Below are 144,179 nucleotides of genomic sequence, written 5' to 3'. Positions count from 1 at the left end.
ATAATCAACTGCAAACAGATTTAAACCATCAAGGAACAAAAACAGCAAAGGAGAAACACTGCCCCAAATGATAAAACAACACTTCAAACTGTACTGTTGTATTTGTGTCTCAATAACTTTTGCAACCCACTTTGATTTGGGGGCATCATACACATAGGAACAGAGTTGAACGAATAATAACATTTAGAGGACACAAAACCAAAGAAAGACCAAGTCAAATCAATTCAAGATTCAGGTCACCAGCACAAAGTGGAAGCAGAAGCAAATATCATCAATAATCACAAAATTGTCAGGCAAACAATGAAACAGAAAAAGGACAACCTTAAACAAACTGTCAAAGATATTTCATATTCCCAAATTGTAAAGATGAAAGGGTTTTTTCCTCCAGTTAACTTGAATTGAGATAGATGAAGGAGAATGACTAGAACTAAAGAAAAAAAAAAAAAAAAAAAGACACAGAGCACCAAGACAAAGTTATTCAAGTTGTCGCAGAGTCAGCTGGATACCAATATTGCTGGAACAAGAAACAGGCACTCCAAATGATAGGAAAATTAGATTTAGAAACAAGAGCACTGAAAGAAGCAGGATAACAAAGCAGCATAAGGAAGACAGACATTTTCATGATGTTTTCTCCAAGACAAGGTTCTTTTATTGTTTTGAGAAACAAAAACTTCAACAAAACATCAATTAGATCCTTCTAGCAAAGCTGTCCAGAAATAATCCATGTTTCTCAGTGACCAACTAGAAATATCTAAAAGGGCCCTGATATTCATAAAGTCTTCAGTATCCTAAGTAAACACCTCATTTTTTTATTTTGTTGATATTCGGGCACTCTATAGTCTCCACAAGTGATGTGTTTTCCAGACCAAAAATCCAGCTGTGAAATAATTCTACATCTATTGAGAAGAGACAACTTAGAGAGTGGGGAAGAAAGAAACCTAAAAGGAATCTCACATTGTGGTTTCACATTGCAGGGCATGGGACGTGAATTCCTTTCATTTTTGAACATCCACAGAAAAAGAACTCTTGAGACCAAGTGTCAGAAGATTAAAAAGTCATCCTGAAAGAAGACTTCAGCGCTGATCTCAAAATAAAAAATGCAGTTTCTTAACATGCTCTCTGGTTTAATATTTCACTTCTGCAATGTTCTGCTTCACTGCTACTGAACGATGGAAATGTAATAAGACAAAAAAGACTCTTTGGCATCCAAGTCCTGGCTTTTTTTATGTGTTGTAAGAAGAAATGACAGAGCTGATCATTGAAAATGTTATAATTAAGTCCTGCAGTCACCAGATGTGCAGCTGAAAAGAGAAGTGGGATCAATTCTGAAAATTACATCATCAGTAAAGAGAAAGAAAAAACTGGTGAATAAGCAGAGGAAACCATTAGAAACCATCAGTGTAGCCTCTTCTGCTAGTCTTGGAGGGTGAGGGAAGAGAGAAAAAGAGGCAGTATCATGTTGTTTGAATAATCTGATTTCCTGTTATGCCCTTTTCTGTGAACAGGTAATTGCAGGTTTAATGCAGTTTGTGATTTAACTCATTGCAAAGAAGCAATTTGCTATTTCCACCCCTCCTGATTAAAAACCATAATAGTTGGAATTTTGTAGAATCAAAATAATTGATCCTGGCTAGTGACACTCGTAAGTTTGACAACAACCACCTCATGCAAGCAACCATGAGATATGCTTGCTGTTCAGTGATACATAAAATCTCCCAAAAAAACGAGATGAGCAGAAACATCAAGTATATAACGGTTTACATTTTTGTTGGTTTTGTTACTGAGCAATAAATGATCTCCAGTACCCTCCATTAGGTGGTTACCGCGCAGTTATTCAAGTGGCTGCAAATGCACGTACAAGTAGAGAACATCAGATTCTCCTTTCTCATGTGTAAAAGTGAACGAGACCTTCCCCAGCCTGCCACCCCTCTCCTCTTGTTTATTTTATCTCTTCGTATATGTTGAATTTGGGATTATTGTTTTGGGGTCACTGTTTTGAATTCTGGACCCTTAAAAAAACCCTCAGCAAAAAAGCCCAGATTAATTTTTTTTTTTTTTTTGGCTTTCAGCCTTGAAGCAGCTTATATCAATTTTCTATACCATCCTTTGGGCTGTTCTGCTGTATTTTTAACTTATAAATTATGAACAATTCCTCTGCAATAAGAAGGACCTTTCCTACAATGTGTATTCAGCTGTACCAAATTGCCATTTACCTTTGTTATGAGCCTGTCCTCAAAGCGTCAGGACCACGGGAATTCCTCTGTTTTCTTACTGTGGTTGGCAACTTTGTTGTTTTCCGTATGTCAAAAATCCACTTTTTTTATTGTCAGTACGCTTCTCTTTTACTGACAGTCCCATTATGAGACTACAAGCAAGAGCTGCTGTGCTCTACCAATGTATTGTTGACTGGCTGAAGGTATGCTTTTTTTGCCAGCTGGAAAATCCCTCCCAGTCACCACAGGGAACAAATACCTTAAATTAGCCTCCTGTCAGGACTGCAAGACCTACTCCTCACGAGCTGTGCCAGAATTCAAGGATGAGAATTTGAAGCCTACCAAAAACATTACTGAGGAAAGAGATAGAAATAGACAGCTTCCACCAACTGAAAGGACTGAAGGATTTTAGAATAAGAGCAGCTTCAGCATAGGGTATAAAGAAAAAGAAGCTGAGTAACTTACAATGTGTATTCTTCAGTCAATGTGTATTCTTTCCTGTGGAAGGGAATCCACATGAAAGACATCTGGAAAGATTTTCTTTTTTTTTTTTTTTTCCTCCTGACAGCATCATTTCAAATGCATATGGAGACATTAATAATTTAAAGGAGAAGTTGTTTGAATATGACTAGAAAAAAGGACTTCAACATGAGGCCAACACATATAAAAGTGCAATTCAAATTTGGTCATGAAAATCCCTCAGACTCAAGGAAATGAGAGGAGAAGCATTACTCTGGAACAAGCACTTGAAATTCTACCGTAGCTGCTCAGCTCTGGCCTGCATGCCCACTCACGACACTTCACTAGCAGTTGTAAAGCACTACTGTGTCTAGCCTCTCTCCAATTATGCTCCCATCTAGCTCTCATTATAGCTCTCTACCTCTTCTCCCTTACCCTTAATAGCACAGACTATTGTAACCAGACCATTCTACCTGCTATTCTCACAGTTGTTCGCCAGCTTAAATAGATTCTCTGCATACTCCAAGAGATAACAAGCTACATAAATTAAGACAAATAAGTTCTCCTCTGCTACCACATGGTAATTATACACATTTTATAATGGCAAACCTTTAACAGTCACAGGTTTGAGAGAGGGTTTTTTTGTGGGAAAACAATGGCTTTTACCATCACAACCTAGAAACAAAAACTGTGGTGAGAATACAAACTACAATCCAAATCCTCAGTGATTCATTTCTGTAAATGTTTGGAATTTTGAATCAAAAAAAAAGACATCAAAATTAAATAAAAACATTTAAATGTTTGAAACATTAAAAAAAATTTACATGGTCTAATCATCACTATTTACTACACTATCCTCTCACATTATGCACATCCTTACTAATTCCCTTGGCACTATATATTTGGGGGCGCAATATAAGACTGATTCATCAAAAGGCACATCACGGATCAGAAGCAGGGTTACCTGTATTAAGACACTGTGAATTGCCTACGGCAGAAGAGGAGCGTGTTCATCCAGGCAGAGAGCTCCAAAGCATTCTCCATGTGACACCGCTGCCTCCTGCAAGTCTTCTGGTTAGCCATGCTTCCTGCTGAAAACCAGGGAGGAGCTCCAGAGGGTAGGAACACTCCACGCAGATCTGAAAAGCCATGAAAGCATTCCACTTTGATTACAGTGGGACAAAGGACCAGGTCAGAGCAGGCCTAATTGACACACACTATATTTTGGAACCTTTCTTTAAATAACTGCTAAATTGTAGAGAAGAGGGAAATACAACACAGAACCATTCAAGGATGGGGAACTAAACAGCACCCATTTTTCCAGTAATAAAGTGTATTCAGGAAGGTGTCATTCTGACTAAATGTCGATCTTTCAAAGCTGTATGAGAAATGATAAGTTTGTTTGTTTTAAAGGAAGGTAAAGAAAAGGCTCCAATCCAGGAATCACATTTTCTTTAGCAAAGACTTCATTTGTTGTTTATCTTATTCTGAACTCAGTGAAGTGTAAAGGCTGCTGTGAACTACAGCCAACCAGATCAGAGTCAGAAAACAGCAAAGGAAAAGCCACTAGCTGTCTAACAGATGGAGCGATTAACTACACTAGGGGAATCCAGTAAAAGTAAGTGAGAATAACTAGCAAGGAGCATGGCTTTTAACAGGAAAAAACAGGAAATCTGGCTTTTTTTTTTTGCCTTTTCTGTATTTCTAAATTGGTATTTTATTGTAGTTCCTTTCACTTGCCTGTTACCTCTGCTGTTATTTCAAATCCTTGCCTTATTGTTGCAAACCTGGAAAAAAATGCTTGTTTCTGAGTTACAAGAAAATGGCAAATCCCCTAGGTTTCTGGGCAAAGGTTCAAAATTATATTAAATATTTTAATAATAAGCCCTAAAAATTGAACTGGGTCCCATATTGCTGTCAGTCAAGACCTTGATTTGTCTGACCATCTGCTTATTTTTCTGGTCTTACTGTCATACAACTATCAGACAAAAAATATGATCTTTTTTTCACTGTCGATCTGCAGCTCCTGCTAATTTCAGCCTAGATTTATGAAGGTTAAATGTTTTGCACATCAGATAAAAATGTGTCCTAAAATCAATAACTGAGCAAACACAAAGATTTACAGGTACAGTATTTCATACACATATTCTGGCAATGGAGGGCCATGGGTTTAGGATTATTAAAATTATAAAATTTTATTTATTATTTATAAAATAATTATAAAATTAGTATGTGAACAATTGCCTAGAATACAACTCATGATGTACCTCAACATTTCCCAGCCAAGCAGAAAAATATTCAAAGATGTAAAAATTTCCCAAATACAAGCAGTGAAGTTCTTGAATGTTAATCCGCAATTCAAAAAATTCCAGTTTTCTGTAGGATAGTCTCCTTTTGATTAGTCAGTTTTACTGTGTGAAAATATGGAAATTATAGTCTGATACAGAAAAGATACCTACTGCAGAGATAAAATATGCTTTATTAAAAAAAAAAAATCAGACTTATATGAGTTTTACATATTATCTTCTAATTAGCTGTCAAAGCAACAACAAAAAGAAACATCAGAAGACAGAACTGAGACCATGAAGTTGAAATGGGGAGAAAAGACAATGGTTCACTAGGTACAAGGACAGGTTTTGTCAGCATCTGGTTCTCCTCTTATCAGATGTTGAAACAAAGTAGTCCAGAGATCTATCACGAATGGAGTGCTACAAATATCATCCAAATATATAAAGGAAACTTCAGTGTTAGCAGATTATCATATATCTAAAAAATTGCCTCAGATGCAAAATCATCACGTAAAAGGAATAGTAATGTTTGTATTAAAAAAAAAAAAAAAAAACCACAACGTTTTTTAATTTGAGAAACAACCCTCCAAACAATGGCATATGTGGTAGTATGTAATATGTTGGCAGACGTTATAAGGTTCTTTTTCTACTCCATGCAAGATTTGCCATCCTCCCGCCTGGGAAGAATCAATCAGAACAACTCACCGAGCCTTTCATAAATTTTGGTGCTTGCCATCAACTTTTCTAAGGTTCCTCAGCCTCAAGTACTTGTTTTCCAGATAGCAGATGCTTACATGGGCCCATTGTGACACATTGTGAAGTGTATTTATGAGTGACTATAGGGTTACATAACAAATATGCACATATTTTGCATCACATGTGGGTAAATAAACACATTGGTTCTGTGAGATAGGCGTATCAGCTTGCATGGTAAGGGGGAACAGACTTTAGTTGGCCATAACTGTCCAGGGCAAGAGCTGGCTACCACTGGTGTATCCCCAGTACAGCAGTAGAAAGGTAAAAATACCTGCAATCCTAGATCACACCAAATGATAGAATTTTCTGTGAAATTATATTCATGAAAGGGTACTACAATAAAAGGCAAAGTTAAAGAAAGTTGTAAAAAGCAGGAGCTAGCTACAGCCTGCCTTTTTGAATAGGCATCCCTCCTACTGCAAGCTGGCAAGTGAACTTTTCTGCCAGTATGGTGTACCACGTGCATGTTTTTCACTGCTGTAGTTTCCTGGAATAGCTCTGTATACAGTAGGATATGGGGCACTGGCAAAGGAAGAGAGGAAATCCTGAGGTCACATTCACAGGAATTCCAAAGTATCTTAAGTTCTGTTTAAAATGCTATCAATCTATATTCCTGGAACCATAGAGAAGAAAAATGTAGCATACAAGCCACTCCTGTTTTCTAAATAACCCTTCTTTACCATGGCATAAAGTATACCCCTTTATCACAGCAGACATTACAAGGATTTTGTCCTTTCAAATAGCAGGGAAACATAAATCTAAGGAGCTGATCTAGCCTCCTGATGTAAGGTCTCCCCATTGCTTAACCAGTTTACTACTGAAGCCTAATTTCCTCATATATGCTGTTAAGATATTGTGCAACATTTAATCACGCGTGACATTGGTAATACATATTTGCAGTTTCCTACCTATTTCCTTTCTTCTTTATGAAAATGTGTTTATTTTCTAAACATGTTTTTAAAGCAGCTTCTACACTACAATGTTTCATACAAAAAGGTATTCTAATGCAGAAGTGTTGCAAATCCTGTTTATTAGTTTACCTGTTCCATCAGCTTCTGTTCTGATAATCTGCAGATACCCAAGTGAAAAGTTCTAAATCATAGTAAGGAATGGGTAAGTTCAGAAATGACCAATTATGCACTCCTCTAAAGAAAGGAACTTAAAACCAGTCAAAGTATTTAGTAGATGGACTTGCAAAACCAAGGGGTACCTGGATATGGAAGTAGATAGCTTAACATTCACTCAGCTGAAACATAACAGACTAAAACAAAACTAATTCTGAACATTTGAAGACAAAGAACACTGAAGCAAATTTAGGAAACCTAGTGTCATGATAACAGGAATTGACTATAGAACCTATGTTTGAATGAGCTCAACAGCATCATCAGTTGCTGTTTAAAGTGTTTTCCACATTATTCTTTGATGACTGAACAATCAATAATTAAAACACACAAATAACAAAAAAAAAAATCTGATTGTTGTTCTTTCCTGTTATCTACATATTAAGAATCTATCGCTATTCACCAAGCACATGTACCATTGCCACTGCAGAAGCCAGTTTTACAGAACTCCAGTCAGACTGTGTTAACTTGCAGCAGTACTCCAGCACTGTAAGAGAAAGGTAGATGCAGAAATTAGAACATATCACAAGAGAGATTTAGCTTTAGCATTCTGATTTTCTCCTTCCCCACCCCCTAATTTCTTACCATATAAACACATTAATAGTGACCATCATTGCAGTTTCTCTGTACATATAGCACAAATATATAATGTATTTTTATCCTATAAAACCTTACAACTCGAGGATCTCCTTTATGAAGTTTAATCATATTTAAAGAACCAATGATAAAGTCACAGAAAAATGTGTGTGATGGAATCAGAAAAAAAAAACCAGGATATTATTTGTGATATGATGTAATAAGGCACATTGCCCATGCTTAAGTGTAGCTGCAAACATCTTTAGTAATAGTATTTATAAAGTAGAAAAAAAACAGAACTTCTAGAGCCATCATTAAAAAAAAAAAAGCTTCCCAACTTCAGAAAGGAAGAAGCAATTAACTATTCCATTTTCTGAAATACTGAAAATATCAAACCAGTCTAGTAGCTGGTGATTTTAATTCTTCATGTCAGAATTTAGAACCACATAAAAAAAATTTAGTGTTTGTTGACTTTGAATAATTGAGATTTCTTTCTTCTGGAACCTGGGAAACAGATTCTATTCATGTGCTTTGTTCCTGATCCCCATTTTTGGCTGGCACAATTTAAATAGCACATTTCTCACTGACAAGCTCCTTCATGCTGACAAGGAAGAAAGTTGCAATTTTCCTTTTTATTTTTCAGGTCTCCTTATGCTTATTTAATGAAGCATAAATATGGATGGCACCTTCCTCCTTATATCGGTTGAAAACATACAAAAATACATTCAGCTCCAAAAGTACCTCTTCTTTAACCAGTCTTTAAACAGCACCTTTGGTTTTCGTTATTATTATAGAGACTTATGCTTCCTTCACACATGTGAGCCAATCTCCAAAACAATCTGTCCACATAAACACACCACACTGATTTTAGAAAAAGTATAGGAAAAAAACACTCAGAACAAGAAAATCCTTTCATGTAGTAAAGACATAGAGATTCATATTATTACTTCATTTCCACTTCTTATTAGACAAGTGGTCAATGCCAATTTGTATATGTTGTTCTTTCCTCTTTAACTATAACTAACTCTACAAGGAGTCTGTCACCTAGTCATGCATCAGATCAGCCATACATACCTGACAGATAACTCTACCTAAACCCTTCCTGACAGTTTTCCAGTCCTATTGCCAGAGGACATGGCAAGAGTTCATTGTCTTCACAGAAATATTATGCACAGTGTTTTACCAAAAGATATTCCTGTTTATCCATTTAAGTATTACTGGATGCTGCAAACTGGCTTGTAACATTCCCCTGCTCCTATTCCATCTCCTGCTTGGTATGTCATCCTCCTCCTTTCAGTTCACTCTTGCCTTTTGCCTTTTCTATTGCTTTCTTAGCATTGGGGGGTTTTGTCCTTTTTTAGGCTCATTTACCCAAGTGTTCTGGAGGTGGACAGAAAGCGGTATACAGCTGGAGTAACCGAGAAAAGATGTCTGCCAGCAACAGGCAAACGCTGGCAGGCGGGTCCACACACAATACTTGACTATAGAAGTTATTCAGGTCAGTTTGGATAACATGAAACATTTCATTAATATTGACCAGGCAAACATATTCCTATACTGATATCCAGAACAACTTTTTTTTCTATTTTGTACAGCCTTAGTTGTTTGTAATCTCTAAAAGCATTATTCATCAGCTACTTACTATCTGCTTTTCTTGCAGTTTGCATCATAAAACTATTCAATACTCTTAAATCTCTGTATACATTTAGATCCAGAAAAAAACTTCCACATTAATGGCATGCTTACATACCTACAGACACAGAGTGTCAGGCACCAGCTCTGCCTGTGCTCCAGATCACTCAGTCCAAGTCCACTTCAAACCAGAAACCATATCACAACCTTAAGACAATACTGAGCCTGCACTAATACACTGTCATGAAGCAGCAAGAGCAGACCTGTTCCACCAGGAGATAAGTCAGAAGGTAAAGGTGACCACAGCACACACCAGCAGCAGCCTCACCAACAAAGGCACAGTCCCCCAGCATCCAAACAGAGTAGGGCTGGCCAGAGCTTAAATAGAGCTCCCAGGTGAGGAAGCATATGGGGTGGGTGGAGGTCCCAGGTGAGGAAGCACAGGGGGTGGGTGGAGGTCCCATGTGAGGCTGATCAGGGCAATCAAGGGCTACTATCATCGGCAGGCTCCTTACCAATACCTGCTTTTTTGGCTACAGTAGACTTGTGTCTGGCCAACTCAGAGTGTAGGTGCATAACTCTACACCAGTTTGTGGCAAGTATCCATTTTATTAAACAAAGGAGGTATGCATCATATTCTCTGAACATGTTTTGCATTTGGACTTATGAAACAGATTAATTTTAAAAATATTTCTTTGTAGCACACCGTGATCTCTCTCTACTCTTTAAAAGGATCATAAATATAGTTATTAAAAGTGACTGAACTGTAGACATTACAGGTTTTTAAGGAAAAATATGATGGAATTTCAACTTAAATTTACTCATTGCAGGACCTCCTTTTACAACAGAGACTATGCTTTATCACTTACCATTACGGGCTCTGAAGAGTTTGGTATCTAAGCTTGTAAAACTGACATAACGATTCCTAAACAGGAAAAAAGGAGATTCCACAAGCTAGAATCTAATCATCTTAGAATGATTCACCCTTAGCAGAAAACTACTGCTTTCACAGAAGTGAGGAAGCAATCTTACGAAACATACGTGCATAGTTTTATTTGGGCATATCTGCAAGCATTACTATGTATATATGTGCATATATAACATTTTGACTTGTCTACATGTGCAGATATACTGACAAAGACCTGTATTTGGTAGAAAGCTAGGTGGTGGCAAATGTGGAAATCAGTATGCACATTTTATTTCACGTGTTCTTGGAATGCATCTTTTACAAGTTTATATACCAAGACCACAGCAAACTTCAGCATTAAGGCAGGCAAGGAGCACTACACTATATTCATGCAATATGGAACTAGTTCCTTAGTATAAGCTATTTTTCAGTTCACACATTGATCCAACATCGGGCTCCTATAAAAACTGTGTTATCATATCCAGTTAAAGAAGTCACCAACTTCAATCATGTTTGTTAGATTACAGCTGAAATACAACACCGAATATTGCATCTGAGAAAAACATCAGGAAGAACACAAGCATGTCACCACCATGTAAAGGAGAAGGAGAAAATTAATTAAGTGCATACTTACTGTTTCTATGTGGGAGGACAGGAACATAGAGAAATTTAAAATATTCATATGTATCGTATACACAAGCATACAAATAGGAATTTTAGATTCATGCCTTTCAGATTCATATTTTTGTTTTTTTCAACTTTTTTTCCTTTGAAAGGATTAAAAAAGGGAAACAAGGCAAACTACAAAACTTTAAACTCATTTTTATCTGCTCAATTTATACCAGAATAAAGGAACACACTACTAAAGCTTCTTTTTCATTCTTAACACAGACTCTCTTAGTTCTTAAAACTGGGTTAATTTTAGCACTACGTGCTTTTTTCTAGAGTTCATCAGAGACCAAACTTTTAGGTATGGCAGCATAAGAAACTGCTGCTATAATTATACATTCTCATATCACCAACAGTTTAAATGAACATTTGTTCTACCATTTTCAGTCCTACCATTTTCAGAAATATAGGCTGTACCACTGCTCACACAAATAGAAAAGAAGTGTTTAACTGGAAAAGCAAGTTCTGTACTTAAAAAAAAAACCACCACCAAAAAACACCATCAACAAAAAAAAAAAAACCAAACTACCACACATCTAGAGTGAAGTGAATTTCATAAAAAATACAAAACTACACTCATCTTGTGTGACTCTTAAGCCATAACCCAGGTCTGAAGGCATATCCATATTTCAGCAAGCTTATGCTGTACTAAATAGAAAAATGAAGCTTCCAGTTTCAGGTAATACTACTATTACTTGATTGTTAGAACTGTTAAGCATCTTTTAGCTCTCAAATGACATTAGTAAGAGCAGCTGGTCACTCAGCACTTTTGGAAAGCAGACCACCTACCAATTATCTTAAATACAAGTTATTTTAAAGTATTTGTTATTTAAAATATCGATCTCCATGTAAGTTTTTATCAAAATATACCTAAAAGTACCAGGATTTTGTGCATGTGCTGTTTTTTAATTCTGGACTGAAATTATGTTTCTTATCAGAAATATCTTGTCAGGTGTTTCCTGTGTCATTGCCATAGTTAAAAAAAATGAGGGCACACCTAAAATGTCAGAAGAGAGTTTATCAAAATATATAGCTGAATTGTCTACAGGAGGCAGGCTGTACATGTTTGGTTTCCCCCCCCACCCCCTTTACTTTTCTAGACCTGTATCTCTTGTTTGGTAAAAATGTATCTGAGTAAAGTGCTTCTTATCTTCCATTTCCCTTGTATTCTCCATCCTGTTCTGTACCACATGGTTATCTTTTTTTCTATATGCAGGGAGATTTTTCATCTGGATCTCTGAGGCTGAGCTTTTGCCTTTCTACAAAGAGGAAGATAAAATACAGAAAGAAAGGAAAGAAGATAAAGATCCAATTAATTCATGTTGAGTGAACAGGCAAACAGGTACTGCTGAGCAGGAATCACCCCTCAAAAATGTCATATATTCTTTTGATGACAATTAATTATACTTTTCAAAATATCTAAGTTCTAGCACTCTAAACAACAGGCATTTCATTTCAAAGAAAGGAAAACAGCAACATTCACTATATAAGAGAATAACATAGATGAGAAAGCACATCTATGAATCATAGTAGAAAGTTAACTAACCCTGCAGCAGATTTTTCCAGCCAACCAGATATATAAAGGACAGAGTTGGAAGGATTTTTACATTTACTCAAGCTAAAACACTCAGGAGCCTGCAATATTAACACAACACCACACTAATTACGAGAGACAGAGCCCTGGTACTCAGCTGGGACATTCCATTCCAAGCTGATGCATTTCATTACGGCTTCATTGTATTTACAGATCATTTTGAGGCACATCAAGGGCTCAACTACAAAGCTGAGCAAGTATCTGCTGTATGGTAATATATATTTTACATCTGTGCTTTGTGAAAGAAGATGGATTTCATACACTACATGTCTTCTAAATAAAGCCATGTAGTGTATGAAATATTCTTCTAAATACTCAGTTCCTATAAAGTGTGAAAGAAGAGTAAATTCTAGAAAACAGAGGAACATGTTGTGGGACAGAGCTATCTTCTAAGGTTCAGCCAGCAGAAAAGGAACTCTGAGTTCACACTGGTAAACATACAAGAAAAAACAGAAAGGGGAGATCTTAAGAAGCCTTTTCATCCAGTAGCCTGCAAATTTCACCATTCCTGTGGGGTCAACACACATGAAAAATTAGTTCTGAGACAAAATTCCTCTCGCTGAAGGACAACAGAAAAATTAGGGCCTCTAGAATACACGTAACAATTAAAATTGTGCCATTTTATTCTTTCTCTATTCTTCCTTCTCCCTCCAGTATTTAACCCAATCCAGAAATTCTCATTACAACTAGTGTTAAGAATAGTTATCCAACCTCAATGTCCACTGGGTAGGATGTTGTAAATCAAGTATATTGCTTGTCCAAATAAAAAAATACATTAAATAAAATAACCAGATGCATACCTCAGGCAACAGCTCCCTAAAAGTTCTGGAAGAAGTGACTTACAAAATCACTGACTCTCTTTGTGTCACAGCCTTTACCCTGAAGTAATGCTACTTTTGGAGTAAAAGAGTTGGAGACATCTTTGTCTTCACAGAAATAGCATGTTACACGATGACAACAGCCATCCCTGGGGAGCCTACAAAGAGCACCGTAGGCATTACTCAATTATATTTCTATTCCAGGTAGAGCCCGGCTGCACAAAAAAGTTGCTCCACAAGATATCAGGCTTGTCTTAAATTGATTAGGAGTACATTTCATCTTGGCTTGGATATGGAGTTATTACAGATTATCTACATTCAGAATAAGAGTTCTTCTCTGTTTATTTCTATAGTATAGAAATAGGCCAGAAGACTGAAATATAACCCCACAAAAGCACATACAGTCAGACCCCAAAAGTACAGGAATTCTACATCTGAGTCCCAAAATGAAATGAACTTCCGATTTCACTTCCACTGAATAAGCAAGCTACTTCATTCCAGTTAAAAAACCTGTTACATTCCAATACACCATCTTCAAGCACTTTGTCTTCTTGTAATTATACAGCTTGATAACTGCCAAGACACCTGCAAAGCACCTACATGTATATTTTTCTTAGCCAGATTATCATATTTGACATTTCCTCCTGATGAACTTTGAGTTCACCATATCAAAAATGCAAATTCAACTTCAGCTGAACCCGTGGATACTAATATGTTTGGGTGCCATAGTGCAAGGCAACATAGCGCGTCTATTTTGGTGTCTGTTTACTGGATACATAATTACAAGCAATAAGTACATGCATCTTTCCATCCTTCTCAGAAAACCACCTTTCACACTTTATTATCACTTACTAAAGCCTACTGTTGGCTTGATTGAAGTGTGTAGGTTGCACTATACTTACCTGCAAATAAAGCACCTTCATTTGATTCTTAAATCACTTCAGAAGCTCTCCCTGCTATTACATACCTCCTTTTCATATTATGAATTTCACACACTTTACTGCTTTTGTGTTTCACTTAAAACCTTGTTTATTGGTGGCACAAAAGTAAGCTTGACTAGTAATGCCTGCCTTTTTCTTTTCATGCTTTCTCTCATGGGATGCAATTCAACTCACATTATTGATGTGAATTATTCATTTCTGAAAATCTTTCAAGGACGTCTGAACCAAGCAGGTTCCTACTTTTTCTATCCTTGGAAGGAGGGGAAGAATCATATTACAGAGTTTCCATCCTTTGATATATATGATTTAATGACAGAACATACATAATCATATCTTTCTCAACAGATACTGTTGAAGTTAAAATCTGTATCTAGATGGACTACTGTGACTAGCCAAAATCTGTTTTCTACCACAGGATCGCAGGATCATTTCTTATGACTTCTTCAAATGTAAGGTTGTTTTTACAAACTAGAGACTGTTACACCTCAAAAGTCGCAAGACAAACATGTAAAAAAGTAAAGGTATATGGTTAATTTTATTTAATATAAATTTTAAATGCATGGATTTGGGACATGTTTTATTATTACTTACATTGTACCTACAATATTTTAATTTCTTGGAAAACAAGTGTCCTGGTTTCGCTGGGATAAAATCGTAGAATCAATTTTCTGTTCAGGAAAGGTGCGTTTTTTGAGAAGACTGCAGCACCCGGTTTGTTGTGACCGTTGCACTTTCACTGGAGCTGTGGTGCTCGCAGTGTTTGACATCTGGCATTCACTGCTGGGAGCGGGCAGCTCGCGACCATATATGGGCTGAGTATAACTGTGTATTTTATATTAGCATTAGTATTGATATTGGTTTTCTTATTTTATTAAATCTGTTTCAATTTCAACCCACAAGTCTCCTTTCCTTTTCCCAATTCCCTTTCTTGGCTGGGGAGGGGTCACTGGGTGATAGAACAGCTGGTTATTGTGTAGCCTCAGAGGCGGGCTAAATGGGGAAAAGTTGTTATTCACTTTATCTGCTTTCAGAAATGTATAATTAAAGAAGAGATAACTCTAATAAGTTGTCTAATATCTAACTCTGTAAGATTTTTTATCCACAGGCTGCAAACTCAGTAACTGTATGATCTCCCTTGTCCATGTAATGTTCTTAAAAGCAATATTTTTCTTCAGTCCTATTTTTAAAATGAGACAGTTCACTATAACAAAAAGCATATTAGAGCTTAAGATTACGTGAAAACATCGTTGTCATCTGCTATCAGCTATTTCCTCCAGCTTTCCTCGTTTGGTAAAATGTTTGCCACAGGAAAAAAAAGTAGGTGGACAATCAACACTGCTGGAATTAGGGATTTTTTTTTTTTCAAAATTGGCTTGTCTTAGGTAAACAAACTGAAAGACTGCTAGATTATATAATTTTTATCCTCAGGTTCTCCAGTAGTGAAAGTGGTTTATATATCAGCTTATATATATCCACACACACACACAAACCCAAAATGATGAGGATTCTCAACATTGCGACTTACAGCACTGTAAGTTGTGCACATCAACATAGTCATGTGAATTTCTGTAAGTTTCAGCTAAACACAGTTCACTGAATTCTAATTGCCAATTTTGAAAATTAGAAAACTTTGCTTTCCGTGCTAGTTTTGCAAGGAAATAAATTACACAGATGAACTGCCAGCCTGTCAGTTCTTATCCCCTCGCTCATAACTTTTGAATGAATTGGCTAATTTTGATCAAATTTCACAAAAGAACCTGGTCTCAAAGATATGAAGTTCCAACAAGTTTCTGTGAGAACTGACAGTTGAGTAGGAGATAAAGACTGACATGAGTCTTCTCAGTAAGGAAAATATTGCTGTGTAAGCTCGGCAATTATCTATTATGCTTGACATACCCACAAGTTGATCATTGTATATATCAGCAACATAATCCACTTGCCTGTAATTCGGAAGCAATCACAGGTCTTCTGTTTCTCACCCAGCCGCAGTGGCTGGCGGTGCATTTTGGAATCAGTGGAGAAGCTACATTTTAGCAATTAAAAATGAATGAAGAAGGGAGCTGCAATGTGATTGGACATAATCTCATTTGTAACCAAGCTTCAGCTTATACACTGTAATCAGATGAATCTGTTAAAGTTTTCAAAGTGTGTAATCATTAACCCACTGTAATCCCAAAACAATAAAAAACAGGAAAAGATCAGAAAATGTCAGGCTTACTGTGATTTAACAATGTTGCAAACAAGTTGCTATTTATATTCTCCAGTGTTAAATCGAGGAGGCCAGTATCCCAGAGTGCTCTTGAATTGTTTCCTACAATCACCACTTGATCTAGGAGGCCACATGTAATCATACCCTTTGTAGCTGGGTCGAACTAGCTCTATCAGTAATTACAGAGTTGGCACTTGGATTGTTAGGGACATATCCCAGATTATTAACACTTCAATAACCTGAATCTTTTAAGATTCTCGGTATGTTGTGGAAGAACTCTTTTACCTTTCCAGGCCTTTGTCTGGAAGATCCTCGGCCCACATTTAACCAAGAGAATCCCAATGTTGCCTGCTCTTTGCTTCTCTTCAGTTCTGCTGATGCCAGCCCCTGGCTCTGAAAATTTTGAAAGTGCTGTGTTTCCTTCCAGTCTCCTCAGCCAGTCTCACCAATGCCACATGAGGAGGAAAAATAAGTTCCCTCACCCCTTACTCCTGTTTACTGTCCCTGCCCCTTACTCCTGTTTACTGTCCCTGCTTATTCAGGAAAAGGATTACATTACCTTTTTATTCAAAGGCACCACACCAGGACCTCATGTTCTGTTATCTTTCTACTACGACTCCTTAATCTTTTCCAGTCATTGCTTTTAAAGACAGTATTCCATTCTGTTGATGAAGTACTTTACTTACATCTGCTCAGACCTAATAAACACTCCAGAACTGGGGGTCCATCAATGTTACTGAAAATACTTGTTTGAATTATCATTTAAGCAATCACATCCCTCCCTTGTCCAGATGCTACAGAGCATAAATGACAAGAAATCTTTCCAAAGAAATCTGCAATGCAGTCATCATCAAAGAGAGTAAATGAAGAAAAGCTGATAGGACACCACACACTAAGCAAATCATTGTGCTCTTCATAGAGAAAGGTAATGGATTTTTTTTTCTTCTTTTTTTAAATATAGCTTTTCTCCTAGATTCAGAGGCTTTCATGTTAAATGCAATATTTTTAGCACCCACACAACCATCTAGAACTAAACTGCAGCAGTTCCTTAGCATCTGAATAAGAAAGCAATGATAGATCACTGAGATTCTCCTGTCGTTGTACGGTAATCAAAGAATCATTTACTAATAGACTGAATTGCTTCCAAAAGCAGAAATCACACAGCTCCATCTTGTGGAAGATACGATTCCTTGTGTAATGTCACCACTCAGTTCAAGTCCTACAGTTGACTTCTGCCTTTGTTAATGATTTAGCTTCAGATGTTTTTACCTACGAGGTTTTACCTACTACAGATATTTTCTTTAATGTGTAATTTACACAACTTCATCAAGAGCAGGAACAATCTGCCTAGTATTTTTATTTGTATTCTTCTGTTTCATTTCATTTTTCCACAACATTCTCCCAAACAGGTCCATACTTCAGTTCATGTTTGTACTAAGTGGTGCAGAATCCGCTACGTAATTTTCTTTCTGTCCTCTTTCTTTGTCCCATAAAAGGTTGAACACCTTACAAATATGTCCTCAGTGCACATGCCATAGATTAGTAGTAAAAATATTTGATTTTCAGCCTAGTGGTACTTCTTAGCAGGGAGCATTTGCAATCCAGTTTAGGCGGAACAAAAGCACAGGGCAGCAGAGTTTGTCTCATTCATGTAAATCAACACTCCAATCTGTAACGTTTCCATAATCTAATGCCATTAAAGTAAACCAAGTCATAACAGCTTTTGCCTCAGATGAATCAGGTAACCTTCCACAATGTTATGAAAAATGACTTCTGGATTCTGGAGACAACTATGGGATTGATCCTTATTCCTTTGTTGCAGTCTCATTGTTGCACTGAGAGCTTCAGAAGGGACTGTACGTCAGAAATAAACATGTCACCATATGCACTGCACAGACGCTGATTCTATTACTGTTGTTTTGCGAAGTGTAGTCTGTATCTTCCTACTTCCTCCACTCTTCTGTGGTAAGATTAGTGTTGCAGTGAGAGAGCGCTTTGAAGTCCTCAGCAAACACAAGTTTATCTTCTTTGTGCTTCTCTCCAGCAATTTCTTAGATAATTATGGCACCATTTACCATTAAAGGTAAATTCCAAATTTAAGATGATGTCAGAAATGCATCTAAGACTTTTAGAGTGACAAAAAACACTAAGATTTTGAAAATTTCTGAACAATAAGGGCCTCTTTATACAATGGCAATTATTCACCCTCTTCTATTATAATATTTATCTATTAACTCTTTGGTCATTAAGCCAGATTTTTATGGGAACTAAGAGAAAAGAAACCTTAAAAAAAATACATGCTATGCTCAAACAAATATTTGGTCCGTCACCACGTACTCATTATTTCCTCCATTGACCACATTAGTGGCAATTATTCACCAGGTTTTGCACTTTCTTTTCACTCACCATTCAGTACATACAGTGACCAGGTCACCACCATTGTGTTCTCAATGAACAAAAAAGGAGTTTTAACAAAAGATTCAAATGTTATGGAACTCTGTATTTGATATGAACAAGTCTCAAAGATAAGACCCAAAGATTAACTACAAATTTAATACTAATAAAAATTACTAAATAGGGATTAATCAAATTGGAAATGAAAAATCATAAATCATTCAACTATACAGTATTTATACATAAACTTCTATGCCATGCTATCAAGAAAACTTTAATTTTTATATTTTTTGGCTATACATTTTACTCAGGGAAAGTGTATTAAAACATGTCTATCAACAGAAGTCTACAAACTGAAATCCATCAAGAAAATGGTTCCTTGGTCTTTAGTATGTAACTCACTGTAAAGACTTTCCAATATGTTTTGATGTTTGGAACAATACTTTGTGTTTGGAGAAAAAGATATTTTTCATAAGGTGCAGTCTAATGTAATACTTTTCTATCAGATTATCCCAGCCCACATTCACTGAAGTTTTCTGAAAAAGCAGCGAGTAACATGACTCATGAGACTACTCACGGGTGACTCTGGAAACATATTTCCCATTAATTTACGACTGAAATGCATGAGTGGTTGCGAATGACCACAAACATTCCCTCAAGTCTTCTAATTTAATTAAAAGGATAAATGATCCTAAGTATTTTCATCTTTTTTAATTAGTTTTAAATTAATTTTCAGTGTAAGAGCCAGAAGTCCTAAGAGAAAAAGTAAGGAACTGTGCACAGGAGCTTCTGCTGATCTTCAGATATACCAAATCTGTGTGATGAACGTCAACATGATAACCAAAACCAGCTGCTTATTAAAATACTGGTTTGGACTGCAACAGTCAGAGGCTGCCTGAATTAACACATACAGGCAAAAAAAAAATGCAGCAGAGAAAAATCTCCTAAAAATAATCCAAAAATCTGTATTTTTAGCTAACATGCCAAGACTTAAGGGGGAAAAAAACAGAATGGCATCTTGATTATTTCCCTACAAAGCATATTCCATGCCCCTGTTGAGACGATTCATCACCACTTCACGTCCCTGAATTCACCTTCCATACTAAGAAACATCACGGCATTCCTCTCTTCTGGTAGAAGTCAAAAAAGTAACTCTCTAGATATGACTGACAAGAAAAATACCTCGTCTCTTCTGCTAACAGTTTTTTATTGTATGAAATTTCAGGAACAGTATCAACTTGATTTCTTCTTAAGTCTTGAAGTGATTTTTGTTTCTCTGAGAAGTATTAGTATTACTCTGAAACACTGAAAACCAAAATCTACAGAAAGGATGAAGAAAAAGAACCAAAGGAAAAGACTTTCCAAAGTTCATACTCCATCCCACCAACAGCTGTCAATCCTGACAAGAATCAGCTACCTCTGAACGTAGGTGGATGCAACAGTCCATCCTCTTTATCCAGTCCGTCTTTGGACCACGTTCCCGAATCTGCCAACAAGGCTGCCAATTAGTGCCAATCGTGGCAGGTTTTTCTGTGATACGGACACCTATTCAAGAGAAGTTAGGCTGATACTATGAATCTAGTTTGCATCTGTATCTAAAGAGCCTTTGTATGACTTTGTAACCTTCAGTTACTACCAAGATTAGCCAGGTTGAAACATTAATCTATAGACAGGAAGAACATATTCTTCCATCATAAAACAAACTACATTGTGCAGTTTATAGCTGGAAGTACTCTTAGGTTTTTCAAGAAAGTGCCAAGAGACTACTGCTAGGAAGATAAAGTAATTTGTTCAATAGGGCTACAATTATTTCATTCCCCAAAAGTAGGGGATTAAAAATCATGGTAATTAGGATAAATATTAAGAAAGTATTAAAGCATTATTACAAGACAAACAAAACAACAAAAGAGTTGCTGAATATTACAACTGCTACAAATAATACTTTACAGTGATACTCTGTGTTGCGTATGGCGCTTAGAAGATACATAATTACGCACTGGCTGCCAGCAGTAGTCTGGCGTATTTAATCATCCTTAACCCTATGTATTTTCATTACTTCAGTGCATACCATTAAAACTCAAATGTTGTCAAAACATCGCATTAGAAACAATTTAGTATTTCTTATTTTAGACTGAAAAATATATGACTAGATTTTAACTATGAGGCAGGTCATTCTAGTTTGAAAAAGGACAAAGAAGTACAGAACAAACATACCTGAATCTGCTGTGTTTCCCAGTCATCCATTTATCTATTCCTTTTCCAATACATGTGTGTTTTGAATAAGGCATTGAAAGTGTAATCCTGAATTCCCTGGTAATCTAAATGGGAGATCTGGCTGCAGGAGGGATCAAACATCAGACTCCAGGGAGAGAGAACTGAAAAGCAAAATGCCTAGAAGACTTTGCAGGTAACCAGTTTTAATACAAAGGTTCTTGTTTTATTATGCATGAATATGAGTATGATTCTTTGGATTCTAAAGTATTTTAATCAATGTTCAAGGGCTTTTAAGAACCTCGTTATGTATCTCTTTTACAGGATTACGAACATATGCAAATGGGGTCATGTAGTAATGCTTCAAAGGCTAAAAAGTTAGTTCAAGACATATTTTCCAAAACTCTTTAAAATATTTCCAAATCAGAAGCCCTGCCCGATATACATTGCCACATTCAAAGTGTTAGCATTCTGTGTGAATTTAGGAACATCTTTTTTTCATATATATATATTACTGTTTTCCCTCCCCCACTGTTTTCCTACAATGATGACTACATTTGCGCAATTTTATCCAAAAGTAGTAAGAGTTTCATATAAATAAAATTAAAATAAAGCTACAAAGATTAAAGCTACATATACGAAAGGCTGAATTGATTAGTTTAACTTAATTTACTGAGCAACCGTGTGCAAGGATTAAAAAAAACCCTGAGACTATGGTTGAACAGCTCTATGGCAGTTTTGTAACTACCACTTCTGAGGGGCTTTCTTTTCATTAGAGAAACAAAAGAGACAAAGCTGAATCAACAGGGATTTTACAGCTTTGTAAAAGTCTCTTACAGTTCCAACTTCAGTTTTCTAAATTTGTGTATAGTGAGTCACTCAATATTTTGCACAGGTAAGTTTATTTAGTGTTCAGGCGCATATACTTGGAGCTTAAACGATAATCTGAGCTCTCAAATGAAAAAGTTGATACTGTGTGTACTGAAGACAATGCTAGTGATACTGAGTTTTATATAAGATAAATAAATTCAGAAACTCAGAATACATGAATGCTACTGCCAAATCCAGAAATAATATGTCCACTTGGTTTAAACTGAAAGCTTGACATTGAGCTAAGAATATTTATGCAGCCTATTAAATACTGAAAAAAAGGCAAAAAGTTTTTTAAAAAAATAGAATTATAAAGACTGGACTGTCACTTCTATGTTCTAGAACTCATTATCTGTGTGAGAGACTGAAAGAAGTTGGGTACTCTTAACATTATTCCAGATAATCTTCAAAATAATCTATATTTCAGACTGCTTTTGATTGTTCAGGAATATCATAAATGATTAAAAATTAAAGTTGTAAAAGGTTAATGAATTGCAATAATTTTGAAGATACAGTTTTCAGTATCCTCTAACAGAAAGGCTAGGAGTAGTTGGCAATACAAAATTGCAGGAATGATGTAGACCTGGTTCTCTAAATATCGATATGAGCATTCTATTAAGAGCCCCACAAAAAGACAATAGTTTCCAATTTGATTTTTTCAGTCCCTTAACTGCACACATTCCAATAGGAAAACTCCCTCTCAATAATATTCAGCACTTCACAATAAGAAAACACACAGAGATTCGGATACAACTGAGGAGTTCCATCTGCTTCCTTTAAGCTCTGTGGCTGCAATGCTATAAAAGAAAAACTGCTTATTGCTGATGAGAAAAAACAGTGGTCCAGAATTTCTTAATGGATCATAACCCCAGAAAATAAAGATTATTTTGTCAGTATCCATTAAAAGGCAAGGGAAAATAACTGAATGAAGGAAGTCTCATTTCCTTTTCAATTCCATGACAACTAAAGACAAATTGATAGAACACAGTTACGTCTAGAATTTGGGAGGCTAATGAAGTATTCCCATCAGAGTCAAATAACACATGAAAAAAGAATTGCCTCAGATGTATGTGGACTGATGGGGTGCAGTAATCAGAAGTGATTCGATATGGCAGCACAACTGAGTTTTGGACAAGCCAAAGGCAAAACCAGGAATGTTTTAAATTGTCTCTCTTAAGGGAAACAGTCCTTTATCTTATGTGTCAGCCTGTAGGCTGACAGAGCAGAGAATCTTCTTTAAGGTGATAGGTGAAGCTTAGGCACAAATATAACTTTTTTTTTTGATGTTTCATACTGACAGAGGAAGAATCGTCAGGTTTATACACAAACATGGTAGGCAAAAAGCTTTCCAGTCAATGTACACGTGTTCACGGAGGTGTGTAAACACTGGCAGTCAGGAACATAAGAGCAGCCAACCCAGATCAGAGCAAAGGTCTGTATCTGACAACAACCTTGTGTGGATGCCTAGGGAAGAGCACAGGTAGCATATAGTGAGACTTCCTGAATAGCAGCTCCTCCTTCCAGAGCTTAGGTCCTGGTATATCATAGCTTTGGGTGTTTTATAACACCATTACTTTTTTAAAACCCATGTAAACTTCTTACATCCACTGCCTTCAAGATGAAAAGGAGACTAGGGCATTGAAGGAAGCAAGGCAAGATGTTTGGAGCAGCAAAAAAGGAGATTGCAAAAGGAGAGAATAAATGGGATAGGATTGCAAAGAAGAATGAGATTTGAGCAGCAACATTGCTTGAAGAAAAGGATGTAAAGGGACTCGAGGCAGAGATTTTTTCCATTTGCAGCTCTCCATTCATAAGTGACAGTACTGGGGGCTCTCTAGGAAGGTAAGAACCAGCATTAAGGGCACATACTGACAGCACAGAAGGGGCACATTGTCACCTACTGCAGCCTAAAAAAGTGTTAAGAAAGGGGTACAGTAATCCAGAAAGAAAATTAATTCAAACTTCACTGGAGATATTTTTGAATCGTATGCATCTGTATGAGATGTCAGACAATCCACCAATGAATGTATCGCTTCTTACCATTCTCAGCCATGCAACCCTAGATATGTATTGTCCTTTGTCTCTCACCCCATACGTATCATATTCTGAGAGGAGCCCCTTCCCGTAGCTGTTTTCAGAAGAAAAATTATTTTTTTTTTTACAGGGTGGAGGGGATTGAGAAGTTCTGTGAAAAAACTCCAGAGGGGAGACAGTGGTTGATAACAGCACAAAGAAAGATGGGAGGGCACATTTGGTACATTAAGAGTGTGTCAAAGAAGGCATAGCAGAAGAAATAATACTTACCCATAATGAGCTATTAATGGTACCATTCATTTGTTAAAATGAATATGCTTGACTGTAGATTTTCTTGTCAGTCTATATATTTTGATTTTATGCACCACACAGCTCAGTAGTAAATTACTGCAATTAACTTTGATTCTTTAGGATCCACAGGAGTAGCAGAAGCACATCTCATGGCAGAATCTAGAATTCAACTCTGAATACTTGTCTAAAATGTTTGTGCAAAGCGAGTGTTTGCATTCAAAAGTGCTGATAAACTTCAGCAGGAATTCTACAGAGATCTAAGGCAATACTGGTTTCTCAAATTTCCCATAAGAATAAAAATTTTTAAAAATCCAAAGAAAAATTAATTCACAGTAAAGTCACAGTAAAGTTTGAAAAAGTACAGCTTGAGTTTATTTCTTAACAAACACCTTAAGCATTCAGTCACCATTTTTGTATACCAAATACAGACATTTCAATGAGAATCTTAGCTTACAGCTAACATGTTTTTCATGCTGTTCCTTTTTAATTTTAGTAGCAGATCCACTGTGAAACTAGCACCATTCCATCTGTGAAACTATATAGAGTCAGACATTTTACCTCATAACAAATCTGCATAGCTTGCTATTTTTTGGCTGTATGAGTACAAAAGAACTTGACACAAAACAAACTGCAAACAATCAGATGTAAGACATAACTCTCTAGAAGAAAGTTATACCCCTACTTTTGTTAGGAGAAACCACAAATCAAGTGTCAATAGAAGCTTGGTGAGGGAAGAGAGAACAAAATATAGGAAGTAGGGGAACTAAGAGACATTCCACAGTAGAAGATCTCCCAGGAAATAGCAAGTAATACAACAACTAATCCACTGAATTAAATTTAACAAAGTGTGAGAAGAGTCAAGACAGACATTTATTTCTGATAAAGACCTCTGATAGTTTCCATGTATGATACATGCTCTTCTGTTCTTGTTTTCATAACTTCCCAGTGAACTACCGGCCACTTCCCAGTGCTGAATTAATTTAACTTACAAATTATGCATGCTTTTCTTCTTTGTAAAAGTTACTGTGCAGAAAAATTAATTGCTGCTATATCACTACGCTATAATTTAGAACACGATACATATATAGTAGACATAATGGAGAACTTTGTCATAACTCGGAAATCCTGTCAATAGATCATTCAAGGGCAAAACACAGCACAGAACTGGACCAAATCTACTTATCAATACTCACTTTTTATATCACAGTAGAGTTTGAAGATCCCAAATAGCACTTGATCCTCTTTTGTTAGTCAGTGCACAAACACAAAATAAAGGCTTTTACAGATGTCACCTGACAAGCTATGACACTACTCACTCCATTTGACTTTACTCTGAAGAATAGTCAGCAAAATTAAGCATGTCCACACATCTCAACCACTCACAGCTTTAACTATTATCTATCTGCATGAAGACAATGCCCTGTGAACTGAAATGGCTGTGGCATACATACATGTTCCATTAAGCTACAAATGTGGGGAGGTAATAATGGTATTTTTTAAATTTGCCAGATTATCCACTATGGTTTTGGGAAACACAGTAAAGCTATGATTAAGATAGCTGCACCCGTCCCCAAAAAACTCAACAAATCCCCTTTGCAGCTCCTTAATAAAGTTACAACTTGCACCATTCATCTGGTAAATAAAAATACTTGGAAAACAATGAGAAAGCAGTTTCATGCATATTCAGATAGTTGTAATTTCTATGGAAACCATCTCTAGTAATTCGGTCTTTGTCTCAAAGCATCAGAGCCAAATCATGATATAATGACAGCAAATGAAGTGTAATACTGCCTAAGACTTCAAAGTTTAAAATTCAAGAGAAAATTAAACCACCATGTAGGAAAAGCCTTCACATTCTCCCATCTTCCAGGTTCTTTTTGGAGCATATTTATGTGGATGAGCTTGTCGGTATTGTTTTCTGCCTGGGCTTCCCATATAGCTGCTTAAGTAGCACTGAGGGCTGGCAGAATCCCTACAGTTATTACAAAAAAAGGATACTGTTTCTTTCAAAAATTCTTCAAGTAATCATAATTTCTTCACTATTAGAAATCTGGGGAAACCTGAAAATGTGTAACTCTATTCAAGCAATGCCATTCATCTTCAAGCTCTAAGACGACTGATAATAGGGTCAAAGAGGGTAACAGGGTCAAGGATTCAGAGATCATCAACGACAGCAATTAACTTTAACGTAAATAAAGGTGGGTAAAATAAGAAGCTATTATTTTTAGAGTAAAAAAACAATTATTTTAGAATATTACATGCCTTGCTTTTGTTTCATTTATATGAAATAGTCTCAATTTACTTTATTGTATTTGTACCACATGAATGTGTTAATGGGTAGTTCAGAACATTTTCAAAATTTCATCTCGTTTCCTCGCAGTAGTCTGCCTGCTGATAAACCAGAGGTGATCTCACAATTGTCCCTAATCAACCTCAACACCTATTTCTGAGTTGCATTGTACCACTTTTCAAATTCATTTGCTGAATAAAATTAGCAAATGTAATATGCATACATCTACTACTCCAAATTATGTTGAAAAATCATTACTTCTGATGGGCTAGACTTTGCTCTTTCTAGGTACATAACTTACAGAAAGAATACCATCTCAAATATTATTTGAGAAGGACATCGCATTTCAAACACTAACCACTCACTTTTTTCAGGTACATCCTATACCATTACACTCTTATAAAGTAAAAGTCCACAAATACTTTGATTTGCCGAAGGTTTACAGTAATACGTCATTAATGGTGTTGTTTATAAGCAACAATTTATGCTCTTAAAAAAGTTACTGTATTTGAAAATTCTTCACATCTGTCTTGTGAATCAGTATTTGCGTAATAAGGATTTTGTTCTATGATCATGTGAACCTTTTCCCACCTTTTTTAAGTTAGAGTCTCCCAAGCCATAGGAACCAACCAACTTCCCACGGAAAACAAACTCTAGGAAACATCTGTTTTCCACATCACAATCAGTCAGAAGTCCAGTCAGGTGTGAGCAACCAACCACATATATTATCTTTACCTATGTGGACTCGCATGTTTAGAATGCTGTTTGCTTTCCTGTCTGGAAAGTAGTTCAAGTATTTTTTCAGTCTCACATATCATGAGATTTTTTATTTGTATAATTTCTCATTAACGTACAAAGACTATACCTCTAAAACAATGCACTTGTTTTCTTAGCAAGAAAATAATTAAATGATTGGACATCTGTAGGCCTCGCACTTCAAGGATCTAAGAAAATTTTCAACAGTCAAATGAGACTTTTGAGTGTTATATTTGTGAAACATTTCATCTGACTAACCTACAAACTCCTTAGAAACATACACTCCAGGATAAAATACAGCATGCAAAGTTTAAAAGTGATTCAAAGAACTCTTGGAGCTCAGTAAAGACAATTTACTATTCAGGTCTAAAGAAACCAGCTTCAGTCTTAACTATGAAATGATTACTGCTGCTTCGTAATAAGAGGTTTCCTACAGCCTCTGAAGAATGTAAGCCAACAGTTTTCTCTCTACTTTGAGTTTAAAACATCATTAAAAATAGAACAGATCACACTTTCGTAATACTATCTTACTAAGAAATCTGAGAGGTGTGATAATTCAGTACATATCTCATTTTTCACATACCGTTACTGAAAGTGAAGAGTAGAAAAGACATATTGATTTGAAATGCAAGTAAAGATGTAGATTCCAATTCTGATTTTTGTATTGCGTGATAAATCCCAGGAAATTCATTCAAGCTTATAAATGCTCCAATGATGTTTCAGATACTATTACTAAAGAGAAGGTTAGTTTTCTTTATGTGTTTCTGAGAAATATTACACATTCAAACTGGGATGTAAAAGCCAACAATTACTGAAATAAAGAGAAGAAAATAGTTACTGAAAGTAAGACATCATTTGCCTGGCTTCCTTGAACAGTCACACTTACACGGTGCATTATAGGAGAGTTGACATCACTGGGCAAGGTATGAATTGCTGGTGCAAATTTCAGAAGATCAAGCCTGAAATTTGAGTCCTGATTTCCCCTGTTTGGTTGCCATCTATGTCTGGATAGCACCACATTCTAGTAATTGTGGATTTGGTCAACTTGGTTTTTAACCCTCAAATTCCCTTAAATATACCTACTGATTCAGGATGTACATAAACAGAACATTGTACAACAGTGTGGAAATGCTGCAGTTGCAGTCTTTGCTGTATTTTGCTTTGTATTCTATAACCAAACCTTTAGAGGAATGAAAAATCCCATGTACCAGGAAAGTTTACTTCATGTTAACTTAACGTTCTCTTTTAAAGTCAAGAAGTTACAGAGGCATGAATCTGCCCCATAGAGAAAATCAGAATATTCCTTCAGTGAAGAAACTGCAGTTGCCTTCAGTTATTGAAGTGTTAAGTAAATTATTACAAATGTGATCCTACATTAGCAGCAATATCCTGTTTCAATAACAGGCTATAAGCACTCTAATTAGAAATGTCTACCATGTAAAACAACATTAATACTACTTTTACAATTTCCACATTAATATGAAAAGGCTTTTAGTTGTCACATTAGTACATTTCCTTGCTGAACTAATCTTGCATTGGAGAAATAGTAAATTTGATAATATGCCTCAGGAAAAATGGCTGTATAAAACTGATATGTCATACTAACTTGTAAGGTAACAATATTTTACCAGTGAAATTTAGGAACAGTGACAATTTTGTCTCTTGTTTGTTTTACCCACAGGACACTACTACAGCAATGTTGTTGCTCTGTACTTTATACAAAGTTATCTTATTCACTTACACAGCAAACACTGGTTTTGGAATACAGCTCTAAAAACAATGACTCAATCTGACTTACCCACAAAAGCAAATATGCTTTGGAAAGAAAAGTACATGGCTCCTTTCTCGACGTGGACTGATGAGAATAGCAGGCTGAAGTGCAAATTAGCTCCTTAACTGTCTGTTTTCCCGGTGCCTAACAAGCATGCTCTTCAGAATGCTGCATCAGTCTTATCTTACATGTTTTTCTCTATGAGATCTTGTGCAAGCTCTTTAGCAAATAACAACTTGATAGAATATATTTGGTTTGTGAGTGACAGTAACCTATATTTTTGTAAAGCTCCAGTTCCAATCCCTAAATTTCATAACTATTCTGTTGGAATCAGAAGGATAAATAAATACTCATTGAACTACACGTTCCAACAACTTATGTTACATATCTGCAGTTCAGATGAACAAGTTGTAAGTAATAACATTGCAAGATGACTTCTTTTCTACTAGCACTCAGAACATGGTTTTCATCAACATTTTTTTCACTTAGGGTCAGGAAACACAATCTTCAACTAAAATTGCAAAACCATATTTGCATTGCCACTACGATACAACAAATCTAAACTGGTCACAACGGTGTAAATGTTTACACATACGTAATACTGTCTATATACATCCATGTTGAAATATTCCCCACTGCATCATCAACTGCTTTTGTTAATAAAGTAGGTAATTTGTACAATTACTTCTATTAAACGAACAGCTAAACATCTCTGAGTGAATATGACCATGTCCCTTAAAAATGTATGATAAACTTCAACATAAGTAACATATTAAAACACTTCATCTATCTGTTATTGTTATATACCGCTACAATAAAGATACCTCATTGTGTTTCATGACTTTTACATCTAGAAACTATTCAAGTGGGATATTCTACATGGTCACCACATGTATTTTTTATAGAAGATGCACAAGTAGAGGGAAAAAAAAAATCAAAATAAAGGTTTTTCAGGGTACTTATGTATGAACTGTACATATCTTTAAAGTTTTTACTCTAGCTTTCTAATTGTGGAGAAAAAATACCATGGAAATCATTAACAGCAGCTTAAGTTTAATTCTGAATTTACTTAAGACCAAGTACGTTGAACACACTTGCTGCAACTTGTACGGCTATTATACCTAGGGGGGAAACGAAGGTCAAGGAGTTAGTAATTGCAGGGTCTCATGGTCTGTGCAGAGCCAATGTAGGACAAGAACTTACCTTTCCCTTACTAATGTTCCCTATCCATCAGACCATAGCCCAAGCCAATTCTTTAATTGGAGTTCATTTTTAACCCAGCAAAAGCATGTCATGTTTAATTTTTACAATAGCTTCCCTGAAAAAGAATAATTAGGTTTTCCTTTACAGGGGAAATATTTTTTAACCTGTAGAGCTTTTTCTGTATGTAGACTGCTGGAGAAAAATCTATTTCAGCCAATTACAAATTACAGAAAGTGCTCACCTCAGAACCAAATATTCTAAGAACATGGATAGATACGGCTAATAGATGGCTTATAATAAAATTCCAAGTTATGGAACATAATTTCCATTTCCAATGTAACTTTATACCTACAAATAAATATCAGTATTTCTATTTTTGCTCTTTTTCTTAGAAAGGAAGTTTGTTCTTATTTAAAAAAAATATTTCCTCAGGAATCTGGATAACAAAACTACGCATTAAGTCAGACAATTTCGCTTCAGCAGTCTTATGTTTTAACTATAAGCTCCAATAGGTCTTTGTTTTTACTAAAGGTGTGAAAAAGAATAAATACGTTGTCTAAGATATAATGATGCAAGATAACTCTAATAACAGGACTATGGATGTTAACCTCTTAAGATTCATCAGCTAATGAGTTTAGAAACTAGTATGTTCATAAATCTTATCAGAGATAATGAATCAAAATGTATATAGGATTTGAGGTAAATATAGTAGATTTTTTTAATTACAAAATTGGCTCTGTAGGAAATTGCAAAATGTGAGAATTTTTAGGATATTTCAAAGAAATTGGCCCTAGTTTTCTTAGTTGGCTAACACAATTGAGGTTTAAAACATCCCCTAAATCATTCAGAGATTTTTCTCTGTAGATAATGGGGTTGATCAGGCTAAAATCGAAACAACAAACCAGGCCAAAGACACAATAATCCACAGAGTAGGAAAACTCACCACATTTTCACAGCTGAAAATACTCAGTTTTACTTAAATAAAAAGACAGGATGGAAGACAAAATAAAATGTTGATGTTTTAGAAAAAATATAAAATAAGTTTTATATAAGTTGTCTAAATAATCATTTTCTCACAGGGAGTCTTCCTCAACTCTTTACATTATCAGTAACAAAAGTTCATTAATATGATGCACAAGAACTGTTACTAGTTTTCAGAAAAGACTATTGTAATTACACAAATGGACAGATTAATGACTTAGTCATGGTTTCTTGCATTTTTCTCTTCCCTAGTAATGATTAATAACTTGTCAAAATTATTTTTTTAAAAAAATTCATTGTCAAAAGCGTATCTTAAAGATAAGATTAATACTAACATTGGTGATTCCAATAACGAGTGCTCCAAATAATGATCTCATCTCCAGTGATTTGTTCTGTTGCACTCCCATGCAATTAACCCGCCTTTCGCATAGTGACAATAGGATGAAGTAAATAGGTCTGTTAATGCCTTTTTAAAACAGGCAAGTAAATGTCTGTCTTGGGAGGTTGCTAATGGGCTGTGCTGACCATCTCCTATCATCTATCAGCTTGAAAGTAGCCTATAATTTGTGCTTGTTTGTAATTTTATACAGAATGAAACTCGTAAAGTTACTCAAAGTATTTATTACATACATATATATAAAACAAGTTTTAATATGTTTAAAATTAAAAGCAAGCCTTCATCGTTGAATACAGAAATGTATTAGCATGTACTCCCTTGAATATCGTTCTCCTAGACTATTATTCCCACCTTAAAAATTATGTATCCTAGCTAATTCTTAGCTAATTCTTAGACAAATTTTATTTATGCTGTTCCTACACAAGTTTTTCCTTGTGTTTTTATGAATTTTTTTTAATATTACGTTTTGCAAAGAAAAATTACACAAAAATGAATTGCAAGATTTAGGTCTAAGTTCTGCTCTTCTAAGGTAACAAATGACAGCCCTCTACTGGTTAATAAATACATAAGCACAAGAAGTATATTTCACAACAATTTTACATTAATATTATATTTAGTCAAAGTAAAAAAAATATAAATATATATATATTACAAAATAAAATCAGACTACAGAGATGCCTGAAATATTTTACCTGGACCATTAGTAAACGTATTATTTCTAATGCATGTAGGAAACAGTAGGTCAAGGAAACGGCTGGCCCCTAAATTATATGAACGATTCTATAGAATACTGTAATTCTTCAAAGAAGTAGCCTTATTGGACTACACCTTTTCATACAGTGAAATGGTTGGGGGCCCCAAGAGCAAGGGATGTTGAAAATACCTTAGACACTCAATTAACATAGATATACAAAACAAAAGGGAAGCTTTTACAATTTGAAAAGTAGTAATGGCTGTAAGATAAGGAGGCTCCAGGATGGTCTCACTTCAGATGGCTGGGCCATAGGATGGGTGATGCATGAGATAAGGGAATTGCAACAGCTACCTTGAAGGACGTGGCCTACGTGATCCTCAGACTGAGTTTGCGCAGAAGCAGGGGTCAATCAGCGAACACAGTGAGGAAGACTACCGGCCTTCATCTGAAGACCCCCGACGACCACCAGGGAAAACAACTGCGCATGCGAACGGACATTTGCATATCTCATGGCTATGTAAATGACTTCTCGGAAATCCTATGACTATGTATAACGTTATGGTATATATTCTCTGAAAATTTGCCAAACCGGCGGAGCACTCATGGTGGATAATCCCCAGTGCTGCCCAGCGCTGCAATAAAGAATGCCTGCTTAATAACACACTCTGGTGTTATTGAGTTTTCTTTCGGACTCCTTACCCAGCCGCACCTAGCTTCCCACTTCGGTGAGGAAAGTTAGAAAGCAAGGGGGTTTGGAGATCTCCGATTTTTGTATCAACAGTATGCAAAAATAGTAATAAATGTTAATGATAAATGTCATGTTATTGTGTAAGACTTAGTTTTGGTCAGTAAAATGACCTGCAGGCCACAAAAATGAAAAGTCCAAGTAAAAATACTGGTTTTCTGACATTTTTATGGTCTAAAATAAGTTTTAAATGCAAACGTCAGAGAGCTTAGTAGCAGCCAGCTAAAAATGAGAACCACAGCATGGTATTTGGTACAACAGTTGGCAATATGACGCAATTCGCAAAGAAAAAATTGTTCAGGTATCAGCATAAAATTTCAGAAATATGACACATGTATGAGAAAAATCAAAAATATTCCCCTTATTTTATTAATTTTTGCCAGGTTTTAAAGACTTTTTTTCCTACTTTGCTCTGAGTCTCTGTAATGCATTTTAAAATGCAAATATATATATTATAAAATAATTTTTAAATTTCTTATATTAATTTAAAAGATTCTATAGCATAATCCTGACCATGTGGCAAATTTACAAATAAAGCATTGTAAAGTGCATCTTCATTAACAGTGTCAACTTGAGTAAATATGTAGTAAAAGAACGTTAGCACTTGTACACTTTATTTTCCCTTAGAAAAAAACAAACAAAAAACCCACTGCAAATGCCAACATGTGACTATGTGAAAGAACTTAAACTATTTATTTGAATGTATGAGACAGTTGACTCAATGCCCTGATAATGGCATTTTACCAAAAGAAGACAATATTGGGGGAAATAATGGGAATTAATACCCAGTGTAAATAAAAGAGATTTGGAACATCCTCCACGCATTCACATTACAGAAGAAGCTGGCTGTACGCTGTCCCTCTGCCCAATAGCTCTGCAAAAAAAGCTGTTAGTCTTCCCCCTCACTTTCTCAGAGGGTGATTTTGACCCAGCTGAAGTGGCATCCATCTCCCCTGCAGTAGGCCCAGAAAAATTGCTTATTTTAAGAGGGGCTGGAGACAAGTTCACCCACCCTTCACCAAGCTGAATTACAGGGTAACTCTGAGGAGTGTCCTTCATTTTCAGCTGCTTCTGAAAGCAGGTCTGAAGGGTCTCCCACCCTTGGGGGAACAAAGAGCCTTTTGTGCACTGACTGAGGTAGGGACAGTAAAATATGAGGTACCAGGAAAATATTGAGGTAGTGATGCCGTGTAGGAATGTAGGAATGAAGTTCAGTCAAGTTGGTTTTGTTGCTTAAGAAATGCAAGCAATTAGTAACAAACAACAAATAATTTAAAAAAAAAAAGAGGGAAAAGACCCCCATCTCACATTTACACTTAGCACGCACACACCCCCCACACGAGGAGCAGGGGGGCTTCAGCTCGCCTCAATACGAGCACTTGTGAGGGGCTTGCAGGGCAGATAAGTCCCTTCCCCACCTCATTTTCCACGCCGGTGGTCCTCAGGATCCTCCTCCTCCTCCTCCTGCCGCCGCCGCCGCCGCCCGCCGGAGCTTCGCCTGAGGGGCCTCGCGCTCGGAGCGGGAAAACTTGCCGCGCTCGCCGCTGGAGGACCGCGTCGCCTGAGTCCGGCAGGGGGCGTCGTCTCGGCGGCGCCCGCCTCGGCAGCGGGGGGGCGCGGCTGCTGGCGCGCATGCGCCGCTCCACCGGCGGCGGGGCCGGCGGCCATGGCGGCGCTGCTGGAGCACGAGAGCCAGATCTTCCTGGACCTCTTCCACCAGGACGGGCTGGTGATCTGCGCCCGCGGGCTCGGCATCGACCGCCTGCTGCTGCGCTTCCTCCGCCTCTACTGCGAGCCTGCCAGCCTGGTGCTGGTGCTGAACACCAGCCCCGCCGAGGAGGTGAGGGGAGCCCCCGCCAGCGGCATCGCGCCTGCCCCGCCCCTTCCCCCTCACCGGCGTCGCCTCTCGATTTCGGCGGGCGCGTCCCGGGGGCCGCCGGCGGCCCTGGCAGTGTCTCGGCCCGGGGGAGGAGGTCGCTGCCCGCCCCCTCCCAGCGGAGGGGCTCCTCAGGCCGGGGTGCGGGTGGCCGGGCGGGTTGCGGGCCGGGGCGGCCGCGCGGGGTGCGTGCCTGGGCGCTGTGCCCCGGCCCTCCCGCTCCCTGCGGAGAAGGTCTCAGACCAGACGCGTTCAGGATCACATCAAGGTCCGAATTTCTGCTCGTGCAGCGCGATCAAGTCCTAATAATAACGACGAGCTAAAATAAGCTTATGTACACAAACTGTCAATAGGAGAAATCTGTAAGTAGCCAGTGAGCACAAAGGGGTGAAACTTGCTGACAGATTTGTCCCTGCTTGTACAAAAAACGCCGCTCTGTTCTCCTTGGAACCAGGGAGATTTCCCCCCATCAGGGAGGTGATGTTCTGGGATTTTTTGTAGTGACCATAGGTGAATAAATATTATAGCTGTAGTTTATCAGATTAAGCTTGATGTATATGACCTACCTGCTGTAGTTGTCTGATAGCAGATGAGTGGACTAAAAGACAATCTCTTCCCAATTATCTGTTCTTAAGTCAGTATTAAAATTGCCTATTCTTTGAAAAAGAGCTATTAAAATATAAGAAAATGTAAGCTCCTTTGAGTGTCAGTTGCTCATATTTGCTTAAGTGTTGTATAGCTACTACTGAAAGTACATAAATTTTTTAAATCACGTGGATGAGTTTGAAACTGAACAAAGTATACCTAAGAAGAAAAAAAAGTCATGATCATACTGACTTCCTTAGGTAGTATGTTATACGTTTAATTTGTTTTGGACAGCTCCTCAAAATAACAGAGTATGTGTAATGAAGTTTTTCATCAGTTACCGCAATGAAGTCTTGTGTTTTTATTGTATTTGGTTTAGGAGTATTTTATTGATCAGCTGAGGTCAGATGGAGTTGTTCATCTTCCTCGGCGTGTTACCAATGAAATTACAAATAACACTCGATATGAATTTTACACACAAGGAGGTGTCATCTTTGCAACAAGTCGAATCCTAGTGGTGGATTTCCTTACTGACAGAATTCCTGCAAACCTCATTACCGGTAAGAGTTTAATGAAATGAAGGTAAGACTGTTCTGTTTAAAAATACATAAAGCTTAGTTCTATATGAAGAGTTCTACTAACTGGTATTGAGATTGGAGAATTATTCCTTTTTTTTTTTTTCCACAAAGACACACAAGTAAGAGGAGCAAATATGTAGTTCCTTTCTTTTTTAATGGTTTTCTTTGCTCCAGACTTGTTTGCCTTATTTAATCATACAATTTGAAAACGTCCACATTATCTTTAGATACTGGATCATGCATTTGTATGGCTTTCTGATATCACAAGTGGCTGGAGAACAAATCAGCAGTTAAACTATGCCATTGACATAAGAAACATAAAACTCAGACTGGCTTTCAAAGAAGAATAATTGATTGCACTTGGTGAAATAGTCTCCTGTGGTCTATAGGACACCGGCCTATGATTAAAATAGATTTTAGATGTCATGCTTTATCAACCATGTACACTACCTATTTTTTTGCATTAACAAATTACTCCGGATGATTTTTCCCTATCAGAAAGTCATCTGACAAGATAGACATTACTAATCTCTGTCTTGACACACATTGGACATTATCTAAATAGCAGTATTATAAAATAATGCTGTTAACTATCACTGTAAAGGTTTGGGGAATAGCTTGTGACCTTTTTTGTTGTTATATAGAAGTTACACGTGAAAGATGTTACAGTTATCTTTCCCCTCTCGTGTTCTGTTCCCCTTCTCCCCCAACCACCGTTGTTTTATGTTCTTGTCTAAGCTGGAAACCCTGTTACAGCCTGGAGAGCTACTAAAATAGATATCTAAGAGCCAGGAATATAAGAATATTTTACTATTATCTAAATGTTAACATCTTAATGGCTAAAGATAACTGAATATTGAACGCTTAGAAGAATGTAAGTTTCCGCTTCAGAAGCTGTATCTCCTTCTAGTCAATGTATGACAAGCTCTAATCTGTAAAACATTTTGAACAGTTTTATGATAGAGCCAAAGGACACCAGATTTGCCAATTCTGGTATTTCTAGGTGAAAAAAAAAGAACACATTTTCTGGGCAACCTACTTTAATTTCTCTTCTTCCCCTTGACTCCTTCCTCTCTACCTTTCTCCCCTACCAAAGAAGAAAAAAAAAAAAAAAAGAAAGAAAACACATCTTTGAACTTTGTCCGTATGAAAAGAAGAAATACACCAAAGATTTAGAAACTAGTCCTGTCCTAGAATGACACAGAGTTGTTACAGTTTTCTCATTGCCGCTGGAGGTCAGTGTGACAGCAGCTCTGACAGACGCTGCTTCCTATAAAACTCGGGTTCTGTTGGAAACGTGTTATTATCGGTGTGTGAAATTGTACGACAAAAACAACAAAAACTTGTAATAGTGTGTCTTGAGGAGTTACCATAGCAAAAAAAAAAAATCAGTAAAGTGTTTTTAGGTCTTATAAATGTTGTTTATAAAATCAATGTAGAATCACATGTGAATTAACATCTGCTGAACTCATAAATTCAGCTAAATGAAGATAAGAAATTATCACTGAGTAAAGAAGAATTATTCCTGGTGGTTTGGGCCAAATAGAAATGATGTACTTAATAGCATAGTGAAACTGATGCAAGTTGGTGTAGTAAACAGTGGCAAGTTGTGTCCACTCAGGCTTACGTAGCAGTATGAACTCCTTTCATAAGCAGAAAAATACTGACTAAAAGTAGGAGGGTATTATGATAAACACATAGTCTTACTGGCCTGTTACAAATTCTGTGCCTCCTGTAATGTCCTTTCGGAGTCACATCTTGACAAACTGGAAGATGTTCAGAAATGAGTACAATCATTATGTCCTGAAAAATTTGCTTAATAGGAGAGAGGTAAGAATATCTAGATAGAAAAATACCTTTTAGTGGATTATTGCATGACATGGTCATGAATAGCTAGCAGTTATGTGGAAGTTTTTCTCTCATAGATGCTTTTTCATTCACAAAGGCAAGGCATATTAAAATCAATGGCTGAGTTGAAGAAACTTGTTATAGAAATTAAATGTACTGTAAGTTTGTCAGCTTATGTAGGTATCAGGTAAAACCTGTGATGTTTGATCTCCTTTGCTTCCATTTTAGAAAGGCATTTATTGTTCCACTGGAACAGATAAAAGTACCACATAGGCCTCACTTCACTAGGGGAAGAGTGAAAAAATGTAATGTGCTATTTAACACAATTAAGTGTGAGCAAAAATAAGCCTTGGTTTTAGCAGGTCTTGGCTGAGTGAAGTGTAAATCCCAGAAGTATTCACCTCAAACGCTTAATGTCGTTAAACTATTGTTTCACTTCTCTGTACTAAAATGTGCACGATAAATCTTTTTGTCCTAATACACCCATAGAAAATTAGTGGTATACTCATACAGTTGGTGGTACTTTCTGTCCTCAAGTGTGACTATGAGTATCAGAAGGGGGAGAAAAAGCAAAATAAATGTTTTCAGAAAGTCTTTGATTATGTAAACACTTGAACTGTTACCAATGAAACATACTTGACAAGTCTGTAATTCCAGAACTTCTCTAACAAAACAACTCAAATATCACAATCTTGAACATACCGAACTTGCCTTGTTGTAATAGTGTTTTATGTCTTGCATTCACTTTTACTTCTTTTAAAAGGCTCAAGTTCAAGTTTTCCTTTAGAAGTAAAGCACAAGGGTGTTTTTTTTTGCTAAAGATGCATCATTAACCCAGTTCTGTTATTTGTGGATTCCATGGTACTGAAACACAGGAATTGCTCAGTTTGAACCCTGGAAAGTTTGTTCAACCATCATTTTAGAAGGTTTCAATTCCTATTGTATTTTATTTAAGAAAAAAAAGTTAATAAGACAGTTTTGAGGGAAAATCTATACAAAATTTGACCTTTCTTTACTTCCTTGTAACTTGAAAACCTTTTATTTTGCCAGGCATTTTGGTATACAAAGCACACAGAATCATTGAGTCCTGTCAGGAAGCATTTATCTTGCGACTTTATCGCCAGAAGAATAAGCAAGGCTTCATTAAAGCTTTTACAGATAACGCAGTTGCATTTAACACTGGCTTTTGCCACGTGGAAAGAGTGATGAGAAATCTTTTTGTCAGGAAACTTTATCTGTGGCCAAGGTAAGGCACCTCTTTACTTCATTGGAGAGTTAAACTTAAAAAAAAAAAAAAAGTTAAGGATGTTACGGTGGGTTCCTAAGAAAATGAGGTGTGTGCAGTCACACTGCTGTTCTGTGTTCCCTCTCATATTCGCAAACAAATGTCATTGAATTTTTGCAGAAGAAGTGATCTTAAAGATGCTAAATTTCTGTAAGTATTTTTGAAAATAGACCCAAATGAAATCTATAAGGGGCTGAACCTTATGGTATAGTTGTCCTTTTAGCCAATAGAAATCACAGCAGAAAGTGACATTCGCAATAGCTTAAGAAAAACTTCACTTATTAAACAGAGTATTTAAGCCATGAAGTAACAGGAATACAGTGTCTCAGTTCTGTCATTCTTGGAGGTATTTGTTTCCAACTGTGATGAAACTCCATGGATCTCTTTCTACATGTCAGATTTTTTTAATCTTTTTTTACATGTATGTTGTGTATGAAGACTATTTCTTGATGACTGATAGAAACCAAATTGCCAAGTTTGTGACATGCGTTAAGTCTTTCAGGAGCAGAGCCGCAAATGGAACCGGGCACTTTAGCTGATTACCCGTTCGGTGCTCTTGCCGTGGGCAGGAGGGCTGCCCGTTTGTTCCTTTCGTCCAGTCTAGAATGCGTTTCACTCCATCTTAACATACTGTTACTCTGCAGTGTAAACTCTTCCAGTCTTTCTTTCAGTATCACAAAGAAGTAGAAATGGACATGACTGGGATAGGAAAGGTTGAATAGAAGCTCTCTAAATTTTCTTCCTTGGCTTCCAAATCATGAAAAGACCTGGGGGTGCAGCATGCAGTAAGGGAGATGTCCCTTGAGTTTCAGAGGTCAGCAGACACGGCGTTCTCTGAGCTTCATTCTTTTATTAAAAATCGGCTAGCATCTGTGTACCTGTGCAGCCAGATCGGCTCTACAGGCAGTGTTCTATGTCACAGAATGTGCTAGTGAATCCATGTCATTACAAAGGATTTATGAACTCATTCCAGTTTCTCCCTTATGAGATTTTTTTGTTTTACTTTAATATTTGTTAAGTGTAATAATGGTGTAGAATCTAGTGCAGTAATTTTCCATGGATCATTCACCAGCACTATAGGCTCACGTGAGTAGAATAACTACAGTTGTAATTGTGGAATAGATGGGTTTCTGAGGCTGTTCATAAGATTGCAGTCTTCGCATCAGTAGAAACTGATGTATTTTGCAATTAACTTACTTGTTTACATTTAAAACCATTGTAATTGTAGTTTATACGAACTTTTGAATAATTGTAGGTCAAGAAGACCATCCATGTAAATCTTAATAAGCTGTTTTCCTCTTAGATTTCATATAGCAGTGAACTCATTTTTAGAGAAGCATAAACCTGAAGTGGTGGAAATACATGTGTCAATGACCCCTGCTATGCTTGCTATCCAGACTTCAGTCCTGGACATTTTGAATGCGTGTCTGAGAGAACTCAAACGTTATAATCCAGCTCTTGAAGTAGAAGATCTATCTTTAGAAAATGCTATTGGTAAACCTTTTGACAAGGTAACCATTTTTATTGTTTTGCTGTGTCTAACTAAAGGGCTGTAGATCTTCAAACTGTCTGCCATGCAAACAAAAGTATTATTTGTAAAATAGATAACCAGCAGCAACTGACTATTCTCCCACGACATGTTTGTTACTGGTACCAGGAGAGAAACTGTGTTAATCTGTAATGGTGATGTTACAGTTGCCAGTAGGGTTCTTTGTGTATTGGTATAATTGTTCTTCCTTCATTTCCAAAGTCCCTACAGTAAGAACATCTTGATTTATGGTTGGTATATTATTAATATTATTATTTATTATTATTAAGATGGCTGCAATTTCAGCTCAAAATACTTGAGAGAGAAGTGTGCAGTTATTTACACACATACACACACACCTTTTTTCCTCTTGAATTGCCTGCTTATATTTTTTATTTTCTCTGTTAGGAGAAGCACTGTATATAATACATAATATGCACACGTATGCATCTGTTGTATCTTTTTATCATTATATATGTCATTAATTGCGTGTGCATTGTTATTTTTGGAAGATCTGCAATGTTTGGCATACATATGCTTTCTGTAGGGTAAAATCATAAACTTCAGCCATCGTAGTGAAATATGGGTACTTGTTACCTATGATTTAACCTTGATGTGAGGCCTTCTGTACTTTAAATATTTGGAGGTTTTTTTCCTTACGCTCTGTAGGTTGCATATCTGTGTGGTACTCATCTTATTTTGAAAATTAAATGACGTTATAATGTTTTTTACTTTACCTATGTAAAGGATACTAGATAATCAAGGCACAGGCCAGTACCAGTAACATAAGGGGATTTTTTATTTTACCAGTATTTAATTATTATATGGAAAGGAAAATATGTACTGAAAGCATTAAACGATATACGTCTGCTAATTGTTGAAATATTTTATATAAAGGCATCTGTATTATGTTAACTTTGCAAAAAATGATTACTTATCAAAACAAATACCTCACCATCACATCTTTAATTGGGTATGTTTAATAACTTTGGGAAACTAGTGGCATCCCCTCTAACGGAAAATGCATTCTTATCTTGGTTAGTGTACTATATATATGATGTCCTGAACTTTCCCATTTATATTTCTAGACAATACGTCACTATTTAGATCCTCTCTGGCATCAGCTTGGAGCTAAGACAAAATCTTTGGTCCAGGATTTGAAGGTCCTACGTACTTTGCTACTGTATCTAACTCAGTATGATTGTGTGACTTTCCTTAATCTTCTGGAGTCACTGAAAGCAAGTGAAAAAGCTTTTGGTGAGAATTCAGGTAAACACTGAATAACCATACAAGTTAATGCATGAAACAGTGAAACGTTGATATTTTTAATTAACATTCTCAAACATATGAAGGTATCTAATTAGGTTTTATATAACCAGCCAGAAGGACGTAGGTTTTTATTGACAGATAATGCTTTCATCTTCCCACTTAACTGCTGTTACTTAACAGTGTGAGATTTGCATTACATTTCTGTCTTTTATTAAGCTAGTAATTACTTAGCAAGCAGGTAGCACAGGTATTCCAGATGAGAGATTTGGAGCTTTTACTGGAAAGGGTTGAAACACATACACATTGCAAATGTCAAACTGTTACTGCTTTCTTTTCCACTTTAGGTTGGCTGTTTCTTGACTCCAGTACTTCAATGTTTGTAAATGCTCGAGCTAGAGTTTATCGCATTGCAGATGAGAAACTGAATCAGAAAGGCAAAGCCTCTGAAAAAAGTGATGTAAAGAAGGAAAATGGTACTGATCATTCCTCATTTTAAGTTTGAGAGTGTCACACGATTTCAAACGCTTTGCATATTATTACTTGTGCTAAGGTTCCCTACATGATCTTACACCACAAAAGATCTCAATCTGTTAGCTGGGATAAGTTGAGACATAATCTTCGTTCAAAAAGCATATAATAACATAAAAAAGAATCATGAAGAAGTAAGTGGTTCTTCCAAGCTTGCTCAGCTGATTGTTTGGAGAGTTTTTATGGAGTTGTTCTTGAATTAGATTGGTGTTTAGCTTGATCTTTTTTATTTTATGTGAACAGGTAGGAGTCTGACATTGCTTTTATTAAGGAAAATATATTCAGGAGTTTCAGAATTGACGAATAAGTGAATACTTTAACTTTTTTCTTCACTAAAGCACTTATCCCGATTTTTAAATGTTTCTGTAAGAGTGCTCTCCAACCCTTTAGCATAACAAGTTGCATATGTAGGCTGTTGAATATTATATTTGCCAACAACCATCACGCTATTGACATCTAGCCACTAATTTAAAGTTCTGAAGCATATTTTGGCTGTAAGAGCTGCTATGTTCAATCTTACTTTGTTTCAGAAGTGAAAAGGGAATTGGTTCTAGAAAGTAACCCAAAATGGGAAGCTTTGAGAGAAGTACTGAAAGAGATTGAAAATGAGAATAAGAACAGTGAAGACCTTGGTGGTCCAGGTGAGAGAATACTGAATGATGTAAGTTTTCACAGTACAGCTAGTTTTTACTTTTACTTGACTTTTGAGAGAAGGAGCCTAACTCTTTACTGTAGTTTTATTAAAGAGCTAGTTTTAAATTTAATAATTTGAGGGCTTAAAGAGTTTATGTACATATGTAGAGTATGTACATATGTAGTTTACGTACATACATATGTACATGAACTATGTAAAACTAAATAGTTTTACATAAACTCCTATTTATTTCTTGCTCTAAAAGAGAAATGCTGTTGGTTACTATGCAATACTGTTTAGGAAAGAACCTGTATTATTACAAAAAAATACTTTAACTTACACTTCAATGTCGTACCGATACCTTAGTCTCAAAACCAATAAAACTAATAACATGGAAGTTTAAAATAATCAAGGTACCATTCACTCATTTCTCAAGTTCAGGTTCCAAAAATATAGGGGTTCTGGTTTATGCCCTTTCATCTCACACATTCTTCTCATGCACCTGAAAATTTGCTTCTCCAGGAGATGTACCTAAATGGGGTAGACAGTAGAAGGCAAGTGTGTTTCTAACTAACTGCTTTGCTGCCTTTCCTATTTTAGGGCTTTTCATCCCCTTAAATTTCACCAAGTTTTATTTTAGGAAATAGTAAGGGTAAAAAAGTGCTCTCTTCTCCCACCCACAGTGTTCTGACTCTGGATAAGAACTGGCTCTCTCATCTAGTGTTGTAGGAGTTTATCTGAGTCAGCTTGTGGAGAACTGTTATTCAAGGCCCACAAATGTCAATAATACCATGTGAAACGTATTTTTTAGACTCTTCAACACAGCTGACAAAGGCTGAAAATTGGAATGGTCTAAATTAATTTTTCTCTTATTGCACTTTTTTTAAAAAAAAAAGTTGTCCCAGTATGTTTCAGTACATGCTCTATCATCTGCCTCGGTTCAGATGGCCAAAAGGAAAACCTCACTAATGTAGATGGTGTAAGAATAAGGAATGCTGAACTTCCATTAACCTTCTCTAATCTTGTTTGGTACAAAACATCATGCAATTTAGACTCCCTGAAAGTCCAGAACAACAGTGACAACCAAACGTAAAGGCATTTGGCAGGCATGCTTCTAGGATCATTAAAAACAATTTGCTCAAGGATGTCTTGTAGCTGGATAAGAAGTGCAGCATAACAGATTATAAACATGATATTGTTTCTTGACTGCAGGGCAAGTGCTTATTTGTGCCAGTGATGACCGAGCTTGTGCACAGCTCAGGGAATATATTATTGCTGGAGCAGAAGCTTTTTTAACAAGACTGTATAACAAAACCTTCGGAAAGGATGAGAAGGCTGGAGAAGTGTGGATTAAGGACAGAAAAGCCATCAAGTCCAAAGGAAATGCCAGGCCAGACACAGGGCCTCAAGCCAAAAAAGCCAAACTCATGGCTTCTTCAAAACAAAATAAACACAAGAAGCAGCAAGACCGGACTATAATCCAAATGATAGGGAAAACCGAGGAGGAAAAGAGAGAGGAATTAGAGGTGGAAGATAACAAAGAATTAAGCAGTAGCCAAGAAAGCACTATTGAGGAGACCGTTCCTGAAGATTTCCCTGTGAACTTACCCTCAGATTGTTACTACGGTATTTTCAAGAACCCACTCACCATTATTCATCCGTTGCAGGGTTGCAGTGATCCCTATGCACTCACTCGGGTACTGCATGAAGTAGAACCAAGATACGTTGTATTATATGATGCAGAACTCACTTTTGTTCGGCAACTGGAAGTCTACAAGGCAAGCAGGCCTGGGAAGCCTTTGAGGCAAGTTGACTTGGTCAGGGTAATTTTAGTCTTAAAGAAAAAATAAAAAGTACAGTTTCAGCAGTCAAGGCAGAACGTGCATCTAGTGATTTTCTTTACCTAGCTTTTAATTCCCGTTTAGCCCTCTTCTTAATTTAAAGCAAAAGCATAATGTCTGATGCAACCAAAAGATAATTTTTACTTCCCAGCAGGTATTTAGTCCCCTAACAGCAGAAACATACCGAGGGGAGGGGGGAGTGTTCATTCCATCTTCTACAAGACCTCTGCTTAGATGATCTTAGTGGCAATAGATCCATTCTGAGGTGCTGTAGTCTCAGTTTAAACTGTCTCTATAGTATGATTTTTACACAATAAGCTTCATTTTGGATTTAATTAATTTTCACATTTCCTGATGTCTGGTCATGCTGAAGACCAGTAATTCAGAAACTGTAACAGTACCATGACTTTTTGCATTATCTTTCATTTATATGGCTGCCTGATATAACATTTCTTGAATACAGTAAACTGTAGTTATACCTCTACCGCTCTGAAAATAAATTATGGCAGTTTCTTAAGTCTTAGAATAAACACGCTTTACTTACTACAGTTGAAACACAATTTATTGGCATATTAAATTATTACCTTTTGATTTATAATGCTTTATACCTTAATCACCTCATGAAAATTAGTTGTGTAAATTTAACAGAGAAGTTGTAATTTTCCAGTCAAAGTTTTATATACGTGCAACGTAACTGAAAATGGAAATCAGTTTGGCAGTACTTAGTGTATCTGTACCTGATATCCAGGTAAGGACACCCTAGTGCAGATATAAATGACAGAAGTCACAAAGTATATTGCATGAGGATAATTACTGGGTTATTTGCACAATTTATTTTTAATTGCCTAATCAGCATGTGTTGTATCTGCCTCCAGCATCACTGTTCCCACACTTCAGAGCAGGAAAATCAGATGCAGTCATGCAAGTAGGGATTAGGAGATGCACCACATGAAAAAAGTAATAGGAATAAAATCTTACCAGTCTGTCAAAATGTACCTTAATTAAAATATATTGGAAAAAAATGACTGTGCTGAAAAGCTGTAGGCAATTAATTCCTTAAGGTAATTATTAATTCTTATATGTTCCATATAAATCCCTATTTGCAGAATAAAACGTAATTTGTCAGTGTGTTCATCTCTGTGACAGAAATGACAGCTTGTTCTTTGTAGAACCTAGGATTTCCTTGTACAAATACATCATTTTAAAATCTTAAATGGTGTTTTTTCCTAACCTCAATGATTGCAGATTTTTTAGTTTGTTATATATATTCTACTGGGAAGACTGTAAAACAGTAAGACAGGAACTTCTCCATTATACTTGCTCTGTGTCATTGCTGAATGGCTGAATGAACTCTTAGTCCACTCTGGTTGAATCCCAGAATTCCAGTCAGTGTTTCTGCCACTGGGAATAGCGGGAACACTGAATATAAGAATTTTTGTTGCTGATTTAGGAATATCTTTACAGAAGATATCTTTACAAAAAAAAAGAGGTTTTTTTCACTTGCCTTTTTTTAAGGCAAAGACTAACTTGTCGGGCAGTTACTGCTACTAGTCTTAAATATTGGTTGTGAGTGTTTTTAACTTAATTTGAAGCTTTGTTATCTCTTCACGCCCCCCCCCCCCCGCCACTACTCCAAACCTACAGGGTTTATTTCCTTGTGTATGGGGGCTCAACAGAAGAACAGCGCTATCTCACAGCTCTGAGAAAAGAGAAGGAGGCCTTCGAAAAACTCATTCGGTAAAATTAGTTTACTACCTTTATTATTAATGTTTCATGTAATTCCCTTATGTGCTTACATTTTAAATAGAGTGAAGTTCTTAACCGTGTGAAGGCTTTAAATAAACTTTTAATTCAATTGCTTTTCAGATATTAAGAGAACTTTCCCATTGAGAATCAACAAAAAGTCAAAACCTCCCTTTTCAAAGCACCTGATACTTTATTTATTAATTTTAGCTTTTTTTAATATTAAGTTTCAAAGGCTAAACAGCACCACTTGTATTTTTCCCTAACTGTCTATGAATTTCATTTCTGTAAATGTGTTTTTGTCTGCAGGTAGCATTTCTTGTAAGACATTTCTAAGGCTTTTAGGACTTAAGTCGTTTTGGGGAACAAAACAATTATTTTCTTGGACTGTATAAGACAGTATTTTTACTGACAGTGTCTTCTCACCAGGTTATATTGCTATTACTAGTCATTAGTTCCTTTGTTTCTTATGCCCTGAGAAGTTCTAAAAATAAAAAAATCAGGTGCTAAAAAGTGCTAGCAATTGAAAATAAAAATATAGCGTCTCGCCCAACAATCTGGAAAACCTAGTAAATTACATTTCTGATCAGGTTTGCAATTAGTATTAAACTATATATAATTTTATATCTGGCTGAAGGGTATTAAAATATTTTGATCTATTTTCTCAGGTAATAGCAGGTTTTAGTGTTTCTTTCTTTGTGGTTCCTTAGAGAGAAGGCCAGCATGGTTATTCCTGAAGAAAGAGAAGGAAGAGATGAAACAAACTTAGACCTACTAAGAGATGCTAAACCTGCCTCTTTTTGTACCGACACACGTAAAGCAGGTGAGCAGTTCCTGCAGTTGGGCTTGCAGATCTGAGCTTTGGAAAAGACCTGTAACTATTGCGTTTAAATCCTGTCCAAAGTGTCTGGGTCTTCCTGGTAAAGAAACATTGTCTCCCTTACTCCATCTACCTCTGTCTGTGCAATGACAATGAATTATGGTTTTCTTTGAAAAGAAAATACAGATTAATGAAGTATTTTACCATTAAGACAGATATCGTTTGGATTGTTTCTAGGCAGCTTGTTGGTTGTGAGACTGTCTAGTATTGCTTGTAGGGTGGTGGAGAGAAAATAATACATTAAAACAGAAGTCTACAGATAGTCAAAGGCAGTGTTGTCCTTGAGCTAGTAAATGTTGGGGACGACTTCTGATCTTGGCAAAACAGATTGCCTGGGTAAACAACTGCAGATTGTGTTTTTTCTTGCCAATAAAGCATCTTTTTTCTTTTGTTGCAGTTCTAACCACATTTTTGTTCCTTCCCTCTGACACGTATACTCTGTGTTCATCTTTAAAGCTCTGACCCTGTTTTTCTTTGCTGTCATTTTTGCAATCCTGCTCTCTAATCTTTGCTATTATGTCTTTTGTGGCCTTGATGCTGCAGTCTCTTCATGTGTCCTTCTATCGATCTATAGGAGCTAAAGTATCACTCCTACAATAAAATGCCATATTTCTGTGAGAAACAGCTGGAAATAAAAAGGATCAGCTTCGTTATCTTGTTTTGCAGGCAACTTTTTAAACATTTTCCTGATGCATTTAAATAATTTTCATCTACAGTTTAACGTATTTCATTGTCACATATACAAAGCTTATAGCAGGTGGCATGATAGTTCTATTAAACTGCAAAGTATACTCCATAAACTACAGTATATAATTTGGCAACTGATTTTTCTCTATAACAGTGAAAAATTGAATAGAGTCTGGATTTAATATACTGCTGAATTTGAGGTATAATTTGCAATGTGAAGTCCATCCATTACAGAAGTGTTGGCAGCACACAGGAAAACTATATGAGAATCAGAGGTGCTAAGTATTAGGTTAACTGTATTTATTTTGCTCTTCAGGTGGACAAGAACAGAAGAGTGTTCAGCAAACTGTAGTAGTGGATATGCGGGAATTTCGTAGTGAGCTTCCGTCACTGATTCATCGTCGTGGTATTGACATTGAGCCTGTTACTTTGGAAGTTGGAGATTACATTTTAACTCCTGATATCTGTGTAGAGCGGAAGAGTATCAGTGATCTGATTGGTTCCTTAAATAATGGAAGACTGTACACACAATGCATTTCTATGTCCCGTTACTATAAGCGACCAATTCTCCTGATTGAATTTGATCCTAACAAATCTTTCTCCTTGATTCCACGAGGCTCTCTACATCAGGAAATTTCCAGTAATGATGTTACTTCTAAACTAACTCTTCTTACGCTCCATTTCCCAAAGTTACGTATCCTGTGGTGTCCTTCTCCCCATGCTACTGCTGAACTGTTTGAAGAGTTAAAACAAAACCATCCCCAACCTGACGCAGAAACAGCAATGGCTGTCACAGCAGATTCTGAAATTCTTCCCGAGTTGGACAAGTATAACCCCGGCCCTCAGGACCTTCTATTAAAAATGCCAGGTATTAATGCAAAAAACTGCCGTGCCTTGATGAACCACGTTAAAAGCATTGCAGAGCTAGTGACACTGTCAAAGGACGAACTCTCCAGAATTTTGGGTAATGCTGCCAATGCCACGCAACTCTTTGACTTTATTCACCTGACCTATGGAGAGGCAATATCTAAAGGAAAAAGCAAAAGATGACTAATGAGATTGTTCAACACAGGGCATAAATAAGCTTTTCTTGCACAGTACTTTGGCCAAGTAGATGAAATATTTTAATAAATGCCCTCTAAGATAACCAGCTGTTTCTTACTAGTGCTGTTCCATCAGTTTTAACATTTGAGTTAATTATTACTGAAGGCAAGTTTCAAGAGGAATAAAAAATGTTTTTAATAGAGAAATGCAAATTATATTTATTCTTTCTATAGCACTTTAACCAATTCTATAATATCACTGAATGAACTAAATTAAGTTCTTCACCAACTCCGCAAGAATTAAGTGCTAAAACAAATTGATAAAGGTGTTTTCTTTTGAAAGTTATGATGCCTTGTTAAAGCTAAAAATGTACTGTGTTTTGATTAGCATGTGTGACCTGCTGCGTGACGTATCACTTTGTTTTGCCATTTTCATTAACATCTTACTCTGGAAACTGCCAATTTTCGATTGACAGTGATGGAGCTATTTGAAACATCATGGTCTTTTGTCAGGAATTTGTTTAGGAGAACATACTTGGACTCAATTGTAAATTTGAGATCATCATCATAAGCCTTTGTCACAGTAAACTACAACTGTAGTTTACTAGAAGTTATACTTTACTAGAAGTTATACTTTCATTTTTAGACATTCCAAATTCAGTACAGCTCTGTCTTGCTAGATTTTGCGAAGTGCATTCCTTTGGTCTAGACTGGACAGAGATTCTGTGGTGGTACAACATAGTTTAATTCGCTGCGTGCCTTACATATACTTTCAAGATGCTTTATTTTTTTAATCAGTTTTGATAGCTCTTTCACTTCATTCACTTGAAAGTGAAAAACCTAGGTATACCATTGGAATTACTCCTTTATACCAGAGCGTATTTCCTCTCATAAAAAGCAATAGTTTTCTAAGTAAGGTTTTCCAAAAGTGTTGGCAGTTTTTCCAATATTGTCTTCTTTCTGTGTCCTATAGCACTTGCATTTTAATGTCTTAAATAGGCCATCTGTCAATAAATTCAGTAAAGCTATTGTCACCCGGAAGATAAAACTTCTGGCATTCTGTGTAGCATAAAACAGGGAAAAGTTATTCTTCTTTCGATAGTTTGTGAATGTGTATATTGTTAAAAACATATATTCTGCGCTGAACTTTGATATGACAACTATGTAACAAACTGCCATTGCCAAAAGGGTTGGTCCTGTGTCATTACATGCTAATGTATTTACATTAGCTATTTACAAAATCTTTCTCTATAATGACTTGCACATATGTATTTATACAATTCTAACAACCGATCAATGTAATCTCCATCGTAAAGGGGAAAATATTGATTTTCTTTATTCAGGTTCAGTAAAAACTGTACTGTGCACTTTCAGGTTTAATGTTTACTGTGTATTTTAAGTGTGAATTATGAATTTGTTAACTTATAGTCTAGGACTGAGCTGTGACAGATTTCCAAAGTGAGCATTTTTCTGCAGATGCAAATTTCAATATTAAATAAATCCATAACAAGATTAAAATGTGTTAATTATCTTGTTTCTCATTTGGCTGTATTGATATCAGAACATTTTTATTTTTAGTGTGTGGTTTATGATGCAGGTCTTAGGGTTGCTATTGCCCTATATTCTAATTTATTTCATTTAATGTAAAAATAAGTCTTTCCATGAGACACTTGCTTATTCAAAGCAATAAGGTCAGAAACGTTCAGGTTGAGAATGCCTGTGAAGTGGTGCTAAGAGAACAGAAAATCAGAATAAGAACATAACTGTCCTAAATGCATGGCCTATAGAGCCTGATTCAGAAAAGGAGAGCTGAACAACCTTTCAAAACAGGTATTGTTTATGCATTTGCATCATTCAGATGCTACATGAACTGTGGGTTTGGGTTTTTTTCACATGTACTGCATGTCAGCTTTGGCAGTGTTTTTTTTACTTAGATTTGTATCAGGTGAAAATGAAGGGTATATGAAGAGGTGATAAAGTTGTAGCTTTATGTTGTACACTAGATCAAGGTCATAGAATGCAATTAAATAATATTTTCTAAATATTGAGATTAAATCACCTTTTGTTTATATATGTGGAATTTTTGTAATGTTTTTTTGATTGTTTTTTTTCTTTCAACGCAGGATTTGGCTTATTTCTTTAAAACCACCACGAGTAACATTGTTGTATGTTATTATTGCTTATTTGTGATTTGGCATTTTACTGTATTAGGTTAGGTTGCAAGTTAGTGGTGTGTCCTTCTGGGCAGTAGGTACAAATTGTGAACAAAGGTGGAAGAGGTCTTGTCCCCTGAAACCACTTAACCCTGAAATAACCAAGCCAAAGAGTCTGCCCGTATGCAGATACAAGAAAACGTTCAGGTGAATGATGAAAATCCTTAGGATGTATTCCCTGGCCTTACGGTGTTCTTTAGCTTGCTTTCATCAACAGTAATGAAATTTTGTATATCTTCTTGTCATTGCTTGATGTTTTAAGTTTGTGCTTTTTTATTAAAAAAAAAAAAAGATACTGCCTTCAGTTTGGGAGTGTCTCAGATTCTTTCTTACACCCAAACCAAGACCACGTGTTTCAAGGTCACTGAATATGTGACACCAGTGGGGTTTATATGCTTTTGGGAAGTAAGTTAGCAAGTTGCTTGTTTCTGCAGTTTGTCCTCGGCTTTGATTGCACCAGGTTTCTTCTAGAATAACAATAAAACCAAAGTCTCGTAGGAACAAATGCAGCTTATATTAGCAAATATACTTAGCACAGGATAGATTATGTTGGTAGTTCCTGTGTTCAAGTTATCTGGATGCTATTCCTGCTAGTGGTGACTCTTGCAGTTTCTAGCTACAATTGCAAAGGGTCATTTTGCTTGCCATGTTGTCTATGTGCAGTTTCGAACCAAAACAAACTTTACCTTCAAAATTACTTTTTTCTGCATGAACACGTATAGTAGGGCTTTTCTAGCACCAGCTGTATTGATCAGTCTCAAATCTATGCTTGGAAAACTTAAATGTAAACCAGTTGACCAGAAATCCACACTGCTTATAAAATACGCAGCTATACTGTAAAAAAACAGTGACTCTTAAAAAGTGCAAAAGTTTAAATGTGAGGATTTTTGTGATTGTGAGGCTTTCTCATTTGCAGAGTGACAGTTCAACCACAAATAACTTAATTTTTTAAAATAAAAACATTTGTCTCTAAAGCTTTCCTTAGTCATCCAGAATTCCAGTTCTATGACTGTAGAATAGAATCCAAAAGCAAACATCTGCCAAAAAAAGAGTTATTAAATGAGTACATTATTTATATGCCAAACAGCATAAAGAAATGTAACTGAGGGTTGTTAAAGAAACTTGTCGTGTGTGGGCTTAGCAATTGACAATTTTTATTTCCGGCTCCATAAGCTGGGTGCTAGCAAGGTTTACAATCCTTTTATAAGGACTATTTTAGGATAAAGTTCTCCTTAGCTCTCACTCAAAGATAGCCTAAATTAAATTAACATTGTGGGTCTAAGAATTGCAAGTGGGGTCAGAAACTTGCTCCAGGATTTTGTAATACTTTGTAATTATAACTTATTAAATATGTTCACTCTTTTTTTGACGTAATAGCAAGAATTTTGGATATTTGCAGAATCATCTCAAACTAAACGTAAACCCTTTTATGTTTTCTATGTGAAGTCCTTAATATCTGGTTAACTGTGAGCTACCTTTATGCATTGAAAATACACTCACTGGCAATATATGCACTAATTTTTCTTAATTTGCAATTTCATACACTTTTTTGCCAAAGTTTTCGATTTTATTCTATAGTCATCCTTTCCAAAGCTTCCTCTCTCAAATAATGTTCCTAATATCCTGTTCCACAGTTGGCTAGCCACCTAGTCAAGAATAAGACATAACTGATACATGTATTTGTCAATAATATTTCTCGCTTCTATTGTTTTTATTTCCAGTTTATTCAAGTTCAGCTTCAAACCATGAGAAATAATATCCCTCATGTACAAGATGAGGGGGAAGACTTAAAGACCAAGAATCTTTCTTGCTGTTTATCAGTTAAAAATGACTTAACTGTGATAACAGCAAGTTTGGTGAGGCTAGTAACATGCAATTGTTGGGTGCATCTCTTGTAATCTGGAGTTGCTTTTGTCTGCTTATTTTTAAATCAAGATTCACCTTCTAACATGTATGAATTTGAAAGCTTGCATGATTCATGTGGTACAGAATGATGGCAAAGACTCTAATTAGGTATTTGGTAATAGAAAGTACCTTTAAACCTTCCCACCCCTGCCAGCCACTAAAAATGGGATCAGACAGAGTCATGGTGGAATTTGACCCAGAATGTAGTTGAGAGGTAATTCAGAGCTACTGTCCTCTCTTTGGCTTCAAGTGATGAAGCACTGACATTTGAAATTGTTAATTACTTAGCTTTAGCTTCTCTTAACACTCTTTAAGGGAACCAGTATTATAATGACTGAATAAAAACACTTAGCTTTTTTCCCCACTAACTTGATGCAGCTAACACACACACACACACACACACATATATATATAAAAATATATATAAAAGAAGGCTCAGAAAAACTGATACTAAATAAGAGGGAACTAAGAGGATCCTGTAGAAAACAAATACTTTAGCACTATTATCTTCCCTTATATCTTATTCTTGGAATCTGCCAGCAGGTTCTGGGAGAAAAAAGATTTACTCCTTTGTAAAAGGCCAGAGAGAGAGAGAGAAAGTACACAACTGACTAAATGTTTTGATAAGGTTGTACAAGGAAATATTCAAATGTTTTAAAGCTTCAGTGCCATTTTTTGAGTACAAAATGTTAAGAGTTCATCTCCCAGACTTTTCAATATAAATAGGATGACTGTTTTTTTACTTGAGTTTTGATCTGTATTTTACAAGCTTCTCCACAATAAATTAAAAGGAAGAAATATTCTCAGCCACACAGTCTTGAAAACAGGGAAGAAATGTTCAGTAGCTTGGCTAGCCAATACTTAGCTAAGAGATGAATTCTTTAGTCTTACTGAACTTAGAAGGGTAACCAGGGCTACTACACTGCTATGGTGATTTGTTGTCTAAACAGAAGATGTTGCTGCAATATATCAAAATGGGCCTGCATACATACTAATTTTAGTGTGATTTTAGAGCATGGCAAAATTATCTTAATCCACAACTGCTATAAAGCAGTCTTCCTAGGAATATTAAATTGGGGTTAAATAGATACTGTTTTCTTAGCTTGCATTTTACCATAGTTCTGTTTGTAAGAGCTTCCCTCTGTAAATAAAAACATAGATTTCCTTTCTAGGGTCCTCTGTCACTCAGCATTCTTTTTTTCTTCAACTTTATAATCTACTATCGAAGAGCAATAGATCATAGTTACTAAACAACTGAGATTGTTTCCAAACTGGAATTATTATTCAGCAATGCAGTCTCGTTCTTGAGCTCCCAGCTGCTTCCTCAACTCTCAGAACGGTGCTTAGACCACTCTCATTTTTATTCTTTTTGTTTATGAAAAGACAGTGGTCAGGTGGCAAAAAAAGTTTTGCAACTGACTTGCCTTTTTTAATGGCTACCTTTCGCACGTAAGTTTGTTCAGCAGATCACAATAAATAGTCTTTTTATGGAGACTCAAAACCACACAGAAGTCTCTTTCTGTTTGTGAGATGATAAGGCTTACCACGAGCTAGGTCCAAAGAAGACTAAACACAGATTTGGAAACTATTCTGCTAGCAACCACAGCAGGGACTACTGATGAAAGGATTTTAGGCAGGGGTCTTACAGGAGGATTTTCAAGAATGCCAAAGAGTAAATTTTTAATTTTTGAGGGTAGAATTTTCAAAATCACTACTAAATCTATCACGTATGTACCATAAATTTATAAAAGTTTTATTTTTAATCACCATTCCCCACCACTCCAGCTTCTCTTTGATAACTATAGTTCAAATGAATTCAAATTCCATCAACCCTAACTCGGAAAGCTCACGAGTATATGCTGGAATATTATATAATTGGATTAGCAAGAAGAGAAACAAATTTCCATCTGTAGATTCAGTGAAATAGCTCTGGTTTATCTCTGGTGACTATTACCTATTGTCCACAGAAACATACTAACGTTCAAATTTCAAAAACATACAAAACGATCTCCCAAGTGATTCAAAGCCCAGGAGTTTCCCCAACGAAACTGGCACATAATGCCTAAACTTGACATTGCTGCATTTCAGCCCCCCTAGAAATAGCATCGTTCTGAGTTACTTGCGTAGAGCTACTCAGTTCCCATTAGTGTACACAGTGGGACACACACATTATCGTCCATCTTCTGAACATCCGCTTGGGTGAATGGAATGTCACAGGGCACCAGGGCACCAGGAACGTGCACCTGCAGTGGAGCTCTGTGTGTCATATACCCACAGCATCATTTAACGCTGACTCAAGTAACATCTGACAGTTTCTTTGTAACTTTTTTCCCGTGATGCTGTTTGCATTATTCTCAGATTCTCCGTTCAACTTTTCTCTTTCTTCTATTTTTCCTCTGGAATTTTCTAACTTATTTCCTTTTTGCTTCTCTTATCCTAACGATGTCTGTCTGTATTCTTTTCCATTCATTTCCCTTCAAGAATGCTGCTTAAATACTGCTGCAATTTGTGACGTCTATGGAGCAGAACTGAGCTCTATAACACTGAGCTCTTTGCAAGACTCTCTGCATAGGAGCCTTTTCCAGTACTTAATATCCAGAGGCTTATACAAAACATGTCTAGTACTTCATTTTCATTTTGGTCTCAGACTTGAGGCACGTCACACTTGGAAAACCGACACGTAGAGAGAACACAGAGCAGCAGGTTGGCAGTTCTTGCAACATGTAATTCTTGGTTTTGTCTTGGATTTTTTTTTAAACAGATTAAAACCAGGCCAAATATAGATACAATAAAATTATAACCAGTTGATTTTATAAATTATTCCCAGCCCTGGAAAACTTTCAAAGCATTTTTTATGTGTAACAAAATTCTTGGAATCTTATGCATAGATAGAAGAAGTTGCTAACTTTCTTGTGGCATTTATATCTCATGGTCCTTTTGACACATTGCAGTAATAAAATTGGCAAGTTTTCAGAGCCTGCGAAAACTCATATTCCGTGCATAATCATTTATATTGGGACTTGGGAGATCTGCAACAGCAAAAATATTAACGCCATGTCTCCTACTTTAGTCTGAATTTTCTTTAACGAAATCCCCCTGTATCTAGCTCTTCCCATTGTCAAGATACACTTTGTTCCTGCTTCATCTTTAAAATCTGTGAATGTTAAGTGTTGGAAAGACCTAATGGTCTTTAAAAGTCAACATATATTTGTGTTAAACTATTACATGTTTCTAACTGCTGAAGTCTATGTAATCCACTTTGTTTCATTTGTTACAGATGCATTCTGAAGTGTATCAATCCACTTTTTCTATAACCTACAGAATGTCATACTATATTTATAATGCCTGCAGTCTGAAAGCATTATGTTATGACCCCTAGTTGGAGACGAGAGACACTCCTAACACAGAGATGGCCAGTATGTAAATGTTCAGATCACCTTCAGCTATATAGCACAACAGCAAAAATCTAGAGATCCTTCAAGAACAGTCCTGCCCGTACCACATATGAAAAAATACCTAGAAACTTCTGAGGCAGGCCCCATGCAAATCTTGGTGCATGAGGTACCATCTATACAGACAGTCTTTAAAGGTAGTGAAGTTGTCTCAACCAAGCCTTGAATTGCAGCAATGAATCTGCTGTATTATAGTTCATATAACTATTACAGTAAATTATACTGCACATCACTAGCTGACAGAAGTCATAATCAAGATTTTCTTTTTCACTTTAATATTTACTTGACAGAAGGTTTGAATGATCACATACTAAGTCATCTGAATTTTTTCCACAAAGTGTTATTGATATTAAAATGTAGTGGGTTTTTTTCTTTCTCAGCCCCATCAGCTTCTTAGGGATCCCTGACATATCTCTAGTGGCTTGAATGACACATGCATTATTACCCAAATAGGGGAATTTCAACTGATATCCACCAGGAATCTCTGACTTTCCTTCACTCATTATCAACTTTGCCGATAGCATGTAACATTACACATATGCATACACACACAGAGACACAGCGTATCTGCTGTGTTGGGTAATATGAGCCTGCACATCTTCGGTGTCCATGTTTCTGAAAATGACCCTGAAAAAGTAAGCTAAGCCCATCCCTGTTTCTATATATAAAACTGTTTGTTTAATTGCTGGACTGCACCAAGAATAAATAATGACGTAATTCTGAAGATCGTTCCCAGAACAGTCAGCTAGGATTGTTTCTGCACATCAAAGCTATCTCCTCTCCTTTGTTGTTTTTTTTTTTTTTTTAAAATGGTTTCATTGTCTGAAGGTGAACAGCTTTTATCTAAATGCAATTTTAGGAACAGTACAATATTTCAAGAATGAAGCATTCTGCACATAAGTGAGGTTTTGGAGTACTTGTTTACTGAATGTAAAAATTGTGAAAAGTTCAAATCCTAAAACTGGATCAAGGATTCTAACCAGCTTGGAGATGAAGTTCCTTCCATGCAAAAAAAAAAGGAAAAAAAAAAAAAAAAAAGAAACCAGAAAGAAAAAAAACAGCTTTCAACTACTCTCAGTCAATTAGGGAAGACTACTACCATCAGACTTTTTCCAAGGTATTGTACAGATCTTATTTACCTTGAGTAACAATAGTTTAAACTAAGAACTTAACTACAAATTTTATCTCGGAAAAAAAGATTTTAAAAAGACTTAATCGGGAATAGTAATTAATTTTTCAACTTTTTTTTTAACTCTTTAGCTGTAACAGGTTATAAAGGCTTGATGATAATAAAAAAACTCCCTTATGTTTTTGCTCCTATTGTATTTTGCTTTGTTTCTTCTAGTGTATCAGAAATGGCTCCTCTATGTCTTGGTCTGTGCACTAACAAATAGATGAAGTAAAAAGTAGCATACAAAGTTCAGAGTTCAGTAAAATTACTGCACGGTAATGCGGTAGGCTTGCTTACAGGCTTGCTGATGATTTCTTATATTAATATGATAATTGTCTTTTGTAATGACTATGGACGTAAGTGGAACTCATGTAACTTGAACCACTGTGGTTGAAAGAACACAACCTCTAGTCAAATACCAAACAGCCCTTATGAGAAGAGTACTGTGCCTGTTTGATAGATTATAAAATTGAGCTTAATTCTGTCATGCTCTTGGTGATGTATTTATTTTATCTCACAAATAGGGAGCCAGAAAAACTAAAGGCAAAGGGATATGCCCAAGCTGACAAAGCAAGTCTATGATGAAGTGTGAAACTGAAACTAGCCACTGACTCACAGATCAGTTTATACCTTAAAAGTCTTATCTTTTGTATCCCTCCACATACTTTTTCACTTCTGAGATGCTGTTATTTATTACCAGTTTGAGGTCAAAGGCTTAATTTCAGTAAGTGTCTACTGATACTCTGAGTAGTATACACTGAAGTTTCTCTTGATTCCTAGGATTGATGCACTGGTTCACCCTAAGCCAGTCTCAGCCAGATGCAGAAACATTCCGCCACCTCCAGTATAGCTTTGGGTCCCAATATGACACCTATCCTATGGCACGAACTCACCAATAAAACCTTTCTAGAAGCCAGTTTCATCTTACCTTCTGGGGTGTCTCTAATTACCCTGTAGAGAGGAAAGCTGGGGATTAAGTGGTAGCATGGAGTCAAGAACTAGGAAGTCACTGGTTTGCTGCTAGACTTTTTCAGTCCAAGTCCTTGTTCAAAAAGTGAGTTTCAAATACTACAGAGAAATTCCAGCTGGCAGGCAGGACCCAGCTCAAACCTAGAAAATCTAGATTTCTAAGCAACTGTAATTAGCTTGACCCTTATTGTTAGGGTTACCTTGCTTAAACTGGCAGATTCCAAAATAGGATCAGGGCCAAAACAGGTATGATCTGGTTTTATTTATCTAAAAGACTCAGGTGGACTTAATTTGCTATTGTATGTTAAGAAATAACGAATAAGTAGAAGGGATTATGAATACATGTTTGGCCTTGAGATGAAGAGAGAATGCAGCAATAACTTCAATTTTGAAATGTCTAATTTCATCATAAGCTTAAGTTTCAAAGCTGACATGAGGATTTTGGTACATAATGCCTTATTATGTAACGATGCTTCTTAACTGAACATCCAAACCTTCAATTTGGAAGCTCAAATTAGCACCTATATGATGGTTTTTTCTCAAATGTGTGTAGATACAAACTGGAGGATCAAGGCGTCTTATAAGTACTGTATAAAATAGATTGAAATAGAAATGAGAACTCTTTAATCAACTTTAGCCAAGGAAGAGGGGAAACTGTGGGGAAGAAAAGGTTATGTAACCCAGGAGAGAGGAGGAGAGAGGAGAGGGTGTTTTCAGCAGAGGAGACCTGTGTCCTATCCCCTCTTCTCTTACTAACACTTTTGCTTTACCTTTTTGCATTTGAAAATATGTAAAAACCTACGCTTACTGCACTGGCTATCTATTACTGAATTATTTAGCAGTTCTTATAATGTACCTTTTTAGGAGTCAAAAGTCTTTCTTCAAATGCAGGCAAATAATCCATACACCAGACTATTTGATTCTAACTGTAAAAAAAAAAAAAAAGCAAGAAAATAAATTCAAATGCCAGTAAACAAGATTATTAGCAAATAAAATAAACACTAAATTAGATATTCAATTATTTACAAATCAGCAGCTTAGATTCTAGCTCTATTTCATTTTATGACAGTGCATTATAAGAGTAATTGAGCTAAGAAGAATTAGTATTTGCCAGGCTTTTTTTCATTGCTTGTAAAGGTTAAACTTCTGTAACTGTGCTTATTAACATCTGCTCTGCCTTTCAAGCTATCTGTTAACATGGGGAGAGCACAAACTTGTTGCTAACACTGAAGGATTTCCCATAGATACCAAAAATTAATTCATTTATATTAAAATAGAATTCAAATATCTAAATAGTTTCCAAGCATAGTATACATAGCTGGGACTTGCTGTACCCATCATATGTAACACGTAATATCACTCCACAATATATATCAGACTACTTGCTCATCAAGACTACCCCAATTTTTATAATCACAAATCCAGCTTAGTTCCCAATTAGTGCTATGCCAAAGAGGTCTAAAATTCTTAATATGGGCCTGCACGATCTCCAAGAGAACATGGGCTGCTTTTCCTCACTGGAACCAATATTTGCTCGTGAATAGCTCACAACACTGTACACCACTTGTCCATGTCTTCACACCACATATGGTTCAGAAAGTCCATAAGGTACAAACTAGTGCAGCCTGGGAATGCATCATCTAGTCTTCCCTACACATCCACTTTGTCCAGTGTCAGAGAAACAGTATCAGCCAAGTCAGATCTCTGGTCCTCTGCAGCACGGCTGTTCATATGTACATTGATTATAAAGTCATAATCAACACTTTCATAACTCTACTTTTCATCCTGAATCTCTTAAAATAGAATAATGTAGCAGGTAAATGCACAGATTGCACTTCTTCCTAACTGTGCTTTTTTGTAACTCTGTAAAGCACACAATCACCTGCCTCTGCTACATGACATTATTATGCTAGTTGGCAAAAAAAAATAGAACACTTAAGGACCCCTAAATGCATTGTTTTAAATAACTATGGCATGTAATGTAAAGTATCTCTTTCTTACAAATCAGGTAACAAGATGACGTTTTTTACAGTGCATTCTTTCAGAAATTTTAAATATTCATTACTTTTATTAGTGCCTGTTTACATATTGGTAAATGCTGTTCTACTTTCTTTATAAAAAGGATTATCCTTTTTGTTTGTTTAAATGGATTTATATGCCACCGAGGCATACGATGAGGGAAGTAGTAACTTCTAGGCTTTGAAAACTCAAGTCTTTAAACATGCTTTTATTAGTAATAAGCATAATCAATATATGGTGACAGTCTTTACAAAAAAAACCCTCCTTGTAATCTGCTGGTTTATCCCTAATCAATATCTTGAATAATTCACCCTGAAGTTTTCTCGGCTCTGTATGTAGAGGAAACCAGTATCCTTACTTGAAGGTGCCTTGCTTTAGCACTAAGAAACAAAGAAAAATGTAACTTTTCTAAATAACTCCCACGCTACGTTGTGTCAAAACTACATTTGAAAAGTTGAAATTTCACCCAGTGAAGAGTACAAACATCCCATTGAAGACTTTTTACCACCTGTCAGGCAAGATATCATCTGGTGGCATATACCAGTTAAATATGAACACAAATGACTGCTTCCTTAACTATTTATGCAAATTAATTTTTCAGTTGGGTATGAGGTGCTTATATTTTAAGACTACCAACTTGATTAATGACTTGGTCAACATAAGTCTTGGTTCACACGGAAAGCATCTGCAGATAAATAAATCAAACGCTACTTGCCAATTTATAATATTATATTTATGCTTCCACCCTGTGCATGCTGAATGATGGCAGTGGCAAGTGAATCAGATGGGAACTTTACAGCTTCCCAAATGCCACAATCTGAGAATATTTCAGTAGCAATACTTATAAAATAAATTTTTTCGATCTGGGATGTGATTAATTTCCTAAGGAAAATCAAACTTAGAAACAAAAGCAACCCTGTGCTCTTTGAAAGCATAAAAAAAGACATATGAAGTCAAACTGTTGGTGAACTAGGTGTGAGAAGAAGTTGCAGAGGAAGAGTTACAGCAAGGGTTGGTGGTGAATGGTGCTAGTTGAGACAGAAGTGTGTGCTTAATAAAACAACCATCTACAGAAACTGCATAGTCTGTAGTGTCCTTCCTTCCTTCCTAGGACACCTTTGTGTCCTATTCCATATGGATCAGTACACATTATGTACAGCACAGTGGGAGAGAGAACTGAAGAAGCCTGAGCTAGAGCTCTGCAGCTGAATCACAGCTCCATCAGCATGAGCATGGGTGACAATAAAACTGGGTTATACGACTGACCCAGCCACATAGTCCTAATCCCAAGGAACAAGCAGAACAGGGACATCAAAAGGATTGTGCTTAAAAGGTAGGATGAACATGAATAACTAATTTTCAGGGAGTGCAAAATGATGTGATCACCTTCAGATTCTCCCCATCTGTTGCTAAGCAGCATTCTTTAGTCACAAGCTTTGACTTACAAAATGAACAGCAGCCTCCGCACATTTTGCTATTTTTACACTCTAAACTGTTCTTTTGCCAAGTCTTCATTATAACTATATTTCAAAATGCTCTAGAAAAAAATAACATGAGCACTGAGATATCTGCATCCCTTGGGAAAAGGTCTCAGTTACTACCTGGCACAAGTAGCCCATGGACTCTTCAGTCTTCAACAAGGAATTCAGAGAGCCTCCATCTCCCACGTACCGAAGTAAGTGCTTTTTGCCTCTCAGGCCTGAGCTTTACATGAGAAATTGAACTTGCATCGTGGAAAAGGCAAGAGTATCGTACATTTGGTTTTGTATATTCATCATCAGTTTCAATCTGCATGAACAAAATACCAGAATTTTTCCCGTAGCGGTGCTGAATTACTTGTATTAATTCTTTCAGTCTGTACTAAGGATGTTGTTCCAATGATCAGACACCCATTCGATGCTCTGGGCATTCCGACTAAAATGAAAATTAAATCAACCACCTCTCTGTGTAAGAAATTACCTCTCTCATTTAATTAGAAGTAAAGGGCTGGCTGCCAATGTTCCAAAATTATTACCAAACATCCCCACTGCAAACACCCTGTCCTCAAAGGCTTTGATGCGTGACCAGAAATTTCAGAAATCCTTGTTCTTGAAGACCAAGAGAAGCAATTGACAAAGAGTTCAGGATCTTTCACAAACTGTGGACTACTAATAACCCACACTTAGCTCCCATGTGCCTGCAATTTAAACACTACACTGGTAACTCAGTTAAACAAAATGAGTAATCATTTTAAAGTGTGAATTGACCATCAGCTCCATCTTCTTTGATATTCATGAAATGAACAAATCGTAAAAGAGAATAACATTTGCGGTCCTGTGGCGTATGTGGCCTGGAGCAGAAGATGCCTTCCAAGGAGAGAAAAGACATGTTCAATAGTTACAGCAGGTCTTTTCCTACATTTCTACAGAAAAGGCAGAAGGTTTTTGCAAGGTCTGCTAAACCAGCACCAAGGTGATAAATTATACTCATGTCCCTCTCCTGGATAGCAGTAAATAAGACTACAGCCACTGTCATTAGTGCTGCTTTTTTTTTTCCCCCCACTGGCAAAAGACTGACCAGAGATTCTGGAGTCCTCTGATGAACCACTGAATATATTTTCAGTTCTCTAGAAAAACATTTCCTGGAGGGACATCCCAAAAGCTTCCCAACTCTCCTTGGCTAACTGTAGCAGCCTTTAGAGCCACTGCTTCTCATACAGCCACTGGCCCAAACCCACACACATTAGTCTAGGTCTTTTCTTGTCCTTCCAGATGCCTCAGCACTCACAGAAGCAACAATTCTATCTGGCCCTGTCATCTAGGTATACCTCCCAAGCTCTGAGCAGCTGCATTGTTCAGCCACTCTTTAGGTCACCACCATTTTGGCAAGGAGTACTGTCTATTGAAGAAGATTTTTGTTTTGTATGAATTAATATATCAACAAAATAGCTTTAACAACCTGGGCATTTATATTCACCTACTGCCTGGGAATAGCTGTGGACCTACACCTTACATCTACATGAGGATATGTCCCAAGCCAAATTTTTTGTAGTAGCAAGAGTCAACCGTGTCTTTCTTTCTCCCTCTTTTTGGTATACCCGGAGGAAAGAGAAGCAGAGACTGGTTTTTTGTCTTTGTTCATCTCTTTTTCCCCCCATCAGCTGCTGAGTAAAAGGACAGGAAGCAGGCAACAAAACCTGCAGCCTACAGGTAGGTAGACTCCTGTTGCCAACTCAATCTCATCCCTGCAAGCCTCCAATCTCTGCAAAACTGCAGGACTACAGCTGAGACATGAAAGACCAGCAGCCCCTGGCATGCTTCCTGTTGCTTAAAGGAACAGGCAGATGAGGAAAAGAGAGGCATGAGGAGGCAGCAGAGATGGAATACATACGTGTTCAAAGGTGGGGCTGTGTCTACACAAGAGGAAAAACAGGCAGAAAGTCTAATGCTGGCAAAATGGGCCGATACAGGGGACACAGGTACCCCGTAGGAAGAAATAACCAAAAAAGAGTGAAGCGATTAGGAGGATTGGAGGAAAGGAAAGAATGGAGAGATGTGGATAAACTATATATCCAGGCTATGTGTACAGCTGGCAGATTGTAACGAACCATTTTCATTGAGCCATACTTGACCCCCAGTTTCTGTTTTTTAGGAGACAACACATAACATTTACAGAGCAAATCAAAAACTCAGTTCAAAAAATATAAGAAATAACTGTGCATGGTAATATTTCAAACACCACAGATACACCTTCCATTCAGGTACTATAGAAAAAGCTAGCTACAGAAGAATTTTAGGCAATTTGGTTATAATTGATGACAATGACTGCTTCTTGAACAAAATACTACCATAACAACCTGTGCATTACTATCACTGTTGAAGGCAGACCAAGTGGACACCTCAGTATATATATAACAGCTTCAAGACATTCTTATGCCTTTAATAACAAAAAATAAATAAAAATTCTTACACTTAATATGATTCATTTAAAGGGCATTTCTGTTTGTAGAGAGGTGTAACTGTATGATACACTTCATCTGAGTGGGTGCTAATTGTGGTTGGCAAGGTTACCTATGAATAAAAGCTTGTCTCTGAAATAGCATAAATTTGGCTATGTTTTAAATGAAGTACTTCAGTTATTTGTGTTAGCAGATACAGGCTTCAAGTGCTTTCTTGAGAAGGTTGTTACAAATGAACGTCACAATGCCTGAAGATTAGGATAACGAAAAAACACTACTTGAAAATGTACACTAACATTTTTTTAAATTCTTCACTAGATTTTACACAGAATGTGGTTTTATTGAGTGGTGTATATGAATTTCCTTCCCAGAAAGCTAATGTGATTCTTGTATATAGTTACCAAATATTTATATATCAGAAAAAGAAAAACAGACTAGAAGACCTGCAGAATACAGGCACTGTAAGACAATGTCTTTCTATAAACAGTAGCAAGTCATTGTTGATAATTAGTCAACGGGATGCACTGGTTATTGCATTAACAGCAGTGAAATTTCATGTTCTTATGGAGCTATATATACAGGCAGGAGTGACAGCAAGACATTCCTAATATATCTGGACAACAGCTTCTTCTCTTTATCAACTCATATACGGACATGTTGGTCTAGAAGACGTAATAAACCCTCTCGTCTAATATGCTTGAGAAAAGAACTGCTGGAAAGCTTTTGGAAAAAAATTCAAATGACTTTGAAGTGTCGTATGTAAGATTTGTACAGATACATCTCAGAGAAGTACACTAATGATTTTACTACTACTCTTGTATTTGATATGACTTTGAAATGTGTAAAACCACACAAAACTGTATGGGTGAACTTGATAATTCTTGTGCTAATTTTAAATTAATTATAGAATATTTTTATTGTATGTTTTAAATAATTAATTGTCTGTCTTTATTAACAAATCTGAACACAGTGTTTACATTTCCAGAACAATCAAATTTTTTCTGTAATGCCTGTACTAGAACTGAAAAGCATCTGTAGTTTCTGAATAATTTAAAATTTTGCCTTGTTTCACTAAATAAACAGTTCTTCCCTAAAATATACGGCTTACAACTGCATGATGAAATACGTATTTGTTATAAATCACAACAAATATTTTTGTTTGTGCATTAATTCGAATATTAAAATACTGATATTGTGTCATTTGTTGGCTTTTAATGTTTAGCAGTTTCTAACAGCAGGTCACTAGTTTTAAAGCAACAGAGGGCGAGTTAGGTCCATCTTTTCAAACAGCAGCATTACTCTAGCAGTTAAAATTATTGTACATCTGTTTCTTATGCTTACTTCTATTGTAAGAAAGGGAATATAGAGGTGATTGTTATTCTTGGAGGCAAATGCTGAGTGCTCTAGTTGAACTTTTCTATAATAAGAAGGAAGTGTTGTACATGCTCATGCCCAAGACAGGAAAGGTGGTGCTCAAAAGACAAGAGCTATTGTGTGGAGCTGGACAATTTCCATAGAGCGATTTTATGGAAGAAACCGTTTTCAAGTAGTTATTTGCTGCTCTACATGCGTCCTCCTTTTCTCTGGCTAGTACCATTCACAGCCAAAAGTATTTGCTAGAATTTACACTATAAATCTGTTTTCCCCCAATTACCTTCAGTTTTGGGTGCACTATTGAATTTGTAGGTGAGGATTTTTTTTGTTATTGTTTAATTATTAGTTTTCCTAGAACTCTCTAGACCAAATTTTTACTCTCAAAACACGAAAAAATTAGAAGATGTTATAGGAGAGGGCAGCACCAAATATTCAGTCATTTTAAAGGATAATATACATGTTCTAGGCATGGTCACTGGGATGACTTGATCAAGCTTCCTTGATTTATCCTTAGAGACTAAATGTAAAAAACAGAGATGTAGCTATGTTCAGTTGAATCCCTGGTTTGTGTTAAAACACAAATATTGCTGAATAAGTATCCATTTGTAAATGTCTTTTAATTAATTTCTGCCCATGTTAAAAGCATTTTTCCATGCAAAAAGGCCTGAACTAAAGGTGTTCCAACAGTCGTTCCACTGCACAGCTCTTTTTAACTGTATCAGCCTCACCTACTTCCCTGTTACATACATCTCCATTACTTTTCTGCTGTTTCTGTTAACAGCAATAGGTGTTTGGTCTTAAGTAATAATTCGTCCTGATTTAGAGTATCATTTCTCTCAGTTTGAGAACATGATGTTTGGACACAATAGGCATCCGTTGGATTCGTATGATTATCATTTCTCTGCCTTAGCTTCCAAAGTTCTAGGACCTTCCCCAAATGACGTCATGGCAAAGCAGGAGTAAGATCTTAAACTCTGTGCTATTATACAGCTTTGTTCCATTTTCTTAGAAATCTGAAATTTCAGATATAAATTGGTTTTATTCAATTTCACCTTAATTGTTTTATAATCCTAATTTAATTAATTAAATGCTACGCATTAAATTGAGTAATAATTTGTAGTTTTTTGCATTTCTGGTTTTAACAGCAGACTCACATCTGAACTATTTTATTTGAAGGGTGATGGAAGTAAATCTGGAGCAAATTACAGGTTTTAATGAGAACTTTACACAGTTCATTGCTAAGTTTCCGTGTCATTGCTGTTCTTTGTTTCTAAAATTGGATAAAATCTGATTAGCTTAGCTGTAATCTAGAGGAATGAAGAGATATGTACTCTGTTTTAAAAAGCAAAACAAATAATAACCCTTCCAATCCATCTAAATAATTTGAACAAGTAATTATTTAAATGTCAAAGCATTAGTCTACAATCACATCAGAATGTTCTTTAGCGTCTTAAAACCATAAGAAATTAAAAATGGACTTTTTTTTTTTAACACATGTATGTGTTCCACTTGCCTGTGGTATCACTGCTGAACAAAATGCATTGAAAATCTCTTTGGAGCAGGGAACCATGTTTCGCTTTGTTACCATGTAGCATAAGCATGATGTAGTCTCCTAGCAAATTGGAAATAATAAAAAGGTTGTATTAGACCATTGCACCGAGTGACAGCTCAATTCTTAATCTGTGAGCTAAAAAACTACAAAACAAAAGCAGAGTTGCATAATTATGGGCCTGATGCAGTGTACTTACAGAATTGTACTAGGTCGGTATTAGCAAAAGTCTATTTGTTAGCAAGATATTCACTGCTGTGAGCACAATGTTGCACAATACATGCAACAAACTAATCATTATGTGCGTGCATGCTCGTATTCTGCTTGTGCGGTAAATGCATATTTTTTTCTATTGCACGTTCTCAAGTGTACATTTGGTTTCTAAAACCTCTTCTAAGAAATGCTTTTTTTTCCCTCCTGATTGGTTTGATGTTTGCTCAAGTTCAGTCACCTCAGACATTTATTGCTAAGCCTGAAGGGAAAATACATGAGTTATGAGTCCCATCTTGTTCACGCGTGTTTGCACAGCTGAAGTTTGAAGCCGTACCGTGAGTTTTGCTTCGAATTTCAAATTCGTGCTACTGCAGCACCTGGGGGAAAGCTCCGTGGGAACCGCCCCGGGGAGGTGCGCTCCACCCGCCCCGGCCTCGCCTCAGCGCTGCGGAAATCCCGCCTAGCCCCGGGCCCCTCGGCTGGGCCCTGCCGCCCCCGAGCCAAGCCACGGGGCACGGGGTTGGCCTGGCGCGACCCTCCCGCCACCAGCCAGGTGCGCCCAGAGCGAGGAGGTACCTGAAAACGGGCGGCGGTCACAGCCCTCGCGGGGCGCCACCAAGGGGGACAGGGCGAGGGGCCACAGTGAGGGAGGGGCATGGTTTACCCCAGGCCCTGCGGCACGGTCCCCCGATAACATTTTCGGGGCAGCCCCCTCGGCGCCTGGAGGGCAGCCGGAACAGGCAGCAGAGCGACCGTCCCCGCTCACCCGCCCGTCCGCCCCCTCTGCTGCCCTCCTGCGAGGGGACGAGGCGGGGCGCAAGTACCCGGATGCAGCCGCCCCCTTCCCGCCTCCTCACCCCCCGCCTCCCACGTGTGTGAGGCGGCCGCAGAGCGCCAGCGCGCGCCCGGTCACCCCGCCCCCGCCCGCGGGCCAACTGCCGGGGCGCGCGCCCGAGGGCGGTCTCGGCCGCAGAGCTCGCGAGAGGACATGTCCGCGGCGGCGGCGGCGGCGAGCGAGGGTGAGCGAGGGAGCGAGCGGGGGGCGGACGGTGCCGCCGCTCGGCCGGGCTCCTCCACGCGGGGTCCGCGGGGGAGCGCGTGTCACGTGACGGGCGGGGCGGCGGTGGCCCGACCCCGCGGGCGCGGCACGGGAGCAGCGCTGCAGCGGTGCCGCGCCCGCGGGGTCGGGCCGGCCGCCTCCGCCGCCGCGGAGGGGACGGAGGGCGGTGAGCGGCAGCCGCGAGCCAACTGCTGCCCTCCGGCCCCTCGGTGGGCTGTCGCACGGCCCCGCCCGCCGGTGGCTGCCCGCTCGCGGCAGCCAGGGCCATCTTCAGGAGGCTGCGGCGTGTGGGAGGGCGCCTCGCCGCGCTGGCCCGGCGCCAGGAGGGGCGGCCGCCCGCTTGCCGCGCTGGTGAGGGCCGGGAGCGGCGGCCTCCCCCTCGCTGCCGGGGCAGGGCAGGATCCCCGCGGGGCCGGCTCCCGCGGACGTGGTGGTGGCGGCGACCCCGGGCCTCCCTGGGGGGGCTCCACCGCCCCGCAGGGCCGCGCAGGTGGGGTCAGCCCGGAGCGGGGGTGCTGGTGCCGGCACCTCGCGTCGTGGGCTGGGATGCGTCTCCCCTGGAGCTCTGCCCAGCTCGGCTCGTGCCGTGCTGCCGCCGGTAGATTTTCCTTCTGTTGCACTGCAGTCACGGATTTATTTTCTTTTATTATTATTTTTTTAGCAAGGCACACGAGCTCCTGCGTGAGGTACGGGGCCTGTGGGTAGAAAGGCATAACTGCAGGGCCTGGCCTTAAAAATACGTGTGCCGAAATGAACATTTTGAACATTTCCTTGTTCAAAGCAATGAAGTTGAGACCTCTGGCCTTGATCACCTAAATCATCCAACTACAGCGTAGGTTCACTTGCCTGTTAAAAGAGCAGCTGTGCTTAGACCAGGGACTGTTAAAGGGTTTGGGTTGTTATTTGTGAAATACACAGATTTTAGATGGCACTTGATTAATCAGCTTTGTATGTGAAGTAACAAGTGTATCTGCAGCATTTGTATGCGCAGATCTATATCTCAGATGCACATAAATCGGTTAACGCTTGTGAGGGTGACATGCTTCGGAATGGAGGGAGCAAGGTGAAGAGCTGTGCTGCAGTGCCCTTCCTCTGTGCCAGCAAATGCATTTGCCTTTATTCCATTTATATGTTTTTTGTAGTGGTTTCTAAGCATGCAGCGCAGAAAACTGCTGTTACGCTATCTCAGTGCAGTCGAGAGATAATAGTAGGACTTCATGGCTGCAGCGGCAATATAGCTGAAATAAAAACTACAGGATTTAAAATAAAGTGAATAATTTGCTTAATCATCAGGTAAATATCAGAAACTTATCCTTTCATGCATATTTCACAAACAGCACTGTGAAATCTCATAACTTTGCTGTCAATATGTCTAAAAGATTTAGACTAACATCAGTCACCTTTTAAGAAAAAAAAAACCAGCTTGCACCATACTGTGAGTACAGCATGTTCCAAAGTTCGTGTTTATGGGAAGGTGATTACACTGCTTCCTTACACTACATCTTTCCATTTATGATGGAAAAATGCCCAGGGTTTGAGTTAATTGATGTTTTAAAGCTCTCAACAAGGGCACAGCTGGCATTTCATAAGATTATTTTCTTAATGTTTGACATTTGATGTAGTTCCTTCCTGAAGTTTTCTTTCCTGTGTAATTAGTTAGGGCAAATTATGATTTTCTGGTATAACTTGCATTTAAAACTTGACAGAGTGCTGTCTGGTAATCACACCAGTTATGAAGAAAATAAAAACATCTGGAAGCTGAAAATCCTTAGTACATTACTGGAAGTGCGGAACAACTTTCACATTTTAGCTGTATTTGGAGAAATGTAGAAAACTGGACTTAATGGCACAGGTGAATTTTAGGAGCAGTCATACAGTAACATGAAAACCACCTTAATATTTACCGTTTTTAATTTGTGGGATTCTGTTGAATGAGTTATTTAAAAAAAGCTTTAAAGGTGGAGGTTAATATATAGATATTCAGCCCAATTTAGTGTTTATGTGCGTAAAATGTTCAATAAATTGGAGCGCTTGCTTGTTAGCCTAGAAATCAAATTAGATAATTGATGAAATTATGAATTAATATGATATTGGATAGGGAATATACTTAGTTGTGGCTTTGGTTTTTGGGGGTTTTTAAACAGCATTTAGATTAGTGATTAAATAACTATTGGAAGGAAGAGGGAATACCTTTTATCGTAGGCCATTTCTTTTTTTAGGCCTTTTTGGCGTTTCCGTCACGTAACCTCTTCCTCTTGTGTGTTTTGGTTTGGTTTTTTACATGTTTAATTTTTAACCTCTTTCTCTAATGTGTATAGAAGCCATAACATCAGCTTCAGCCTTTGGGCACACAAACCTTTAAGAGAAGAAAAAACCTCTCTGTTGGGATTCATCTCAGAACAAAAGCAACATTGTGTGGCTGAGCAATGTATGGGACTGTTTAGGTGATACCTATGGGTTCAAAGCCAAAACTGGAAAACCTCATTAATGTTGTATGAAACAGTATTTAATAAATGCCAGCCTTAAAGATAACTGTGATTTTTTTTTTTTTTAACTTTTCTAAATTCAGTATGCAGTAGGTTTCCGCTGACTTAATCATGTGTGTCTGCGTATGCATATATGTACACACATACTCTAAAATATACTAATAAATGAAATGTTGATGATAGAACAAATACGTTTGAATTGTTGTCGTAACAAAAAGCCAAAATGTGGTTGTGAACAGTTCCCTCTTCTTTTTCTTCATAAAGGTTCCTTCGAATTGTAATCTATTGAAAAATAAAATGTATTTGTTACTAAATGAAGTTACAGTGCATAGATATAATTGTCACTTAAACTTCCAAGTGTGAAGACATTCCAGCTGTAAGGAATTATGCAACCTGGGCTTGAAGGAGCTAGGACTGGTCTTATATATTGTAGTTGAGTTAAAAGGAGTGGGTGATGCACCTCTAGCACTATTATTTTTGCCAGAGGTAACTGGAAAGACAAATAATTAGTGTGTTGGAATTTGAGTAGTAATATGAAAGGTGCTAAAAATGAGCTTAGAGCATACTGAAATTAGTTTAAGGATTTTTAACTTAATAAGATACTTCAACATCACAAAACCGCAAAAACTGAGAAGGAGCAACTTGTATTTGTAAGGTTTTAATTTCTTAGGTGGAATAGAATAATAAACTTTTAAAATAAAGAATCCTTGTGACACTGTTGTGATTTTTGTTTCTCCTATCTTTGCTTTCCAATTGGCCAGAAATGTGCTGAAACAGACACTATAGAAGGAGGCTAGAAATACAAGGTAAGTGCTGTATCTTAAAACTTTCTACATACAGTTTTTTTGTAAAGCTGCTATTTTTTAGTGAGCGGTGTATCGCTTTGAATTGTGCTGGTTTTATAATCCTGTTAAAATGGAAGGTTTTCCAAGAGATATGTTCTCATACAAACAGGAATTTGAGGATATGTTGTACTTTTGTTACATAAGCTAAGAGCAAGTTATTGTGATGTTTTTGCTTTGCCGTTTGATATCTGCGTTTTTTAATCACCTCTTAGAATTTTGACTTAAATATTCTTATGTTGATTAAATAATATTTTCCTTTTTTTAAAGGACTGTCATGCTTGCAAGCCTTCACAGATTGTTTTAGGTGTTTTCTAAATAGTTTTGATAATGGTAGGTAAAACTTTAGCCTATATTGAATTTTGTTTATTTTTAACAATTATTCTGCAGTGACTCAGACTAGTACCACCATAGCACCAGAGCACTTAACAGACCAGCACTTCCAAAGTACCACCAGACCCAACGCGTTTTGATGAAATAAATCGAGTTATACATGAGGAGAGGAGACTTCTTTCTCGAAGGGAGTAACTAAGAATGTTTAATGGCTGCTGATAGAATTCTATTTCAGTAGGTACTAGGAAGGCACTCGAGCAGCTTAGTAAAATAAGGAACTTAGGTTATGTCAACTAAAACATTCTCAGTTTTGGAACCGTGTGCCTCTGATGTTCAGCTGGTACCGAAATGGTGGAAATTCTGATCCTGCCCCCTCCCTTTCCATCTTTTGTATGGGAAAAAGAGCTTTGTTAAGGGGATGGGAGGGGCTGTTTTATTTTCAGAATAACCAAGACAGAGCATCAACCTTAAAGCCTCCTTGATAATTTCTACTGAGGCCCCCCTAAGATGAAACAGAGCATTGGCTCCACCTCTACAGAAAAAGCCAATCACTGCACACAACTTTCACGGCTAAGAACTGCTCCAGAGAATGGAAGAACAGCAAGACGTACAAAACTTTCTGGATATACACAGAAGGTGGTATGTATCTGCGGCATTGATGTATTCCATGAAACTCCAGAACCATAGTGTTAGGCAAAAAATGAGCGACTGGAAACAAAGATAGGGGAGCTTCCTTTGACCCGAAGGTAAGGTGTGTTTTAGGGTTGCATTCAGGCTACATGAAGAAGAGCAGGTTTCATTAGACTTGGCAAACCAGTTCACTTCATGTCCTGGTTTAGTAAATCTGCAACCTTTGTTTCTTACTGTGAATATATCTGCTACTTTTTTAGCAGCATGCCTAAAAAAGAGATCAGCAACTGAAATTAAGCCTATTTGCAATTGACAGCCATGAGTGTTTCATGCTTGCTTCTTCAAATGAAATTATTCTATGCTGCATTGAGCATAGTGAACACATATTTCTGGCATTGTTTCTTAAGTATTTTTATCACCTGAAATTCAAGAGCCTAAATTGCATGATATTAATTATGGAATAAAACTTTTTCAAACTTTTCTTCTGTGGTAAAGATTGACAGCTGCTGTAAAACTACTCTTCAGTGTTGTTGAGGCTCTGTTGAAGCCACAGCCACAAAAACCTTCCATATCCTGAAACTTCAAAGCGAATGCGTGTTACAGAATTTATTAAATAGTGTTCGGATTACTGTTATTAAATCCAGATGTTAATATAACAGTTTTGCACTTGTGCAATAAACAATCTTTGTGATCGTTGACTCAGTAGACAGTATTTTAAGATTTTGTATTTGGGTACTTGGCTAAAGCCATTAATTAAGTGTTTGAAAACTGGCTTAAACCTGGGCATGACGCCAAAAGCAACAAAGTGAGAGAGAAGTCATAGTTAAGCTCATTTTTGATCTTCACACTGACTAGTGAAACACAAATGAACAAAACACTAAAAATAAAGACAAAAACCTCTGGTTTTCTGCCCTTTTCAAACTGTGATTTTATGAGATAATTAGCCCTAATTTATATCCCTGAAAAGGATGGACAATTGTATTTTTATTTCCACATTTTGTTTCTAATGTTAGAAGTCTGCTGGAAGGCTAGGGAACAGTTGCTGAAAACTTGATTAAAAATTCTAGAGACATTAAAATTAGTTTGCCAGTCATTCTTTATTATAAATGTAAAAGGGGTAGCTCATAAAAATTCAGCAGAGAAACTTGTTAAAATAGAGTTCAAATTGTTAGTGTATTCCAGTAAAGTCCAGTTAATACCCATAAATGATTCTTAAGTCTCATGAAGTGGTAAGTTTCTCAATATTTCCTATACAAAAAAAAATTATAGAGACATAGAATTCCAGCTGCTGACATACTGTCTAATTACATTTCTGGTATAATCCTTTGTGTTCCCCTTTTTTAAAAATGAAAATGTATTGTTTGGTAAAGTTGTAATCCAGCAAAGCTTTAAGCATGTGTTTATGAGACTAAATGGGTCGCATAAAGTCAGAACACATGCTTAAAGCTTTTCAGGATTTAGAACCACATGTTAGTGCAGCTTTAGGAAAGTAATGGTTGTGACTTAACACGAGCAAAGAAATCTGTGTATGAGTGTCATTGTGGTGGATGTATCCCTTCTTGCATCACAGTGTTGTAGATGCAGTCAATTTTGTGTGTAGGTAATCCCTTTTAGATTGATGGTTATTCAGTGTAAATTGTGAATTATGGTCTCAGTAAGTGTTTATACTGAAATGTTATCTGATGTCACTGGTAATCTCATTTTTTGTTTTAAAACGCTGCATAAATTGTATGTGTTATCAGTATTTTTGTATGTTGTGAATTTGCCATCTTTCTCGTCAGGTTTCATTCTTGTTTGTAAATAACTGGAAGTGTGAAAGCAAAGGAGCGTGTTTGCGCTCTTACAATCTTTCTTTGGTGGTAATCAGGCAGGTGAGGGGCTCAGAATGTGTGTATTTTGAAAATGGAGCTTGCTAAGTATGCTGAGATTACTATATAGAAATTAATGGGATCTTTATGTTCATTATGGTAGGTTTGAATAGTACCATTTGTGTATTATTTTAGGAGTTTTTGAATGGACTAATAAATCTCTCAACTATTTTGGAGCATTTGTTTTTTCATTATGATACCATGTTACTTGGTAGGTTATTTTTTAGGATTTTCTCTTTAAAAAAATACCATCTTAAAAATAACTTTCCGTAGAAAATACAACTCAAGACAGGTAACCAAAAGAAACACTTTAATGTTTTCCTAATGATTTTCAATATGTAATAGCTATACTCTCTATAAATACTTATAAGGTTTTTGTTAAAGACTCATAAACTGTGGGAATTAGGAAATAATTTTAAAAGTCTTTTTGAATCAGATCTTGACACCATGTAGCAGTGATGTGTCAGATTTTCTATTAATTCAAATCAGTCATTTTTTTGGATGGCAGTATGCTTGTTCACACATTTTCCTCTCATAGTTTTACTTGTGCTTGCTTCGCATCCAACAGAAGGAAATAAATTTATGTACACTCCTAGTAACAAAATTCTGAAAATAGATAAATTCAGACTCTCATTGATTTAGTATCACTGTGCAGCAACATTTGCTATGAAATTGAATGCAAAATTGACAATGAAGCTGTGTGTTTGCATGTCAGTTTCTCATTTTTAAGTTTTTCGCTATTACAAAGTCGGGTTTTTTTAGTACAATTGCTGAATTTAATGCTCGTACTCCAGAGGAGCAGATGAACACATACCGATTAATGTATTTTTGCAAACCCTGAAGTAAGTTTTTTCAGGTAAGAATTCCAAAACTGAAATACAACTTGCAAGCAGTGAAAGTGTCCTGAGCAAGTTCTGAGCAGGAGCAAAGGTGGGCAATAAGGAGACAAACTAGAAATCTTAAATGGAGGATGGATAGAACACGAGAAGGTACTTAGATACCGCTCTCTTTTCTGCAGACTAAACCAGACTCGTAGTTGAGTGGAGGCTCTTGAACATAGCACAGCTCTAAATCTACTGTTTCTCAAATATTTGAGGCAGTAATGGGGCCAGAAGGTAGTCCAAAAGATACAATTCATAGGATGTCTTTGATCTGTCTATGAGTCTGTAGGTAGGCTTTTGAAAGCCTAAGCCAAGCCTTAAACTGGCTGTCTGAGGAACATGGTCAAGAGAAGAAAAGATCTATTAAGGGAGGATGGTATACAGAGCATTTTTGACAGGTAAAGTGGCAGCTGAGATGAGAAGTGATTTAGTGATACATGGAGGATAGAAAAAAAGAATTCAGAAAGAGGAATCAAGAAGGAAAGCAGGTACTGAAATGATCTGGGGAAGAAATGAACTATGATCTGATGCCAGAAAAGAAATAATGAAAATAAAACAAGAAAAAGAGAAACCTGGGCTAAATTGACCAGATAATATTTAATGAATATCTTGTTTTCAGCAGATTATCAGTAGTTTTCCAACAGTGGTTCTAATAAAACTTTGTAGTACATTTTTTTGCAAAAATATTTTTAATGCTGCTCAAGAAACTATCTTTGAGGAAAGACTGGCATTGCATAGATTTTTCAGCCTTTTTTTAACCGATTTATTCATGATTAAATACATTGTGTGTTTTAGTGTTACTAAATTGATCTAATCAAAGTGATTTGAATCATACTTACCCTAATAAATTACATTTGATGACTGTTAAATGATGGAAATGTCTTGTGTATCAGAAGGAATACTAAAGCAAGTATGTTTTCTGTTATGCTGCTGAAGACCAAAAATGTCTAGTATACAAATAAAATTGAAGTTATTATGTCAAAGAGAAATTATGGCTTGAAGTATTTTTAGGTTCATGACTTTGTAAATTGACTGTTATTCTAGTTCTGATGTGTTCATGAAAATAAATGTTCAGTAAGAGCATTTTCATTAGCATTATACAGAAGGATATTGGGAAAATATATTAAAAATATTTCAGCCTGTGTTTTAAGGATTTTTTTTTTGCTTACTGAAGCTCATGAAGTTTATTCCACATTTGAAGTATGTTTTCAGCTCAGGGGAGAGAACTCTTCAGCCACATAACTTACTGAAACAGGATTAAGATGATACACATTGTCTTTTGGTGGAGCCTCTCATTCCACCCCTACCAGAAATTTTTGCCTGCTCAGGTTTGTTCTTCTGAACCGTTTCAGTTCAGGTTAGCCAAGTTAGCAAAGGTAACTCTGTTCAAACTCGTTAAGCAGATTGAGCTCACTGTGGATAAGGAGTGCCCATGCCAACAGCTGACCCAGCAGTGTGGACAGGGTCATCATAACCAGAAATTGGTGGTGAAAATCATCTGAGAGACTGGTAATTTTGTCAGCCAGCACAACTGCAAGTGGACTTGGTGGTTCAAACAGAAATGCCCTATATTTAGTCACTGTGCCATCAGCCCTAATTAGTCAATAACTATAGTTTCATTTTTTTAAACCTTTGAAGTAGATACTGTAGTGGTGGCAGGTGTTCTGTGTTAAATTAAGGAATAACCTTTAGTAAGAGCTGTTTAAGTTTTGTAATAAGGCAACGTTGCACAGGAGCTTTCTTTGTTAGTATAGCAGGCTTCATTAATGGTGTCTCTTCCTTTTTAATTCAGAAATATTCTGTTCTTTAAATTGGGGGGATAGGGTGGAGGGGTGTTACAGACAGGGGTTTTTACACTCATTGTGTCAGTGTTAGATTGATTCTTTCTATTATTACTTTGATTATAAGTTTCTAAATATTATTTTCCTTAAAGATGATCTTTGGAAATAATTAGTCTTAACTGAGTGGAGGAAATAATTTGTTGCAGTCAGACTTCCTCATTTTTAAGTCTATATATGTGAAATTTCTATCTTTGAATACAAGAGGCCTTTTTTTCTATGTTTATTAACTTTCTCTTGAGTGGTTCTTGAGATTTTAAGTATTTCTGAAGGCCATTATGTTTCTTTCTTTATCAGCTTATTCTTGGTTACTGCCATTTCTGCATAAACAGAGAACTTAATTTTGTCTCCTTTGTAAGTGAGGGAGATGAGAACGATGATTGTTTTATAAGGGGAAGGTTTAATAGCTTTTTTTCACTTCAAGTTGTATTAAGAGAAAATCCCACAAAATACAGAATTTAGATGTGTTACAGCTGTTAAGTGTAGCAATTTGTGGAGAAATCTACTGTAAACAATTTTATGGCTACCATCTATCTCTTTTATTTATTTATTTTTAAACAAGCAGCTTTGTAGGGAATGAATTATTGGAAAACACAATAGTTTAAAAGATAAGATTTCTTTGAAAGTGGCCTTAGGCAACATAAACTTTCCTGACCCAGAGTTTCTGCCCTATTAGTCTTTAGCTAATTTCAGTATGGAAAGTGGAATTCGAGTTCATTTTAGCTTTGGAGATCGTGAGAAATTGGTTCTTAAAGCACTGAGGGCATGGACTGTGGATTATAGGATTAAACTGTTCAGAATATTAGAATTTTCGGGCACTATACTAATAACATACCTTTTCTGATTACTTTAGAATATGGGTGTTGATCTGGGGATTAAGCTTCATCACTTATAATCTTGGTTCTGTACTTCCAAAAAAACAATAAGTGATATATCTTCCTGTGGTTTTACCCTGGTCACAGAGAGTATTACTGGCCCTGTTAGAAGAAGTGTTGGTTTGTTTTTAACAAACTTTTTTTTTTGTTAAAGTCATAATATGTTTGTGATATATCTTCATGCTTAATTTCCAATGTTTAGGAAGCTGGCGGTTGCAATTTTGTGCTTTGGGTTTTTTCCTACCTGGAAGTCTGTGCTTAAATGCATGGAATTTAACATTCTTTTAGTATGCATCCTTATTATACCTATAAAAAACCCCACTTTAATTCTTGGGAAGATACTGCAAGGTGTAAATCTATTACAATTGATGTAATTGCATTCACATTCTGACCTTTTGTCACTGTTGTATAGAAAATTAGGTCACTTAATATGATGTGGGATATGAGCAGTTGAGCAGTGGTTCACTGTTACCAAATGTAATGTGACGCTTTGTTCTGTTTGCTTCCAGGTAAGGTGTAATAACTTTTCTTTAACCCTGCTATATCGGTAGGTGTAACTTGGAGAAAGCGTCAGTTGAAGACTGAGGAGGGAAGAGGTTGTCCTCCTGAAGCCATGAATCTAAATGGTAGCTGGTATATAAGTGATGAAACAACCGTGCTCTTTCCCTTTCAAGTGCTTTTTGAAGTTTGTAATAGAAAGTAATACTTTTAAGCCAAACAAGCAAACATATTTGTCCAGTTCCAGTAGCAGCTTTGGCTACAAGAAAGGTGAAGTATATTGATCTCATTTTGACTCTAGGATAATGACAAATACAATGGACAATAATTGACGTGTATTGAGTAGAAGAGTTGGCAATAGCATGAAGTGGAATTATGGGACTGCCAAAATTTTGTATCACTGCCTCTGTTTAGTTGAGAAAGATGAGCATTCATACCCACAGCATCCGTGTGATGAATAGGTGTATTTAATGTGTGTAGCTAACTGTGAGTTATCTTTGGGAGCACTAGGGGAGCCTTCAAAATCTTATGGATGTAGCTCACTCAATGGTTTTGCCTAAGCAGGACAGCAGCACTATACAAAAATAATCTTTAAACTTCCATCACCTTCTTTAATTAGCCCTTAATGGTACTCTTGTTGCTATTCAAAATGTGTCACATCATCCAATGTCAATGGAATTGTTGAAGAGACAGTCACAGACATGTTAATTGTTTGGTACCAGGCCTCTGTTTTGTTTCTAGTTAAAGGAAATTGAATAGAGGAGAAGATTAAATACTTCTAATAACTTGCAAAGTAAAAGTAGTCATTTGGGACAGTTAAATACATATAATGTTCTGCCATGCTTTTTACAGGGAGGTTGCATGTAATCATAAATAAGAAAAACAGAAAAGAGAATATTTTAGATGAACTTTCAGCACTTAGCGTAGATCAAGTAAAGAACGCATGGTAAATAGCTGCTGCTTAAGATGTACAGAATGTTTGTTTTTATCTTTTTTATTTAAACATTAATCTGTCACCTTCTAAGTTTTTCTTTTGTCCATTAGCAGGTTAAATTTTACAAGTTCTAGTTTCAGAAGTTAAGAGCAACAAGTTGACTGGTTTCCATGGGAGCTAATTCAAGTTATTGTTTGCATTGTTAGTATCTGAAATTAGCTGTGTTGGTACAAGTCAATGTGCAGCAAAAGCTTTGTGAAAGAGAGATTTTCTAAGTTGTCCTGAGGTTGTGAGTACGGGCTACTTAACTGAGTATCATCTGCCTGGGTGCACTGAGTTGCAGTTCAGACATAATCATTTTGATATTTGCAGGATCCCCTAAATTGAAGTTGCTAGTAATCCCTAGCTATGCTACATTCTTTTGAATTCATGTCTAATTAGTATTTAGTTTAGTGCTGAATGTGAATAATAAGTGAAATTCTGTCCTATAGAAGTTGATTGCGTTTTTAGAAGAGGTCAAATATCAGTCTTTGGTACACCAAATATTATAGTATATCTTTTTTGAGAAATTTTGTTTTATAGAAACGATTGTGTAAGTCATGCTTATGAAGGAAGGTAGAAAGTAGCATGTTCAATGGGAAACAGTCCTGCAGTTCCTTCCTCTTTGACATAAATCCTAATGCTTTCCTTGCTTTGTTCAATTCAAGGGCTTGGTTTACAGGCACTACAATAAACAGAATAGCACCTGCAGCTTAGTCATAATTAGGAACATCTTGAAGTAGCTAAGCAAACAAATGAAATCATGGAGTAATTTAATCTTTTCTGAAACGCCTTAGATGCTCTACCAACATTTGTTTTTAAAATAGGTCAACATTTTGGCTATCAAAGGACTCCAAACACATAAAGGAATTGTTAAAGATTATGATCCAATTTATTGATAAAAGTTACTAATTGATTATTTTCTGAACTGTCAGAACACCTCTTGTAAAAAGCTCTGTGTATTTTCCATTTTTTTTAATAAATGCTCACTTCTAGGGCATGACACTAAAATGTTTAGCAATCATATGATGTGTTCATATAAATATTTGACCCTTACTCCAGACTTGACCTATCAAGTGCTTTTACAATACCAAAATGAACTTTTGTGTTTTGATTTTTTTATATGTTGTCAACTTCAATTACATAAATAGATTCTGCTGGCTACACTGCTTATGTTTGCTGGCCACAGAAAATGCTGGAGCACATGTTATCTTGTTAATTCCTTGCACAAAGTTCTGTCATAGTCCAGAAGAACTGACCTTGCTTTTTGGCAGGTAAATCTGAGTTGATCTTGCAATTACTTGAACACTACTGCTAAGTACTTCGTATTAAAACTGATACTAAGAACTTGTGAAATTTTTTTTAATTGGAATTCAAATAAATTGCTTCTTGAATGATGTGTCACTTATGTTTTATTGGGAAAAAGACTTAATTAAAATGTGTACCAATCTGTGAGGATGAGAAACCAGAAGCATCATTTGTTTGCACACCACACCAATAATGCGCATGGTTTCCTTTTTTGTTGTTGTTTCTTTGTTTTGCTATATTTAGGTATTGTAAAACTGGCCTTGTGTTGTTTTCTAAGCTAAGTCTAAATTTATTTGCTGCCAATATTAATACAGGCATTTTAAATTTTAGCAGACTATTAAAGCAAATGTGAAATATTGACAATCAACATCATCTTCATAGGCTGAAAAACAGGAACGTCAGCTTTAGATTTTGCTAAGCATTTGCAAATGGCATATTTCCATGCACAGTGTGTGCATGTAACAGCTAAATAAGATATTACTTCATGTTTTACCTTTCTAGTTTAAAGTATTTTTATGAAGCTGTTTATTTTAATAGAACTAGTGAGGATATGTGCAGTAACAGCTTTGTGTTTATTTAATCAAGTTAATCCAGCTGAATGACTTAGCAGTGCCTCAATATGAGCAGTTGACTAAGAGTATCCCCCAAAAAGATGAGATGAAGTCAAATGATGTCTGCTCAGAAGGTGATTACAAGTAAAAAATTGTTGACAACTGTATCTGGATGTCCTTCAGTTACAAGTCTGTAGGACAATGTTTATCTGTTACACTTTCAAGTGTTGTTGCCATAATTCTTGTTGCTACTGAGTGCTCAGATAGCAGCTGTTAGGAAGGATGGACTTCTTAGTTGTAAGTGAAATTGTGGATGAGAAGTTGCGGATGTCCCCTCCCTGGAAGTGTTCAAGGCCAGTTTGTATGGGGCCTTGAGTAGACTGGTCTAGTGGAAGGAGTCCCTGCCCATGGCAGGGGGATTGGAACTAGATGATCATTAAGGTCCCTTCCAACCAAAACCATTCTATGATTCTATGAAATAACATATCTTCTTATTGTGATTCAGAGTTTTCAACATGAGTTAAGTCTTTATGAACTTTCTGCGACAAACAGTACTGTACTAAAAGTTAAGCATAATGTGGCTTCTACTTATAAAGCATTGCATCAGTAAAAGGTATATTAAAAGATGTTCTGTGTTACCCAGATGGATTGATAGATGCTAGCTTCAATGCTTGGTTTCACATAGCTTGCACAGCTACCTAGGAGACCATATCTCTCCTTCACATGATAGAATAGCAAAGCCGTTCATACTCTTTTTTTAAAGAAGGTTGTTGACCGTGTATTGTCTTTAAGAGGCAGCTAATCCTAGACTCTGCTTTTTCATTTGGTCCATCAGACCGTTTGTTTATTGATTTTGGTGTATTCTGCAAAGTTATTTTTGTAACTCTTTCTTAAAGGAAGATGGTAGACTTGAAGTGTTTTATATAATCAGTAAACAATTTAAACATTACTTTCATCTGAAGGGATTGGTTTCGCTTTAGTGACTTGAATATTGAACGTTGGTTTGCTTTACTTAAAATATTTGTAAGAAGTTTAGCATCTTGGATAAATTTTATTATTAATGACCATTTTAAAGCCCACAAAGCGTGAACACAGAAGATAATCGTAATATATATACTAAAACATTTTTATGAGACCTTAAAGTATTTAAACACTAAGCTTCACAACATTGCCATGAGTTGTATCCTTTCCACTGAAGGGTTATGTGAAGCCCAGAAGGTTTTACCAAATGTTATTTGAATAGTTTGGTTTTGAGAAGGCAGTAATGTGAAAAAAGAATAGGTAAATCATCTGTATGGCCCTACACAGCAACAGGGTAAGCTTTAGCTTCCCCAGGCTTTAAGGGAGCTGTGGGAGGCTGCCTTTGTTCATCACAGACCCACACTCTCTGCCTGATAATTAATTTGCACTTAGCAGGCCACATCTCCCGTTGCGAATGAGGTGCCTTTTTTGTTTGCCTGGAGATGGCACAGGAAGGAATGTATCATCTAGTATTCTGTTGACTCATCCCCTGCCTCTGTCCAGATAGAAGTGATTTTCTATGCTTTACATAGTTTATGGTGTGCATTTGCTAGTATAGCTTATTTTTCTTCAGACTTTAATCAGTCCAAAGACTTAAGATTTAAAGATTTCTTTCTAAGAATTAGTAAAGAGAATCTCAGAGTAGCATTGTCATCAAAAATGTTAAATGAGTTTCTGGAGGTCTTCTGATGTCTGCTCAGTGGTATTAATTTAGCTAGAGTAGACAGTTACAAAAAATTAATCTCAATAATTTATTGAATGAGGAAATTTATCTTAAATATTTATCAGTCCAGGCTTGACTCCCTGCTCCTTTAAGAAGCACGTCATTCCAATTACTGGTATGGTGAGAAGCCTGACAGGACCTCAGTTCTGTCATGTACTTCTGCACTCTGTTTTAAAGAAATGAAGAGTAACAATGAGTTTCTGATAATGCATAATCCAAGATGATTACTCATAGTTAGTCAGCCGTTGATATTTCTCATTTTCTGCTTTTGTCTAATTACCTTTGTAAAAATAGCTGTATGATTTAAGTCCTCATTGCTGTGTATTTTACCACAAAATTTATCTTCATTAATTAATATATCAACGCTGTATTTTAACTGTAGGGTTGCAATTTCTCTTTCAATAGAGTAATTTCATGTCACTTTTAATTTCAAAGTTCATATACTGTATCCAAAATACTTTCAATGAGAGAGGTTGTTTGAGAAGCTAACTGCAGAAGTTGTAAGCAACACCAAGCTGTCAGCAGTGTTAACGCCGCTTCTCTTCGGGAAAAGGAACAGCAGCATACCGTGAGAAGGGGAATACTAAAATGGTTGAATATTTTCAAGACTTTTTTCATGAAAATTGTCTTTCGGTCTTTTAATCCATTGTGGAATACACAAAATGAGGGGCCTAAATCTCCACAAAATAAGCATTGTTCTTGCGACAGAGGCAAACTTAATGAGACATTTTCCCTAATCAGTGAAAATATGAATGTCAAAAATGAATTAGGTGAACATATTCAGTTAATTTACTGATAATCTGGAGGATTATTAACAGCAAGTACTTTCCATGTCTATGCTCATTTTATATTTTGTCATATATTCATCTTGACTGGTTCTAAATGCTATTTCAGTAAGTGGATTTGAGACCTACTGAGAAAACCAAAAAAAAAGAAAAAAACAAAACAAAACAAAAGACCTTTTCTCTAACAGTTTATCGTTAAAATTGCAGTGCTAAATGCAAAAGGTTATTTTTTGGCTTTTACATCTTTACTATTTTAAAAAAAACAGTATACGAGATGGTGTAAAAGACAGGTTAGTGATTTGGAGGAATAGTTTTAAGTGGATTTTAGATACTTTCTAAGTATTTCCAAAGCTTTTTTATTATTATTATCTATCTTTCAATTTTGTGATGAAATATAAGTAGTCTTTAGAGTTTTGGGGAAAAATTATGTATGGTCATGCAGAAAAAGATATTCAGAACAATTATAAAGGGAGCCCAAATAGCTTTTCATGTGGGAATTTAGTAAGATCTCAGATGTATAATAGGATGTAAGCACAGCTGAAATGAAATTGTGCATCTACGATACGTACTAGTGTCTACCAAGTAGAACATGCTGCATTTTAGACATCCCAGCGAAACCAGTATATACTAGACTGAGGAGCATTACTGTCATTGTAGCAGGCACCTAGATTTGGTATTGCTCCAGGAACTGACTTGAGATGGATTTCCTGCAGCCAACCCTACTATTTGTTTCTTAGTTTTCTTTTTACCCCTTGCTGATAGGCAGCATGCCAAGAGGAGTCATCCTTTATAGACATTGCATCTTTTCCTCTCTTTGAAGCAGGTATTTCATCCCCAGTTCTTTGGGAAATGACTCAGCTTACAGTTACCGTATTGTTCAGTAAACTAAATGTTCCTGTGTATTTTGAGTGTTTATGTCCAAGTCCTACTTGTATTGATCCTGTGGGGAAAAAAGGGGTCAGACTCTTCCAAGAGTCTGACCACTGGGACTCAGCTAATCTGAAGATTAGAAAGGGAGTTTGTAGGCATATCTATGGACTTGATAGCGCCAGCTGCATTCTGAAAGCACAGTTCTTGCCCTTTTATGAGATGGAAAGAGGAATTGCCAAGTTAGTCTCATATTGTGACTTAGCACATGATCTCAGATACAAATCATTAATGCTCACTGTTCAAATTGAGGTAATATTTGAAACCATAATGGTCTTCTAAATGGTTATTACCACTCTGGTATTAGAGATCATTGTCCCCACTGTACAGATTTGCAAGTCTTTCTAGGCATTGACAAAGAGATCCAAGACCTTAATGCAAATGACCTTCACTGGCAACTGTTAAGCTAACCTGCTGGATGCTGTGTTTAAGATTTTTAGATGTCTTTTTTACTGTTTCCTGACACATTGAGGCGGGGGGGAGAGGGAACCAAACCAACCCAAAACCAACATTTTGCAATTGTAGTATTCTTCCCACTGAAGATTCTGGTGTATTACGAACTGCTAGCTATATCGTTTAAAATTTTACTGAGTTTTATAAATGGAGAAACTTAAACCTAGGTGATTTGACTGCTCATGTTCATACCATGATTCTGTAATAAACTCTGTACTGGAGCCTGGTATTGCTAACACCTGATTGGGTGTGACTGTTAATAATTTGATACTGCACTGTGTATAGTGACCTAAGTTCCTTGCAGGTGTAAATGTGTGAAGCAGTGCTAAGGTCAACCATTTGACTTGGCCAGAGTTTGAATGCACTGATTCTTGAACTGTTTTTTCTAAACTAAAAGATTTCTAAACTAAAAGCTGAATTACTACCTAAGTGTCATCCAGATTTCACAGTATGTGCCAAATAAAATACCAGTTCTAGTGTCTCAAGTGGCAGGGAAGTATGTATTCCCCCCCCTTCTAAGATTTTTCTAAGGAAATATGCTTTGTCTTTTGAAGATAAAATGTTTAAAAATAAAAGAAGCGTTTGTCTTCAGCACTTAAGAAAGATAGCAACCACCTACAATCTGTGAGAACACTTACATAAGACTCATAGGCTGTACAAGAGTTCTCCTTTGCCAGTACTGGAACACTGTTTCTGTGTGGTTGTCAGATAAATGTGAACCGAAGTGCCTTGCTTGCAGTGCTGGTGCATATTCTATTTTGATACTCTATTTTGAAGGTTAAGTAGAAAAATAATTTTGTTCTAGTTTTCACTTTACTACTCTTAAACGTTTTGCTGAATTATGTGTAAAAAGAAAAAAACAACCCAAAAACCAAAAAAACCCAAACCTGAAATCCTTTGGGTCTATTGGAAGAGTAGAGTAGTTTTATTTTCCTTGCTACAAATAAGATGGTATTATACTTTTCAACACTTTATAAGTAGAAATGTCTAGATGACCTCGAAATGTCCCTTCTAACCTGATTTAGCACAGATTAAGCACATTTTGTGTGAGAAGTCAGCATGTTTTAAGTTGTACTGCAATGCTGCCATCAGTATCATTTAATATGTTGCATATAATTCTTGTGTGCCTTGTTCTTAGTTGAATCTAGTTGAAACCACATTTATGTACGTTCCTGAATGAAAATTAAGAAATGGACATGTAACTAATTTAGCACTGTGTTGTAGAACTGATGAAAGTTAAACTGGTTTAATTTAAAGCAAGATATTTAGTTACCTGTCATGGGGACCAGAGTTAGTCAAAGCTAACACGCAGCATAATAAATGTTCCAACCTGTAGTACAAGAAGGTGTTCCTATTGATTTCGTATGGATTTAATGGCATGAATACAGCTAATGTGGTTTAATCTGACTCCAAGGCATAAGTCATAGCTAACAAATTGTGGATAAAATGCTGTGAATATGAGCAGATAAGCAGCTAAATTTTCCCTTAAATTCTGCTCTGAAGAGACTTGCTTGGTTAATAATGTACTTAATTCGTATGGGTGAGTGGGAGTTTGAGGAGAGTGTAATGTCAGGAAATCGAACGAGAGCTGGGTAAATTATGCTTCTAAAAGCTAAGAACAAAGAAAAAATCTTGCATAACAGTAAGTTAATGTGTCTTCATTTGATGTGAAAGCATTTAACCACCATAATTTTTCTACTGAGGTATATATCAAGCAGTATTTGCTTATATTTCTTATTTTTAAATTGGCACTTTCAGCAACATGATTCTTTACCCGATTTTGTAGTGTAGGCCATTCTTTGGTGATCGTGATAATTTTTTGCCATCTTGATGTTTTTTAAACAACAGTATGGCAACACGTGCGGTATTTATATTTAAGGTTGAGTATGGGCAGCAGTAGTGTTTCGTAAGAAAAATAACTAAAAATAAACAAACAATTTAACAATAATAAGATATTTCTTTGGTTTTATGGGTCTTCATGAATCATTAATATTTCATATTGTTCGAGTTTCCAGGAATCCAGGGATAGACTTCACTGAAGTTCATATTGATGTATTGAAATTTTAATGACTTGATGGAGTTCTGTGAGCTAGAAAAAGCTTGTGCCAGTAATTCATACTTCTGTCTTTCCTTACTGTAGATTGAGTACCACATTAATGATAGAAAGAAATAATAAATTGGGACTTTTATTCCACTCTGTAGAGTATTTTACAATAAGTAGCTAGTATGCAATAAAATTAATTTGAAAAAATTCAGGGTAAAATGCCTTTCTTGCTGGAGAGACTGGAGATTAACTAGTTCTAATATAGTTCTTTGGTGGTATGATGTCCCGTATTAATAGCAAAGTTGATTTTTGATCCAAAGGAAGGTTGTGCAGTCCTTCAAAATATTAAAAGCTGGTTTTATGTTATCATATATTAATTCAGTGTTCTCTGAGATAAGCTACTGAAAGAAAAAGAATGTTTTGCTGATAAATGGGCTGCGTCACTTGCTAGAAGGTTGAGTCCAACATCCACATTGAGAGTTAACACTGTGTAGTTTTTCTGTCAAAGTGAGCAGAGAAACTGTCCTGCTTCTCAGAACCAAATTTATTGTAAATACATTGCTTTAACTATTATTTTTGCAAACCCATAATATTTGTGGAAAATTAGTAGATAATGTATGTATTATTTTAAAGTTGAATTTTGTGTGCAAAGGAACTGATCTAAACCAAAAACTGAACAAAAAAAGTAATGTGTCTATGTGATTTTTTTTGTCTTTATTAGTTTTGTCAACTATAGCGTGATTAAGAGACCGCTTGCTCTCCCTGTCTCCAGACGATTTAACACAATGGATCACCTGGGGACAGCAGATGCTGAGGATGACTCTGGATCACTAACACGGCTTGCTCCTAGTCCTCATAGCGAAGCAGTTGCGCATGAGTTTAAGGAACTCTCGTTGCAGCCCAATCAGTACTTACCTCCTCTCAATGAACGGAAGAATGGTGAGTGCAAAGTGACTGTTCTCCTTTTCTCTACATGGCTTAAATGTTTCCTATGGGAATAATAATGTTTGTTTGATTTCTTCAAATAACATGAATTGACTCTCTTCACTTGCTCTTCCCAAACTGTGTTATGTAGAGTTAAAGTGCTACAGTGTTTGTTATGAAAACTGTCCTGATCAGCTTCACCTGTCATGGCAGCTTGTAAATCTGACTTTAAAACCCCAACTTGAATACTTTGTTGAGGCATATAGAATGGAGTTGTTTATATTTTGAAATAGTTTTAAAACCACAGCTAGTGGATAATAGAAGTATTAATTAAATATTTTTGAGAGTTGGGGTAATTTTCAAGAACACTTTTTTTCTGCAAAAATAATACAGAATTGAATTTCACATTGAATCTCAGAAAGTTTAATTCACCACATAGTTTAAGGTTGAACAACGAAAGAAAAATAAGGTTTACAGTTTGGGAATCTTTCCAGTATCTTTCCTCATTGTTGATGTTGGCATGGCAACTCAGGAAGAAAGTGTTTCCACTGTTACAGTAAGCTTCAGGAAGAATTAGGTCTGAATCCAAATGTAGGCAGAAACCTTTTTTCTTTTTTGATGGTGTTTGTTTTCTCACACTAATATCTTTTAATAACGAAGATTTCTTTTCCAGTATTTGTAGTAAATGGTGGGAACACTGAAAGTATGAAGTATTTGGTTTTTGAAGCATTTTTTAAAATCAGTTAGCTATTAATTCAGTTGTAATAGTATAAGTGTTATTAAATAAGAAGAAAACCATCTGAATATCCCAGCTTTAAAGCAGAAAACATGGAGATATGTATTACTAGGCTGTATGTATATCAAATACCTGGGGACAGGTCCAAGTCATGGTATTCTCTGTTGCAGAAAGACATGGAATGTTGTCTATAACCAAGACGCTGCTGTTTACACAATGAGGGACTAAGCCTATGCTGCTTTGTGTACATACCTTCGGTATTAGATAGCACTCCAAGAAAGAAAAATGTAATAAACAGAAAATATGGTAGGGGAGAGACTTAGGCTTAGCTTATATAAATGCAGAATGACAACCTCTTTGAAAACCTGAGCTTGCCTTTTACAATTGCTTCCTTATTTTTTCCCATGTATGAAGATCCTGAAATACAGAATACTATGTTAACTGATACAATGTATTCAAAGTATTTTAAACCAAGGGATCTGTAGCTAATTTATTAATATTTTGGCTCTACATCCTTAAGAACTATTTTTTGTAAGGCAGAAAAAAAAATTGTAACTTGGGAGATATTAGATTTTGTTGGCTGCTATTGGATGCTAAATTGATAATAGGTATGTCTATACCAGAAGCTTGTTTTAAGATAGTTTACAGCATTTTACCTTTTCATCAAGGAAGTAACAGGAATACATATTTAAAGCAAGCTATTTCATAATGAGGCTAAAAATGCCAACCCTTAACTCGTAAACCTCATCAAAAAGAGAATATAGTGGGGTTTTTTTCATCCTGTGTGTAATTAATTATACCTCCGGAACATTTGTTTGTTTGAGTTTTTTTTAATTGCCCGTAAAACCGAAATGGATGACACGGGTATCTATATTGAGTCTAAATAAGTCAAACTTTTCATTTCTAAAGGCTACTACCACAAGAATGCACTAAATTAAACAGGAAAAATGCCTTCTAAGAGGGCAAGCTTGTCAATTTCTTGTTTGACAAAACTTGCTATGACTGTGTTAAGTACTTATTTATCCTGTTAACTTAATGTCATTGTTTTGTTATCTTCCTGCTTTTACTAATAGATAAATTGTCAAACGAGTAAAACAAGGTACGCAGCTTCAGGTGCTAAACTTACTCATGTTTTCTCTTTAGTCTTTCACTTTTAGTTCTTCTGGATTGGACACTTGTTTCTTTTCTTAGGCATTCTTCCCAGAACTTGAAATTATTTTTGTGCTTTGATGAATTACTGAAATAGTTTATAGGTAGGTTTCGTATTGTCTTCATATATAACTTGCTGCTTGTTTATTTTCCAAAGAAGAGGCAGCAGCAAGAGATTTTAATGCTTAAGGACTCTGGCTTTTTGAAATAACAGAGGAGATTCTCATAAATAAAGGGATGGAGGGGGAAATAAATAATTTGAGAAGCTGCTTCTCACTCCTCTGTGCCAGTTGAGTTAAGAACCATTGCCCTGTTATTCTTCATTATTTATCATAATTCCTCTTATATGGATAAGAGGATATATGACTTAGGATACTTTTGAGCATTTGCCCATCGTAAGTATCAGGCCTCCCACAAAGATTTTAATGTCCTCTTTGAGGAAGAGATTGTATGAAGTTCACACGCTAATGGGTGTCTGCTTCTCTAATGTCAGAATCAGAGTAGATACAGGAGTGCATTCTGGTTCTGTTTGGGGTTGTATGTCTTGTACTGGAGGCGGGTAGAAAAGGTTGTGATGTGCCTACCGAGGCTGTCTGCTAGATCTCGCTCTTTGATGCCTAGCAGCTAATATTCTACAGCAGAATTAAGCTAATTGAGAAAAGAGCTAAGAGTCTTGGATGTTTTGTCAGGAAAAAAGCCTTGGGACAGTGAACATCTTAAGGTGAAAGCAAGACTGGTAAAATCTCTATTAGAATAAATTAGCCCAAAGAAGTGAGTGCCTCTGACTGCACAGGAACAGTGACATTCAGGAGCAAAGACCTTGAGGCACTGAAGGTCAGATGAGAATGACAGCTTCCTATGGGTCCACTAGAGCTTGTGGGGAACTGTAGTGAATTAAGGTGAAGATGCAACACCCTTCCTTCCCTCAAACCAAAACAAAAAAAACACAAACGCAAAAAAATAAACGAAAATGAAAACAAATACTCCAAATGGTGTATATTGAGTCCTCCTAAGGGACCAGTTGAGCCAGCTGGGAGACAGTTCTCAAAATAACTGAATGAAATCTACATCACACTTAACCTAATAATATTACTTAAATAAATTTTATGAACCACGTGAATTTTTCTGTCATCTAAGAGAGTCGTGGGTATATTAGTTTGCCTGTTATCTCTTATCTTCCACTCACTCATTATGTAGCACTGGTAACATGCATTCTTGGCATAGCTTTATGGCTTCTGAACAAATTCTTAATCCTCTGTGCAGTTAATAGATTTGAAGCTGCAAATTTGATACTAGGGAATCAGGTGAAATTTGGGATATTCTTATATCTGTGCACGACAGGTTTTTTCCACTCTTTTGAGATATGCAATTAGGCATATTTTTTCGTCTCCTAATGGTACATAGATAGGTTACTGTGCTTAGAAGTTATTTTCTTGAGAGAGCTGGGAGAGAGAAAGTGGAGAAAAGATGGCTAGTGGGGAGGCTAGAGAACAACAAATAAAACTTAATTCTTATTAAAGTAATAGATTGGCACAGAAAATAACTGGAAGTGTCAACTTAAATTCAGCAGTTTCATAATCACTAAGCTGAAAGCAGATATTCTGATTAATGACAGTACCTCCACAACAAAAAACAAAAAAAAACGAACCCCCAAAAAACCCCAAAGTATATTCTAAAAAACCTATCTAGATATAGAATAAGTATATAATTCATAGAAGTTTACAACAGAAGTGTGTGTGTATATATATGCATACTATAATGTATATATAATGTGTGTGCATAGAAGAATGGTTGCTCAGAGCGGTTATGGAATCTCCGTCCATGGCGATATTAAAAATCTGACTGGGCACAGCCCTGGGCAGCCTGTTCCAGCTGACCCTGCTTGAGCAGGGCTTTGGGCTGGGTGATCTCAAGTGATTGCTTCCAACCATCAGTTCTGTGATTTGCCTTTCCTTTGAGGTTTTAATAGTCCATGGAATATCCAGTGCAAATATCCTACTAAATAATCCTTTCTAAGAACACCCAGCATATTGTAATTAATATATATGTCTCTGTGTTTTGTTTTTTTTTTTTTTGGGGGGTGCTGTGGTTTTTTGGGGAGTTCATTTTTATTTTGGTTTTGTAACAAACAGTGTCAGCAGAAAAAAACAAATGTCTTTTAATATGTGGATTCTTTTGGTCTCCCTGTAAATATTTGAATGTTGTCTTATCTGTTAGAGATGAGAGAGCAAACTGAGTAGGTACTGATTTCCCAGTAAGTCTGTCTTTGTCATTGGTACTGCCAGTTCCCACAATCCTAGCATTCCCAGGGCATCAGTCAGTGTCTACAAGGAACAATTTTCAAATATTAAAGCATGTGAAAAGACGTACAGGCCAAAACTCAGAGCTCTCTAGGGACTGTGACCTCTTAAATGGAATATACTCTGACATTTTCACAGGCTACATGAAAGAATTCCAGCAGGGTCATTCCATTTGGTAAACTTCTAAACACACATTCCGTCATTTTAGTTTGATTTACAGATTTATTTTTTTTTTTTTTTTAAATTATCTGCTTATTGTGAAGAGATTAACATGGGAGACATGACCTGTGACTGACTCAAGGCATCTGGTATATATGAAAAGATCCTGTTAGAGGGCTTGGCATTTGAGTGATTACAGGAGATATGGAAAGTATGTTTTCCTTTAAAGAGATCTCTTGATCAAACTGTCTTATTCTGATGGTTTTTTTCCTGAAATTCCTTGTGGATAACTAAATGCATAGCTAGAAAAGAATGTTGACTTAATTTTAAATTCCACTGTATAATTGCTTTAAATTGTTAGAACTAAATCCTAGCTGTGTATGTTATCGTTGAAATGTCAGCCTGTGATACAGCCACTACAGGAAGGTAATGTAGTGCAAACAGAACTGGTAATTGATGTGCGGTACTTATTATATGAGCCTTTTGCAAATCATAGGGATCATGGTGGATGACCAAATATTGCCCTTTAAGAATTATATACATATATGCAGTTAAACATATATATTAAAAAAAATCTTTTAGGTATATTATATATACACTTTAAAAATATTTATTTATTTATTTAGATGTCTGTATGGGCAAGGCTGAATGGCAGGGAATTTTCATTTAAACATTGAACACTGCCAACGTATGTCCTCCGTTGAAAGGAATTTGTGCAGATTTTAGTGGGAGAAGAGAAGTAGAACATGCAGACTTATAAATTTGATATCACTGTAAGTGTTTGGGATTTTTCTGGAAAGAGTAACTGAGGTAGGTGGCGACCATAATTTGGATTATTTGGGTCTTTGTTACCACAGTGGTCGAGAATATAGGCAGAAGTCTCCAGTGCTCCTGAGGTAATTGCTTAGTCACAGCATAGTACACAATGCTATTTCAAAAATTACTCAAATTTTTCATTTGACGTTTTGAAAAAAACAAATAGATATACTTGATGTTTTACTAGCAAAAGAATATGAAGATGTGAGACTTGAATGTTTTGGGGTTTGTATATTTAACTTAAATACAAGCATAAGACTGTATGAGATTTACTGCTGAGTTGTTTGACAAATGTCTTAAGTGTTCAAAGCAAAGAACTTAGGTACTGGTATAGAAAAAAAAAAGGTGTTTTTTGACAAAACAAGAAGGCAGAATAGAAATCTATTGTAAGTGGCAATTGTGGGGGGGGAATGCACAAACAAAAAACTCCAAAGCAAAACCCCTTAAGTTAACAGTTTGAGGTAACATTCTTACTGTTTAAAGAAGTAATAGAATATATTATAACAGGGATTATTTAAATGAATGTTTTAGTTTGTGTAGTCAGAGCACTGTTTTCCTATGTGAAGAAATTATTACACAATGATGAACTGGATTATCCTAACACAATAATAAGGGACTAAGAAATTCATCAAGGTGTGCGTAAAGCCAAGATGAAATAAATGTTTGAGTAATTAAGCTTTTTTCCCCACTTCAAAATCTTGCAGTAGTGAAATAGATTAAATACCTAAGGCTGTTCTGATTTTTTGTGTTTGTTTTTTTTTTTTTTGTCTAGAGTTTAAGTTGATCTGTAGGGGTCTTTTTACAGGATTACAAAGGAATGAGCTCCATATGGTGTGAAGAGTTGGAATGTATTGTTAAAGCAATTGTTGCTTAGTTACTTCATGTTTAATGAGGTTGTAAAGTTGCTCACAGTTAGTGATCTCACTCACCAGATCTCTGATGCTTAAAAAGATAACGGGTCTATTTTGAGTGGCAGACAGGCACTGTGGAGGGTACAATGTTGATGCATTGTTTCCTCCTGTACATCGTGATTTTGGCAAATATTTATTAGGCACTTCCTCTTTTTAAATAATGCTTTTTCTGCAGGCTGAAGGTTGGCAGAACACTTGAAAGTCTGTGTAGCAGGAGGGTGGAAAGAAAAAACGTAATTACCTTGGATTAAAAGCAAACAAATGTTTATGAAAAACTTGTGCAATACATTGCTATTAAATGGGATGTTACTGGATTTGGGTTTATGGAACTGACAGGGATGTTCTGTTCTGAAGCCTTTTTTCTTCATTTCACCCACTTGTATGAATATGTACAACTTAAATTGAAATTAAGATGAGAGGTACTTCTGCCCTCTGAAGATGATGCGACTTCCAACAGCTGAAATTTTTATTGAAACACAAAGCTTGTTGTGTATCTTCACCTTCTGGTTTTGATACACTGATGCTCTTCGTGATTAGGTTTAAACCTGTAACTGATAGATACAACATGCACAGCTTAAGATTTTCTTTTAGCTGAAAGCGATACTTATGTTTTGTTGTTTGATAGAAACTAGTGTTTCGGCCACAATTTTGTTTCTAGCTCATTACAGGTTTCTGTATGATCCTCAGTGTCATTTAGCTATTTGTACTGTTAAAAATAGCTTTTTGGAAACAGGTATGTGTTCAAATCAGAGAGGTTATACATCCAATATTTACTTTGGAAATTAGTGGTTCTCTTTCCTTTATTACAAAACCTTCTGTATTTAAGTACACAGCAGCAGAAAGACGAGATGAACTTTTAGCAATTTGAAAAAGTTTTTTTGTCCTGTTTTTTAATAATGCCATCAATTTCAAGTGACAATCCATATTCCATCTGCCTTTTAGAAACTGAACACAAAAGCATTTCAAACTGAGTAGAGCTGAAAGACCCCAAGCTTTTTTTGTGTATATTTTCATGGTTGTGTTCTATTTATTGTATAACTGCTAAAATAAAGAAAAGGCTTTAAAGAGTAGTCAAAAAACAAACAAGTTGCTATTGTTTCACTAATACTTGTTCTAAAGGATTTTTTGTTATAGGACAAAATGGGTAATTTGAATGGGAAAGTATTATGTTTTCACCATTGAAGTCTTTCACCAGTTCTTTTAAGATAAATGTGGAACTAGCATCCTTTATAACCAACAATGACAGTAACTGCTCTACAAAGCAGTTTTTATATGTCAAAACAATGACCTTCAAGACAGATACTATCCAAACATAGGAAGTATGTTTAAAGTATCAACATGGTGTTGGTGGCAAATTACTATCAGCTTTGAAAGTGCACAAGTAAACCTGAGAAGTAGGTATGGTGCTTTAACAGTCAAAGGTAAGAACATGTGTGAACCCTTCTAGGAGAAGGGTTTATTTAGCAGGGAAAAGGGAGCTCTTAAATGGCAGGTGGGTTGGCTCTCTGGAGATCCTGAGGAGGCACTTTGCCTTGATTCACCTGAGACCTGCTCGTGACTGGAAAACACCTTTGAACAACTGAGTATTGTTAGGTAGCATATGAATTTAGTACGTCAATGTGCTAACCAGCTAACAGTGTTTTTGTTCCTTCTAGTAGAATTCGTAGGAATGGAAGAAAGTTGCTCATAAAAACACACACTTTTCCCGTGTTACAGTGCTGCAGCTACAGCTACCGAGCTGGCAGTTGTGAGATGCCCCCAGGTGCCTATGAAACTGTCTCAGAATTTTAGACTTTTCTAATAGACATGTTCAGACATGGCGATTATTTTTGCTTTGAAGCCTTACGACTAAAAATAGTAGAACTATATTGTTGGTCACTCAAGTAACTGGTTTATCTAAATTATTAGTTGAGCTTGAATTAATGTATATTCAAGGCTGCTGGGAAAACAAGATGTTGGGATATGAGTCTTTTTTTATGATGTGGGGGATAAATGTCATTCTTCGTGCAGGGATTTAAGAGAAACTGTTCCCAGGGCAGAATGTCCACGCGTTCTCAATATTCACAGTATAGCTGAATCTGAACAAAAACTATTTTCTTCTTCCAAGGTATCTTTTATTACTCTTCAGTTGTTATCTCTGCCCCTGCCTCAACTATTCAATATTGTATAGCATTTATTGGTAACTACAATATTTGCTTACATGGAAAACATGCAGCATCATTTTGACCATTCATCTCTCCTAGTCTGCACAAGAATTTCATCATTCTTATTTTCCATAAATTTTGTGATTCCTGCTTTTCTTCATAAAGTTACTTGCAAATTACTGTTGAGATTTTGATCAGACTTCTTAAAGGTGTTTGAAAATATTAATCTATGTGTTAGCTTGTATTGAACTAGGAGGTGAATTTGAAGCAAAATGTAAGGCTTAATTCCAAGTGGCTGAAGTGTAAGCATATTTGTTTCTGTAATGTCTGCTGTGGAGTGGGTACCCTTGAAAAAGGAGGGGAGTGGATAGCAGCCATTCCATGCTACTAAAGCTCATCCTTCTGAACAGGTGAGAAACACTTATGAAGGCTTGAACTGCTGTTACCCAACTGCTACTACTGTGATCCGGCATTCACTTCAGCACTGGACACTCTTAATTTGTATAAAGCACTATAAACAGATAGGAATGGATAGAGCTACCTTCAGACATTTGAAGGAAAATGTGTTACTTCTTGGGTTCTTTAATTACAGACTTCCTTATTAGTATGATGATTTTTTTAATTTCAAAATACTCTGTTCTCTGAATCATTTTGAAATTGCTTCAGACCAAACTACCATTTTTTCAGAAAATGTGTGAAATGCACTGTACCCCTCCCATAAAACCATTTCTGCTGTTACATATTGTTATACTGTTAGAATATACTTAATCCATCCAAACTGTCAACTTCTCTGTTGGTATAAGAAAAATGTAGAGTTATAATCTGGTATATCCTTAACTGTGTAAGATTCTATTTATTGACTGTGTCAGATTTTCATATAGGTTGCTTAAGCAGTATGTGTTTGTATTGTTTGTTTTGGGCTTTTTCCCTCCAAATGTGTGGAGTTTCTCAACGGTAATTTTGTTTCCTATGGATAGCAAGTGTTCTGGCTGCATGCAGTGAGGAAGTTAAGTTGATTTATGAAGGAGTTCTTCCAAGGTCTGTTTTTTTTCCCTTGTGTTCAATAAAAATCACTGCAAAAGCAGATGTATTGGAATAGTCTATAATTTGTGTTTAAGCAAAATCTAATTTAAGCTGATAATTTTTATACAAATGATGTGCAAACAACAAATCAAAGGCTGGGAGAGCTGCCTCAAATCATTTGTGCTGCAAGAGTTTTTCTTTTGCCTGTATTTTCAGCTCCTTAGGTGTCAAGAAGTTGTGTCAAGATATGGCCTAGTAAGCTGACGTCTCCTTTGAACCTGCAGTTCTGAGCAGATCTAGGTCTCCCTTCTTCCAGCAGTAGGAAGATAGGGAGAGGCTTTCAAGTCCTCCTGGATCTGTCACGCAGCCCCACACACCATGGCATCAATTGCTTGCCCCCGGGAGTGCACTGTTAAGGTGAAGAGTCGCTGTTGAATCATTGTCTTGTAGAAAGATCCAAAGAGGCAAGATTTTTTTTTTCTAGTTTCCACTTTTAAAAATTCTGCATCAGGTGTTTGTTATTGTAGATAGATCTTTTCAAATCTGATGCCATAAAAGTGAAACAGTTTTTCTGAGTGGAGATGTCCTTTATAATTTCAGGCTGAAGGATTTTAAATATGAACTAGAGATGCGCAAAATACGTATAATGATAGCATTTTTAGGCCAAAGGGACGGGAAGAAGCACCTGCTAGAGTTACTTGTCAACATGTAGTGACTGTTCCCTCATGGCCGATGCCAGATGATTAGAGGGGATCTATTTCCCCAAAATCTTCCAGGTGGACACTGAAGTTGATGGCTCATGTAAGATAAATGGGATATGCTGGAGAGAATGGCAGATCAGAAGCTGTGGGAGGAAATACTCCTAAACTGCTGGGAATAATGAGATGTGTAACTGTAATGCAAAAAGGCAAATAATAAAAGACTACTTAAAACAAGGAACAGAATCTTTCTTACACTGCAAGGAAAGACATGGAAATAATCACTGGTTTTCCCACTTACCTCTGCTAGATAAATGTCTCTGAAACAAGACCTGGGGCTGGGGCAGGTGGGAAGGTTCCTCAACATAACTTTTTCAAATGCCAATGTGCAGCTTTGTTTACTGGTGAAACTTAATGAGTAATGAATGTGCCAGTCAGGCAAACATAAAGTATTTCTGCTGCCTGCAGCAGTGTTCAGAGTAGTGGGGGAAGGGAGAAGGAAAGGGAAAAAGGGAGAGCGTCCTCAGCAGTAGTTTGTCTTAGGTATCAGCGAATGCTGCTCCTTCAGCAACTGCTGGATTTATTTTTAACTGCTTGACTCATTCTTTGTCAGATGATTGACCATCAAGCTGCATATTGAAACACAAATGTGCAGAGGAAGCAAGCGTAACTAAAGGAAAAGGGGGAGTGGTTGTCTAGGAAAAGAGGTGGGATTTGGGAGTTGTGCTTTACACACTCTGTGCCTGCTGTCTGAGGGAGTCGCAGGCTCCAAAGCAGCCTGAGCGTACTGCAGGTCAGCCTGGAAAGTGAAGGATCATGGCTGCTTGCGGCTGCACCAAGGCGAAATTGCTCATTTATTAGAAGAAAGGACCTGGAAGCAGTGTTCGGGAAAGCAGTGTACTGCTTGGTGACAAATTAATATTTTTTTTTTTCCTGTGCTGGATGTTGCCATTCTAAAGGATTCTCATCATGATCGATAGCTCCAAGAAGCAGCAACAGGGCTTTTCTGAGATTTTACCTGCAGGAGATGTTAAGCCACTGAAGGAGAAGGAATGCCTTGAGGCGAACAGCCAGAAAAGTCTCAAGGAAGGTCAGTCACTTGCTGGTTGGGGACAGAAAATGCAGAAGTACTGGGCAGATTCAGTTCACCAGCATTTGTGGTGTAATGCTGTATGTCAGGAAGAATTTTTGTACATTGAATTAGGTATTGTTTTCCCTCTAAAAAAATTTTTAAAAGCTAAGCTTAGAATTTACCTGAGACTATTAACATAACAATAATAGCTTGATAGAAATTGTAGCCTGAAGAAAAATGAGTTATTAAGTACTCTTTTTCAGAGTAGCATTTAGTGCTGAATTCATGAAGTACTCTAAAATTGTCCTGTAAATATTGCACAGAATTCTTCAAAATATTACTATTGAAATAAATATAATGAAATAAATGTCATTAAATATGACACTATCAAAAACAGAACCGCACAAACCTTTAGTTTTAGACATGTATTACGACCTCATTTTAAACAGTGCTTTTCTCAGTTGTCTTTCTCTAGGATTCCCTTCTCCCCTCATACTTAAATTAGATTTGACTCTGCTTTCCAGATGTATGCTTTTCAAATTATGTTATGTCTCCTTAAATGATTGGTTTTAGGCTGTGCATTAAATTGATACAAAGCACAAGCATTAGTCTGTAAAATAGCAATAGTCTGAGGATTTTTGCAGCGTTATTTAAAGCTGAAAAATGATACTATACCAGATTTATTTCAAGTAGTATTTGTTGGGCTGTGGCAATAATACTGCTGAGACATGGAAGTTGTCTGACTCGTAGCTGGAGGTATTCTTCGAGCTGGCCTGTGTTAAGGAGGAGAAGGAAGAGACCTCCTGAGATCAGCTGCCAGCCCTGCACAGGACAGTTTGTTAACTGGTGTGTGTTAACGTCCCAGGCTCTTTGCAGTTCAAGACTCAAACTCCCACTTCTTAATCAATCAGAAACAAACCGTATTTGTAGTAGGCAAAATCCCTTCATTCCTTTCATAGCACTCTGCCTTGGCTTTTACTCCAGATATCTCTGGATTGTCTGGTGATTCAAAGATTTCTTCCTTGGTGTTGTGGCAAGACATGAGATCGTGCCTTTCTCAGAATTTAAATGTTGGGTTTGTTTTGGGGTTTTGTTCGTTTGTTTTTAAATTTGGATCTTAATAATGTTTAAAATAGCAAAAAGCCCATATTCATTATTGAATTCAGTAACTGTCAGTTTATTTTTAAAAACCCTTTACTTATCTCTAAGTTAGGTCTAGAGAAAACACTGATTTTTTTTATATAATGTACTGATACCAAAGGTTTCTTACTGATTGGAAAGATAGATAATAATAAATTGAGTGTGGATGCATGGGGCTGTGGCTGGGAGCGTAACAGTTCTGCTTCCTTTACTGTGGGAAAGTACTGAACGACAGCAGTTGAAGAGAAAGGGCCAACAGTGGCTTCTTTTTCATGGTGTTTGCCTGGCATCTCCAAACAGGCCCAGTTAAACCTGCTGCTCCTACCTCTGAAGCTCTGCGGGGCAACAGGGACAAAGAAAGAAGGCAAGGAAATTGAGAGGGACAGAGGAGTAAGCATACTGTTATGGGAAGTACTGTAGGAAAAACCCCCTAACTAATCTAAGCTACCAAGAAATAAAGGGGAGAAAGACCAGAAAAAACAAGCATGGTGGATAGTGTAGGCGGGCTAATAAGTAACCACGGTAATCATTATCTTCGGTCTTTTTGGGATATGTCAGCTACGTAGAAAGTGGATGAAAGAATGTATATTATAGTAATGATGGTCTGTCAGAGTAGCAAAAAACCTGCAATTATGGGACACTCTTCCAGTCTAAATTCATGAATATTTTAGTTTAAACTATTCAGTGCATAAAAGAAAATATAATTGTTTTCCACAATCACCGTCTTTGCTTCCTTTTCTCTGTTTTAGTACCTGTTCTCCATTTTCACGTTTCCCTGGTGAATATTGCTTATCCTTTTCTCTCTCCTACATTTGGCAGCCTAATAATTAGAATAATGAACCTCTTTTTGAGTGTGAATGACTACAGGATCTCCTCTTCCAGCCCTTCCTCCTTCTAAAGCTTAGAAAAAACGAACATTTCCTTTCTTGTATATAGAATGAATTGTTGAAAAGATTGCAAATCTGCTTGATTTGCATCTAGAGAGACTAAAACAGCTTCAGCTTTTCAGTTTATAATGTTATGAAACATGTAGTTCAGGTATTTTGTAGATTTTTTTAAAATTCAGTTGCAGTTGTTAATTTCATCCTATTTAAATAATACTATAAATATCATTAAAACACTTCTTATTTTACAGAACAGTATATTCTAAATTAGCTTGTGGCATTCTGTCTCTCTTCCCTGACCCCCTGCCCTTTCTTTCTCCTTTAATTCAAACAATGATGTGACTGGTTTTGCCACCTGAATCATCAACCCTCTTTTGTTAGGACACAAAAATAGTTATGAATACCATCTGTGAATTGTTAAAACTGCAAAAATTGAAAATATAATTCTATTGGCAAACCCAGATGAAGTACGTAGACTAGGTCAAGTAATTCAGAAGGTGCTACAGCCTTTGCTTCATAAGCTGTTTTGCACAGGTTTGATAAATTTAAAACTCCTGAGATAGTACAGTGTGCTTATTTCAGCAATGAGTACATTACAAGAATTGTTAGGTGCAGTTCTTTTTTTACTTAGTATTTCTTTATAAGGAAAGAGACTTCTGATGTAAACACAAATCCCAACACTGTCTTCAGCAAATTAATATTAAGTGCATTGGAAGGTTAGATTACAAGGATGAATTTTTTTCTTTACCTAGGCTAATAAATATTTTTAGAAGATACATGTTATAGCATTCTATAGCACAGGAGGAAATCCTCTTAATTACCCTACTTTCTTGTGAACAGCTCATATGTTATTGTTACGTGTTGTCTGTTCTGTGGAAACAGTTCTTAATTGTATCTGTTTTATCAAAATTTTGTATGAGCAAGGAACAAAAATCCTTTTTGGCTCTGAGGCTAATACAGTGCTAACTGAACAACTTTTTCAGAAATGCCTGTACCATTGACTTCTAATGTCAAGTAAGTGGCCAAAACATTTAGAAAATTCAAGTGAAAAGTCTTGAATGAGATCAGGACATCATTGTGCATACAGTTAGTAAGAAAGAGTATCATCAACAATGCATATATTAGGAATTAGAAATATATTTAGGTTGCAGATTAGAAGGTTTCTAACTAAGGAGTGAAGTGAATTTAGGAAGTCTTGCCTTGTACCCTAAATTGTTTTAATATAAAGACTGATGAGCTCCTGCAAGAGTGTATGACCATGCAGAACTCTTGAAGACACAGTATTAAATTGGTGAAACACATCAGTATGGTCCTATCTCAGGTGGAGATTTAAAAGGAGATTGGATCCCAGTTTGTTTGCACCATATTTTTCATATATTAATGTGAGCTTCAAAGTTACTAGTTGCCTGCAGATTACTGTAAGGAAAAAAAAAATCTAACCAGGAAGGAAATTTTCTTTCCATCTTGAAACATAATTTCTTTCCTGGATTTGTATTGCTTTTTAATTTTACTGTTTTGAGAGGAACTGGCGACTGGCAAGTGCTAGAAACAGGATACAGGGTGGAATGAGTAAAGCACAGGGATTTCTCAGGTGCTTGCTGGAAATATCTTTATTCTGTCTGGTTAATAAATTACCAGATTCAGTCAGGAAGGATTTCTTCCCTTCCTCCCCTGCAATCAAATCAATATTGCATGAGAATTGTTTATTTAGCAGATTTCCTGCTATTGCTGGCATGTTGAGTATTGGTGATACCCTTGACCTCTACTGCTCTCCCGCGGTGGCGTGTTAGACTTAGATTCTACTGTTGGTTTGCTGATTTTGTTAGGTTTTTTGTTGGGTTTTTTCTTTTTAAGCTTTAAGTTTTGTTATATGGTGTTTAGAGGTGTTTTTATGATGCCTTATCAAAGGCAGTCTATCAGGTATGTTTCTTGAGACACAGATGATGAGAAAAATACTGAAAAAAACTATTACTCCTGTCATCCTAGTTAATAAAGGAAGCACTATGAATTCAGTGTACTGATTCTGTGAGGCTCTGTTAAATTTTTAACTTTATGTATGTACTATAAACAGTCTCTTTAATGACAGTGGAATAATTGTATGTCTTAGAAGTATATCAGCACTTTGCAAAATTTTCTTCTTCAGTGCAGCACTTAAATGAATAATAAATATATGATAATCACATTTTAATAAACACATTCTTAAATACTTTTATAAACCAAGACCACAGTGTATTAATTTGATCTTGTATGTAATCTGTATAGAATTAGAGGATACAGTGGCTAACCAAGAGTTCTAAGGAAACTTGCTACAGCAACTACAAGATTTCTTAAAGGTTTTATAAAGGGTTAGGATTAAGACTGCTGCTGCCAAAAGTAGGTGTAGTCTCATCCAGTCCTACGCTGCTTACTGCCAGCCTCTTTCTTGTGTTGGCATTAGTAGTTATGCAACCCTAAAGTGAGTAGGATCAGTGAACAGGTACTACTGAGGGCTGTTTATTTCAGTAGTGTTAGTTTTCAGCCAGATCAGAACACTGACCTGACAGGCTGCATCTTTGACAGCGTTGATGCAACAGAAGCAGCTGGGATTGGAGGGAGGAAGAGACCATTGTCTTTTCATCAGTAATCCTGTTTTAGATCATATTATGTTACGAAACCATAGTCTGCTTTGTTGCTGTGCTGGAGGTTTCTTCTTTCTTTCACAAAGCATCCAACAAAACATGTATGTACCTCAGCCTTTTTAATGCAAAGTCCTTCTTAATGCAGCAACTTTGCTGTCACTGTAAGCAATCTGACTCATCCACTGAGCAAGCATCTGCAGAAATCTGATGTTGTCTACATAGCAGACTTGACACAATGCCATTGCTTACATCCCAGTTTGCAGTCAGGCATCTTAGTGTAAATCCACCTTCCTCAGTGTTTTGAATTAATGTGTAATCTCGTGAGTTGGAGGATCTGCTTGGGTATGCATTTTGTTTGCTGGCCCTTCTGTGCCTAGGAAAAGCATGGAAAATGGAGGTAGTACCTTCTCTAGAGGGCTTTGCTGGAAATCGTCTGTCATTATTCAATGTAATATGCTCCAAATTATCACACAGCAGGTCCGTAGTAGATGTAGAATTTAAATCCAAGTTTCACGAGTCCCTTGACAGAACACTTTTTGGCTGATAGTAGTATTTGAGGAAATGCAAATTACTTTTTAAAAAATCAGAAGACTGTACTAAGCAGAGGAATACTTGCAGATTTAGAAAATGTAATTACTCTTAAATATACTCAAGGTATGCAATTTTACAGACTACTTGAAATGTAAGCTTTAGTTTATTCAGACTTTCCACCCAAGATGGTAATGATTTTTCTCATTTTAAAGATTTAAACAGAATTGTGAAAAGTATAGATTTTGCTTTTTACATACACATGCCTGTATGTATATTCATTCCAGCAGAGATTCCGATAATTTGTTTGGAGGCTCGTGTATGTTCTGGCTTGTTTCTAAGCAACATGTTCCATAGCAATAGGACACAATACAGATTGTCCTATATCCCAGTCATTTAGGCTTCTCAGTTGATGATATTGTTATGCTTTATAGTTTTGTTTTAAATGTTCAGTTTACATTTAGGTATCTTTCCCATCTAGCTTTTCATTTTCTGCTTTCAGTATGATGATGTTACTTCTGGAAACAATTATGTGTACATTATTACTGGCTTACAGACAAAAGCTTTAAATCACAGTGGTATAATTTGAAAGATTTGGAGGTCTTGCAGGATTTCCCTCCAGAATTCTGAAGAGATTATCTGAAATGGCCCTCAGTATACTGTCTCCACTCACATGCTTTACATTTATCCAGAACATTTCTAAGCTGAAATAAAAGTATGACTGAATAATTGCTTAAAATGAGTATGCATCAGAGGCTGTTTCCCTTTTCTTAATTATTTTGGATATAGTCTTAGCAGAAAAATCACATCCCCAGTAATGGAAAAAGAACATTAAAAGTATCTAAAAGTAAGGAAGGGATTTTTTTATAAAAACAAGTAAAAATAAGTAAAATGTTTTCTTTTTTTTAAATTATACCCTGGCATATGTGAAAATTTTGAAGACTGAACCCAATATAACATATTCACTCATGTTTAGATGATGTCTCATTTCTTTAATGATGAATTATTTTTGTTTTAAAATTGAAAGTATTGAGCATACTGTATCACCATATTCAGGCTGATGGGACGTGACTACCACAATATTAAATGCATTTTATCTTTAAAATGCTGTACAACTTATTTAGAATCATTTCCAACAAATTACAGGTAGCTAAATATTTTCATGGCCTTTCCCTCTCCTTCCTTCCTCCTTTGATAAGCCATATAAATAAAAAGAACGCCGTATTACCAAATTTCTGACTTTGGACATGTGGGATGAGTAATGCCAGGTGCAAACTAGCTACCATATTCTGTAACCTTCCTGAAATGTGTCCCTTACACATCACCTGCTCTTTCTTTTACTTACTATACAAAACATGCAGTTTATTAAATTTTTGGTTTTATTCACAGAACAAATATTAGTTGAAAAGAATAAACGTTTTTGTCTCAATAAAGCATTTAATGAATTATAAATAAAGTAGAACACCCCATATAGAGCTGAGGGAGAAACAATCACAGCTCGGGAGAAAGCAAAACATCTGTCTCTGGAAGGTTAACTTAGTGTAAATTATGCTGTTTAGAAAATGCCATATAAACTTTTAAGTCCAAGCAGATGGAGTTTGGGGGTGCAAGGGTAACAACTGAGAGAGGCACAGAGTTAAGTACTTGATACTCTATTTCTGCAATTCTGTAACTGCCACCCCGTGCTGTTGGTCCAGAGGTTGGTCCAGAATTCTAACAAAAAGCTGATGCTTACGTTGCTTGTATAATCCACCTACCATCAGATAACATACTCCCTTCTACTTTACTGGCACCCTGCTTTTCATATACTTGTATCAATGTTACAGTCCTGATGCCAAATAACTAGTTATAAATTACTTCAGATCGAGGATACAATAGAATAGTTCATCTCCTGCAGCAGTGCTTCGTTGCAACGAGAAAGTCCGTTGTTAACATCTATTGCTCTGTGTTTCAACCTCAATATTAGAGACCTTGGCTGCATAAAAGCTGTTCTAAGCTGGCAGAAAGAAACGGGGGCTTTCTGTGTAACAGCTTTTACTTTAAAAGAAACGGCCCTGTTTCCAGCACTGTTTCCATGGCAGCCAGCCTAGCAGCCTGCACTGGAGCTTCTACTGCTCTTGGAAATTTCCAAGGGAGTATGCAGGAATGTTGGACATTACATTTTCCCATTTTCACTTGCAGTTTTAAGGGCTTAAATAGCTAATATCCACTGTATTTTAACTTTGGAAGAAATAATGAGATGATTACATACAGAACATAAAAAAGTCTCAATGCATTGTTTTTTTTCTTGCTGTCATTTGAAAGAACTCTATGCTGTCTAATGAACCCCTTCTCGATGGTTTAGGGTCTGTTTCATCTGTGTAAGTGTTAAATGTCAACAGCTATTTGGTGTTTCATAGTACCTTTATAAAAAGATAACATTTAAATTTTATTTTAAATTAATAAGCTATGTAATTAACTGTGTTAGATGTGGAATTACTAGTGCTGGAACTGTGCACAGTACGAGTTCTGGTTTTTTTCAAGACAAGAAGCAGTGGTGAAAGCTTGTCAATCAGTGTAGATAGCATTGTTCCTGCAGGACAACTATCAATTTATTTTTGGCCTCTTTACATTCCAGTGCTTGTGATTATATAGTACTACTTTGAGACATCTTTTCCACAGGATACAAATTACAGATTTGTAACAGAAATCACTTGCTCAACTTTGATAATAGCTGTTCGTTCTAAGTGATTTAATAATACACTTTATTTTCACTTATTCTACCATTCACACTGAGTAAGACCTGACTGGACTGCTCTGCATTTCTTACCTTTCAAAGGGTCTTATCCAGAATGTGATGTGTACTTACTTAAGTGCCTATTTGTGCCAGCTTTCTTGCATTCAAACCAGCACAGTGCTTCAGCAAGCTACTGAGGATCTGCGTGTTTTGGTTATTCTTAATCTTTATGCCCCTTTAGGGCATAGTGTATGCGAACCTGAACAGTACGACTGTTTGAAAACAGAGGGCATTAACTTTATAAAATTTACTGCTATATAGAAATACTCCACATTGGTTTGTCTGGTTCTTTGTAATAAAGGAAAAAAAAAAAAACCAAACCATCAACCCCCCCCCCAAGCACTAGAACAAATAGTAAAGTATAATAAGTTTGGCTAATGCCTCAGTGGTTTTTAGATTTTTTTGGAAGTTGTGTCATCCTATCTCATCTGTCCTTATTAGATTTACCTCTTTGTTGTGTTAGTGACTGTTTTTGAAATCTCTGGCTGTATAGATTTCTGTATATATGATAAGGGAAGTCTGCATTAGATTTAATTACGTTAGATTTAAACCAGCCCACATTCTATTCTATAGAGTTTCTCACTTAAATCAGCAATTCTTTGCCAAAAGTGCAAAGCTGTGCTCCATTCTCACATCGTTCATTCTTGTCGTTGAAGATAATTTCATCACATTTTCCTTATTGAAATCTTGTGATTCAGTCTGCATGACTCCCATCTTCCCTATCTTTCTGGCTGTTCTTTGAGCTGCTTTTTGTGGGTCCCCATTTCCTTTTGAGCTTTCACAAACCTCATTCCTATTCCCTTCCTTTATCCCCACTTGAGGTTCATCTCCAGTATAAAGATACAAGTCTGTCTGTAACTTGTTTCTGCTCAGTTGGGGGCTCAGTCCGTCTAACTACAATGATAATATAAAGGTCATTAGTGACTGTAGTATGACCATTTGCTCTGACACGCAGACCTGTAAGCCAGATATCCTCTTTGACTAGATGTAGCTATGTAATTCATGTACAGGTGTTACCATTTCTTCCTTAGAAACATCTCTGCTTTTTACTTTTTTGTCATTGTGGGGGCTAGAAGTAACTTAGGTTCTTATGTCTTTTATTGAGATATAAATATTAGCTTCTTCCCGAATCTGTTTGCTTTGGAAAAGGAAAAGTTTTTTTCAGCTTTTCAACTTTTAAAAATAATATATTTAGGGTTTTTAGTCACAATTACTTTCTATTTAGAAACTTTCTTTAGTAATGCGTTCAACTGCTTCATATTTATTTAAACAAAAAAAAATGAGACACCAAACTCTTTTTAACCTTCTTAATTTTGGAGTTGATTGCAAAAGCAAGCATCTAGTTTTCATCCAACTTTGTTTCTGTTTAACCGCCTTGCTCTGGTCAAGTCAAAATCTTTAATGATTATCTTCTGATACCATCTTTCTAACTATGAGTCATCTCTTCTTTAGTATTCCCCCTGCAGTGCTTCCCTGTTAGTCATGCTAGAGGCTGTCCTTTCTTTACTATGTAATTTATAAGTTCCTGATATTTATTTAATAAGTGAATAACCGCACATTCTATATCTTCTATATCTCTTGTTTTTTTCAGTCCTCTCACAGTTTTTATGACTTGTCCGGATATACATGGGACAACTTCAAAATCATCCCTTATTTGCTTTGCGATGTCCGGTGTAGGTTAACAGATGATGGGTAGGCAAGTAGTGTTATGAGAGACAATAACTATTTATTATATATATGTATTTGCTAAAAAATGCTAAAGCTTCACACCTGAGCGCATATGGTTTATGTGCAGTTACATTCTTACTGCTCTTCTCATCCTTCTGCTATAGTCCACTGCATATCCTCTTCTAAGACTACACATTGTTTAGGATATGGGTCAGTTTTTACTCCTTCTGCAAAGCTTAAGCCAAATGTTTGATCATAACTGAAGCCACAAATCATAGATATAATACATTCATAAATTATGTAGCAGGGCTTCTCATCATCTACATTTGGAATTAATGTTCATTAAAGACTTAGTTGAAACCAGTTGGAAAATAAGAGATAAGCTACCTACATTTTTTACCACTATTTTTTTCCGAATTGATTTATTTTAGTCTCCCTCCCCCATTTCCTAGGCGAATACCACCTATCATGGCCACGGCCAAGCAGCATTCATTTTCAGGAACTGATAGAAATCGCATCAGCCACAAACATAAGTAACGCATCCACTGGGGTATGTTTTTACAGTGTTGATGCTTCCACGGTGTAGGGCTGTATGCGAGGGTGATGTCAGAGGGAGGCACAGCCTTTCCCCCTTTCTGACACACATCATGCTGGATAGCGCTAACAGGGAGCTGCAGGAACTCCATCACACTCACCAAGTCAATACCAGTGTGCTCACAGTGTTCAAAGTATCTCCCTCTTTGGACACACACAGTATGTTCCTGACACTTCCATGCTACTAGTGCTGTTGAAAGAGGGTTCAAAACAGGACCTTGACACAGACACTTTGGTACACTGTTTTTTGAGGGCTTTTTGTTTGTGGGGTGGTTTGGTTGGTGGGTTGTTTTTTTCTAAGATAAATTTCAACAGCTTTGAATGTACCTCAGGCAGATTCTTTTTAAAGTATACTTTAGGGAAATAGAGGGGAATACGTATTAGAAGTGTTGGAGTAGTTATTTAGCTTACTTGTATTGGCAAAGTGCAGCGTGAGGCCTTTCTGATTTTTCTTCCCATACACTTGCCAATGAAAAATTAAAATGTGATAATTACTAAATGCTGAACTGGTGGGATGTGTTTAGACTGTTCAGTCCAACTGTATGACCTAACAGTGAGCATTATCTGTCTTGGTGTAGTGGAATGCCAAATCGAAGTCTGATCCTTTTCTTACGAAAGATGAAAAACCTTGGTCTGAGAGTCATGTCAATATCTGAATCTGGGAAAGCCAGATCTCTAATTAAAAAATAATAGATTTCTGATAAAACTCTGCCACTTTTTATGTAATTTTAACAGTTAAACTAATTTCTTAAAAAAAAACCACTATCAAGCTATTTTTTCCTGCACAAAGACTTTGCACATCACATTTGAGATTGCAGTGATACTACTTTAGAATTTTAAGTAAGTCAAGTCTGATAAGATGAAGAAGTATCTGTTGTCTGTAGTAGGTTTCATAGAGCAGATGGTGTATGCACTTCCTACAAAATAATTTTCCAATTTAGCTAGCTGTCCAAGTTGGTAAATTAGTGAGGGCTTTCAGTTTGTTGGTATCAACTCTGGAAAACTGTGTGATCATTCTGTAGTGTGAAGGTCAATTTGAAAGTGTTTAACTTTCCCACTTCTGTTTGCTAGTATCTGAAAGCACCATCCTAACGATGCTTAGGTAGCCATACCTGAACCAGCTACACCTACAAAATGGGGTTTATGATAAACCCCAGTAAAAAAAGAAAGTCTGAGTAAAAAGCATATTAGAAATCAGAAATACCACGTACCACAAATGTTTTTTCTTAATAGATGACTTGCCTGTCATATGTCGGTAGATGACTTACATCAGTGGTAACGTTCCTGCACCTGTTGTAATATTACCAGCATTTGTTTGTTGATCCACTGCGTTCCAGATGATGGAATTGAAAAAAATACTATTTCTGATTTACTTACTGTGTCTGATGACATAGATCAGCTCTACTCTGGACATAACTGATGTTGGAGCAGGTCATATTTCTTGAAGACCTTGAGCCTGCAATGAAGAGACGTATGTTTAAAACTGACTTGTAACTAGGTAAAAGATTTGGTAGACACAATTGTAGTGTGTTTCGTGTTCCAAGAAAGCCATATTTAAGTGCAGTGTAAATTTGGACCAAATATAGCTGTATGGCAGGGATGAGATTCCTGCCCAGAGCAGGACATGCTTTTCAGCCCTTTCCATGGCTTCCTAGTTGTGTAAAAGGAAGCATAGTTTGAGCAAAGAACAGAAGACAGTCAAGTTTTAATCTACTCAAGACCAAAAATATTGGGTCTGAAATACAGTAGTCTTGCCATGCTGTTTATAAATTGTCTCTCACATCATTTGGATGGGTAAAACTTATTTAAAGGGATTACCTGTTTAGTTTTAAGACTAACTCCCAGCTTTCTTGATTTTACAGTTGTAAACAATAGAATCCAAAACAAAAACACATCAGAGTTTTTTGCTTTCCTGTAAACACCACACCAGTTAGTGAATTTCTCAGTGCTTTGTGCTAGTGCAGGAGGAAATTCTTAGAGGTAGCCTCAGGGATAGAAGCTTAACATCGTAACATTATATTGTATGTTTAAATGCATTTCCATTGAAATGTGCATTTCTTGAAGTTTTCTGTAGGAATGGGCTGAGTCCTGACCCAATACATTATTTTTCTTAATTCACACTTGTATAAAGCTTGTGGATTTTTGAAGTTGCATGTACAGTTGCATAAACATGTGTTTCAACACACTTATCTGCATTTTTGGGGGCAGATCAGACCAATTGGACTTAGAAACCCATGTGGTTTTCCACAGAAAGATTTAACTTTCTCTACGCATGGTCTGAACTTGCTGGGAGTATGCAGCTATCTATACTACGCTGCCAAACCCAGCCTAGGAAGCGCTGTTGAAAGGAGTAACAGCACCGTTTGAGTTGGTTCATGACTTCAGGCCGCACAAGTTTGCATCTACTATTAAGAGATGCTGTAAGAAGAGGTCGTGGCTTACCTGGAGCCACATGAACTTAAGGAAAACCAAAAATAAAACATTCAAACTATTGTAAAATACTTCAATTAACTTTTTTATAGTCATTTACTATTACTTGGAAAATACAGTTCATTACTTAAAGCAGGTATTTTCAGGTTTCCAGAGGAACTCAATACATTTTGAATGACTTTCCATCAATTTACATTTTACTGTTGTTACTTTTGCATTCTCCTGTCTCTGTCCTTTGTAATTCTTGTGTATCAATATTGTAAAGTCTCAACAGAACTGCTGTGCCACAGCCCTGAAATGTTTGTATTTAAATTCTCAATGTTTGTGTGAGACAAGAAAATAATGTCCTTGTTTTCAGGACTTGCTATTCCCGGTCTTAATGGTTTAGCCAGAGGAATATCCTTCCTGTACTGTAGAACAGGAAATAAGCTGGTTCCTTTTAAATTCTGAAAACAATTAACTTTGTCCTTAGCCTAATTTTTTAGAAATTACATTCATTTTGATGTTTTGGACAATGCATTAATTTGTTTTGCTTCCTTGTGAAATACAATGGGAACAGCATGTCATAATTATACATCAATAATAAGCTATCAAGGCAGAATTTAAGAATGTAAATATTACATCTTTAATGTATTTTTCTCTTGACCAAGCATCTTGACCAGCTCTTGTTCACAAGATGAAGTTTCACATTAGGGTAATGGTTATACGTGTCTAAGAAATAACGAAGCACTGTGATAAATTGATACAGAAACAAGGGGAAGGGAACAGAAGAAAAAAACTATTTTTTTTTTTTTTTTTCCTTTCTGGGAACATTTACAAAAAAGCCCTAATCTTTGGAAGTACGAGGCCTTTATGACTATACCCTCCCCCAGGTTTTGTGCAGTTCCTGTTATAGTACTTAATGTGTGTCACATTGGTTATTCTTACAGTAAAAATAAGATGAGAACCTTGGTACATTTTATTAAATGTAATGAAACATAAGAAGTTACCTCTGAAACTGTTTTTTCCAAATTTGACAGTATTGGATTTATTTGGTCCTTGAAATAATTATGATAACACATATCTCAATCAGGAAAACAGCATTTTCTCATGTCCTCAGAGAGGATAAGGTCTGTTCCTGGTTGTATTACTTCCTTGGTGTTTTTAAATAAGCCAGGTAAAATCTGGCTTCCCTTCAGTCTCTGGTGTTTCAGCAAGATTTATTTCAATGTACAATAAGCCTTTATATTTAAAAAAAGAAATCCTTAAGCAAAAATGATCAACCAAACACATACAACTTTTCTTTTAAAATGTTCTGCAAACATAATTTCTATTTCAGCTTCTGCAGTCATGTAAGTTTGGTTTAAGACATGTAAGAAGGCTATATAATCATTACGTGTTGCAGTTTATGGTATAAACTCTTCATACCTCACTATGTTTTCTTGAATCTTATTATGTAAGAGTAGTGTTACAAGGGGAAAAAAAAAAAAAACACCTAGGTTTAGATGTATACTTAATAGCTCTTAGGAGGCCTAGCTGATAGGAAAAGTGGACGTATGTATGAAATACAGTCCCTTTATCAGATGTGACCAAAAAGCAGCAAACTCCAATATAAATAGGGATTGGAAGCAATCACTCCAAACTCTATTAATAGCAGTTGATCCTTAATGATGGTCTTAGAGGTTACTGTCAGGTCTGAATACATATAGGAAAAATATTTCTAAAGTTGAAGTACGTGGTATCTTTTGAATGTTTTTTTTTTTTGTACTTTCAGGGGGCTAGTATGCTTACATATGAATGAATGATTGTTTTCTTTTGTCAGTACTTCAGCTGAGGCTACAACAAAGACGGACGCGAGAACAGCTGGTGGACCAGGGCATCATGCCACGTAAGACTTACATTATTTCTAGTAATTTGTATCACTATACTGTATTATGAGCTGAATATATAAAATAATGAAGATAAGCATTTCTGTGAGAGTCATTAAAAATAACGTTATCATTTGAAAAGACTTGTGGGATCCTTTTGGTAATCTAAATGACCATGAATTCATCATTGCTTACGTAGTGTTTCAGTTAAAATAGCCATTGGGATGAAAACACAAGGATTTGCAGACATCGTCTAAGTCTCCTTTTATTTTCTCTCTTTAAATTATGACTAATCTTACTGAAATAAATTGAGTTATATACATGAGTGGACATCAATAACAAAGCCAGCAGTCTTTAAAGAGCAGGATGGCAAGGGTTGCCAAACAAAAACAAAGGACACATGGAAGTTGTGACTCGTGCCAACAGACGTGTCTTCTATGTCAAATCTTGCATGATGGTAGCTGTGATGTTACAGGACGTGAGGCAGTGGATTAGGCTGGGCATCGTACACTGGATCGTATGACCTAATGCAAAAGCTTCTGTGCATAGGCCGTTCTGAGCATGAATACATTTCCAAGATTATGGGAAGTGGCTTTCTGATTTTTTTAGAAAAACTGTTTTGGTTTTAGAACATTTTTTTCCAGTTCCCAGAAGTTCCCGATCAACTTGCCACGTCTGGCAAACTGTCCAAATTGGTGTAAGAGCTTTGTATTCTCTTCCAAAATAAAGATTATGTAGTGGTAAAAATTCAATGAATGCCTTTAGATGCTGTCTTTGGAAGCGTTAAGATGCTGCTGATCACCTTAGTGTGAAGTGTCTCACTAAGGCAGCAACGTCACCAACTTCATAAATACAGTTGGAGACGTGTTTATGATTTCAGGATTCTGTAATGCTGAGGTTCTGACTCTTTGGCCTCGCTACCTGTCATCCTTGATAGCTATGCAAGAAGTTACCAGTTCTTCAGTAAACCATTATTATCTCTAACTCTGTTTGACCACTGGAATTCAATTGCAGATCATAGTGCTTTGACAAGCAAATAATGTTTGTAAATTTGGATATTTGTTACACTTCTGTGTCTGAACTCACAGCACTTCTATTTTGAGAGTAAGTAATTGACATGCTTTATGCAATTGCACTTTACTGCCAGAGCCCATTTTCTCCTTTATTGATTTCAATCTGTTAGAGATGATGGTTGTTTCAGCAGCAGCACTTATGCTACCTAAAATCAATTTAGGAATCGCAAGAGGGTCCCCCTGAATACAGATATTTAGTAACCTAGAGTTCAACTGCAATTAACTCTTTCCTTAGAGATGTTTTGGTGTTCCTTCACTTGGGCTCCCAATGACTACGCTAATTGTTTAGTATAACATCTTCTGACTTGTTTTGGAGATTAGCCTGGCCTCAGAATGAGGGGTGCACAGATAATATTGAGAATCCATAAGTGCATAGTGTGGGATGAGACTGGGCTCAAGATGATAGGTCCAAGTTGTCAAAAGATTCAACTGTGAAAAGTGATTTTTTCTTAAAACAAACAGAAACCCCAGCCATTGAAAATGTACCAAAATTATGTCAAGTTATTATATATAGCCCAGTGTGCACTGGTGAATTCTAGCTTGACAGCACAGTATCTTAAAGCTATCTCTTCTCGAAGGTTTCTGAGTATGCACAGACTTCAGATTGCTTTGTTAAAGCATCTTCACCTTCCCCAGTCTGTAGTGTTTATTATCATCAGGAATGGAATGATCTGTTTCTTTTTTGAGTGAAACCTGGGAAACTTCTAAACTGTCAAAAAATGTTAAAGATTTTGTTTTGCAGTATCTTATCTCTGCCAAAAGTGTGGCAAATAAGATGGATCGTGCCTGCTGCCATTTCACTTCCTTTCAACAGTGCAATTGAGATGAAGCACTCTACAGTTCATATTAATTCTAGCTGAATCATGTTTTTTTACTCTTTTTGGCTATTTAGCAGCCAACCATTATTCTGTTTTCTAATCTGAACATTTGGGGCTTCTACAAAATTTTTTTAAAAATCAGCACAAATAGTTCTTAAGGGACTGTCCAGTTCTCTAGTAACAGCAAGTATGAGGTACAGACAGATAGTAAATACACTGGAATAAATGAAACAGTATTTTGGCATTCTAAACCTTACCTCATAAAATATCTACTGTGGAACAGTTTTGGTAAAGAGACCTCGGTGTACATAGTGAAAAAGTTAACTGTTACATGGTAACATCTGTTAAAATCAAATATTCCAAGTATTCTGTATAGGAGTTTTGCTCATCTCTGTTAAATATAAGTGAATATAACTAGCATGAGACAAATATAAGCCTGGTCAGATGCAAACACAACTCTGAGATGGTGTTAAACACCCATACAAGCATACTGATTAGGATATGTCTTTCAAAAATCACTTCCTGTCAATTTAACTCTTAACTCTCCCTTCACAGCTTTGAAAAGTCCAGCTGCATTCCATGAGCAGATAAAGAGCCTGGAGCGAGCCAGGGTAAACTGCTTTGTGTGAACTTGTTATTAACATCTGAAAATGTTAATGTCAGTTGTATGTGATACTAAATTCTCTGAGTACAAGAAAAAATGATTACCATTACAGTAATAATATGTGCCTTTATCTTGGAGGAATCCATTAAAATAAAATACTGGTGTCAAATTTGAGAGGAACTTTCTTAATCCTCAGGTCAAGGTGGGGGGATAAAATTACGGTCATAATGTAATACATAGCTACCTCCAGTTAAGGATAGGATCCTTGGGTAAATTATGCTCGTGCAGTATTTCTGTAGCAAATCTATAGTATTGTGATTTTGTGTGGTAGTATGGGATCAAATCCAGACACATTCCCAACTTGTGTGGGGCAGATAGAAATTCATTAGCACTGCTCAACTGATAGAAAAACAGAACAAGACAAAACAAACCCTCTACTACTACCTATGTTCTGACAGCGATGTCCACCTGTCTGAATGCAGCTGCAGATATTCATTGATTGGACATCAGCAATGTATCAAACTACTTTGATTTTTCTAGTAAACAGTAATTAATGCTATTTCCTCATTTCTTTAAAGACCGAAAATTTTTTGAAGCACAAGATTCGCAGCAGGCCGGACCGGTCTGAGCTGGTCAGAATGCACATCCTCGAAGGTACGTACCCAGCTGTATGTACCCTTTGAGCTGCTATTAGAAGGAACTTCTGTTATGCACTCAGTTTTCTAACTGAATTAGGCTTTGATAAGAAGTATTTCTAAAGGTTTTTATGCTCTATTTCTCTGCTTCTACAGTGCCTGTTGTAATCTGTATTCTAAATCTGTATAATAATAGATACATCTATGGCAGTGAAAGTATTCTCAACTGTGTATTTGTTTGCAATTGCATATTGCTTTTATTCTATAACAGTGATTATACTGTGGTGTATATACATGTAGTGTATATATTGCTTCAGTTTCTACTCATACCCTAAAATAACCTGACAGCCTTGTACTTTCCCCCCTCCCACCCCAAACAATCTTTAATAAACTTGACTTTTACCCTGCCTTGTTATTTTTCTTATTGCTCAGGTCATTTGAAACAATAGTCTTTTTAGGAATGAGGCTGTATTACTGTGTTTTACCACAACCTTACCAAATAGAGATATTATCAAATAACCATAATCCAAGTCAATTTAAGAGCCGTTAGTTTTCAAAACATGCATTTGGATACTAAACCCAGACAGGAGTCTCCATATTGATAGATCACTTCCATATTGACAGACTATCTCCATACTTTCAGTGAATTTTCAATTTTGAAGACTCAAATTTGTGCTACAAACTATTTTTAAAGGTAAACTTTTTAAGATGTTTGTCAAGAGAGAATCCAAAAAATCAGTGGATTAATTAAACCTTTGCCGTAACTCACACTGATAAACCATTATAGCAGCAAATGCTGTCTTCAGATTATGATAAGTGTTATTTCATATTTCTTGCTTTATTGTTGGACATATATAAATGTTTACCAAAAGTATTACTGCTGTTAAAAAAGAGGTTAGATTTATAGAAAAAAATGATCATGGGGATGAATAACATCTATTCATATAATCTTTTTTTTGCATATTAATTTGAGAATTTTCAGACTAATACTTGCCTGCTTTTGATAAAAGGGGAATGGTCATCACAAAGACACAACAATGTTGTTTGTCATGAAATTAGAGAAAAAATGGAACAGAATATTTAAATCAATATATCTTTTTAGAGACCTTTGCAGAGCCTTCACTACAAGCCACTCAGATGAAACTGAAGAGAGCTCGGCTGGCAGATGATCTGAATGAGAAGATTGCTCAGAGGCCTGGCCCTATGGAACTGGTAGAAAAAAATATTCTTCCTGTAGACTCCAGTGTTAAAGAAGCCATTATAGGCAAGTACAAGTCCCACAGCTTCTGTTACCTGTATGGCATTGTGGAAAATAATAAAATTTAACTCTTGAGGGTAAAGTTCACTAGAAGAAAACATACTCAAAGTTTATTACTCTTTATTCTTTCAGCTTCTGAGTCCTAAACTCTGTCATCATTTAATTAAAGTTATCTTACTTTTATTTGAAACTAAGTTAGAATTATATAGTTGGAGTATAATACTGTCTGTGAGAAGACTTGTTTCTTAATAAAAATGATTAGAAAATAATCAAACTTATGTGGCCATTACTCAGTCTGTCATAGGTGTCTGTGTGCACTCCACATATGTTGAACATACCTTTTAATCTCTGATTAAAACAACTTCTGCTATGCGCTTAGTTTTATCGATTCCTTGAATATGATTTAATACGGCTGTCATTACATTAAAAACACGATAAACACTTACATACCACATGTTTAAACTGTGCTAAAACTGATGACATTCTAGCTAAAACTGATTACATTCTAGCAATTAGCTAATTCTGCCACCAATGTTTAAATTTAATCTGTGTAACTAAAAAAAAATTGTTTTGCTTGTTTCTTTGTAAACATTGTAGCAGTTGGACAAGAGAATTATCCTCAAGCTTTGGATGATTATTCATTTGATGAAGACAGCAGTGATGCTTTATCACCAGATCAGCCAGCCAGCCAAGAATCCCAGGGTTCAGCAGCTTCCCCTGGTGAGCCGAAAACAAGTGACTCACCATCACCAATAACACCAAATGCTACTACATCAACACAGGTACAGTTTTTAAATGTTGAAACCAAATCTTCACAGTATGTTTTTTTTGTCTGGCACTACAGAAATGGGGCATAGTTTCACATGGCATTAATACATTTGCTGTTGCAAAGGAGTGTCTGGGACTCCATTTTCTGTTTGGGAGTGTACAGAGTAGAACCCTGGCTTAGCTGTTGGCAATGATGAAATTCCCATAGACTGTAATAAAGCTGTAAGTTCACTGAAATTCATTATGGCCCGTAGAAGATCTACAGCTTTCCCAGAAGTTGTTTAAAAGGTCGTATCCATGGTTTACTCCAGCTGTTATTGATAATTTAATGTCTGTCTTCATGCTGGGCAAGGTCTTGAACTTGTTTAGAATTAAACTTAGCTGAAACAACAACAGTTGATGTCAGTTCCATTATCTCCACAAAAGTCCCTAAAAAATAAGGTTTTCCACATAATTTAAGTGTTCTCTGCTCTATTTTTAAAATACTGCCTAAGGTATTTACTGTTTAAGAAATGAAAATAACCTTTATGTTGATTTTTCTATGAGGTTTTTAGTATTTTATCGAGTTTCTTACAAAGAAAGGAAAGTAAGTAAGTCTGCCATGGCAGGTAAAATGTTGTCTTTATAGTAGGGCAGTTAAATGTGTGAGGATTTAAAGAACAGTGGATTTTAATGAAAACACTTGACTGTTTTCACAAGAGTTGCAAAAATAAGTTTTGAAATAGAACTCTTCTTACAACAATTTAATTTTGTGATTTGAAATGGACAGTAACATTGCCAGTCCTATCGTTAAACACATTATAAAAGTGCTGATGTAAAATAATTTGCCAAAACAGTAATGAAACACACATCATGTGCTACAAATTAATTTCATTTATCTTCTATTAGCTTCTGAAAACACAGGGTTATATACATAGTCATACAGTTATCTGGATGCTTTCTAGAATATCTTGTACAGTGCTGGCTTCACTGTTCTTCACCTTTGAGTTAATCAGTAAGTTTATTCATCAATGAGGTATATGTATTTATTTAAAGGTTACTATGTTTAGCTTAAACGGATTGTTTATGATGTTCTCTGTCATACCTCAGCTAGTTATGTTAAACTCACTAACTTAGCCCAGTTAAGAGGAGAATGCTTTGCTTTTAGATTTCTGCAACTTCCATGGAACTTTTTCTCTGGATAGAGAAAGAGACTCAAATTAAGGCTCTGGTGGAGGGATGGGCAAGCAAAGTCATCATACATTGTCTGATGGCAACTAGCTTGAACGGTCAGCAAACTCCAAACTAGGCGGAGTTAACAGTACTCATTAACAGCTTGTTCATTTGAGACTGACAGAGCTAAGTAAATGACAAATTGTGCTTACATTCTGAGTTATACTTGCCTAGAGGAACCGTTAGTTTTTCTTTGTGTTGAAATGAAGAGTAACAAAAATTTTGCCTTGTGTCAATGCTGAATAAGTTGTTGAATCAAATTTACGTATGTCTACTGAGGAATCATGTACGCTAGAAGAAAGTCCTTCATCCTGAACTACTGTTTCTCCCAGTAAGCCCATTTTCCTGTTGTGCATAAATGAAAGCAGCTATATTATCACAGAAAAATAATTTACGTTTCAGATTGATGCATTTTACCGTACTATCCATGTTTACACTTCAATAAATTGTTTAGTGGAAAGACTTGGGTTTTCATCACAGTATTATATATATCAAGTGACTTACAAATGACATCAGCTTAATAATATTGCACTCAGCTTTGTGTACTTGGTATCAATATACCACACGTGTCTAAGCAAACAGAAGTTTTGGTAATGTTATTTTTGTTTAATTAGCTGAAATGTTTTATATTTATTTGAGGAGTATTCCTTAAGCAGAAAGTGTGAATTTGATGGAAATTCAAAGGCTTTAGGACTTTAACTTGTTTCATTTCATGCAAGTCTGTACCTGGTAAAAACAAGTTGTTTCAGCCTGTATAACACAGACATTAACATACTTTATTTTGAAAGATTTTAAGAGTGTATCAAGATTTGAGCAATATGTGAATGGTGCTACTATAAATGTGTAATATTCTTCAGGTTAATGTTGATCAACTGTAATCTATAATGGATTTTTTTCAGGAGGACTTCCTAAGAGTGTTCCTTCATCACTTTTCTCCACTACACAAAGGAGAAAAAGATGCATAACTTTGCAGTTCAAATTATTTTCATGCTTGTCTTTTTATTAAGCATTCTTTTGGAAAATGCATTTATTTATATATTTGAACTCTCAGAGGTTTCGTAGCAAAGCCAGGGCTCTACACAGGGAACTGTGCTGCAATTTATAAATTAAAACATGAACAAAAGATAAGACAGAACTGAGTATGGAGTTCTTACTGTATAAAGTAATGTAAAAGTAAACAGTTAAATATGAGATAAATATTGTTCATGCTCCAAAGATGTTATTGTCTTAACGACCATGGGTGCTTGACAACTGAGCAGTTTGGGATCTGGAATTACTCTCTTTGTTTTTTTTATTACTGTAGTAGATAGAAAAAGTATTGCAAAGTTCATATTAAAAAACAATGCTGGACACAAAGTACAGCACATCTGTGTTATTTCATTGTTCCTTAACATATGGATTAACATGTGAATTGGGTTTCATGTTGAGAGAATGGGTTGAATAAATTGAAGACAAAGCACATGGAATTAGATTCCTAATTAAAGAGTTAAGTTCCTAATGGAGAGTTAAATGAAAATACTCAAAGCAATACATGCCAAAAGCTTTTCAAGTAGGAAGCATGAGATAGATATGTGATTGCAGCAACAAAATAACAGAGCACTTGAACTTGATTGAAAAAGCACTTCAGATAGAACTTCAATCCTTTGCTTATGGATTTCATAACATATTACAGCCGCTTCTATGCACAGATCTAAAATGCAAAGTTGCTCTTCTGCAGAATAAAACAGATGCTTACCTTGTTGTTCCTTTTTGAAATAAAGAATAACTGCACAGCATATCTCTACAGGAGATGTGTTTGGGAAATTGCTCCCTCATTCTTTTAATTTCCTCTGACAAATTTTAGATTTTATTACAACATAAAATGTTTTGAAAACAGCGGAGTGCAGCCAGAGTTCTTTTCAAGGCTTCCTCCTCCACACATTTCCAGGCCTCAGAGGGTGTAACATAACTTTGAGAACCTTCAGCTCTTGTTGACTGATGACCAAAACTTGCTTTAACCTGATATATTTGCATCTGGTAAGAATTAGGCATTTTAACCACACCAGTCTAAGCAGACCAAATTGTGGTGTTCACAATTCTGAAGATGCTAAATAGGTATCATCAAAATAGCTGAAGTATTTTGCCTGATGAGACAGAATATAATGACTGTTTTCTTAATATATTCACTGTAGCTTGTCGACCTGCTAGATGGTTGCTTGCAGTTAGAAGAAAAAGTCTATAAATCATATTATCTGTAACTGGAAACAGAAGATCTGTTCAAAGGAAATAATCTTTACAATACTTTATGAAGTAATCAATAAGTTGAGACATGTTAATTTAGTTTTTTTAATTTAAAAATTTATCAAGCAAATAATATGCACAGTTCATTGCCTCATCTAGCACTTGCAGGTAAATTGGGAAGTCTGTAAAAAGCTTTGTATTTCATGAAGCCATTAATCCTTTGTAGTTTAGGATAACACCTAATATAAGGAAAAAGTAATTTACTCTATGGCAAGAGGAGAATGTTTAACACTGATTTTCAAGCAATATGAATTAAAAAGGTAGGGGGCTTTGGAGGGGGTTTTAGTTTTTTTTTTTGTTGTGGGGTTTGGTTTTTTTGAAAGTTATTAACTTTTCCATTTTAAAGAGTTTTATTGTGCTGTCACTATGGAGTTGTTTTCATAGCCTATAAAGGGTTGCTAAACAGTATGTTTGAAATAAAGTTATTTGTTTGGGTTCAAGAAGTATCAGAATGATGAATGGTAAAAGATTATGTAATTAATAAGCTGAAGTATCAAACATTTAAAATGCTTTTGAGCTGGGACTTAAGGAAAAGAAAATTCAAGAATCGGTGAAAATCATGAGATCATTAGAATTCTCCTGTGCTTTATGGTAATACTGTACATGACACTGATTCAAAGACAAACTAAGTGCTTTTTTAAATGTTACTGCTATAACTAGAATAAGCCTTTTAAACTTGATAGCAACAGGAGTGCAATATGTTGGAATACAGCATCCAGAACACTTTTTTAAAGGGTAAGTCCCTCTAAAGTCCCCTGCCAATTCTTATGCAAGTCCAGCAAATAACAGATACTGTGTAGATACCAGATGCCTTCCAGAGCACAGACTTTGAAAGTTGGATATAAAAATAGAGGCATTTATATCTTTAGCCCGCCACCACAAACTGACACAACCCCAAGACAGGCATGTGTGCAATGTTTCAGTGACTAGGCATGGCAGAATAAATCTTGCAATTCAGTAAAGCAGTAGCAGGAGCTTTTCCTCTGGATGGCTGCACGACAGAAGGATCAAAACCACTATACAGTTTAGATAGGTTACAGCAACCTAGCTATAGCTGCCTGTTGGCAGCTGGCGGTTGGAGACGCAGCAAAATGTATAAAAGAAACACAGAGATAGAAGGGAAAATTATTATAATTTAATTGTAAGCAAAAGTCAGAGAGCTTAGTGGATGCAGTCTCGGAGCTTGATAATTACCATCCCAGAAATACAAAAGAACCTGGACCTACAAAAATTTATCTTAAAATCTATTACTGTTTTGCTTTGGTGAAACTAGAAGTAAATCCTGTATTAATAAAAACAGATTTTGCATACATTTACATGCAGTAGTTAAAATGCAAACTAAGAAGTCAAGGTAAGAAACAAGTTTATTTTATTTGCTATATTTGAAGTGTGCCAAAATGTGCCTTTAAATAGAATACTTGTAAACATGTACACGAAAGAGTCCTGTTTTTGCCATTCCTCCTAAAAGTATTTTGTGAATTTAACATGATAGTAAATTGTCCTAACCTTTTCACATTTTTTTCAAGTATTTAGATGGTGGATGTTTTTAATGTTTCTCTTTTTCCTTATATTTTTTTAATACTAGTATCCACCTTTAACCTCTCCAGTTCCTGAATTTCTCAAAACACCCTCTACAATCGAACAGCATGTTACACGTTCTACTGCTACAACCACCCTGACCACAAGCACTGTATCTGCAGCAAAGCCTGGGCCAACGTTAGTAAAGGTAGGTATCTGTAATAATGGCATATGAGGACTATGTTCTTAATCTATGTCCTTTTCCAATGCTATATTTAATGAAAAAATACACAAGTAATGTTATAGTGCCTATAACTAACAGCAGCTTTTTTTTAGTGGTCAGGAGAACATACTGGGTTGTTGACTGAAAGCTTCTGTATGCTAAGATCAACCATTAACTTGTAGGGACCGGCTCATTATTTCAAGAGGTCCTTACAGCACAGTTGACAAAAGCTTTGAAGCAGAATTATGCATTACGTTCCTTTTTATTAAAAACTTCCATAGCACAACAGATTTTTGCAATATTGAGTTTGACTTTCTGTTGGTGAAATTAATCTTTACTAATCTAATTTTGTATGGAGAATAATTTAATAGGAACAGAGCCAACCACATTCATAGTCTACCTATAATCAAACTGGTGAACAGCATTGCTCTTTTTCCGCAACTATTTTCTTAGTTCATTTATTTTATAAGCAGAATGCACTGTGTGAGAGAAGTTACTGTATCCTTGTATTTGAATATCAGAAGAAGATACTCGGTTCTCTTTTCTGCAGTGACGTAGCCAGCAGCATGGAAAACTTTCTCAAATAAAATTAGAGAGGGGGTTGTGTTAGAAGATGCCTGTAATATTTAATTTCAGCAACTTTGCCAAAGGTCTTCAGCTGTGTAATGATTATATGTATGTAGACTTCTACCTAACTACATGAAATTAATTCTTGGTTAAATTCACAAGGATGACCTCCAGTAGTCAATTTCTAGTATAAATTTGGCTATATCCAGTGAAATCACTGGACTTGCTCCAGCTTACTTAATGCAGGACCTTAATGACAAATTCAGATATCCCCCAAAACAGGCTGTGTAATAAATGTGCATGGATCAGCACAGGATTTCTGCTTTGATACCTTCTGTATGACTAGGTAACTGCCTTCAACTTTTCACTCAAAATAATTTCACAGAGCTTGTAAAGGAAGAGAGTTTTACCACATGTGCAGGTATTGCTAATAAGGGTACTGCTGAAAATTTCATAAGAGTAATCCTGTAATTTATAGGACTGTCTGTCCATGCTTTTAATCTGTACTGTTAAGTACTTCTGACCTGCAAGTGTTTACAGGACTTTAAGATACTAGCTTTTACTTATACAAAGTGCTAAGTGGCTTTGAACTTACCTGTTTAAGAAGAATGCCTCTTTGCAATGACAGGTCATGACTAGCAGAATCTCTTAGCTTCATTTGTGCCATCTATTAACAAAACATTCACAAATGGTGATTTGACAGCCGCATCTTGTGGACAGTATAAGCCAGCTGGAGTATGTTAGCTTTTCAAGGATGGTAAGCGATCCTTTGGGGCACGTTTGCAGGGATAATTGTGTTCAGCAACTCTTTGCAGTAAATGCACTCCTGTATGCTTTGTCTTTGTACCTTGCATAACTGCTTGTAAATGAGATGTCTGTTATAGTTGTTTCAATCTTTTCCATCCATAAACAGCAAAGCCACCCAAAAAACCCGAACGATAAGCATCGGAGCAAGAAATGTAAAGAACCTAAGCCAAGGGTGAAAAAACTGAAGTATCATCAATATATTCCACCTGATCAGAAAGGTGAGAAACATGAGCCACAGATGGACTCCAACTATGCTCGTCTGCTACAACAGCAGCAACTGTTTTTGCAGCTGCAGATCCTGAGCCAACAGCAACAACACTACAACTACCAGACAATTCTACCTGCACCGCTGAAGTATGTGAAGCATTGTTTGTGTCCTTTAAAGAAAAGATATATACATCCATTAGAGACTTAGTGCTTTAGAAGTAAATGTGTTTTGCAAATGTTAAGAGGCTGTTGGAACCCAAGAAAACTTAAATGGCAGTGTGCATCACTGTGGGTATTACTTGCTTCATTTAACAAGGTGATGCGGTGGTTCTCTTGTTAAAATACTGCTGACATCTGATAAGCCTTTAAGTGGTCCTAGTTATTTTTGTGTGACATGGAAGCAGAACCTCCTGCCTGTCAGATGCATGTTTTCAGACCAGATGCGTATTTGAAACTCAAAAGCATTTATGCGAAAGCAATAAAGTTTTGACACCGTTTTCACTCAAATATGACATAGGTGGGCAGAGCAGAAGAGAAGATTACAGACAACGGCTTTTAAAAAGACAGATACTACTGTTGTGTTTTTATTGTCTTTTTACATCCGTTTCACAGACCACATTTTTGCAGTTTACAAATAAGAAGAAACAGTCATGTTAAATTAGGTAAAATTTGTATATTGTTTATAGTCTCATCTCTAATGCTTGTATGAGTTCCTCATCAATGTTGATCTTTAGCACTTTTAACAGTGAGAAGTATACTTTCTGATTTATAGGTAGACGCAGTCAGAAAAATAAATCTTTAAAGAGTTGCCAGCATCCTATACCAGAATGAGAAGCTGACTATCTGCAGAGTTTCATTCTCACCATGTAAGACCGATCTTTTCCTAGAAGTGCTTATAGTGTAACATACCACAGTCACACAACTCTAAATTCAAATTACTTTCAACTGTTTTTTTTAAAATGAGTTTTCACCGAGTTATTTTTCCTCAGCAAGTGAGGCTAGAAAAGTTAAAGATACCATCTGTGGTTATATTTGTAATTACCATGTATTCTAACATTTGGACTAGAGATGTTTCTGCCTGCTTACCCACGCTTCTTATGTTCCATTTACTGACATTTCAGAAACATTTCTTCATAAATCAGTTGAACGAAATAAAAGAGCTGACTTATGGTACCTAGTGTAAATGATGGCATTTTTAAATTTTTACAATTATTTTGAGATCCTTGTATGGGATTCTTCCTTATGAGTACAGCTGATAAAAATGCATCATCTTCAGCGTAGACTGCCTTCACATTGGTCCTTATTATATAGGAACACTGGACATGTATGTAGGGTTGATACATAGAGTTCAATATTGTGGGGGCTTTTTTTAATTTATGTCAATCAAAAAAGTAACTAGTTGCCCTAGCTGATGATCAATTTGTATAAACTGATTCTGCAGTCCATAGTATCCTTCAGGGATACCATGACAATAATAAAAACTATGAAGCATAAATTAGTATATTTAACTGAAGAGAAAACAAAATATCAACTTACTACTCTCTGTTATGTTTTCTTCTCTGTACTGTTTTACTAAAAATATTTAATGGTAATGTCTTATGTTAAATATGTATTTGTAAAAAAAATAATTTGTTCATTAACTTGACAGACAATAGATTCAGAATCACAGCTTCTTGATTGAAAACATATTTATCATTGACATTATTGTCCCCCTTTTTCTTATCACTTGAAGGCCACTGAATGACAAACAGAACAACAACGGGAATACGCCACTGAATGCTTTGAACAACAGTACACCAACATCAGCTGCCAGCTCCCCAAGACAGAACAGTAATATTCCTAGCCGGAAACCAGGACCTCTACCTTCAAGCTTGGATGACTTAAAGGTAAAAAATAAGAGGGATTTGTCCATTCCTGTGCGTCACTATAGGTCATAACTTGCAAGCTGTTACTGTGAGGAATAAGCCTGGGTATTATTTACCAATGAAAACTGTGCTTTTCACTGTTTAGAATAAGAGAGCCTTTTGTGTTTGATGGGTTTATTGAATCATCCAACTGACCTGATAAAATTTCTGAGAAATAGATCTGTCTTGATGCTGTAACAAAGGGGTTCAGTGTGCTAGTGTTCAGTGCTTTTATATTCACTGCTGCCATTGTTGACAGGTTTGCTTCAGAAGTTTTTAGCCCAGAATTGGTGCTGTATGTTCATTTTCCCATTTTGAATATTTATGAAAAGTCAGCATAACTTTGCGACTATTCGTTGTACAGCAACTGAACGCTACTAAGGTTTTGGCCATTTAAACAGTGAAAGTAAGTAGCAGGTCATGGAAATGTGCTCATAGATCATGCACACTGTCAGAACCCAGAGGTGTAATAACTAGCAAATATGCTGAAAATAATTTTTCTTACTAAGATGTAATAAGGTAGAATGTATATAAATAAGTTGGGGTTTGGGTTGTTTGGCTTTTTTTTTTTTTTTTTTTTTTTTAACTATTTGCTTTATTTCAGGTAGCGGAGCTTAAAATGGAGTTGAAATTGAGGGGATTACCAGTGTCTGGAACAAAAACAGATCTTATTGAGCGTCTGAAGCCCTATCAAGATCTTAATAACAATGGGGTTGCTACTAGTAGCTCTGTTACAGTAACCACTTCTACTGGGACCACAGGTAGCACTGGGGAAGTGACTGTGGCATTTCCTGTTGCAACACAAAATAAACCAGTGGCTAATACGATATCCAGCTTTCCTCCAGAAAAAACATCTACCGGACCTGGCTGCAAAGTAGTAAATACTGAAAACATTAGCTCTCCTTTGCCTGTATCTCCCTCTCCTTCAGAACAATCTAGTCTAAGCACAGATGATACTAGTATGGCAGATACTTTCACAGAAATGATGACCATGATGTCACCATCCCAGTTCTTAAGTACTTCACCACTAAGAGCAAATATGAGTGATGATAATCAGAATCGCAGTAGTGGAAGCATCTCAACCGTGGAGTTTGATGTAGCAGAAAAGGACCGCAAGCTTCAAGAAAAAGAAAAGCAGATTGAAGAGCTCAAAAGGAAACTGGAACAAGAGCAAAAACTTGTGGAAGTACTGAAAATGCAACTTGAGGTTGAAAAACGCGGACAACAGCAACAGCCTCAGACTTCTGGTAACTCAGCTGCTTTGGAACAGAAGCAATTCAGTGCTGCTGTCAAAGATGAAAATGCTCTTACTGACTGCTCTAGTACAAGTCAATCTGTACCTTTAGCTAGTCATTCTTTAGGACAATCGGTATATACTAGCGGCCAGAATCCAATTGCCAAAAAGGCGGTTGTTATCAAGCAGGAGATACCTGTGGCCAAAGCTGAACCTCAAAATGCCATTTCTCAATTTTACGTTAATCCACAGAGGCAGCCACAAACTGCAGTTGTTGCCCAACCTCAAGCGTTATTAACTACCCAAGGAACTGCACAGCTGCTCCTTCCACTATCTATCCAGGGACCGAATTCTACCACTGCAGTGCAGCTACCAGTTGGAAATATAAAGTTGCAGGTAAGGGTGGTTTTATTTTTCATCATGTAAACTGCATGGCACTATTTGCATAATTTAGCATAAATAGGTAAATGTACTGCTTGTAAGATTAACTTAAAAATCAAGCTTAGCCTGTTTCTGCTTTAGGGAAAAGAGAAAAAAACCTTAAGAGCCAATCTCTTTATAACTTCTTCTAGTACTTGCTTTCTTTGTGACTTTTGGACCCAAGATACTCTTTCCTGAGAAGTAATTGTCTTACCATGTACTGCCTCCATGCACAGTTGGTTTTGATTTATATCAGCATATACCACCATTTTGTTAGCTCCAAATTGTAATAGAGAGGTACAAACCTAGTACTTCATTTTGAGGTATACCTGTTTGCAAAGCATGTGTTTGAATTTCCTTGTGTGGTGATGGCTTATTGTATTTAAAAATGTGAGTGCTGGGTTGTAGAACTCCAGTGAAGTTATAAAAAGAAACCATGGTTATACAAATGTTTTTTCTAGGCTAATTATAGGTAGTATCACAGTGAATAAATACAGCATAAGCCAAGACAGGTTATAAATGAAGAGATGTACGAGTAATCTGACCAAGCTGAAACAGTTTAACCTGTTGGTCTAAGGTAGAATTAAACATATACTTCCCAGTGGCACTATTGGGACATAGCTAGATGAAATCCCCTGCCACCCACATGGTTATTGTGCCAACAAAGTACTCTTCCAGCTCCAGCATGTAGTTGGCTGTTTGTGGCATGTTGTGGGCCTAGGCTTTGGTGCTAGCATGTGTGCCATCACGCTTAGCAATACTTATGAGGACTGTCTGCACAGAGTCTGCAGTGCAACCACTATTCCTGGTGGCTACTCACCCAGACAGATCATTGTCTAAACTATTCTAAAATCCTGCTAGAATTCTCTAACAACGTTAAGCAGCTTGTTCTGGTATTTCATATCACTGATATTGCAGCAAGTTTAGCTAACTACCATCTAAAATTGTCTTTCCTGAGGTTAGACACGCTTCTTGCCTTTCAGTGGCCATTACAAACTATTATGACCTTAAAAACCACCTTTTTCTTGCATCATCAGTTTTGTCTTTCTGGTTACTCAAACCCAGTTCTTACGGTCCTTTCTTACTGGTTATGCTCTCTCTATCTCTTATTATTTTCATTGCTCTCCACTGGACCCTGTCCAGTTTGTCTTTATCTTTCTTAAACTCTGTTGGCAAAATAAACACCACCTTTTAGCTGGGAACTCACCAGTACCAAACAGAGGAAAAATTTTGCCTCCTGTACACAGTTCACGCTTATCCTTCCCAGAATACATGCTATTTCTATTCTGCATAATCTATGCGATAGATTTTTACGTGATGTAATTTACTGTGAGATATGAATAATGCAAATATTTTATCTTCATCCTTTAGGCTCAATCACAAGCTGGAATACAGACCCCATCACAAATACCTGCTCCTATTTCTTCCTCTGGCCTGGTCCAGACAGCACCTCAGATGCATACTCCACAATCAAAACAAAATACCATCCCTCAGCATGCACTTGGTCAGACCCAACAAATCAGAAAGGTTTGTGGATAGCAATAAGCATTAAGATAAATAGTTGTGTAGTCTAATTCTAGGCAGAGCTTTTAGAATATTTTGTGTCATCTGTGTCATATATAAATGATCAAGTCACCTAACATCTCTATACCATGTTTTTCTGTGTGATATAACCAGCTTGTGACTCCTTCTCTTTCCAAAATTTGAGTCCATGCAGGACTTTATTTTTCAGTTGCAAATAAATACATAAGGCTAAAGACTTTTTATCTTAATGGTACTCTTATGGCACCATTCTTCCTATGTTCTTTCTCATGCTTGGCACAAGTGGTGTACCAGGTATTCCAGTCAGTTTCTTGTATTTGCCACTGGCTCAAAATGGAAGATTTTTGTAGGCAGTTCTTAGAGAAAGCTTTTATCTATGGCTTCAGAGATCTGTTCTTTTATAGGAGTTTCTTTTAGTCTTCCTACTTTCCTAGTTGATTTCATCCTTACTTATGAAGAAAGCTATGGACTCAGATACTGAGAAGAGCAATTCCAGGGACTCAAAACCCCACCATACCTAGAAATCTCTTCCTGAGGAATGCAGGGAATGATTTAGAGAGAGGTCCTTTTCTTGCTCTCTACCCAAAACAATCAGCTCTGAAATTTCCCATTCCAAAACATGTTCATCAGCAGTGGATGCACAGCTGTGAGTGCCAATCCAGTCCAGCTCCTACCACTTAGGAGAACAAGGTCTTTCAGCCTGCCCCAAGGAAAGGATAATTCAGAGACAACTGAAATTCCAAGATGAAGAGGGTAATTTTATGGTATGTTATGTAATTGTTACAAAATATCTCAGCCTTCAAAGTTTATATATTGCAGTTTAAAAAGTGCATCATAAAACCCATGTTCTGATGTGATTTGGGCTTCTACCTGTAGAGTGTCCTCTAATCTGCTTCTGCTAAGGCTCCTATTCCAGATAAGCATTTGTCTTAGAAGATGTATGATTATGCCCTGCCATTGTCTAGATGAGCATCATCACTCTTCAGACTGCTTGTTCAGTCTGTTTAATTTCATGGACATTGAGGTTATCCTACAGAAGTCAAAACTGACATATATGCAAAAAGCAGATTTCATCCAGGTTCTCTGGGATTTGGTTGAGGGGCTAATCTTACCTTGTTAATTCAACAGGTCCCATATAGAAATTTTCCAGTCATCCAGAGGCATGTACTTGTGCCAGAGACTAGCAGTTTGCATCCTCTGCTGTCTACAAGTTCCTTGAAATGATTGCAGGAGATAACCAAGAATTGTACCCTCTGGTCTTTCCCCCTATTCATATCAGTTGTCATGGAGACCACATCACTCCCAGCAGACTTCAGTCTGCATCTGGCTACCCTGGAGCTGAACAGCCTGCCTATCCTATCTGGTTTTCTCACACATCTGCTGCCAAAACTGGTTTCCCTTGAATCCATCTATGCTTTTTCAAGTAGCTCACGTTTTTATACAAACCAGCTGACTGTTCCATTTATTTTCTCCTACACATTTGAGGTGTCTCTTCACATGCTAGCTGCCACGTGGCCCTTGTTCTTCAATTCATTGAGTAATACGGCGACATACCCACAGCCGTTCACCTCAGTGGTAGACAGCTGGAAAGTACAACAGTTTTCACACAGATGATCCAGGTGGCTAACAAAAACTGTATTAAGACTTCTCACAGCAGACTTAATTTGGTATTCGGGCTGTATTCCACAAAGCTTATCCTAGCTTTATCTCCATCTCTGATCTAAGGTTTGTCACACCTTTGTCATAAAGGTATCTGGTAGTGATACTGAATTTAACATAAGACTGTTGTCTTATGCACTCATATGTTCATAGCTCCTCTTCCTCTCCCTTTAACTTAAAAAATATGAGAAGCAGGATACTGCTTGGAATCATTTGCAGTGAGTGTATGGACTATCAGTTGAAGAAATAAAAAGTTTACATACCAGTAACCAAATTTACAGTTAATACCAAGTTCATCAATTATATTTTGCTTCTCCCTCACTACTCGTAGAAATGAGAATTATATGGCACAAACCAAACCATTTTGTCTTAAAACAGACAGCATAGGACAAGTGTGGATATATATACTAGTTTGTATTAGGCCAGAAATAAGTTCATTTTACTGACTGTCCACTAGGTGGGGAAATCATGCATACTGTATTAAACTGTTCCATACTCTTCAGAATGCATTTTGGAAAAATTATATTACGCTTTCCTCATGCTTCCTGGAAAACGTCAGGAAAATATTTTTAGTTATCAGTGATGAATGAAAGCATGTCGCAGCACAAAGTTTCTTTCAAAGAGTAATTGTTCTAGATTTACAAATTATTCCACTGGAGGGAAAAATCAGTACAAATAACATGCCCTTCATAGGGAATTTAAGCAAGCAAGTATTTAAAATAAAAAGTCTTAAACTTTATTAATGTAATTTACCCTATGTTATTTTTTAAAAAAACCCACAACCTAAGACTGATATATTAATCCTTTACAGGTTTTTCCAGCTACCACATCAAATACAGTGTTTTCCTATCAGACTGCACCAGTTGCAACACCTTCACAATCTTTTATTAACAAAACATCAAACTCTAACATTCACACTGGTGGTAATCAGGTTCCCTCTGTGCAGAATGGACCTGCTATTCCTAATAAGGTAAGGTTAGCCCAACAGTGTTCCATAAAGTTCAGTTTTGTATTACTATTCTCAAATAACATGTGACGCTGTACAGACTGCAGTTCACTCAAGGAGGAAGAATGTTTTGTAGGTTTTAATAATGCATATACGTATGTATGTGTGAGAAAGAGAGGAAGAAACTATTTTATCCCTCTGATTACCTATGCTATTGTAATTTGTATATATGTAGATTGGTACGACAAAATAGGATAATCTGTAGAACTTGATACATCTTGAATTCACTAAAATGTATTGTTCAGTCATTATTTTGTTACTTCGCACAGCCTGGCTCTCCAGCTCAAGCCCAGCCTTACATTGTTCAACAATCCCTCTTCGACAACACAGTATCCAAGACAAAAGATCCTCCTCGTTATGAAGAGGCCATAAAACAGACCCGCAATATTCAGACATCGCACCATGAGGTAGTTATTTTCTCCTGTTTAGTCTATTAAAGACATTTTTTTCTTTAGAATTATCAAAGCCATTGCTTATTTTAGTTTTTTGTTTGATGTCAAGATTTTCTAACATACCCTGTTAATATTTTCATAACTGTATTTAACTACAGGACTCCTGTTTCATGATTCTTTTTATTAAAGCAATAGACATATAAATAAGTCTTACAGTATCCAGTTGGTGAGATGTATAATTGAGATAATGCTGCTATTGCTACTTAACAATAACTAGCCTTCAACTGACTTGTTTCAAGGATGTATGATACCCAAACTTCAGACTTAAAAGAGAGAAAATACATTCATATTTTCCAAAGTGAGTAAACTTGAGAATGTGTGTGAGTGTGTTTATACACACTTAGGCAAACATATATATACATGAGCATACGTGCCTGCTTGAAAAGAGTCTATATTTAGTGAGCTTGATGAATAATCCTATGGAGTGCTTTGTCAGATTACCATGATACCCTTCATGTTGGAGGAAAGTTGCAAACAAAACTAATGAGCATCCCTAACCTCATGCATTTCAGAACTATCCCGAAAGATAAAACCTTGTAGCGACTTGGTATTGGTTGCTGGTTTTGTGGTGGCAGGCACCCAGGCAGAAGCATGGGTATCTAATGCCATTTCATATTGTCTTGGCATGTGTGAGACATCCTCACAGTGAAGGCACACAGGTCTTCTTATGTGACTCTATCACTACCAGTTAGCGAAGTGCCTTCCCACTGGCCTCTTTTCGGGAGCTAGATCTCCTGATAACAAATTACTTCCCATTTCCGGAGTATATCCAAAGTTTTAAAACACTGTTTTAGTTTTGAGACCATTATAAAAGTCTCCACTTTTCCTAGACCGTTTTTGAAAGCATGGGTTTGTGGGGGGTTTTGTTACCTTTTGCTTAAGGCTCCGATATTCGGGAGATGCCTGTTTAAAACAAACAGATAAACAGTTGATGAAAGCTTCCGCCCCTTTAAAAAATAAAAGAACATGAATGTACAAATTGAAGAAAAAAAAACCGTACCTAACAAAATGCATCTTACGTGATGGCTGTTCGCAGGGTGTATCTGAGAGAAAGCAGTTCAGGGTGCACCCCCAAAGTCCTGCAGTTATTCCAGATAGTTACCCTGCTACAAAACAGGGTTGGTAATTCTCATTCTTATCCCTAGTTTTCTGCACCTCTCTTCTAGGTTGCCTTCACAAAATCTTTGTCTTGCTTTTCAGATCTTTTCCCTATTCCTTTGTACTGAAACTGACCACAGGGATTACAAGTATCTCCAAACTATTTCTCTGTTTTCTAGATTGACAGTTTCATATGAAGAATTTTAGTCTTGATCATAGGTTAGTACTTATGTACTATTGATAGAAGCTAGGATCAATCAGCTTAGGAAAAAATACTACATGAAAAAGAATAACCCTTTTCTCATGCACTACAGGTTTCCAGTGCACACAGTCAGCAGATGGATGATCTTTTTGATATTCTCATCAAGAGTGGAGGTAAGCTAATTGACATCTGTGTGATTTAGTGATTTAAAACTTGATAATAAAAACTTAGTGCTATAATCAAAGGAAAGAATTCCTCCAGGAAGAGGAATTAGAAGCTATCCAGCCTGCATGAAACTAGTATTTCTGAAAGTTTGTAATAATTATCTATTACAGAAAACATTCACCAAAACACATACAGTCAACCTGCTGTGGAACTTCTCTGCTTGTAAATTAGCCCAGGCAGACCTTTGCAATAATCCACACAGCACTCAAACGATTAAAATAACACCATAGGTTAGCACAGATGTATTTTTATCAAAATTCAAAAAGTTGAGCAAGTCCATATAATGTATATAGACATTATACAAAAAAAGAGAGTAAGGTAAGAGTTAAAGCACGTTGATACTAAAATTTCATTAAATATAACCATGTATTATCAACTCTAAACATCAAAGATTACATTACTGGGAAAAGTACGTATGAACTACAGAGAGACATTGATGAATAACAACTTTCGATGTCCGTTAAAATAAGGGAGCTATCAGAAAGGAACTGAAATAAATAAGGTAGTACACAAAGTAGCTTTGCAGTAAAAGGCAGCAGCTTTCAGGCATAATTAGGCTTTGTAGACTAATTATCCATTACGATACGAGGAAATGTTCTGGTGCCAAGCAATTCAGTTAACAATGTTTTGCTGTCATATAAGGATCTTGACAGCAGTGAATGCCAGGACATAAGTGACTGACTGTAGGCGATTAGAAGATTTTAGCCATATTCTAAACATCAAAGTATTTTCTCTTTTTCGAAGCAAATTGCAAAGTCAGCTGAAGAAAATGGAGTAGACAGTGACAGACTGAGATAAGTGACCTGTACAGTGAACAACTCAAGCTCAATTCAAAAATGCTTTCAGTGCTTTTATTAAAAAATATTGCATGGGTAGTTTGAAGAAGTTCTACCTCTGGAACAGAGGATGTAGGAAACATTGGTGTGCTTAAATATTTGCTTCCAGTGTTAACAAACCTATTTGATCTTAAAGATAACAACTGCTCCATATTTGCAAAGTTGCCATAAAAAAGCAAATGTTTCCTGATCATCTTTATGAAAAATGAAGTAAAGCATTCAGGGCTCGTGCACTAACGTAAGCGAGTTCTACACTGAAAAATGTTCAGTTTATTAACGTACTTCAAGGGAGTGAGCGGGTCTGTTTAGTAATGCTTTGCTTTTACTAAGCAATCATTTCAATAGATGCTCTTACAGGTTTTAAGAATGTGATTTTTGCTTGGAAAACTGGTGCAAAGTATATTGTCAGGTATATTTTTGCTGGCAGAAACATCATCTGTGCTAGAGGATTTACTTGCATATTCTGGTCTGTCTAATCTTATTTTTGGACTCCATTCACATATGAGAATTAATTGGAATTTACTTTGCTTTACTTCTTTTATTGTTACTGCCACTATCTTACATGGAAATTCTTGACAGAAGAGTAATTCTAGATTCTAGAATCATGAATAAATGCATCCTAATCAGATCAATTAATCTCTTAGGCTTTTATCCATCAAAGTGGACACAGTACTAAACAGGGATGGAACTGAAAATTGGTTCAGGTACTTTTGGGGAATGTGTTGGTTGCATAATTATTCCAAGTAGGCAGAAGAATATAAACATGAAGGAGATAAAGCTAACATCAAGAAAATTGTTCCTTTTTTCATCAATATAAACATTGTAATTGGCTGCAGTAGTAACTGAAAGCAGAACCCTGGAACTTATTTTAAAATACTTTGTTGTTCATAGAATACCTGCCATAGTCTGATGCATGTAGTGTTTGTATTAGCAGAATGGCAAAATGACTCTTACTCCATTGAGTTCACTGTGGATGCATCTCAAGGTGGGCAAAAAAGGGGTGGAAGTTGTAAGCCTGAGGATGTACGTCATTATCTTTTCTGAATTCAATAGTGGGGGTTTTGTATTACAGAGATTTCCCTTCCAATAAAGGAGGAACCATCTCCCATTGCTAAAATGAGACCAGTAACAGCCAACATCACCACAATGCCAGTGAATACAGTGATATCCCGCCCACCACCACAAATCCAAATGGCCCCTCCTCCTGTGTCCTTAGAACCAACAACCAGCTTATCTCTAAGTCTGGAAAACCAACTTGAAGCCCTCTTGGATGGAACTTTACCATCAGGTAATGAAATTCCTCAACTGACAAGCACTAATGAGGACAGAGAGTCATTTTCTTTAATTGAAGACCTCCAGAATGATCTACTTAATCACTCCAGCATTTTAGATCACTCTCATTCACCCATGGAAACATCCGACCCTCAGTTCACCACTAATAATTCTTGTCTGTCTCTTGACCTTCCTGATACAAATTTGGACAATATGGAATGGCTAGACATTACAATGCCCAGCTCCTCATCTGGACTTACTCCTCTCAGTTCTACTGCCCCCAGCGTGTTTTCCACTGACTTTCTAGATCCGCAAGATCTACAGTTGCACTGGGATTAAGCTATAGCCAATGAGAACACAACCTGCAAGTCTATAGCAGAGGTCCATTCTTATACCATTCTGATGGCAGTTAAGATAAATTAAGACAGTAATGTTTGGAAGAACAAATGCTTGAAGCTAATTTGTTATTGATTTTTAAGTTTACAACAGTGAATTACTTTATGCTCCTATCAGTAATGCAGATCAGGGCCTCTGAAAGCTGTATTTCACAAGTCAAGAAAGGGTGATTGTACTTACTGATTAAAAGTACCCCAAGGTATCACAAATATTTAGGAAAGAAGTTATGTCTCTGACTTTGTAATGCTTAAATGAGCAACACAACATGGCTAAACTTAGAGAAGAAAAAGTGAGATTTCAACTGTCTGTATTGACACAGTGAGCAAATGTTTGGAGGAGGGTGAGGTATCACTGCACTTCATTGTTCCTGTGGATAGCCTGAGCCAGGTTCAAAATGAATTGTGAGGGCAAAGGCGAGTAGAAGCACTGGCTGGTTCAGTGAAATTTCCTATATCTAGTCTCTTAATTTGTTCAAGTTGTTTTTGTGTTTTGGTTTTGTGGTTTTTAAAACTCTTCCCCCGTTCTTTAATCATGAGGGAAGAATTTAACTGCATCCAAAGGGACATTAAGTGTAAGTGCAAGAAATCCACTGTAGCTATGCCAGGTAATATTGAGAACACTGAATTTTGTATAGCAATGCTCTGGATTTAATAGCTAGGTTTTAATGTGTATATCAGACAGTTATTTGTATACTCTTTGAACTTAGTATAGCTTATTTTTGTGAACAGAGGGGAACAGTGGTCCTCAAACGAGATTACTATAATGGAAATAATATCCTGATTTACTTCGTGTTTGAGGATATTTGTTGGATCATTGAATCCAGTATCTCAGCATATTAGAACAGCCTGAGGAAGTAGAAAAGTTTAATTAATGCTGTTGTGCACTATGATCCTGCAAGCATCTATGCAAGAATAGTCCCACGCCCTCAATAAAAGATGTTTGTAGGATCAAACCAAGTTGCAGGGGACAGTACTTACAGGACAACCATCATTTCTTAATGAATACTTTATCTATTGAACAGCTTTGCCTAGCACTACATAACATCAGGGAAGCTAAAGAGAGAAGCTGCTCAGTGAGAATCCTAAATAGCCTATCAGGATGTACTGTTTTGTGATAAGAAGGCATATTTCATACCTGAAACAGATAATAGCAAAAATTAAGTTCTTACCTCATAGCACGGCACATAATTTTTTTTAAAGCCCTTTATTAAAAAATAAAGTTTTGTAGGAACTAATGAAAAAATGCCCTGAAGCTTTTGCTTACTTCTTAGAGTATGTACGTATCACATATGTATCTATCTTAAGAGTACATATGTATCTATGTTAAGAGTAGATATGTATCACAGAGTATCAAAGAAATAATGAAAACAGAAAGTAGCTGTTAACTATTTAGCAACCTGTATCACATTTAAAAAAAAAAACCAAAACACAATCATGTTAACATCAAACAAAATACTTTTGTCAGAAAATGTTGTGGAATTAACTGCAAATTTATGTCTCCAGGTAAACAATGCGGTCTGGTTTACTAATATTACAGAATTCTACTGGCTTCAGATAAAATAGTGGATTATATCATTGATTCAGGATTTAAACTGGCATCATATGTTTGCATCATATCAGCTATTAGCACTTTAAATCATTATATATCTTCAATAGTTTTACGGGCCAGGATTTACTTTAATCTGAAACTAAGTACAGAAAAACAATCTATGGAGGTTTTCACAACAAAAGATGAAGCTGAAAGACATATTTCCATTTTTCTTCTTGCTGTGCCTACAATACTTGAGTACAATATTACACGTGGACTGTCTGCCTTAAATTTTGATGGTATAGGACTCTTCAATAACATGGAACAAATACATTCAACTTTTTGCATTCCTTTTCATCATATTATCTTGGGAGCTAATACTCTGAGATACTAAGTGCCCTCAGCTGTTATGAGAATAAGAATTAAGGACTCTTTGATAGGAACTACTTTGAATGAAATTTAGTGTTCTGCAGTACTGTCAATTTATTATGTGTGATACACCAGACATCACACCACATACGTGTGGTTAGAGTTACCCCTTTTTGACCCTGCCTTCTGATTATATAAGAGGCAAGTAAATTAATTTTTAGAGGACAAATTAACCTAGAGCAACTGTACTGTCATTTTTTATGTGCATGTAAATAGAGCTTAAAACTGGCAAAGTCATCTAGCTACAAAACTATCCTTATTGGCAGTGTAGAATGTTAACTAATCCATAGGAATCTATGTGCAGAAATAAATCCAAACAGTTGAGATGTGTTGTTATCAGTACAGTATAGCTTTTTACTCTAAAAGTCTATTTGCAAAAAAAAAAAAAAAATATTTAAAAAATCAAGGGATCATTTTAGTTTTTAAAGTACAAATATTCTAGCGTAGGGAATGTGTGATTACTTTTTTGTACATTTCAGAATTATATGTATTAAACCTTATATATAATGGTTTGCTTTAGACTTTGTTCTGAAATGTGATATATTTGCCATAGTTATATATGCCTGTTATGGCCGAAATAGGTTTGGCTTAGGCTTTTGTGTGTGCATGTTTTACGTGACCATTTTTGTAACACAAATACAGTACATCTTAGGAATTTAATCATGACTGTGCAGTTTGGCTGTACAGAACTGAATATATTTCTCATTAAGAGAACAGTTGCAAAGGAATGCGCTGGCACAAAATTTGCCATTTAATGGCTGCAGTATACTAACAGAACACATCCTATCAAATGTGTTGTTAGTAGATCCCTCAAAGTAATTAAGAATACCATTTTATCAGTGTGAAAATCAAAAGTTGGTGTTTGTACTTCTAGACACAGAGAGAGCTCAGACGTATGTTTTACAAGGCTAATGTTAATCAAGAGGAGTCACATCCTGTGTTTAATACAGAGATGGTATTTGTTATGCACTTTTAGTGCCATTCAGCATTAGTTAGGGCGAGTAAATTTGCAGGCAAGATTTTGTTTAACATTATAAATAGTTAAGCAACCATTATCATAAATTTAGCAGTTCTCTCTAAGAATAAAAAGAATTTCTGGCAGTTGTTCTCTACAGAAATGTAGACTTTAATCCAGCAATGTGGGCTTGCAGAATCAGACCTTTAAAAAACTGAGGTCACAGCTTTTGGAAATAATCACTACTTAATACTGAAATTTCTTTCCAAGGTATTTCTAACTTCACTAAGAGGAGCTATGTTCAAGGAAGCAAGTGATCAAAATAGAAGTTTCAATATTAAACTTTTGTGTTATGTAATCTCAAACATTCAGATGCCTGAAAAGTGTAGGCAATTGGTAAACAAGCACAAGCTGCTGAACTGCTTTCAAGGCAGAGAAAATGCAGTCACAGAATACATTTAACTGGAAGGGCATTATGTAATCAAAACACGGTAAAGCTCACCGATGTAAACAATTATTTGGATGGCATCTTCAGTGTATTATAAACTTAAAGCAAATTCTATAAAAACTGGAAAAAAATTTCTTCCACTTATCTCTAGTAAACGTTCTGTTAAAATTCTTTATATTGTGGTCTATTAAATTGCCTTTTGATGACTTCTAGACCACACTACAGATGGTTTTTTGTGAGATAAGTGGAATGGAGTTGTGTATAGTATATACATGGCAAATAAAGAGCATCCATTGAAACCTGAAGTAATCTCAAATATTCCTTTTATATCAGTTCACTAGAAATAAAGTGCAAAAAAGAGACACCTACATCATTCTATAGTGCCTCATACTGAATATTAAGATTTTTTTAAGTTAAAAGTGCATAAATGTATTTGTAGAAATCTAGCCAAAAAAGCCATTCTAGCTATGAGAGCAAATTCTCAATAAAAAGCAGGGAATGGTTAATAACTATATAATCACACTATTTTTTATAAAAAATACAGCTCAGATATTCAAAAGACAGCCTAAGATAAATTATAATAATATAAAAATTTAAATAGGAACCAAAGCATTGCCATTTATATTGCCAAAGGAGGCACTTTGTATTTTGAAGCATAGGAAATTAAGTCCCCAAAAGTATTATCCATACTTTTTTAAAATTAAGGATGTAGATATTTTCAAAGCTGTTTTTGATGTTTAACAGTACAGATTTGGTTTTGTTGTTTGAGAAATTTGTATTAAGTAATAGCACAGGCTTTTTTCCAGATAGGATTTTTCTTCACAGTACTGCTTGCAGTAGAAATAATGCTAACCCTAGTACATGGTTCTCTTCTTTTTTTCATAGTCGTAATTATGTCTTAGCATCTCATTTTGTGAAAAGAAGAAGATAGACACCTGTCTCTAGGGCCATCTTCATTTAAGCACTACTTTACTAAATGCAAATTATGGCAATCAGGGCGTCAGTTTATGTATTGCCTTTCTATAAGAAACCATGATGCCTTTGTATTTGCTGTTTGCACCCCTAAAATCAATTCCATATGTTTGAATGCCATATGTTTTGCACATTGTACTGTATATATGTAATGCATACTGTATTTTTATATGTGTACTACATTTATCAAATATTTTGTACATAGTAGCTACTGAGGAAATGTTTGATATTTCAACATTTTTGCTAAGTGTCTCAAATAAAAAAGGAAAACTGTGTTCATTTGTCCATGCTTGCTACTTAAAATTGAAAAATACCATTAATAATAATAAACAAAAATTCTGACTCTTATGAGTTAGAAACATTTGGCCTGTGTTCTAAGTATCTTTCTCACAAAAAGGAATAAGAATGAAATTTGCACTTAGACAAACTCCAAAAGAATGATGGTTTGTCTTTAAAGTCAGAGTCAAAATCTGTAATAACAGAGACTTCCTGAACTCTCAAAGTTCAGGTTTAGACTTTTTTTTTTTTTTAAGCAATACTATTATATTAATTCCTTTCCTCTTTTTTTATTCTTTTCTCAAGAAAAGGTAGGGTAAGAATCCAGGCTTGTCAGTACTTTTGTCATTTAAAAAAAAAATCCTAATATATGCACAAGTGTAACTATCTTACATAACACACAGGTAAAATATGTGATACTCTTCAATATATTTTAAATGAAGTGGCTTCATAAAACTTAAAACAATTGTAATCAATGACCTTTTTATATAGCTCATAAGCCATACAGTCCTTATTTTGTAATTTGTCACCGTATTTGCATGATGTACAGCTGCTGGGGTTCACCCCCACACAGACCTCATGTATTAACTAGTTCATAGAGAAACGACTGTTTCTTTGGCTCAGCCTGATCTTAAAAACCTAAGGAAGGGAGTGCTTTTCCTAGGCTACCCAGAGAGTAACCATGTGTTAACTGCACAAACCTAAGAAGCTCTGACAGTGTAGTAACATCTGCAGAGACGTATGAAGTAATTTTGGACATTCCCTGTTCTTTGTCATGAGAGCAAAATACCTTATTTAAAAAGTCTTCTGAAGTCTAGCACAGAAGAGGACTTTACAGTTACATAATGCATGCATTGACCATGTATGACTGTAGAGGTACTAAAGAGATCACTGAA

At 36.4% G+C, this 144,179-nt stretch overlaps 2 protein-coding genes and 1 long non-coding RNA gene across 7 annotated transcripts; 2 read left to right on the top strand and 1 right to left on the bottom strand.

Moving 5' to 3' along the window:
* The first annotated feature begins 34,474 nt into the window (after positions 1-34,474).
* On the top strand, positions 34,475-50,663 carry ERCC4 (ERCC excision repair 4, endonuclease catalytic subunit). The gene is made up of 11 exons (XM_068422489.1): positions 34,475-34,660; positions 35,661-35,841; positions 38,758-38,953; positions 40,296-40,503; positions 41,609-41,789; positions 42,134-42,262; positions 42,848-42,958; positions 44,164-44,755; positions 46,437-46,529; positions 47,246-47,358; positions 48,419-50,663. The coding sequence occupies exons 1-11, from the start codon at positions 34,487-34,489 to the stop codon at positions 49,150-49,152; spliced, it is 2,712 nt and encodes a 903-aa protein (XP_068278590.1). The 5' UTR covers positions 34,475-34,486; the 3' UTR covers positions 49,153-50,663.
* LOC137676028 (uncharacterized) lies at positions 38,728-59,785 on the bottom strand. Of its 3 annotated transcripts, none has more exons than XR_011050039.1 (3): positions 59,712-59,785; positions 44,600-44,785; positions 38,728-38,987 (listed from the first exon to the last, which is right to left on the bottom strand). It is a non-coding gene; the product is annotated as an uncharacterized lncRNA (long non-coding RNA). The 3 variants fall into 3 exon arrangements; XR_011050040.1 differs by lacking the exon at positions 38,728-38,987 and adding an exon at positions 39,767-41,752; XR_011050041.1 differs by lacking the exon at positions 38,728-38,987 and adding an exon at positions 41,825-42,232.
* A 9,096-nt stretch (positions 59,786-68,881) lies between these two features.
* Positions 68,882-143,281, top strand: MRTFB (myocardin related transcription factor B). 3 transcript variants are annotated; one of them, XM_068423731.1, is made up of 17 exons: positions 68,882-68,966; positions 72,255-72,299; positions 88,816-88,982; positions 114,415-114,480; positions 116,907-116,962; positions 117,534-117,609; positions 118,693-118,854; positions 119,446-119,630; positions 124,694-124,834; positions 126,330-126,577; positions 128,163-128,316; positions 128,939-129,964; positions 131,360-131,515; positions 134,001-134,159; positions 134,465-134,602; positions 136,060-136,120; positions 138,081-143,281. In XM_068423731.1, exons 3-17 carry the CDS (start codon positions 88,829-88,831, stop codon positions 138,617-138,619), a joined length of 3,321 nt encoding a protein of 1,106 aa, XP_068279832.1. In that variant the 5' UTR covers positions 68,882-68,966; positions 72,255-72,299; positions 88,816-88,828; the 3' UTR covers positions 138,620-143,281. The 3 variants fall into 3 exon arrangements, with proteins under 3 accessions (XP_068279832.1, XP_068279831.1, XP_068279833.1); XM_068423730.1 differs by having other exon boundaries at positions 88,765-88,982; XM_068423732.1 differs by lacking the exons at positions 68,882-68,966; positions 72,255-72,299; positions 88,816-88,982 and adding an exon at positions 99,704-99,993.
* The last annotated feature ends 898 nt before the right edge of the window (positions 143,282-144,179 follow it).

The sequence above is a fragment of the Nyctibius grandis genome, chromosome Z, assembly GCF_013368605.1.
Source record: "Nyctibius grandis isolate bNycGra1 chromosome Z, bNycGra1.pri, whole genome shotgun sequence".
Classification (NCBI taxonomy): domain Eukaryota; kingdom Metazoa; phylum Chordata; class Aves; order Nyctibiiformes; family Nyctibiidae; genus Nyctibius; species Nyctibius grandis.
Note: the sequence above shows the minus strand (reverse complement) of the source record. Positions and strands in the feature narration are given on the sequence as shown.

What these genes read in the sequence shown, in the direction of transcription:
- MRTFB (XM_068423731.1), top strand. Translation starts at nt 88,829, where the DNA reads ATGGATCACCTGGGGACAGCAGATGCTGAGGATGACTCTGGATCACTA. An exon ending in AGAGCCTGGAGCGAGCCAGG is followed by an intron (nt 116,963 to 117,533) that starts GTAAACTGCTTT and finishes ATTTCTTTAAAG; the next exon opens with ACCGAAAATTTTTTGAAGCA. An exon ending in TTGGAAATATAAAGTTGCAG is followed by an intron (nt 129,965 to 131,359) that starts GTAAGGGTGGTT and finishes TTCATCCTTTAG; the next exon opens with GCTCAATCACAAGCTGGAAT.
- ERCC4 (XM_068422489.1), top strand. Translation starts at nt 34,487, where the DNA reads ATGGCGGCGCTGCTGGAGCACGAGAGCCAGATCTTCCTGGACCTCTTC. An exon ending in TGATGTAAAGAAGGAAAATG is followed by an intron (nt 42,263 to 42,847) that starts GTACTGATCATT and finishes ACTTTGTTTCAG; the next exon opens with AAGTGAAAAGGGAATTGGTT. An exon ending in AGGCCTGGGAAGCCTTTGAG is followed by an intron (nt 44,756 to 46,436) that starts GCAAGTTGACTT and finishes CCAAACCTACAG; the next exon opens with GGTTTATTTCCTTGTGTATG.